This window comes from Rana temporaria, chromosome 8 (genome assembly GCF_905171775.1).
Source record: "Rana temporaria chromosome 8, aRanTem1.1, whole genome shotgun sequence".
Lineage (NCBI taxonomy): Eukaryota > Metazoa > Chordata > Amphibia > Anura > Ranidae > Rana > Rana temporaria.
In genome coordinates, this window is record NC_053496.1 from 183,635,082 (window position 1) to 183,778,708 (window position 143,627).

The following is a 143,627-nucleotide window of genomic DNA, read 5'->3' on the forward strand; positions in this document are numbered from 1 at the left end:
GGGGGTGCCGGAGAGCCTCAGAAACAGGCAAAAAGGCCCCAGGGACAGTTCGGCTGACCTCAGCAAACCTCGGAAAGGCTTGTGAAAGGAGTCTTTTCGAGGTTCGCTGAGGTCAGCTGAACTGTCCTCGGGCCTTTCCATGCATTTCCAAACGGCGACGATCGGCTGCGATTGGCAGTACTGCACACCGCTTTGGCCTGAATCCTGCTCACTTTGCGAGACAACACTTGCAAACCGAGTTAGGATTTTTAGAAATACAGTGCTTGTATTGCGAAACGCTCGTTACTCGCAATCCGAGGTTCCACTGTACTCCAAATTACCTATTCACAAGCAAGAACAACTCTCTCAATAGAACTGTGTAGCAGATTATCTGTAGGATCATACAGCGCCTGTTTGGATCAAACTAGTCCCTTTTGTAGTTGAAGGAACTCAGTGAACTTCGCCTCTTCAAGACACTAGCCAGTGTCCCCTTTAGCGTGCACCCCCTCTTGTCACTCTGCCCCCTCCTGTCACTCTGCCCCCTCTTGTCACTCTGCCCCCCTCTTGTCACTCTGCCTGCCCCCCTGTCATCCTGCCCTCTCCTGTCACTCTGCCTGCCCCCCCCCGTAGTCACTCTGCCCCCTCCTGTCACTCTGCCTGCCCCCCCTGTCATCCTGCCCCCCTCTTGTTACTCTGCCCCCTTCTGTCACTCTGCCCCCTCCTGTCACTCTGCCTGCCCCCTGTCATCCTGCCCTCCCTCTTGTTACTCTGCCCCCTTCTGTTACTCTGCCCCCTCCTGTCACTCTGCCTGCCCCCCCTTGTCACTCTGCCCCCTCCTGTTACTCTGCCTGCCTCCCTGTCATCCTGCCCCCCTCTTGTTACTCTGCCCCCTTCTATTACTCTGCCCCCTCCTGTCACTCTGCCTGCCCCCCCTGTCATCTTGCCCCCTCTTGGCACTCTGCCCCCTCCTGTCACTCTGCCTGCCCCCCCTGTCATCTTGCCCCCTCTTGTCACTCTGCCCCCTCTTGTCACTCTGCCCCCTTCTGTCACTCTGCCCCCTCCTGTCACTCTGCCTGCCCCCCTGTCATCTTGCCCCCTCTTGTCACTCTGCCCCCTTCTGTCACTCTGCCCCCTTCTGTCACTCTGCCTGCCCCCCCTGTCATCCTGCCCCCCTCTTGTCACTCTGCCCCCTTCTGTCACTCTGCCCCCTCCTGTCACTCTGCCTGCCCCCCCTGTCATCCTGCCCCCCTCTTGTCACTCTGCCCCCTTCTGTCACTCTGCCCCCTCCTGTCACTCTGCCTCCCCCCCCTGTCATCCTGCCCCGCCCTCTTGTCACTCTGCCCCCTACTGTCACTCTGCCTGCCCAGGGGTTAAATAGTCATGTTCCTTCCCCTGGCCCCCAGCTGATTCCACAGAATATACTGGAATGGCTAAACAGCCTTACGGCTCATTTACACATGTAGTGCCCTCTGAAGAGCAATCCACATTTGTATTGCTCTTTAGAGGGCATTTGACAGGCGCCTGTTTAAACCTCCACAGTATTGCCCTGCAATTTAATGCATTGCACATGGATGCGGAGAGCCCCCATTAACTTGAATGGGCCACATTCGGCAGGCAATACTGCTCGCTGAATCCAAGAGTGCACACATGCAGCATTTTTGGCTGTGGCAAGTGTACATCCCCCTCTGCTGCCTTTTCAGCTTGAGGGAAATGGTTGGGTAGCAGTAATAACACAGCTCAACCTCTAATTTTTACTGTCCCCCCCCCCCCCCCCAACCACAAGTGTAAATGGAGTTGCAGGGCACTCTGAAAAGTGATCCATAGTGGATCATGTTTGGAAGGTATTTGACAGGTGGTGAAGAAGCGTTATGTTGCCTCCTCACCACCTGTTTTTAACCCCTAAAAATCCACGCCACTGTGCTGTAGCCATGTGCATTGCACACGGTTGCAGCACAGCCCCATTCAGGTGAATGGGTTGGGTTAAACAAGCGCAGTGCCGTGTTCGGGTTTGGCTTAAAGAAAAGGTGGCAACCCTAGGGTGAGCACGTCACTGACCACTGCAGAAAAGCCTCCCTTCACGGTGGTGAGTAACAATCAGACAAGCAGGAAGTGAACAGAACAGAGAAGAAATAGAGCAACTTCTGAGCAAAAACCAACAATGAGGAAGTGAAAAAAGGAATGTCTGCAAATTTTCCTTTACAGCCCCTTTAAATGCTTGCAGGCTGGTATAAGTATATTATATGCTTGCCCATTGCCTGGAGGGCAGGGTTGGTCAAGAGGCACTGGGCATGTCCTTTCTGACATTGATTCTACACGAGAACTTATATTATAAAGTGCTACATGAGAGTGGCAAAAGTGCGAAGGAAATAGTTTTGGGAATAATACAGATATTGGTGAAAATACCAAAAATAGGTAGAAAAATACGTATCGGCCTAAACTGAGGAAAAAAAAAATTTTATATATATTTTTGGGGGGATATTTATTACAGCAAAAAGTAAAAAATATTGAATTTTTTTCAAAATTGTCGCTCTATTTTTGTTTATAGCGCAAAAAATAAAAACCGCAGAGGTGATCAAATACCATCAAAAAAAGAAAGCTCTATTTGTGGGGATAAAAAGGACGTTAATTTTGTTTGGGAGCCACGTCGCACGACCGCGCAATTGTCAGTTAAAGCGACGCAGTGCCGAATCGCAAAAAGGGGCAAGGTCTTTTAGCTGCATTTTGGTCCGGGTCTTAAAGCGGATCTCCCACGCCAAAAACGTTTTTTTGTGAATGGCTATTTAAAAGTTAAATTACCCTAACTTGCGCAACTCACGTGTCCTGTCTTCCCCGCCCGCTCCGCTGCTATACAGTCTGAAATAAAATGTTATATTCCTCCTTCCGGTTCTGCACCATTTTAACTGTGGGCATAAGCCCACAGCCCGGCACTTCCTTGTTGCGGTGGATGCTGATGTCCCAGCATCCACCGCTAGATCTCGCGCATGCGCACGAGCAACGGGCACCAGCGGCTTTGGCGTCTGTGTTGCGCATCACAATCACGCGTCACTTCCTCGAAATCGCGCGATATTTTGTCTAACAGGGGAGAATACGATATCCAGCTCCCAGAATATGACACAAGCTCCCAGAAGACACTACGCGGGACAGCAAACTAAGAGAAACCCGACAAAAAACCCGAGGGAGGCAGACCGGAAGCACATGCAGTTTAATGGTACAGTAAATACTATTTTAATTAAAAATATCGGTTTCAGCATTCTTTAGAACTATTATTTATGCGATCATGTTTAATTTTGGGTGGAGATCCGCTTTAAGTGGTTAATAATACACATACAACAAAGGGCCATGATTATACTGGATGCTTGTTGGGGCTGCAGTTCCTCTGAGCTCCACAAGGTGGTAATCTCACTTATAGGAAGATAGTAAGTCTCTATGATTCCTACAAGCAGGAAGTGATTTTAGAGTATAAAAAGGAAGTTGCGGGTGAGAGGTGAGTCAAGAGGAAGTAGAGAGAAGACATTGCTGGAACTGGCATCGGAGGAGGTAATAAGATTTTATTTTCTATTTACACCCAGTAACCCCGTCATGTCCGTCCTCTTCCTCCATAGTCACTGTTACGTCTTTTATCTCCAGCAGATGATGATACACACATATATAGTGTGGAAACCTAGATTAACCACTTCAGGGTCAGAACATTTCCCCACTTACCGGGCCGAAACATTCTCTTCGTTTTGGGGATGTGTCACCTTTTCAGTCTATACCAGAGGTCTCCAATCTTTCTAAATAAAGGGCCAGTTTTCTGTCCTTCAGACTTTAAGGGGGCTAGACTGTGGCCAGTGGGAGTAAACAATGCCCTATAATTGGGACAGAAATAGTTGGTATCAGTGGAAGGAATGGAGGCCAATAATTGGTGGCAGTGGGAAGAATAGTGCTCCATCGTTGGTGTAAGTGGGAGGGATATTGCCTTAAGGGCCGAATCTGGCCCCCGTGGCCGCAGTTTGGAGACCACTGGTCTTTACTAACGGATTACATGAAGTTTAGATGGTGTGGGGTTATTTAGACATAAAGGGAATCTTATTTAGGTTTTCTTGCCTACAGATCGAAGACTTATGAAAGTTAAACATCTCAAAACACAACAGTCCTAACCCTCAAATTATCCCCCACCCTAATATTGTACAACCAGTACAGTCTAGATCATTCTCTGTTATCAAATATTGGTCTACAGGAAACCTGTATAGATCACATGACCAATGAAGATGGAGGAGGACCGGAGTCACATGACTGAGAGGATACTAAACCTCACCCTGGAGATCATCTACCTGCTGACCGGAGAGGTGAGGAGGATTCTGGGAGGTCACATGACATCACTCTTATCTCTATTAATAAAACACAGACCTGACCGGAGAGGTGAGGAGGATTCTGGGAGGTCACATGACATCACTCTTATCTCTATTAATAAAACACAGACCTGACCGGAGAGGTGAGGAGGATTCTGGGAGGTCACATGACATCACTCTTATCTCTATTAATAAAACACAGACCTGATTCTGGGATTCTAATGCCCCATACACACGACCGGGATTCCCGGCGGTAAAAAGTCCGCCAGGAATCCCGGGGGGAAAACAGAGAACCTGCTCGGTAACTTTCCCTGTGTACACACCAGAGGTTTTCCTGTCAGGAAAACTGCGGTGAGAGCTTTGGCCGGGAATCCCAGCCGTGTGTATGCTCCGCCGCAGTGTTTCCCATAGGGAAACTGCCAGGAAAAAGACCACTGGGAATCGCGGCAGGAAAAAAGAGAAGATGTTCTCATTTTTCCTGCCAGGATTCGTGGCAATTTTCCAGGCCAAAAGCTGTCATGGCAGTTTTTCCGACGTGAAAACTGGTTGTGTGTATGGGGCTTAACATGATCTTCCTATTGGTTCCCCAGAGATTTCCTCTTGTGAAGTCAGGTGATCATATGACCATCACAGGGCCTCCATGTGACTCCCTAAAACCTGAGAGACACAACATGGAGAAGATTCTAGAAGTCACCAAGAAGATGATGGAGCTGCTGACAGGAGAGGTGAGGAGGATTCTGGGAATTCTGGGACATTATCCAGTAACAGACAAGGGGTGTGTCTGGATGGTGACTGTATCATTGTGTGTGTCAGGTTCCTATAAGGTGTCAGGATGTCACTGTCTATTTCTCCATGGAGGAGTGGGAGTATTTAGAAGGACACAAGGATCTCTACAAGGACGTCATGATGGAGAATCAGCCGCCCCTTACATCACCGGGTAAGAGGAGACTTTATTGTAAAGGAGGGAGCAGTACGGAGGCTCCACCTAGATCCCCCATCATCTGATAAACACATAGAAACAATGTATTCAGTCAGTGTGTGTGTTTCCTACAGATGGATCCAGTAATGGGAACCCACCAGAGAGATGTCCCCGTCCTCTGTATTCCCGGGATTCCACACAGGAAGGTCACACCATCCCCCACCATCATCAGGTAGATGAGGAACAATCACTGATAGCTGAGATTTAAACAGAAACGTTTCAATTTTACAATGAATGTTTTATTATTTATTCAGAGTGGAAACCTCGGGGATTATAATATTGTTGTGAAAGAAGAGTTTAAAGAGGAGGATGATGAATATGGTGTGATGAAGGAGTTTTCTGAAGGACACAAGGATATGATGGAGCCACCTAGTAGCAGAAACCCACCAGAGAGATGTCCCCGTCCTCTGTATTCCCGGGATTCCACACAGGAAGGTCACACCATCCCCCACCATGATCAGGTAGGTGGAGTTGAGGGTCGGGAACATAAAGTGATTGAACACTCTGACATGTGGAGATGATGTGTGGACTCTACAAGATGATATTTTCTATGTGATCTCACATCATAAATACTTCTATGTTACAGATGTTATTTTCTGCCATTCTGTTGGTTTAGGGTGAAGATCTGATGATCATAAAAACTGAGTGTGACGTAGAAGAGATGTATGTGAGGGATGATCAGCAATATACGGAGGAGGCTGGAATGACGAGGACATTCATAGAGGAGGACTCTCCTACAGAGATCAGCACAGGTGACCCATAATATATTCTTCTCTTATCTCTGTCTGTTACTGCTCACTGATTGGTCCGGAGAACATCTCCTCACTCATATCTACCTGATCCAGATGGAATCTTGATGGAAGTCAACTAACCCTCTCAGATATATTGATGATGTTTTTCTATTTTTTCCAGGACACGCCATGGAGAAACCCTCAAAGGATCGTCTCACTTTATCTCCAGGTTGTAAAACGGAAGATGAGGACATCACAGGAGATTGTGGAGGAGAAAAGACAATGAGCTCCACTATGGATGGAGGACTTCACAGTGTGGATAGACCATGGAATCCCTCTGACTCTGAGCAACCTCGTACTGTGAGGGGTGGTGCCGGAATTCAGGGGGAGGAGACATTTCCCTGTCCTGAACGTGGGCAAAGTTTTAGCTCTGAATTAAGTCCTACTGTACATCAGAAAACTCACTCGGGTGAGAAGTCGTATTCCTGTTCTGAGTGCGGGAAATGTTTTCCACAAAAGTCCAATCTTTCTGTACATCAGAGATCCCACACGGGTGAGAAGCCGTATTCCTGCGCCGAGTGTGGAAAACGTTTTTCACAAAAGTCCAATCTTAATACACATCAAAAATCTCACAGTGGGGAGAGCCCGTATTCCTGTGCTGAGTGCGGGAAATGTTTTTCGCAAAAGTCCCATCTTTATGTACATAAGAAATCTCACACTGGCGAGAAGCTCCATTCCTGTTCCGAGTGCGGGAAATCTTTTCCTTATAAATCGGACCTTGTCATACACTATAGATCCCACACAGGGGAAAGGCCATATTCCTGTCTCGAGTGTGGGAAAAGTTTTTCACAGAAGTACCTTCTTTCCAAACATCAGATATGCCACAGCGGCGAGAAGCCGTTTTCCTGCCCAGAGTGTGGGAAATGTTATCCACGGAAATCAGAACTTGTCATACATCAAAGAACTCACACGGGGGAGAAGCCGTATTCCTGTGAGGAGTGCGGGAAATGTTTTTCACAGAAGTCCCACCTTATTGTTCACCAGATATGCCACACGGGGGAGAAGCCGTATTCTTGCTTTGAGTGCGGGAAGCGGTTTGCATATAAATCTACCGTTGCCATGCATCAGAGGTCTCACACGGGGGACAAGCCGTATCCCTGCCCAGAGTGCGGGAAATGTTTCTCGTGGAAGTCCAATCTTTACAAGCATCAGAGATCTCACAGGTGTTAAAAGCCATCTTCCTGCCCTGAATGGCGGAAGTTTTATTCATGGAATTCAGAAATTGTGACACACGTGAAAGATCTCACCCTGGAGCGATCCTGAATTTCTGTCCTGGGTACGGTAAAAGGTTTCTATGGAAAGCGGAACATGTCAGGCTTCAGAGATTGTGCACGAAGAAGAAGAAGAAGCCGTATTCTGAACCGGAGTACGGGAAATGTTTTGTATATGTAGCAATGTGGACTAAAAGTGATCCGCCGGTATTTCTATATATCGTATTGTCCCTCTAGTGCCCAGTGTTACTAACTGACATCGGCCCGGATTCACATACATCGGCGCATATTTATGCCGCCGTAGCGTATCTAATATACGCTACGCCGACGCAGCGCACAGAGACAAGCACTGGATTCACAAAGCACTTGCCTCCAAATCTACGCTGGGTTTCTTAGTCGTAACCCGTCGTAAGTGAAAGTGGGCATGAGCCATGCAAATGAGGCGTGACCCCATGTAAATGATAGATTGGGCGTCATAAAGATACGAATAACATACGGCGCATGCGCCGTCCCGTGGACGCATCCCAGTGCGCATGCTCAGAATCACGTCAGAACAACTGCATAAGATACGTCGAATCACTGCCTACGACGTGAACACAACCTGCGCCTAGTCATATTCACGAACTACGTAAACGACGTAAAATACGACGGCTGTGTTCCCTGGTCCATACCTTTGCATGAGTTGCGCCTCGTATATGGGGAATAACTTTACGCCGGAAGTACGACTTACGCAAACCGCGTATATGATGCGCCGGGCGCAACTACGTTTGTGAATCGGCGTATCTCCCTCATTTGCATATGAGCATAGAAAGTTTATGGGAGCGGCAAATGCGCCCGGCGTAACTGTGGGCCCACGATAGAACGGCGTAGGCAAGTTACGTCGGTCGAAAGAAGCCTATTTTCAGGCGTATCTAGTTTTGTGGGCACGGCGCACAGATACGACGGCGCATAGTTACACTTACGTGGCGTATCTCGAGATACGTCGGCGTAAGTGCTTTATGAATCCGGGCCATCATATTTGTGAGCCAAACCAAAGGGATTGTGGGATCAGTAGTTCTTTAGAATGCCAATGACTATACACCTGCACTACATATCCCAGGGATCTTTGCTACCATCAGGGAGATTGCTGGGAGAAGCTATAAAAGAAGCCAGAGACCGGCCTCATGCTCTCTTCCTTGTGGGCCCTAGTGCGTGACGGACCTCTCTGTTCAGGGAGGGTGAGGTCGCGGCCTACCACGTGGGGTACAACATTCCAACCCAGGCGAGAAGGGCCGTCGTCGGACATCCACTCAGCACCACCTCGGTCACCCAACAACCCGTGCTTCGAGATTTGCTTCGGGAGATTGCCAGAGCGGGTCCACTGCACGGGAGCTGCTGTCCAGAAGCCATTAAATCAGCCTGGTCGTTGGTGAGAGGACAGTTGCCCACCTTTTGCATATCTTTTCTTATGACTTCACTGGGACACTGTATACAGACAGCTCTTACCTTGGAAATACTTTACATAGACACTGTACATAGACATCTTTAGCTTCTTCCATTTTAAGAAATCCCATCCCTTGTTACTGGTCCTTATTGGATATAGTTAATGAGCTCCGACTGCCGGTGAAGACCGTCAGGCCTTCAACGAGGACATTGCTGCCATTACTGCTTAACCACTTACGACCCGGACCTTTAGGCAGCTAAAGGACCTGGCCAGTTTTTGCGATTCGGCACTGCGTTGCTTTAACTGACAATTGGCGTCCTTTTTTCCCCCACAAATAGAGCTTTCTTTTGGTGGTATTTGATCACCTCTGCGTGAAAAAAATGCAATATTTTTGACTTTTTGCTATAATAAATATTCCCCAAAAATATATAAAACATTTTAAAATTCTCCTCAGTTTAGGCCGATACGTATTCTTCTACCTATTTTTGGTAAAAAAAATCGCAATAAGCATTTATCGATTGGTTTGCGCAAAATTTATAGCATTTACAAAATGGAGGATAGTTTTATGGCATTTTTATTAATTATTTTTTATTACTACTAATGGCGGCGATCAGCGTTTTATTTTTATTTTTTTTCGTGACTGCGACATTAGGGCGGACACTTCGGCCAATTTTGACACATTTTTGGGACCATTGTCATTTTCACAGCAAAAAATGCTATAAAAATGCACTGATTACTGTGAAAATGACAATTGCAGTTTGGGAGTTAACCACAAGGGGGCGCTGAAGGGGTTAAGTGTGACCTCATTTGTGTTTCTAACTGTAGGGGGGTGTGGCTGTAGGTGTGACGTCATTGATTGTGTTTCCCTATAAAAGGGAACACACAATCGATGACGGCGCCACAGTGAAGAACGGGGAAGCTGTGTTTTTACACACAGCTCTCCCCGTTCTTCGGCTTCGGGGACCGATTGCTGGACTCCAGCGGCGATCGGGTCCGCGGGTCCCACGGTCACGGAGCTTCGGACTGGCGCGCCCGCGACCCACGGCTGGGCACTTAAAGAGGATGTATCTGTACGTGCTTGTGCCCAGCCGTGCCATTCTGCCGACGTATATGTGCAGGAGGCGGTCCTTAAGCGGTTAAAGGGCCCTCATACCATTTCCATTAAGCCATATCTCTCATTAGGTTTAAAGGTCAATAGGCCGGACTGGGTTCCCCCTTTATAAGTCTGCCAGCATAAATACTTAGGGGCAGATCCACGTACCTTCGCGCAAGAATCTGCCGAGCGCAGCGTATCTAAGATACAATACGCCGCCGTAACTTATTTTATTTTTTTCGAATCCTCAAAGAATTTGCGCCGTAAGTTACGGCGGCGTAGTGTATCTTTGGCGGCGTAAGGGCGCGCCATTCAAATCTCTGTGATGGGGGCGTGTTTTATGTCAATACGTCATTACCCGACGTAAACAACGTTTTTTTTAAACTGCGCATGCGCCGTCCGTGGGGGTATCCCAGTGCGCATGCTCGAAATTAATCCGGAACCAGCCAATGCTTCCGACGGTGACGTCATTCTATGCAAATCCCTATTCGCGAACGACTTACGCAAACAACGTAAAAAAAAATCATTTCTACGCGGGAACGACGGCCATACTTAACATTGAGTACGCCTCATAACAGTAGCTTTAACTATACGCCGGAAAAAGCCGAACGCAAACGACGTAAAAAAATGTGCCGGCCGGACGTACATTCGTGGATCGCCGTAACTAGCTAATTTGCATACTCGACGCGGAATTAGACGGAAACGCCACCTAGCGGCCGCCGAAAAATTGCATCTTAGATCCGACGGCGTACTAAGACGTACGCCTGTGGGATCCCTCCGAGATGCCGTCGTATCTTGTTTTGTAGATACAAAACAAAGATACGACGCGCAAAATTTGAAATTACGTGGCGTATCAAGCGATAGGCTGGCGTAATTCTTTTGTGGATCTACCCCTTAACCTTTTGCCTATCCTTTCAGGATAAGTAGTATTCTCCTGTACATACGTGTATATAATATACTGTTCTCTACAAATTATCTTGACTTGTGTTATTGTAGAGGGATTCCTCTGCTGAGTTAGGACTGTTACCCAAAGCTCAGTAGATCTATTTCCTCCCCTGTGTAGCAATATCCTCTTTAAATTGTCCCAGTAAACGTTAATAGAATATGAACGCACTGAGTTGTTTGACTTATTACTATAAGGTGGTGCACAGATGTCTGAACCTAGAGTGTCAGGTGGGTTGGAATGTCCGCAAGGTCACGGCGGTGCAGATGAGCAGGTAAGTCCAAGCAGTCCCCAAGGGGGTCGGGATAGAAGTCCTGTCTTAACAAACATGTGGGAAACCACACAACCCTTGCGGCTTAGTGGGCCTCAAGTGCGGGATATGTCTTCTATATGAGTCATGTTTTGCCATACGTTAGAAATCTCACACTGGGAAGAAGCGCACCTCAGGAAATGTGTTCTAATCTTTGTAACGGAATGACCCGTGACACCCAGAGACTTTTGAAGGATGGAGGGTACTCCTGTGCCAGCGTCACTAATGACTCTTGGGTCTAGGGTCACTCTGTGCCCCTTTTGGGCATAGGGTGACTGATAACTGATAATTCATGTATTGAAGGATATCTGGACATATTACAGGTGATTTCATGCTGACTAGGGGTGCAACGGATCAAAAAACTCACGGTTCGGATCGTTCCTCGGATCAGGAGTCACGGATCGGATCATTTTTTGGAACGGCAAATAAAATAAAAGAAATTCTCCCCCACTGTAATATACACATCTCCCCCCCCCCCCACTGTAATATACACATCTCTCCCCCCCCCCACTGTAATATACACATCCCCCCCCCCACTGTAATATACACATCTCTCCCCCCCACTGTAATATACACATCTCCCCCCCCCCCACTGTAATATACACATCTCTCCCCCCCACTGTAATATACACACCCCCCCCCCCCACTGTAATATACACATCTCCCCCCCACTGTTCACCTCCCCCCCACCAACTATAGTACCCCCTCGGTGCAAACACCCCCCCTCCTCTCAGTACAAGAGACCCCCCTCCTCTCAGTACAAGAGACCCCCCCTCCTCTAGGGGCAAGAGACCCCCCCTCCTCTAGGGGCAAGAGACCCCCCCTCCTCTAGGGACAAGAGACCCCCCCTCCTCTAGGGGCAAGAGACCCCCCTCCTCTCGGGGCAAGAGAACCCCCTCGGGCAGTACAGACACTCCCAGCGTGTGCTTCTTCCCCACGAGTGCGGGCTCCTCCTTTGTGGGTGTAAACAGAGGAGGGCCGCCGCTGGGTGTACCAAGATGGCCGCGGCTCCGGAGCTGGCCGAAGCCGCGGCCTTTCCTAATGTTATTCCTGCGGCTCCGGAGCTAGGCCGAAGCCACGGCCTTTCCTAGCGTTATGGCCGCGGCTCCGGAGGTAGGTCGAAGCCGCGGCCATAACGTTGGGAAAGACCGCGGCTCCGGCCTAGCTCCGGAGCCACGGCAATCCGCGGATCACAGTGTGTTCCGATCCGAAGGGGGTGACCCGTTCGGATCACAGATCAACTGTGATTCGTTGCACCCCTAATGCTGACCCACAACAGGTCAATAGGCTCCTGAAAGACATTCCATTGTCCATTGTGTGATGCTAATACTGTGTTGTGTCTATTGTACTGATTAAGTCTGAAAGGTCAGATGTCTCCTTTCAGGGGTAGGGAATTAGCATGTCAATTATGTTTAGTAAAGGAATGTGTTTTGTGTAACAGGTGAGGGAAACTTGTCAGAGACGGGACGTCTGGGGGATGACTAATAATTAACTCAACTGAATGCCATTATCTAAAAGAAGGTGTATTGAAGCCCCATTGTGTGATGTGTGGGTGGAGAGTTTCTTTGTTCCTTTGATTAACTGTAACAGGCTTGTACTGTATATAAGAAAGCTAAGATACCATTAAAAGTATTCATTCATACATTTTGGAACCAGTGACTGGAGCTTGTGTCTCGGTTATTCTGGGAAATGGAATGGATCGTGTCTGATGTATGTCGGATAAGCTGTTGTGGGTTGATGGAATGGAATATCGTAAACGGTGGTGACCGTTACAATCTTCATGTAGCACCATCCTAGATAGGTGCTAGGTTAGGTAAATTTAGCTCTGGGCTTACTGTATTCAGTTGAGCTCAGTACCAGGACAGGGTCATCCCAGAATTGCGTCCCCCTCCTCCACTATTAATATATTTCATAGAATGGGTGTACTGCACTGCGTCCATTTTTTTGCCCCTTTGCTTCATTGTCATTTTCACAGCAAAAAAAGCATTTAAATTGCATTGTTTATTGTGAAAATGACAGTTGCAGTTTGGGAGTTAACCACAAGGGGGCGCTGAATGAGTTATGTTTCACCTAGTGTGTGTTTACAACTGTAGGGGGTGTGGCTGTAGGTGTGACGTCATCGATCGAGTCTCCCTATAAAAGGGATCACACGATCGATGCAGCCGCCACAGTGAAGCACGGGGAAGCCGTGTTTACATACGGCTCTCCCCGTTCTTCAGCTCCGGGAGCGATCGCGAGGGAGTGGCTAGGAACGAATAGCCGCCCCCTCATCCCGCATCTCTCCCAGACAATTTCCGACCGCCGCATGTACCGGGGGGGGGCGGGTGCCGATCGGACCCCCGACCCGCGGAAAGGCAGGGACGTACATGTACGCCCATCTGCCTGTACGTGCCATTCTGTGGACGTATATGTACATGCGGCGGTCGTTAGGTGGTTAAATAAGGTTACTTGGCGCCCATACGTGCACGTGTGCGCCATTACAAGTCCTTCTTTGTGCACACACTGGTGTGCCCGTGCTTGTGCGCAGATACGCGCCTGTTAGCCGGACTTCTCTTACAGAAGCTATATGGAAAATTAGTCAATGGAACAGAAGGCTCTGAAAGAGCCCATAGACTATAGAGCAGTGGTCTCAAAGTACCGGCCCGCGGGCCATTTGCGGCCCGCGGACCAGTTATAAATGGCCCTCAGGCAGGGTGGAAGTGGGGGGAGCAAAGAGTAAAAAAAAAAAAAAAAAAAATTTTTTTTTTTTTTTGTGAGCTGGTGCTATCTGGTGGTGAGCCGTTGGTATTACAAGTTATTACCACCAGATGTGAGCTGGCGCCATCTGGTGGTGGCCGTTGGTATTACAAGTTAAGCATTACAAGTTAAACAGCAATTCTAAGGTCATTTTACACTATTTTCACTGCCATCTTCTTCCCTCTAATTAGAACCCCCAAACATTATATATATTTTTTATCCTAACACCCTAGAGAATAAAATGGCGATCGTTGCAATACTTTCTGTTACGCCGTATTTGCGCAGCGGTCTTACAAGCGCACTTTTTTGGGAAAAAAATACACTTTTTTTCATTAAAAAATAAGACAACAGTAAAGTTATCCCCATTTTTTTTTAATATTATGAAAGATAATGTTACGCCGAGTAAATTCATACCCAACATGTCACACTTCAAAATTGCGTCCGCTTGTGGAATGCCGACAAACTTTTTTACCCTTTAAAATCTTCATAGGTGACGTTTAAAAAAATCTACAGGTTGCATGTTTTAAGTTACAGAGGAGGTCTAGGGCTATAATTATTGCTCTCGCTCTACCAATCGCAGCGATACCTCACATGTGTGGTTTGAACACTGTTTACATATGCGGGCGCTGCTCGCGTATGTGTTCGCTTCTGCACGCAAGCCCGTCGGGACATAGTTGTATAGTGGCGTTTTCTGGCCCCTCACTTTTTTAGCTGGCTCCTAGATTCCAAGCAAATTTGTCAAACCCTGCCTTACACCAGTGCTGGGGGTTAATAATGCGCTCGCTGACACCAGTACTGTTGTTTTTGAAGTTTGAAAGTTTGCATGCGGCCCCCCATGGCTTATGAAAACTTGTCTTGTGGCCCTCAGGTAATTTGAGTTTGAGACCCCTGCTATAGAGCATCTGCCAGGAGTCTGATCAGGTTCGAATACCACATCTGCCTGGGCCAATACGGAGTTATGAGTATCACCGGAATACCCTCCATCTCATTCTGCTGAGTAGACTAGGAAGGAGTTTTAGAGGGAAGGTGTAGATCAGGTTGTACTTGATCCCCAGACATCCCCCACTTGGATCTCTGCATCTGGAAACCAATCGGTCTAGTTTGTGGTTAAACCTGGAGACCAGGAAGACCTGAAATGAAATATGAGTGTAGGGACCATTCTTTTGCGTCCAGGTGTTGCTTGCTTACCAAGTGCTCACGCCTGCAATGTAAATGGTGGACAAGGCTTGAATTTGGAGTTCTGCCCGGGCTAGAATGCTTTCCGTCTCCCTTGCTGCAACAAGACTTTTGATTCCTACCTGGTGATTAATGTGGGGTACGACTCTGTTCAATTGGACCTTGAATGACCCTTCAGGTTGAATGTCTAGTGTTGCTGGGACAACCAAATCACTAGAAACTTTAGAATGTTGGTCAGAAGATGAGATTCCTCTGTTGATCGTGTACTCTACGTCAACAAGTCTTCTAAAGCCCCGAACACACGGTCGGAATTCCCGACAGAAACACTCTGATGGGACATTTTGATCGGGGATTCCGACTGACTTTTTCCCGTTGGAAATTCCCACCATGTGTACCGAGCTTAAGACTCCTCCCCAGTCCTTCAGGCTGGCAATGATCTTCTAAGACAGTGGGAGGAACGATTCCTGAGCCCTGAAGCCAGAGATAACCTGGTCTTGGGTGTTTAGACAAATAGGTTTATCTAAAGCAGTGGTTCTCAACCTGGGGGCCAAATGATGATTTGCCAGGGGTCACCAAATCCTGGGCTGTTCCTGGCTCTCCCAGCATTTTTGCGGCCACCCAGCAGGGCTGTCCCTGGAGCCTGCGGCCGCCCACTCATCCTCTTTGCATCCCCCCCCATTCAGTTCACTGCATGGCTGGGGGGTGGAGGCTAGAGGTCAGCTGACTGGTGAGGAATGTGAAGTGGGAGGGGCTGGATGAGACCCTATCTCCTGATTTCCACATAGGTGTCACTGCTACGAAACACCATAAAGTCGGAGACACAGTGGGGCAGATTCATCAATAGATACGCTGGCGGATCTCCTGATCCGCCGTCGTATCTGTGAGACCCGACGGTCGGATCTGTGAGATCCGACGGTCGAAGCTATGCGACTGATTCATAAGAATCAGTTCCACATAGATCTCCCTTGGATCCGACTGGTGTAAGTGACTTACACCAGTCGAATCTTAGGCTGTAATCTCCCGCCGGCCGCTAGGTGTCGTCGCGATTTTTTACCCTGTCGCATATGCAAATGAGGAAAACCGCCGATTCACGTCCGTACGCCCGCCCGTCGCTCGTTTTCTACGTCGTTTGCGTTCGGGTTTTTCCGGCGGATAGCTACCCCTGCTTCTATGAGGGGTAGCTAATGTTAAGTATGACCGACGTTCCCGCGCCGATTTTTAAATTTTCTACGTCGTTTGCGTACCGCGATCGGGAATACCGATGGCCGCAAACGACGTACCCGCCGCAAACAATGACAACGTAGCGACGTCATTTGGAGCTTGCACACTGGGCTTTTTCACCTCCTGGCGCATGCACAGTTAAATCGGCGCGGGAACGCGCCTGATTTAAATTGTACACTCCCCCTAGCCGCGGAATTTGCATTCCGCCGGGGGGAGTTAGGATCCGACGGTGCAGTTTGCGAGGTAAGTGCTTTATGAATCATGCTAAATGCTAAAATCGTGCTAAATTGCACCGGCGGATCGTAAACCAGGTAGATCTAGCGGATCTAAAGATCCGCAGATCTATATGAATCTGCCCCACTGAGTAAAACTACCTGAGATTATAGTTGCCATTTAAAGTCCCCACTACAGTTCTCAGATCAGCAGACCTAAGTTGGCTGATCAGAACTTCCCCCCCAGCATTTCCACTGATCCCTAATCCCCACCATCAGTGCCACTCATCCCATTCCCCCCTGACCCCCCACCCCCCATCCCCCACTAAGGAGTAAGAGAAGGAATAAAAATAGAGAATACATGGAAGGGAGAGGAAAAAGGGGGGGAAACAAAGAAAAAGATGGAGAAATAATAAGAGAGACAGATGAGGGGGAAAAAAAAAAAAGAAAAAAATTTAAGTTAGAGAGAGATATAGGGGAAAGAAAGGAAAAAAGAGAGAGAGTGGTACATCCTAAAATGTACCACAAGTGGGTTCAATACTGTATGTGTGGAAGGGACTCAGGGAGGGCAAATTACTTGTCTTGCCTTGGGTGCTGAAAACCTACACTACAAAAATTATTTTATTGTTAGGGGTCCCCACACCTTGGGAAATTTTAGCAAGGGGTCACAGCCATGGGTGTCCGCTCCATAGGGCAAGGGGGGGCAATTGACCCCCCTTGAATCAAGAAGGTGTTGAAGAGTGAAGACACCCAGAGTCTTCACTCTTTCAATTCAAAGAGTCGTGGTTAATGATTCTTACTCTGAATGGTCCAAGGTTATCAGTGGTGTACCCCAAGGTTCAGTGCTGGGACCCTTACTTTTCAATATATTTATAAATCATATCGGGTCTGAGATCAAAAGTAACATTTCTGTCTTTGCAGATGACACCAAGCTATGCAGTGGAATAACGTCCTTGCAGGATGTCTCCAATTTACAAGCCGACCTCAATGCTCTGTCTAATTGGGCGACTGAGTGGCAGATGAGGTTTAATGTAGATAAATGTAAAGTTATGCACTTAGGGAATAAGAATATGCATGCATCATACATACTAGGGGGAGTACAACTGGGGGGATCTGTAGTGGAGAAGGATCTGGGGGTTTTAGTTGATCATAAGCTCAATAATGGCATGCAATGCCAAGCTGCGGTTTCCAAAGCGAGGAAAGTCCTTTCTTGTATTAAGAGAGGTATGGACTCCAGAGACAGAGATATAATTTTGCCCCTGTACAAATCATTAGTAAGACCTCATCTGGAATATGCATTTCAGTTTTGGGCTCCAGTTCTCAAAAAGGATATCGGAGAACTGGAGAAAGTGCAGAGAAGGGCAACCAAACTGATACGAGGCATGGAGGAGCTCAGCTATGAGGAAAGATTAGAAGAACTAAATCTATTCACTCTTGAGAAGAGGAGAATAAGGGGGGATATGATCAACATGTACAAATATATAAGAGGTCCATACAGTGAACTTGGTGTTAAGTTATTCACTTTACTGTCAACACTGAGAACAAGGGGGCACTCTTTACGTCTAGAGGAAAAGAGATTTCACCTCCAAATACGGAAAGGTTTTTTCACAGTAAGAGCTGTGAAAATGTGGAACAGACTCCCTCCAGAGGTGGTTCTGGCCAGCTCAGTAGATTGCTTTAAGAAAGGTCTGGATTCTTTCCTAAATGTACAGAATATAACTGAGTACTAAGATTTGTAGGTAAAGTTGATCCAGGGTAAATCCGATTGCCTCTCGGGGGATCAGGAAGGAATTTTTTCCCCTGCTGTAGCAAATTGGATCATGCTCTGCTGGGGTTTTTTACCTTCCTTTGGATCAACTGTGGGTATGGAGTTGGGTGTATGGGATTGTATTGTGTTTTTTATTTTGTTTGTTTATTTTTTGTGGTTGAACTGGATGGACTTGTGTCTTTTTTCAACCTGACTAACTATGTAACTATGTAACCCCTCCGCGACTGAAGCAGTGACAGTGCCGCGGTGACAGGCAGGTTAGAACAGGGAGAGAGAGAGAGGCGAGCTGCTGGCCGTGGCGTTGCAAGGGAGGGTGGTCTGGTGCGGGGTGACACCACTGCACCTGACCAACCATCCCCTTCTCTCGCGGCCGCGGGCTGTTTGAGCAGTCCCGGGCTGGATGTCACACAGGCACAGCGAGCAGAGTGAAGCCGCCTCCACCTCCAGTATTTATGTGTATGCAGTGGGAGGGTCAGTCTGTGCTGAAGGGGGGGTTTGTGCTGAATGGGGGGTCCAGCTGTGCTGAAGGGGGGGAGTCTGTGCTGAAGGGAGGGGGTATGTGCTGAAGGGGGGGGGGTCTGTACATTCTCTAGACTATATTTATATGAGCATGGAGGCTGAATTATCTCAAGAGCTATTTTATCTGTAAAGCGCCACTAAAAAGCAGCGCTTTAGCTACGCTATTTCGGCCACTAGCGGTCGAAGAAAGGGTTAAATACGACTGCGTATCGCCACTGCCGAAGCACCCCCCCCCCTGAAAAAAAAATCTGCGGACGCCCATGGTCACAGCACTAGAAAGGTTGAGAACCACTGATCTAGAGATTGATTTTTTTTTTTGTCCCAAAATGACAGGAAGTTGGGTTGTAGGGGTCTGGAGTGACCAAGCAAATGGGACTGCCTCAAAGGACCATCATTAGGCCCAGAACTCTCATGCAGAATCACAGAGTTGAACGACTTCTGGACTATAGAGTCCTGACGAAAAAAATATGGGTGCTACTGAGGTGTGAGGTAAAGTCCAGGCTACACCAGTGCTGGCTGGAAAGGAGCTTGTCTGGGCTCCAAGCTGCAGCAATGTCAGGTAGTGAAATCCATGCACCACACATCAATGGCAGAATAAAACTTCCCCTGCCATTGTATGTGTTGTACGTCACCGCGTTTGAGAACGAGGAGATTTTGTCTTGACCGGGTGTACGCAAAGCAAGCTTGTCGAGTTCCTCGTCAAGCCTAACAAGGAACTCGTCGAGGAAAACGATGTGTCTTTTCCGACGAGTTCCTCGGTCGTGTGTACGAGGCCTAAGACTAAAACCTACAGGATGGACCTTACTTGTAGTGTTAGAAAAAGGAAAAGAGAAGAACATTTCATCATACAGATCCGAGAACTTAGTTGGTGTTCCAGATATAGAATGGGAGATGCTGATGTCTTCAGTGATGAGAATGTAGTTGGTGTTCCAGAAGCACAGCTTGACTCCTCACAAGACTGGGCTGTTTGTATTCACGCCGATCCTCTTGTTTAGCAGGACATGGGACATAGAAAAAATAGAAGTGTGCTTTTCTATATTAGATGTGATCTGAAAGAAGGTGATATTGTGATTGGAGGTGGTGATGGTCTGGAGGAGGAATTACAGGTGGAATGATGAATGGGTCTATGAACTGATGAGCTAATCATTGGCTCCTCACAAGGCCGGGCCGTTTGTATCCATGCCGATCCTCTTGACTAGAGGGACATGGTATATAGAGGAACCCCCTTCCATCTTTAATGTTAGATGTGATGTGAAAGTGAGGAAGAAAGATGATCTTGTGGTTGGTGTTCCAGAAACACGACTTGACTCCTCACAAGACTGGGCTGTTTGTAATCACACTGATCCTCTTGTTTAGAGGAACACGGGACATAGAAAGATGGAGGGGGTTTCTCTATGTTAGATGTGATGTGATAGTGAGGAAGAAAGATGATCTTGTGGATGGAGGTGGTGATGGTGCGGAGGAGGAATTACGGGAGGAATGATAGATGGGTCTATGAACTGATGGACTTATCATTGGAGTCTACTACAGACGTCCTGAGATTTATGAGAAGGGGGAGGAGTCAGCTGTTCCAACAACTACAAGCCGGTAAATCCAAACTACTAAGACACAAGATTGAAACTAAAACCTACAGGATGGGCCTTACTTGTAGTGTTAGAAAAAGGAAACGAGAAGAACATTTCATCATACAGATCTGAAAGAAAACTTTTATCAATCAACTTACAAAGAATATCATGAGTTTAATAATATAAATATTTAGTGATTATATGTTTTACACTAAAAAATTGCACTAATATATGTGGCATTATCAGGTTAAATATGAAATGTTACATCAGAAAATGTCATATTTTCCACTTTCAGGCAGTAGCTGGTATGCTACAGGCAAAAAAAAAAAACGGTTTGTGAAGGCTGATAACTACTGCACTGAAATTGTCTCATCGTGTAGTCTGATCTCCCCTTCTCTTTATCCACAAGCAATATCTAGCTCCTCTCTCACTATGATGTCTTCTTTTGAAGTTTCTCCTGAAGATCAGGGGAGATCAGACTACACGGCTAGAGGGACCCAACCAGCAGTGACACCCCCTCCTTGTCTCTCCTAGAGGGACCCAACCAGCAGTGACACCCCCTCCTTCTCTCTCCTAGAGGGACCCAACCAGCAGTGACACCCCCTCCTTCTCTCTCCTAGAGGGACCCAACCAGCAGTGACACCCCCTCCTTCTCTCTCCTAGAGGGACCCAACCAGCAGTGACACCCCCTCCTTCTCTCTCCTAGAGGGACCCAACCAGCAGTGTCACCCCCTCCTTCTCTCTCCTAGAGGGACCCAACCAGCAGTGACACCCCCTCCTTCTCTCTCCTAGAGGGACCCAACCAGAAGTTACACCCCCTCCTTCTCTCTCCTAGAGGGACCCAACCAGCAGTGACATCCCCTCCTTCTCTCTCCTAGAGGGACCCAACCAGCAGTGACATCCCCTCCTTCTCTCTCCTAGAGGGACCCAACCAGCAGTGACACCCCTCCTTCTCTCTCCTAGAGGGACCCAACCAGCAGTGACACCCCCTCCTTCTCTCTCCTAGAGGGACCCAACCAGCAGTGACACCCCCTCCTTCTCTCTCCTAGGAAGGACCCAACCAGCAGTGACACCCCCTCCTTCTCTCTCCTAGAGGGACCCAACCAGCAGTGACACCCCTCCTTCCCTCTCCTAGAGGGACCCAACCAGCAGTGACACCCCCTCCTTCTCTCTCCTAGGAAGGACCCAACCAGCAGTGACTACCCCTCCTTCTCTCTTCTAGAGGGACCCAACCAGCAGTGACACCCCCTCCTTCTCTCTCCTAGAGGAACCCAACCAGCAGTGACACCCCCTCCTTCTCTCTCCTAGAGGGACCCAACCAGCAGTGACACCCCTCCTTCTCTCTCCTAGAGGGACCCAACCAGCAGTGACACCCCCTCCTTCTCTCTCCTAGAGGGACCCAACCAGCAGTGACACCCCCTCCTTCTCTCTCCTAGGAAGGACCCAACCAGCAGTGACACCCCCTCCTTCTCTCTCCTAGAGGGACCCAACCAGCAGTGACACCCCTCCTTCCCTCTCCTAGAAGGACCCAACCAGCAGTGACACCCCCTCCTTCTCTCTCCTAGGAAGGACCCAACCAGCAGTGACTACCCCTCCTTCTCTCTTCTAGAGGGACCCAACCAGCAGTGACACCCCCTCCTTCTCTCTACTAGAGGGACCCAACCAGCAGTGACACCCCCCCCCCTTCTCTCTCCTAGAGGGACCCAACCAGCAGTGACACCCCCTCCTTCTCTCTCCTAGTGGAACCCAACCGGCAGTGACACCCCCTCCTTCTCTCTCCTAGAGGGACCCAACCAGCAGTGACACCCCCTCCTTCTCTCTCCTAGAGGGACCCAACCAGCAGTGACACCCCTCCTTCTCTCTCCTAGAGGGACCCAACCAGCAGTGACACCCCCTCCTTCTCTCTCCTAGAGGGACCCAACCAGCAGTGACACCCCCTCCTTCTCTCTCCTAGAGGGACCCAACCAGCAGTGACACCCCCTCCTTCTCTCTCCTAGAGTGACCCAACCAGCAGTGACACCCCCTCCTTCTCTCTCCTAGAGAGAGCCAACCGGCAGAGACACCCCCTCCTTCTCTCTCCTAGAGGAACCCAACCACCAGTGACACCCCCTCCTTCTCTCTCCTAGAGGGACCCAACCAGCAGTGACACCCCCTCCTTCTCTCTCCTAGAGGGACCCAACCAGCAGTGTCACCCCCTCCTTCTCTCTCCTAGAGGGACCCAACCCGCAGTGACACCCCCTCCTTCTCTCTCCTAGAGGGACCCAACCAGCAGTGACACCCCCTCCTTCTCTCTCCTAGAGGGACCCAACCAGCAGTGACACCCCCTCCTTCTCTCTCCTAGAGGGACCCCACCAGCAGTGACACCCCCTCCTTCTCTCTCCTAGAGGGACCCAACCAGCAGTGACACCCCCTCCTTCTCTCTCCTAGAGGAACCCAACCAGCAGTGACACCCCCTCCTTCTCTCTCCTAGAGGGACCCAACCAGCAGTGACGCCCCCTCCTTCTCTCTCCTAGAGAGACCCAGCCAGCAGTGACACCCCCTCCTTCTCTCTCCTAGAGGGACCCAACCAGCAGTGACACCCCCTCCTTCTCTCTCCTAGCAGAGGAAGCCAGACAGAACTTTGAAGTCTTTAGTGATCTCTGATTTCCATATAAAGTGTTTCTTCCATGATAAAGATCAGAGGAGCGCTCAGCCACATGTTTTCTGAGGTGTATATCAAGGTGAGCTTCTTCCCAGTGTGAGATCTCTGATGTACGGCACAATATGATCCATATAGAAGACATTTCCCACACTCAAGACTCTAATACACCTTCGAGGGTTGTGTTGGCTCCCTGACCTTTGGACTTCCATGAAGAACATTTCCCGCACTCAGGATAGGCATATAACTTCTCCCTCTGTGTGAGATCTTTGATGTTTGACAAGTGCTGCTTTCCGCGTATAACATTTCCCGCACTCAGGGCAGGTAAACACCTTATCCCGCTTGTGGCATATTTGATGTTCAGTAAGGTTAGATTTTTGTGAAAAGAATTTCCCACACTCGGCGCAAGAATACGGCTTCTCACCCGTGTGAGACCTATGATGTGTGTTAAGATGGGATTTCTGTGAAAAACGCTTCCCGCACACAGGGCACACGTACGGCTTCTCACCGGTGTGAAATCTTTTATGTATAACAAGGTCTGATTTCCGTGTGTAACATTTCCCACACTCAGAGCAGGAATACGGCTTCTCGCCCGTGTGAAGCTTCTGATGTCTGCAAAGACAGTACTTATCCGAAAAAGTTTTCCCGCACTGAGGGCAGGAATATTTCTCCTCCCGCTTGTGAGATCTTTGATGTCTAACAAGTTCCATCTTCTCTGCAAAACATTTCCCGCACTCAGGACAGGAAAGCGGCTTCTCCCCCGTGTGAGATCTCTGGTGTCTGACCAGTTCTGATTTATGAAGAAAACATTTCCCGCACTCAGAACAGGAATAGGGCCTATCCCCCGTGTGCGATCTCTGATGCCTGGAAAGATTGGACTTCTGTGCAAAACATTTCCCGCAATCAGGGCAGGAATACGGGATCTTCCCCGTGTGAGAAGTTTGATGTATAACAAGTTCTGATTTCCACGAAAAACATTTCTCGCACTCAGTGCAGGAATACGGCTTCTCACCCGTGTGAGATCTGTAATGTAAGATGAGTTCTGATTTATGAAGAAAACATTTCCCGCACTCAAAACAAGAAAAAAGCTTTTCCCCCGTGTGAGGTGTCTGATGTACAGTAGGACTTAGGTCAGGGTTAGAACTTTTTCCACCCCTCACAGTACGAGGTTCCTCAGAGTCAGAGGGATTCCATGGTCTATCCACGCTGTGAAGTCCTCCATCCATAGTGGAGCTCATTGTCTTTTCTCCTCCACAATCTCCTGTGATGTCCTCATCTTCCATTCTACAACCTGGAGATAAAGTGAGACGATCCTTTGAGGGTTTCTCCATGGCGTGTCCTGGAAAAATAGAAAAACATCATCAATAGATCTGAGAGGGTTAGTTCACTTCCATCAAGATTCAATCTGGATCAGGTAGATATGAGTGAGGAGATATTCTCTGTGGAGGTCCCAACCAGCTGGGACTCTTCCCCCCATCAAAGAACCTTTGGTCCTCCTCCCAGATCACTTCTACATTTACACAGCCTTGTCAGAAGAGCAGGAACCAACGGGGGCTGGGAGGGGCGTGCTCTTTACACAACCACACGCCTAGGCACTGGGTCATGTGATCTCTGATAAACAAGAGGGTCAAAGTTCAGACTTGTTGAGTGTCTCAGTCTAAGTGTTTCAATCTTTTTATTACTCCTTACAATTATCCACTTATTATTGGCTGATATCACTCAGCTCCCGCCAAACTCTGGACCAATCAGTGTGCAGTAACAGAGCAGAGATAAGAGAAGAATATATTATGGGTCACCTGTGCAGATCTCAGACGTGTCCTCCTTTATGAACGTCCCCGTTGTTTCAGCCTCCTCCGTATATTGCTGATCATCCCCCTCGTCTGTATCACTCTCAACTTTTATGTTAAACAGATCTTCACCCTAAACCAACAGAAAGGCAGAAAATAACATCTGTAACATAGAAGTATTTATGATGTAAGATCACATAGAAAATATCATCTTGTAGAGTCCACACATCATCTCCACATGTCAGAGTGTTCAATCACTTTATGTTCCCGACCCTCAACTTCACCTACCTGATGATGGTGGGGGATGGTGTGACCTTCCTGTGTGGAATCCCGGGAATACAGAGGACGGGGACATCTCTCTGGTGGGTTCCTGGTATTGGGTGGCTCCAACATAATGTCCTTGGTGAGATCTTTGTGTTCTTCAGAAAACTCCTTCGTCACTCCATACTCCTCATCCTCCTCTTTAAACTCTTCTTTAACAACAACATTATAATCGCAGAGGTTTCCACTCTGAATATAGAATAAAAATGACATCAATGGTAACAATGCAGATAATGTACAGATCCTAATGATACTATCAGTGATTGTTCCTCATCTACCTGATGATGGTGGGGGATGGTGTGACCTTCCTGTGGTGAATCCCGGGAATACAGAGGACGGGGACATCTCTCTGGTGGGTTCCCATTACTGGATCCATCTGTAGGAAACACACACACTGACTGAATACATTGTTTCTATGTGTTTATCAGATGATGGGGGATCTAGGTGGAGCCTCCGTACTGCTCTCTCCTTTACAATAAAGTCTCCTCTTACCCGGTGATGTGAGGGGCGGCTGATTCTCCATCATGACGTCCTTGTAGAGATCCTTGTGTCCTTCTAAATACTCCCACTCCTCCATGGAGAAATAGACAGTGACATCCTGACACCTTATAGGAACCTGACACACACAATGATACAGTCACTATCCAGACAAACCCCTTGTCTGTTACTGGATAATGTCCCAGAATCCTCCTCACCTCTCCTGTCAGCAGCTCCATCATCTTCTTGGTGACTTCCAAGATCTTCCTTTTGTTATGTTTTATGGAGTAATGTGGAGGCACTGTGATGGTTACATGATCACCAGGTTTCACAGGTGGAAAGCTCTGTAATGAAGCAAAAAGCATAATATAGCAAATACAATGATATTCCCAGAATCCTCCTCACTGTTCCGGTCAGGTCTGTGTTTTATTAATAGAGATAAGAGTGATGTCATGTGACCTCCCAGAATCCCCCTCACCTCTCCAGTCAGTTCTGTGTTTTATTAATAGAGGTAATAGTGATGTCATGTGACCTCCCACAATCCTCCTCACCTCTCCGGTCAGGTCTGTGTTTTATTAATAGAGATAAGAGTGATGTCATGTGACCTCCCAGAATCCTCCTCACCTCTCCGGTCAGGTCTGTGTTTTATTAATAGAGATAAGAGTGATGTCATGTGACCTCCCAGAATCCTCCTCACCTCTCCGGTCAGGTCTGTGTTTTATTAATAGAGATAAGAGTGATGTCATGTGACCTCCCAGAATCCTCCTCACCTCTCCGGTCAGCAGGTAGATGATCTCCAGGGTGAGGTTTAGTATCCTCTCAGTCATGTGACTCCGGTCCTCCTCCATCCTCGTTGTGATCATGTGATCTATGAGGGTTTCTCTGTAGATAGATATCAAAGAATTGAGTGATGGGTACAACTAAATATAATAAGTGAAGTGCTCCAAGATAAGCAAACAAAACCAAACCTAGCCAAGTCTGGACGGGTGTTTCTCTACATCTTGTATCTGTGACAACACTATCCCTAGCTCTACATTAGGTGCTTCAGTGTGAACTACAAAATCCTTGGAAAAATAGGGGGAATACAGAACTGGCGGTGCACCAAGAGCCCTCTGTAGGACCTGAAAGATTCCTTCTTCTCTGAGGACCATTTCAACCTAACACGAATCATGGTGGGTGCGGATGTATAAACTGTGATGCATTTGCATATATGTCTCAGTTTAATTCTCCCTGCTTGCCATGTGTGATTCAGTCCTCGGCTAACAGGTTATTGAAGTGCTAATGTCCCCTCACTATTTCTAAAGGTTAATTGATCTATTGTGTTGTGTGAAGGAGATCTGTGTTTAAGTGGCTTGTGTTAATTATTCTGATTGCTCCATTGTGGTAATTATCTCTCTATATGCGGGGTCAAGCTGTCTAGTTAATGTATTCAGTACAACTAGTAATTAGCGTCACTGATGTCATTGTCTAAAGAAATGTGTCTTCAAGAATCGGCACCGAGATGGCTGCCTGTCCTCTGTATGAAGAGCCCCCACTGTGTGATTAGGGGGGGTGGAGATTTCATTGTTGCTTCAATGTCTTGGACTGTATAAAAAGCTGAGAAGAAAACCATTAAAGTCTGTCTTGTTCCAGCAGTAAGCTTGTCTCATGTGTGGCTTTCTGGGCGACTCCAGGAATATTCCTCCTCGTGGAATATTGGGGTGATTTTCGTTATGGGAAGAAGGGAACGTTGACGGGGATATCATTCTAATACCGTCACAAATGGTTGGCAGCAGCGGGATTTTCCCTTCTACTCTCCTTTACACCCGGATTCCATGCAGACACTGGAAGAACTACTGGAAGCTCGTGGAAGGATCGCTAGCAACAAAACCAAGCGGGTCATCATAGCGGAATTAATGGAGCGAGACCAGGAGAACTTGGTTGCAGAAACGCCAGCAGTACAAGAGATGGAGACACCAGTGATTCAGGAAGAGGAATCGCCAGCCAACAATCTAATGAGAGAGAAGCTAGCATGGTTCGGCCCGAACCCAACGGCGGATGTGGTGCTGAAAGTGACGGACCTGTTAGTAAACGCAGAGCTACAGAAGGCTAAACAAATAAGAGACGCAGAACTACAGAAGGATAAACTAACCGTTATCCTAATTTTTTATTTTATTAATTTTTTTTTAAAAGCAAGTGGTGTGTGAAACACACCCAAAAACTCCACCCGGTGACAAAAATGTGCACACATATAAAGAGTGACACAAAATGTGCAACTGATGTTACGCTGTCCTCCACTAGGAAGGACCTTACCCTGATCCCCCCGGGGCGTTAGGCTCCTGACAGAGACTGAGGTACTCACTAGGTCCATCTGGCCGAAACCAGACGGACCCCTTTCTCTAGAGGGTCTGCCGAAACAGACCCACCTAAGTACTCGGTGGGGCTCCCCCGAAGGGAGACCCCATGAGAGAGGGCGAACTAAGCCAGAAGGCGACGTCCACTTCATCCCAAGACTTTCAGGGCAGGCCCGAGGACCCACACCCTACTAATCACACAGTAAAAAAACGTGTAACACATTCAACAAAAAAATGACAAGAACAGGGATGAATAAATAGAAGGTGGGTAGAAGGAAAGTGGGAGAAGTGAAAGTGGCCAATGTGCAGTACAATGGCTGGCCCTTTGGCCAGGAATCAAAAATTCCTCTGGTCCTAGCCAAAAGGCTCAGCCCTAGAGGCAGGTACGAAAAAAATGTGTAGTGAAGTGACCAAGGTGCCAAATCTCGAAGCGCCCCTCAACACTTCTGCAAGTTATGGCACCCCTGGACTGCCACTCCAGGGGCACATTCACCACGGACATTTCTCTCAACCCTGACCAACAGCCCGGAGAGTGTAGTCCCCACCCCAGCCAGGAAGGTATCAGAACACTTAGAGCCTATGGAGAGGCCAAATTGCCAAAACCTCTACCATCGCTTCCACCTAATTATATTCGGCGGTATCGGCCAATTCCCCTCAAAAACATACATCGCGTCACGAGTGCGGCTCTATACGGCGCCTGCGCACCGACGTTTGGTTACTTTCCGAAAATCGTGACGCGATGTATGCGACCGTCGGAAGCCTGTCAATCAAATAGGAACGCCCAGTCCCGCAGCCCACACCCGGAAGCGGCGGAGAAGATCTATCTCTAAAACGGTAAGTACGGCTTTGATTTAAAAAAAACTACCCGATTCCCCTTCACAAAATGAGCCTCAATCTAATGTTAAAAATTAAGTTTTTGGGTGAACCTCCACTTAATATCTTAGTCAATCATCTGTTTTGTGTCTGAGTCACAATGCATTCCTGAATCTTTTTAGATTCAGTTGAAGAGGAGACTGAGTCAGGTCTCGTGACTGAGGGAGTGGACTGGGAGTAAGTACAGGACTTATTAGAAATTAAGCAAGATACATAGTTACATAGTTAGTCAGGTTGAAAAAAGACACAAGTCCATCCAGTTCAACCACAAAAAAAATAAACAAACAAAATAAAAAACACAGTACAATCCTATACACCCAACTCTATACCCACAGTTGATCCAGAGGAAATGTGAGGCGCCTGAGCTCAATTTCAAGTGATGTTGCAAAGGGTTTGAATACGTATGCCAATGTAGTGCCAAAAATTTTCCAGCTTGCACCTTTGTTTCTTTTTCATCCGAACAGTCGGAAACGGCTGTCGTAAGCGCCATACCAAGGGGTCTCTAAACTTTCTAAGCAGCGGGCCAGTTTATTGTTCTTCAGGCTTTAGAGGGGCCAGATCGTGACCAGTGGGAGTAGAAAAATGCCCCAACATTGTGCTTCATCATCGGTTTCAATGGGAAGAATAGTGCCCCTATTCCGTATATCAATGAGAGGAATAGTGCCCCTATTCCGTATATGAATGAGAGGAATAGTGCCCCTATTCCGTATATCAATGAGAGGAATAGTGCCCCTATTCCGTATATCAATGAGAGGAATAGTGCCCCTATTCCGTATATCAATGAGAGGAATAGTGCCCCTATTCCGTATATCAATGAGAGGAATAGTGCCCCTATTCCGTATATCAATGAGAGGAATAGTGCACTATTGGTGGTGTCAGTAGGGGGAATGGTACTCCATTATTGGTGACAGTTGGTAGAATAATACCCCAAGGGCCAGATAAAGGCAAGCAAAGACCCCCGGGGCACAGTTTGGAGATCAATGCACTATACTACAGATCAGATATTTGTCCGATTGTTCCTCCTATGAAATTTTCCTCCCAATTTTCTTATAGTGTGTACCCACCCCCAAGAAAAAAAATATCTGGGCTTCAGATCCTCAATAAAAAGTTGCATCAGTACAGAGTTGAGTTTTAACCATTTCCATACCGCGCCTATTCTGGCACTACTCTCCTTTGTGTAAAAATCATATTTTTTTTGCTAGAAAATTACTCAGAACCCCCAAACATTATACATGTTTTTTTTTTAGCAGACACCATAGGGAATAAAACGGCGGTCATTGCAACTTTTTATCTTGCACGGTATTTGCGCAATAATTTTTCAAACGTCTTTTTTCATGAAAAAAATAACAAAACAGTAAAGTTAGCCCAATTTGTGTGTACAATGTGAAAGATGAAGTTACGCCGAGTAAATAGATACCTAACTTGTCATGCTTTAAAATTGCGCACATTCATGGAATGGCGCCAAACTTCATTACTTAAAAATCTCCATAGGCGACACATAATTTTTTTTTTTTACAGGTTACCAGTTTAGAGTTACAGAGGAGTTCTAGTGCTAGAATTGTTGCACACGCTTTAACGCACGCGTCGATACCTCACATGTGTGGTTTAAACAGCGTTTACATATGTGGGAGGGACTTACGTGCGTGTTCGCTTCTGATCGCAAGCTACCAAGGACAGGGACATTTACATTTTTTTGTATTTTACACTTTTTTTACCAGTTTTTTTTTTATCACTTTTATTCCTATTACAAGGAATGTAAACATCCGTTGTAATAGGAATGGTGTGTGACAGGTCCTCTTTATGGAGAGATGCGGGGTGGTCAATAAGACCCCACATCTCTCCTCCAGGCTGGAAAGCATGAAATCAGGAAAAAAAGTTCACCGATCTCATGCAGACAGCCGCGATCGCGGCTTTGTTTACTTACCGGGAACCCGGGTGTGACGTCATAACGTTGCGCCCGGACCTCCGACGGTCATAGAGATAACTAGTGACCATCTGGTCACCGGAAATCTCTACCGGCGCCGGATGATTCTTTCTCCAGGCCCCCATTGGCACGGGAGAGCCCGGAGAAGCACCGGATGGTGGTGGGAGGGGGGGGAATGTCCCCTCCAGTCGCCTATAAGAACGTTCAAACGGCGGTACTGCCGCTATAATCATTCTTATCGGGCACAGAATCGCTGGCTGAAAAGAAGGATATCTGAATGATGCCTCTAGCTGCACCCATCAAGTCAAGGACGTCATATGACGGCATGCGGTAGGGAAGTGGTTAAAGGAGTTTGTTGTCGAGCCATCATCTTCGAAACGAAGAACAAAGGATATTCTGACCATGAAGGGGTTAATAAATACTTTCTTACACTCTCTTGCTCTCTCTCTATATATACGGGTATAGTTATGTCTGTTGGTAGTAGAAGATGACACAACAGGGGGGGGTTACTGGGTGTAAACATAAAATAATATCTTATTACCTCCACTCCTGCCAGTTCCGACGATGTCTCGTCTCCCCCTCGTACCTCTGCCTCTTTCGCTCAGAACTTCCTTTCTGAAGCTGACATCACTTCCTTTTTATATCTGGCAGGACTTCCCACTCTGCTTTCCAAAGAGACCTTCTTTCTCGAAATATGTGAGATCGCCATCTTGTGGAGCTCAGAGGAACTGCAGCCCCGGAGAAGCGTCTTGTAGTGTGAACTCGGCCTTGTGCTGTGTGTGTATGTACTGTATATCCTTATTAGACATGTGCACAGCAAAAATTTTCGTTTATTTCTGTTTCGTTTATCGTGATTCGTAACAAGTCGTAATTTGGTAAGACGTTAGTTATCGTATTCGTACTCTTTAGTATTTTCGTAACACTCTTTTTTCCGTTTCCGTTTTTTCCTGTTAGTTTATTTTTCGTTGAATCGAGATTCGTATTTTCGTTATATTTTGTATTCTGCCGCGTTCGTATTTTTAAAATGATTTTATTCGTTCCTTCGTTTTTACGTTAGTTTAAATTTTGTTGTTTTGCTATTCGTATTTACATTATATTTTCCATCATGCCGCGTTCGTATTTTCGTAAGAAATATATCTTCGTTGCTTTATGATCATTCGTATTTTCGTGTCTAATTTCCTTTGATTGTAAAAACGTACTTTTGTAGATTTTATTGCATTCGTAATTCTGTTAGAATACATTTTACGTTTATTCGACACACTACTCGTCGTAATTTTGTAATTCGTACTTTACTGTGATTGACTTGACTGTCTTAGTTAGCACACACACCCTGTCTAGAATGACGTCTGACGTAGAAGAAAACTAAAATATGTCAGATATTACAAATACAAATCTAGAAATGAGATGCACTGCAGTCTAACACAGAAAAAGACACAAGGAGCCAGGAGGTAATGAGAAAGAAGCTCATTGGGGGAAGGAACAAACCTCTTCAGAGGAAAGGGACAGCGCTCAGTGGCTATTGGTCAATCTCCAGAAATATTTCAGTACTAACGAAAGCTAATTTACATTATTTAGTATTTTCGTTGTTTTCATTTCTGTTTTCCAAAGATTCGTAATTTATTTTTCGTTAGTTTTGATTTTCGTTTTTTATTCTTTGTTCGGCATTTCGGTTGTTTTCTTTTCGGTCTTCGAAATATTAGTAAGTTTGCATTTTCGTTCATTTTGTTTTTCGTAATTATTATTTTTTTTGGGTTCGGTATTTTCGTTGTTTCTATGTTTTCGTTTCTTTCATCTTTCGTATCTTCGTTGTTTTTCATATTCGTTATTTTGAAAATATCGTTATTCGTTATTAATTGCGCTAAACCATTCGTTCATTCGTATGTTAACGAATCAACTAAAATAACGAAAAATTACAGAAAACGTATTCGTAACTTAAAAAATTGCACATGCCTAATCCTTATAGATGGGGTCATCTCCACTCCCACCAAGGGGTAAAACATCTACGGAGCTTTGGGCTTGGGTTAAACATGATTTTGTCCCAAACTCAAGTCAACCACAGTCTGGAAAAATGAAGGACTAATGCATCCATCTACTGCTATAGTAACCAATGACTAATAATCAGGGGGGTAGATTCAAGTAGCAATTGCGACTGCGTAACCATAGTTACGCAGCGCAATTGCTTACTTGCCCCGGCGTAACGAGTTCTCCTGATTCAGAGAGCTCGTTACGCCGACTGCAGCCTAAGATCTGCGTGGCATAAGGCTCTTATGCCCTCATATCTTAGGCTGCATTCTTACGTTGGCCGCTAGGTGGCGTTCCCGTTGTGGTCAGCGTATAGTATGCAAATTGCATACTAACGCCGATTCACAACGTTACGCGAGCCCTGCGTACGCAGTTTACGTCATTTGCGTACGTCGGGTTTCGCGTAAGGCTGCACATGCTAAAAGCAGGGGCAGCCAATGCTAAGGATACCCGTCGTTCCCGCGTCGCGAGGTTTGAAATTTACGTAGTTTGCGTGGACGCCATTCACGTTCACTTTGAAGCAAATGACGTCCTTGCGACGTCATTTACCGCAATGCACGTCGGGAAAGTTTCCCGACGGAGCATGCGCTCTACGCTCGGCGCGGGAACGCGCCTAATTTAAATGATTCCCGCCCCCTACGGGATCATTTACATTAGGCGCCCTTACGCAGGGCATTTTTGAAGAGCGCCCACGCAAATTACGTGGCTACTGCTTCATGAATGAAGCGTAGCGCAAATAATTTGCGTAGGCGCAGGGTAAAAAGGGTACACTGCGCCTCCGTAAGGAGCGCACAGCTGTACCTGAATCTACCCCAGGGCTTTTTTATAAGTGAAGGAACTCTCCCTTTCTGAGTCACCCCGTTTCTCCTCCCCCGACCCACCTCCGAGGACCGTTTCTTGGCTCCACCCCCTGCCCACCTTCCAGTACTGCCCTTTATAGACAATACAGAACCAAGTATAATTTTTTGGTGTCAAGTAATTGGTATGGAATTTGTTAATAACAAGAAAAGCAGTAAAACAGATCCCTTGCAGACAGCAACACCAATAGAACCTCCAGCAACAATAGATCTCCCTACAACAATAATTGACCACCAGCAGCAAAATATCCTGCAGCAAAAATAGACCCCCCAGTAACAATAGAATCCCCAGCAACTATCGACCCCCGAAAGCAACAACAGATGTCCCCACAGCCAGCATCAAGAGACCCTCCAGCAGCCAGCAACTATAGACCCCTCCCTCAACAGTAGATCTCTCCCAACAACAACTAAATCCCCCAGCAACATAAGACCCACCCCCACCAACAATCTCCCACCAGTAACAACAGACTTCCTCAGCAACAATAGACCCCCCATGCTAAAATAGACCCCCCCCTTCCTAGCTACAATAGATCCCCCAGCAGCCAGCATCAGCAGACTCTTCAACACACCCCAGCACCCCTTGCACACATTCAGTCCTGGAGGTGCCGGAACTTAGGGTGACCACATTTTAAACTACCATTCAGGGACACCCCCTTCCCAAAAATCAGCTTGTGCTGTAACGAATCACAGCACAGTGATTGGACACAAGAGGCGGTATTTATGATTTCTCCAATCACAAGCAGGGGGCGGGCATTGTGCTCCTCCAGGCATTCCCGGCCAGGACAAGTACTATCAGTGAGTGAAGCGGTGATGTGGCGGCCTTTTTTTGGGGCATCAGATTGGCCCTGGGGGGTGGCTGTGTCAGTTTCATTCCGGGACACTGTATTGTCCTGGAATGAAGGTGCCCGGGACAGACCTGCAAAATGCGGGACTGTCCCGGGCAATCCGGGACATGTGGTCACCCTACCGGAACTGCGTTCCCCCGTGTTCCTGCTGAAAAAAAGCACTGCTTTTAATGTATTTCCTAACTGTTGATCTGTAGTTAGAAGCAGGGCTTTTTTTCAGCAGGAACGTGGGGGAACGCAGTTCCGGCACCTTCCAGACTGAATGTATGTAATGGAAAGAGGTGCTGTGGTGTGCTGGAGAATCTATTGATGCTGGCTGCTGGGGGATATATTGTTGCTGGAGGGGATCTATTTTTACGAAGGAAGGGGGTTTATTGTTGCTGGGGAGTTCTTCTGTTGCTTGTGGTGGATCTATTGTTGCTGGGGGGTCAGTCGTTGCTGGGAGGTATGAACAGGAAGTGATGTCACCAGCAGCCAATCGCCTCCTCCATGGGAAGTGAGGTCACTTGATGTGAGCTCCACACAGCAAATGACCATATAAGGATATCCCTCTAACAGGATGTGTTTAATGTTGAGGGAGGGGTCTTTGTTGCTGGCTGCTGTAGAGTCGATTGATGATGGCTACTGGGGAATCAATTGTTGCTGGATGGGATCTATTTTTGCAGGGGGTTCTATTGTTGCTCGGAGGTGGGTAGGGGGCGGAGTGTAGTGTGGCTTGGAAGGGAGAAGTTCCTGCACCTATTCTCTGAGAAAAAAAGCCCTGTTTGAATGTATCTGTGATTGGTTCTTTTGAAAGAATACAAATGTCTGACTGGCTGTCTGTGAAGACACCACCTTGTTTTGTTGTATTCATGCAATGTATTGTATTGTATTGTATTGTATTGTATTGTATTGTATTCGCTGTTAGAGGGATATCCTTATATGGTCATTTGCTGTGTGGAGCTCACATCAAGTGACCTCACTTCCCATTGAGGAGGCAATATTTAAGTTTATTTTGCAAAGCAAATATACAAAAATCAAATACTTTTGACAGGGTACATTCTCTGTACTGCGACGCAGCGCATAAATACACTACATATCAATACAGTTGCAAGCATACAATTAAATTACATTCATTCAACCCATTCTGCGGTATGATGCCTGATGTGTTGCGCAGAGTTGTGAGACCCCGAAACATCACATCGTGCATGACGCCGCATTACCCTGAAAACAGTAGTTAAAAAAAAACGTGTCAAGAAATGTCAATGTCAGGGGGAAGGGGAAATCTTTAGACGTCCTCTTCCTCCTTAAAGTCCATCAAGGTATAGTCTCTCAGCAGACTGAGGGTCAGTCTGCAATAGTCCTCAATGGACATCCTCTGCCGGTTGTGTACGCGGCGGTTCCTGGCGTACCATAAAGCGTCTTTAAAGCAACACAGCACCCGCCAGGCACTGTCAATGTCCTCCTGTGAATGAGTTCCACAGAAGAGTCCGTTTAACACACCAAAGTGTGTAATAGCAGTCTGTGGTACAAAGTCTTTAAGTTCAGGTTCCAAGGCCGTCAACAGGCCCTGTGCAAAGGGGCACTCCCAGAAAACATGGTACGATGTTTCCTCCTGGATGATACAAAAGGGGCAGTGCGTTTATCTGCCCAGGTGTCTGGCATGAAAGTGAATGGCCCTGTGGTCAGAGAAAAAGCAGGGGATCATGAAGAACTCACGATGCTTGACTGCTCTTGAAGTGAGCACAAAGTCAATCCTGGAACGCACAGATCCATCTGGCCGGCACCATGAATAATTCACGGTACCTTGCCCTATGGATCCCACGGCGTCCCGTAAGGATGCCTCCGAGATCATCTCCATGAGCAGTTTTGAAGTAACATCAAGTTTTGCGTATATGCTAGAACTGCGCCCATCCTCCTCTATCGGACAGTTAAAATCACCGCCGATCACTACTTCCCATTGAGGAGGCGATTGACTGCTGGTGACATCACTTCCTGTTTGTGAAAGCTTTTGTTATAATAAAAAACAGTGCTTCCTGGGACAATTCCTGGTGTCCTCTGTGTTTCCTATTGGAGAGGGTTCCTAGTATGCCCCAGTGCTTCCTGGGACATTTCCCGGTGTCCTCTATCTTTCCTATTGGAGAGGGTTCCTAGTAAGCCCCAGTGCTTCCTGGGACGATTCCTGGTGTCCTCCGTGTTTCCTATTGGAGAGGGTTCCTAGTATGCCCCAGTGCTTCCTGGGACGATTCCTGGTGTCCTCTATCTTTCCTATTGGAGAGGGTTCCTAGTATGCCCCAGTGCTTCCTGGGACGATTCCTGGTGTCCTCCGTGTTTCCTATTGGAGAGGGTTCCTAGTATGCCCCAGTGCTTCCTGGGACGATTCCTGGTGTCCTCTATCTTTCCTATTGGAGAGGGTTCCTAGTATGCCCCAGTGCTTCCTGGGACATTTCCCGGTGTCCTCTATCTTTCCTATTGGAGAGGGTTCCTAGTATGCCCCAGTGCTTCCTGGGACATTTCCCGGTGTCCTCTATCTTTCCTATTGGAGAGGGTTCCTAGTAAGCCCCAGTGCTTCCTGGGACGATTCCTGGTGTCCTCCGTGTTTCCTATTGGAGAGGGTTCCTAGTATGCCCCAGTGCTTCCTGGGACGATTCCTGGTGTCCTCTATCTTTCCTATTGGAGAGGGTTCCTAGTATGCCCCAGTGCTTCCTGGGACATTTCCCGGTGTCCTCTATCTTTCCTATTGGAGAGGGTTCCTAGTATGCCCCAGTGCTTCCTGGGACATTTCCCGGTGTCCTCTATCTTTCCTATTGGAGAGTGTTCCTAGTAAGCCCCAGTGCTTCCTGGGACATTTCCCGGTGTCCTCTATCTTTCCTATTGGAGAGTGTTCCTAGTAAGCCCCAGTGCTTCCTGGGACAATTCCTGGTGTCCTCTGTGTTTCCTATTGGAGAGGGTTCCTAGTAAACCCCAGTGCTTCCTGGGACATTTCCCGGTGTCCTCTATCTTTCCTATTGGAGAGAGTTCCTAGTAAGCCCCAGTGCTTCCTGGGACGATTCCTGGTGTCCTCCGTGTTTCCTATTGGAGAGGGTTCCTAGTAAGCCCCAGTGCTTCCTGGGACGATTCCTGGTGTCCTCCGTGTTTCCTATTGGAGAGGGTTCCTAGTATGCCCCAGTGCTTCCTGGGACGATTCCTGGTGTCCTCTGTGTTTCCTATTGGAGAGGGTTCCTAGTAAGCCCCAATGCTTCCTGGGACGATTCCAGGTGCCCTCTGTGTTTCCTATTGGAGAGGGTTCCTCGTATGCCCCAGTGCTTCCTGGGACGATTCCAGGTGCCCTCTGTGTTTCCTATTAGAGAGGGTTCCTCGTATGCCCCAGTGCTTCCTGGGACAATTCCCGGTGTCCTCCGTGCTTCCTAGTGTAGCATTACCCCCGGAGGAGCTGCTGGTTGTTTGGGTGGCACATTTACCCCGTGGCTCCCCCGAATTCCTAGGGGTGAATGATGCGTATTGCATTTAGTAGAAGTAAAGGAATGTCCACAACAGGTGCTCTTTGCTGTGCTCTTTATTACCCAGCCGGGTAAAAACAATAACTTGTGGTGAGGAAAGTAAAGTTGAAGAAGAAAGGAGAACAGCAGATTCAGGCGGGGGATCAGAGCTGGGTCCTTTTGGAAGGGCCACTTGACGATGCACCCGTCACAGTTTTTTTGTGTTTCACTCTTTATATGTGTGCACATTTTTTCCTGCACCGGGTGAAGTTTTTGGGTTGTGGTATGCACGCCACAGGCTTTTCAATTGAGCAGATTCAGGCGTGATGATAGGAAACAGTCCTGCTCCCAAGCATAACACTTTCTCTGCGCCACTCCTGCCGGAGTGGGTTTAGCGTACCCGGACAGGCCTCTCTCACTGACCTGGCAGCCGGAGGATCACTCGGACAATTGTAGGATAAAGTCTCTGCCACAGACCCTCCTTGGTGAACTTCAGAGAAACACCCCTGCCACAGACTCTCTCTGATTTGGTAATTACGGAGATAATACTCCTTAGATGAATTACGCCTGGATCTCCTTCAACTTGTCGCCCAGGTACCGACTGACAGGTGATCAATCCCTCAGTGTCCGGCTACCTTGATCCCCGGTGGTTTGTCCAGGCCCTTTTGGATCACCAGCCTCTCAATGGCGCTCTTCAGACGGGCTCCCCACCGAACAGCAGTACAGCTTGGGAACTTCAGAAGTGGGAACCCAGTCGCTCACTGGGTCCCCGTCGCTGTTCAGATGCTCCGGGCCAACATGGTCCCGGAACCAGGAACACCGCGTGGCACGCACGCCCCGGCCAGGTGGGCCATAACGCCGGGGCGCCCTGATGTGGTCACCCTAAAGGTGGGTGCCACACTCGAAGAAGAAGACCCAGAACCAATGGCATCTGCCTCATAAATACCCCTCCCCCAGCATGCACAGTAAGGTCAAACCCTCCTGATTGGCTGCTGGGAAAGAGCACCCAAACCTTGACTCCACTGCTGCCACCTGCAGCACCGGGGCTAAGCTGAGACAGAGATCCCTCTAAATGTAACTAGCACCGGTACCATAAAGTACACAGACACTACACTAGTATGCCCCAGTGTTTTCTGAGAAGATTCCTAATGTCCCATGTGTTTCCTAGTGGAGAAGGTTCCTAGTAACTCCTAGGGCTTCCTGACAAGATTCCTAGTGTTTCCTAGTGGAGAAAGTTCTTAGTAAGCCCCAGTGCTTCATGAGAAGATGCCTTGTGCCCCCCCCCCCCCTTACACGCATTTATGTGCGTGTAAAGGCAGGTGTCCCAATACTTTTGACAATATAGTATAACTTCTTAAATGTATTTATTTCAGGTACTTATATAGCACCGTCAACATATACAGTTTAGACAGGAGCCAATTAACCACTTGTCCACCGGGCCTATTTTGGCACTTCTCTCCTTCATGTAAAAATCACAATTTTTTTGCTTGAAAATTAATCAGAACCCCCAAACATTCGTGACATATTATACATGATGGTTGGTTGTTTGTCCTTGGTGTTAATGAAATAAAATCGGCCCCATCCCGTGTTCAAACTATGAGGCATTTCTTGTGGCTGCAGTTTCTCTGATCTCCACAAGATGGTGATCTCACTTCTTCCCAGACAGGAAGTCTCTATGGAAGACAGGAAGTGATGTCAGTTACAGAAGGAAGTTCCGGGTGAGAGGTGAGACGGGAGGAAGTAGAGAGGAGACATTTTTGGAACTGGCAGCAGTGGAGGTAATAAGATCTTATTTTCTATTTACACCCAGTAACCCCCCCGTCATGTCCGTCCTCTTCCTCCATAGTCACTGTGACGTCTTTTATCTCCAGCAGATGATGATACACACATATATAGTGTGGAAACCTAGATTAACCCCTTCAGGGGCAGAACATTTTCTCACCTATGGGGTCAGAACTAGTGTGACCACATTTAAAAATTGCCATTTAGGGACAATTTTGCCAATGACCAGGGGGGTGGGGGTTGTGTTGAATGTAGTCTCGGGGTTGACCGAATTTCGGTGGCGAGCGATTTGTTGGGTAAATGGCTGGTTTTAGCACTTATATCTTGTAATAATAGACCCCCCTCCCTTAGTACAGACCCCTTCCCTAAGTATAGACCCCCTCTCCACTATGTATAGACCCCCCCTTCCTCAGTAAGGACCCCCCTCTCCACTAAGTATAGGCTCCCTCCCTCAGTACAGACCCCCCTCCACTAACTATAGACCCTGTCCCTGAGTACGGACCCCCCTCTCCACTAAGTATAGACCACCCTACCTCAGTATGGACCCTCCCCTCCACTAACTATAGACCCCATCCCTCAGTAAGGACCCCCCACTCCACTAACTATAGACCCCCTCCCTCAGTACAGACCCCCCCCTCTCCACTAAGTATAGACCACCCTCCCTTAGTACGGACCCTCCTCTCCACTAACTATAGACCTCCCTCTCTCAGTACGGACCCCCCACTCCACTAACTATAGACCGCCCTTACTCAGTACCAGTAAGTATAGACCCCCTCCACTAAGTATATACCCCCTCAGTAAAGACCCCCCTCTCCACCAAGTATAACTTCCCTGCCTCAGTACAGACTACCCCCCCTTTTTAGACCCCCCCATTAAATACAGACCCCCTCCTGCATCAATATAGACCGCCCCGACTAAGTACAGACCCCCCCCCCTCGGTACAGACCCCCCCCACAATACAGACCCCCCCACAGTATAGACTTTCTTCCCTAAGTATAGACCCTCCACTAAGTACAGACCCCCCCCCCCCTCGGTACAGACCCCCCACAATACATGTAGATATATTCGCCAGCACACCAAGGATCATTTAGAAAAACGTCCAAAAAAAAATGTATGCATAGAAACGATCACAAAAAAGCAGCGTTTCGAAGTTGCACATGACCTCTTCGTCAGGCAAGTAATACAAGACCGCCCACAGTATAGACCTTCCTCCCTCAGTATAGACCCCCCACTAAATATACACCCCTCCTCCATCAATATAGACCCCCCTGACTAATTTTAAACCTTTACCCTCAGTATAGACACCCCCACTAAGTACTGACCCTCCCCCCCTCAGTACAGACCCCCCCTCAGTACAGGCGGCTCTAGCAACCAGTGGCCAGAGTCTCAGGTGGAGCTGGAGGCGGAGCAAACACCAGCGCTATAGCAGGGTTTGCTCGCTCTGTCTTTTTCATTCTGGGACACTGTAATGTCCCAGAATGAGGGTACCCGGGACAGATCTGCTAATTGCGGGATTGTCCTGGGCAATTCCGGGACACGTGGGCACCCTAGCTGGAACATTCTCCTCATTTTGGAGATGTGTCACCTTCTTGTGTGTGAGAGCCGAGTAGACAGCCAATGATGGTGTGATTCCGGCGGGTGCTCGTTCCCCTCCGAGGTATGTGTGTGAGAGCCGAGTAGACAGACGATGACGGCGTGATTTTGCAATGTTCAGGCTGATGATGGTTCAGTTGTTTATTTAAAAAATGTGTTTTTCCAGAGAATTCCCTCTTAAAATTGGGCGTGTTATACGCCGATAAATACAGTACATGAAAAGGATATAAATGAGATATGGCAGGTGTGGAGACAAGGCCAAAAACTTAAAGCAAGCGGAAGAAAAATCCCATTTACTGTTCCTTGTTTGCAAATCTAAAACTAAGCAAACCCAATGCAGGAACTAAACACACCTAAAGCCCCATACACACTATCAGTTTTCCTGCTGGTTTTCTCTTCAGGTTTACCAAAACCATGTAGTACAAGGACCTGCCTGATTGCATTCAAATTGAAACGCTTAAGGTTTGACCTCATATTAGATGATTTTGGTAAACCTGAAGAGAAAACCATCAGGAAAACTGATAGTGTGTATGGGGCTTAACAGAGAGAGGAAGTTCTGATTTGCCATTTAAACCAAATACAAGAGGTTCCTTGGGGTCCAAGAACAATAACACTAAGCATCTCAGTCTAAATGTGTCTATACGCAGTTGGGACTATATGTACATCTGTAGCAACCCTCTTATTATCCCCCCCCCCCCTCATCCTAATATTAAACAACCAGTTCTATCCAGATAACTCAATTATCTTAATCATTGGACTACAGTGATTCTTGTATAGATCGCACAACCAACGAGGATGGAGGAGGATCGGAGTCACATGAATGAGAAGATACTAAACCTCACCCTGGAGATCATCTACCTGCTGACCGGAGAGGTGAGGAGGATTCTGGGAGGTCACATGACATCACTCTTATCTCTATTAATAAAACACAGACCTGACCGGAGAGGTGAGGAGGATTCTGGGAGGTCACATGACATCACTCTTATCTCTATTAATAAAACACAGACCTGACCGGAGAGGTGAGGGGGATTCTGGGAGGTCACATGACATCACTCTTATCTCTATTAATAAAACACAGACCTGACCGGAGAGGTGAGGAGGATTCTGGGAGGTCACATGATATCACTCTCATCTCTATTAATAAAACACAGACCTGACCGGAGAGGTGAGGAGGATTGTGGGAGGTCACATGACATCACTCTTATCTCTATTAATAAAACACAGACCTGACTGGAGAGGTGAGGAGGATTCTGGGAGGTCACATGACATCACTCTTATCTCTATTAATAATACAGACCTGACCGGAGAGGTGAGGAGAATTCTGGGATTCTAACATGATATTCCTATTGGTTCTCCAATACAGAGATTTCCTCTTGCGAAGTCAGGTGATCATATGACCATCACAGTGCCTCCATGTGACTCCCTAAAACCTGAGAGACACAACATGGAGAAGATTCTAGAAGTCACCAAGAAGATGATGGAGCTGCTGACAGGAGAGGTGAGGAGGATTCTGGGACATTATCCAGTAACAGACAAGGGGTGTGTCTGGATGGTGACTGTATCATTGTGTGTGTCAGGTTCCTATAAGGTGTCAGGATGTCACTGTCTATTTCTCCATGGAGGAGTGGGAGTATTTAGAAGGACACAAGGATCTCTACAAGGACGTCATGATGGACAATCAGCCGCCCCTCACATCACCGGGTAAGAGGAGACTTTATTGTAAAGGAGAGAGCAGTACGGAGGCTCCACCTAGATCCCCCATCATCTGATAAACACATAGAAACAATGTATTCAGTCAGTGTGTGTGTTTCCTACAGATGGATCCAGTAATGGGAACCCACCAGAGAGATGTCCCCGTCCTCTGTATTCCCGGGATTCCACACAGGAAGGTCACACCATCCCCCACCATCATCAGGTAGGTGGAGTTGAGGGTCGGGAACATAAAGTGATTGAACACTCTGACATGTGGAGATGATGTGTGGACTCTACAAGATGATATTTTCTATGTGATCTCACATCATAAATACTTCTATGTTACAGATGTTATTTTCTACCATTTTGTTGGTTTAGGGTGAAGATCTGATGATCGTAAAAGTTGAGTGTGACGTAGAAGAGACGTATGTGAGGGATGATCAGCAATATACGAAGGAGGCTGGAATGACGAGGACATTCATAGAGGAGGACACTCCTAGAGAGAATAGCACAGGTGACCCGTAATATATTCTTCTCTTATCTCTGCTCTGTTACTGCTCACTGATTGGGCAGAATCTGAGTGGTATCAGCAAATGTCTTCTCTCGGAGGAGGTCCAAAGGCCGTTTGACTAAAGAGGGGAAGAGTCCCAGCTGGTTGGGACCTCCACAGAGAACATCTCCTCACTCATATCTACCTGATCCAGATGGAATCTTGATGGAAGTGAACTAACCCTCTCAGATATATTGATGATGTTTTTCTATTTTTCCAGGACACGCCATGGAGAAACCCTCAAAGGATCGTCTCACTTTATCTCCAGGTTGTAAAATTGAAGATGAGGACATCACAGGAGATTGTGGAGGAGAAAAGACAATGAGCTCCACTATGGATGGAGGACTTCACAGTGCGGATAGACCATGGAATCCCTCTGACTCTGAGCAACCTCAAACTGTGGTGGGTGGGGCCGGAATTGAGGGGGAGGAGACATTTCCCTGCCCTGAATGTGGGGAAACTTTTAGCTCCAATCTTAGTGTACTTCAGAGATCCCTCACAGGAGAGAAGCTTAATTTCTTCCCTGAGTGCGGGAAATGTAATCCACAGATATCAGACCTTGTTACACATCAAAGATCTCACCCAGGAGAGAAGTCGTATTCCTGTTCCGAATGCGGGAAATGTTTTTCTTGCAAATCAAAACTGGACATACATTACAGAAATCACACGGGGGAGAAGCCGTATCCCTGCCCTGAGTGCGGGAAAGTTTTTTCACGGAAATCCAGTCTTTCTGTTCATCTGAGATTGCACACTGGTGAGAAACCGCATTCCTGTTCTGAATGTGGCAAGAGTTATACACAGAAATATGAACTTGTTTTACATCAAAGATCCCACACGGGTGAGAGGCCATATTCCTGCTTTGAGTGCGGGAAATGTTTCTCAGATAAGAACAGTCTTTCCAGGCATCAGATTTCACACACGGGTGAGAAGTTGTATTCCTGCCCTGAGTGTGGAAAATGTTTTGCACGGAGGCCCGATCTGTCCAGACATCTGAGGTGGCACACGGGTGAGAAGCCGTATCCCTGCCCTGATTGCGGAAAATGTTTTCCGCGGAAATCTGGACTTGCTGTTCATCAGAGATCTCACACAGGGGTTTGTCCATATTCCTGCGCTGAGTGTGGAAAACTATTTGCAGAGAAGAGCAGTCTTTCCAGACATCAGAGATTGCACACGGGCGAGAACGTGCATACCTGCTTCGAGTGCGGGAAATATTTCCCCCGAAAATCAGACCTTGTTGTACATCAAAGATCTCACACGGGTGAGAAGCCGTATTCCTGCCCTGAGTGCGGGAAACTATTTTCAGAGAAGGGCAGTCTTTCCAGACATCAGATATTGCACACGGGCGAGAACGTGCATACCTGCTTCGAGTGCGGAAAATATTTCCCCCGAAAATCGGACCTCGTCGTACATCAAAGATCTCACACGGGTGAGAAGCCGTATTCCTGCCCTGAGTGCGGGAAATGTTTTACACAAAAGTCTCATCTTCCCAAACATCAGAGAACCCACACAACCCTCAAAGTCAATTAGTGTCCTGAGTGTGGGAAATGTCTTCTATATGGATCATATTTTGCTGTACATCAGAGATCTCACACTGGGAACTGGTGACACCCACCAGAGAGGTGACAGGGCCATCAGGGGGGGCAACCACGTGTAGGGGGTCCTGGCGTCACTAGCAGTGTTGCCAATGTTCTGTGGCTCAGCCACTGTAGTCCTGCCTCCCGTCCGCCACTAGCAGCATTAGTGGTTGGGTGCTGGGGCGCCACCTGGCGTCTAGCAACCAACCACGTAGTAGGTCCGCCCCAAGCATTCAGTTAACGGAACTTCCTCCTCCAGACCTGGCTGATGCACTGTGTTCCCGAGCCCGCCAAATCCCACCCATTGAGTCCCGCCCACTAAGTCCCACACACAGAGTTTAAGCTACTGGGTCCCAGCTCCCATCCAACCCTTGGTAAGGTAATTCAACATGTGGGACCTCTAATGATGGGGACACTGATGGAGGACCTCTAATTATGGGGACACTGATGGAGGACCTCTAATTATGGGGACACTGATGGAGGACCTCTAATTATGGGGACACTGATGGGGGACCTCTAATGATGGGGGACCTCTCATGATGGGGACACTGATGGGGGGACCTCTAATGATGCGGACACTGATGGAGGACCTCTAATGATGGGGGAGACCTCTAATGATGCGGACACTGATGGAGGACCTCTAATGATGGGGACACTGATGGAGGACCTCTAATGATGCGGACACTGATGGGGGGGGACCTCTAATGATGCGGACACTGATGGAGGACCTCTAATGATGCGGACACTGATGGAGGACCTCTAATGATGCGGACACTGATGGAGGACCTATAATGATGGGGGACCTCTGATGATGGGGACACGGATAGGGGGGGACCTCTAATGATGCGGACACTGATGGAGGACCTCTAATGATGCGGACACTGATGGAGGACCTATAATGATGGGGGACCTCTGATGATGGGGACACGGATAGGGGGGGACCTCTAATGATGCGGACACTGATGGGGGGGGACCTCTAATGATGCGGACACTGATGGAGGACCTCTAATGATGCGGACACTGATGGAGGACCTCTAATGATGCGGACACTGATGGAGGACCTATAATGATGGGGGACCTCTGATGATGGGGACACGGATAGGGGGGGACCTCTAATGATGCGGACACTGATGGAGGACCTCTAATGATGCGGACACTGATGGAGGACCTATAATGATGGGGGACCTCTGATGATGGGGACACGGATAGGGGGGGACCTCTAATGATGCGGACACTGATGGGGGGGGACCTCTAATGATGCGGACACTGATGGAGGACCTCTAATGATGCGGACACTGATGGAGGACCTCTAATGATGCGGACACTGATGGAGGACCTATAATGATGGGGGACCTCTGATGATGGGGACACGGATAGGGGGGGACCTCTAATGATGCGGACACTGATGGAGGACCTCTAATGATGCGGACACTGATGGAGGACCTCTAATGATGGGGACACTGATGGAGGACCTCTAATGATGGGGACACGGATGGGGGGGACCTCTAATGATGCGGACACTGATGGAGAACCTCTAATGATGGGGACACTGATGGAGGACCTCTAATGATGGGGACACGGATGGGGGTGGGACCTCTAATGATGCGGACACTGATGGAGGACCTCTAATGATACGGACACTGATGGAGGACCTCTAATGATGCGGACACTGATGGAGGACCTCTAATGATGGGGATAATGATGGGGGACCTCTAATGATGGGGACACGGATAGGGGGGGACCTCTAATGATGCGGACACTGATGGAGGACCTCTAATGATGGGGACACTGATGGAGGACCTCTAATGATGGGGACACTGATGGAGGACCTCTAATGATGGGGACACTGATGGAGGACCTCTAATGATGCGGACACTGATGGAGGACCTATAATGATGGGGGACCTCTGATGATGGGGACACGGATAGGGGGGGACCTCTAATGATGCGGACACTGATGGAGGACCTCTAATGATGCGGACACTGATGGAGGACCTCTAATGATGGGGACACTGATGGAGGACCTCTAATGATGGGGACACGGATGGGGGGGACCTCTAATGATGCGGACACTGATGGAGAACCTCTAATGATGGGGACACTGATGGAGGACCTCTAATGATGGGGACACGGATGGGGGGGGGACCTCTAATGATGCGGACACTGATGGAGGACCTCTAATGATGGGGATAATGATGGGGGACCTCTAATGATGGGGACACGGATAGGGGGGGACCTCTAATGATGCGGACACTGATGGAGGACCTCTAATGATACGGACACTGATGGAGGACCTCTAATGATGCGGACACTGATGGAGGACCTCTAATGATGGGGGACCTCCAATGATGGGGACACGGATAGGGGGGGACCTCTAATGATGCGGACACTGATGGAGGACCTCTAATGATGGGGACACTGATGGAGGACCTCTAATGATGGGGACACTGATGGAGGACCTCTAATGATGGGGACACTGATGGGGGACTTCTAATGATGGGGACACTGATGGAGGACCTCTAGTTATGGGGACACTGATGGAGGACCTCTAATGATGGGGACACTGATGGAGGACCTCCAATGATGGGGACACCGATGAGGGACTTCTAATGATGGGGATACTGATTGGGGACACTGATATAAGGACTTCTAATGACGGAGATTGTAATGTAAATAGTTACTGCAAAGCTTTGTTCTGATACCTGTACATATGAAGCTCTGTCCTTATTTTATAGGCAAGGCTGTAATGTTCTAAAACATAATAAAGTTCTATTTTGTCACCTGCTCATGTCGTCTTAACACGTTTCCAAGGTTACTACACCACTGGACTGGAAGTTGGCCTGGCAGGAAGCTGTACTGCAGCAGGATACATAGTAGTATAGTCGGACTGAACTAGTAGATGACAGATGTTGTAGTTAACTGGAGACATAGCAGACTGTAGTGGTAGGAGACTAAACTGGTAGATGATTGGACTGATGTGACTGGAGTGGTCGAAGACTGGACTAGTAGATGACCGGACTGGTAGAAGACTGGAGTGGTAGAATTAATGGAGTGGTATATGACAGGAGTGGTAGAAGACCGGACTGGTAAATGGAGTGGTAGAGGACTGGAGTGATAGATGACTGGAATGGTAGATGACCGGACTGGTAGAAGACTGGAGTGGTAGAATTAATGGAGTGGTATATGACAGGAGTGGTAGAAGACCGGACTGGTAAATGAAGTGGTAGAGGACTGGAGTGATAGATGACTGGAATGGTAGATGACTGGAGTGGTAGAAGACTGGAGTGGAAGATGACTTGAATGGTAGAAGACTAGAGTGGTAGAGGACTGGAGTGGTAGATGACTGGAATGGTAGAAGACTGGACTGGTAAATGAATGGGGTGGTGGATGACTGGAATTGTAGAAGACTGCACTGGTAAATGAATGGAGTGGTAGAGGACTGGAGTGGCAGATGACTGGAGTGGTAGAGGACTGGAGTGGCAGATGACTGGAGTGGTAGATGACTGGAGTGGCAGATGACTGGAATGGTAGAAGACTGCACTGGTAGATGACTGGAGTGGTAGAGGACTGGAGTGGTAGAGGACTGGAGTGGTAGAGGACTGGAGTGATAGAGGACTGGAGTGGTAGATGACTGGAGTGGTAAAAGACTGGAGTGGTAGAAGACTGGAGTGGTAGAAGACTGTAGTGGTAGAGGACTGGAGTGGTAGAAGACTGTAGTGGTAGAGGACTGGAGTGATAGAGGACTAGAGTGGTAGAGGACTGGAATGGTAGAGGACTGGAATGGTAGAGGACTGGAATGGTAGAAGACTGGAATGGTAGAAGACTGGAGTGGTAGAAGACTGGAGTGGTAGAATTAATGGAGTGGTATATGACAGGAGTGGTAGAAGACCGGACTGGTAAATGAAGTGGTAGAGGACTGGAGTGATAGATGACTGGAATGGTAGATGACTGGAGTGGTAGAAGACTGGAGTGGAAGATGACTTGAATGGTAGAAGACTAGAGTGGTAGAGGACTGGAGTGGTAGATGACTGGAATGGTAGAAGACTGGACTGGTAAATGAATGGGGTGGTGGATGACTGGAATTGTAGAAGACTGCACTGGTAAATGAATGGAGTGGTAGAGGACTGGAGTGGCAGATGACTGGAGTGGTAGAGGACTGGAGTGGCAGATGACTGGAGTGGTAGATGACTGGAGTGGCAGATGACTGGAATGGTAGAAGACTGCACTGGTAGATGACTGGAGTGGTAGAGGACTGGAGTGGTAGAGGACTGGAGTGGTAGAGGACTGGAGTGGTAGAGGACTGGAGTGATAGAGGACTGGAGTGGTAGATGACTGGAGTGGTAAAAGACTGGAGTGGTAGAAGACTGGAGTGGTAGAAGACTGTAGTGGTAGAGGACTGGAGTGGTAGAAGACTGTAGTGGTAGAGGACTGGAGTGATAGAGGACTAGAGTGGTAGAGGACTGGAATGGTAGAGGACTGGAATGGTAGAGGACTGGAATGGTAGAAGACTGGAATGGTAGAAGACTGGAATGGTAGAAGACTGGAGTGGTAGAAGACTGGAGTGGTAGAGGACTGGAGTGGTAGAGGACTGGAGTGGTAGAGGACTGGAATGGTAGAAGACTGCACTGGTAGATGACTGGAGTGATAGATGACTGGAGTGGTAGAAGACTGGAGTGGTAGAAGACTGGAGTGGTAGAGGACTGCACTGGTAGATGAATGGAGTGGTAGAGGACTCGAGTGGTAAGAGAACTCCAGTGATAGATGACCTGAGTGGTAGAGTTCTGGACTGGTAAAGAAATGGAGTGGTAGAGGACCAGAGTGATGGAAGACTGGAGTGGTAGAGGACTCAACACCCCCTCATCTTTGATATTCCACCTTACGTAAAACATACATGGAAAGAGATCCTTATTTCTTATATTTTTAAAATAAAATATTTATAAAACAAATTTGACATTTACAAGGACCATGTACCGCTCCAACGTACGCTATGAATATACAATATATAAGAGAGAGTGAAGGGGCGGAGACCAGCCCACGGCGAGGAGAAGTTCCCATCCGTAGGCCTGAGAAGAGTTCCTCGGCTCGTCATGAGTGTTTTTTCTTGATCTCCAGCATGATTTGTTTCAGCTCGTCGATGTTTTTATCTATAGCGTCCAGTCTCTTTACCAGCTGGGAGTATTTTTGGTGGCAGTGACAATGACACGTACAAGGTGGCTCCTTGTGATGGTTTTGGCCTTCGGCTTGGGAATCGGAATCTGGAATTAGAAATTTGTTTTCTTCTCTCTGTAAAACAAAAAAAAAACATATATATACATTTATTTGACGTATTTTACGATTGACGGCCAATGATTTTAGCGAAAAGTCGTCTACCAACTGGTCCCTTTGTGGCTCTGCTGTGATAAGAGGACCTCTGCTGTGATTGGAGGACCTTTGACATGATAGAAGGACCTCTGATGTGATAAGAGGGCCTTTGATGTCATAGGAGGACCTCTGATGTGATAAGAGGGCCTCTAAAGTGATAGGAGGACCTCTGATGTTAAAGGGGGGCCTCTGTTGTGTTAGGAGGACCTCTGACATGAAGGAGGGTACTCTGCCTGCTGTGAGGGGGGGGCCTCTGATGTGATAGGAGGATCATTGATGTGATGGGAGGACCTCTTATGTGAAGGGGGGACCTCTGATGTGATAGGAGAAACTCTGATGTGATAGAAGGGACTCTGATGTGTAAGAGGACCTCTGACATGAAGGGGGGTACTCTGCTTTGAAGGAGGACCTCTAATGTGATAGGAGGATCTCCTATATGAAGGAGGACCTCTGCTGTGAAGGTGGACCTCTGATGTGATGGGGGGACCTCTGATGGGATAGGAAGACCTCTGATGTGATTGGTGGACCTCTGATGTGATAGGAAGACCTCTGATGTGATAGGAAGACCTCTGATGTGATGGGTGGACCTCTGATGTGATAAGAGGGCCTTTGATGTCATAGGAGGACCTCTAATGTGAAGGGGGCCTCTGATGTGATAGGAGGACCTCTGACATGAAGGAGGGTACTCTGCCTGCTGTGAGGGGGGGGGGGCTCTGATATGATAGGAGGATCATTGATGTGATGGGAGGACCTCTTATGTGAAGGGGGGGACCTCTGATGTGATAGGAGAAACTCTGATGTGATAGAACGGACTCTGATGTGTAAGAGGACCTCTGACATGAAGGGGGGTACTCTGCTTTGAAGGAGGACCTCTGATGTGATAGAAGGATCTCTGATATGAAGGAGGACCTCTGCTGTGAAGGTGCACCTCTGATGTGATGGGGGGACCTCTGATGGGATAGGAAGACCTCTGATGCGATTGGTGGACCTCTGATGTGATAGGAAGACCTCTGATGTAATAGGAAGACCTCTGATGTGATGGGTGGACCTCTGATGTGATGGGTGGACCTCTGATGGGATAGGAAGACCTCTGATGTGATTGGTGGACCTCTGATGTGATAGGAAAACCTCTGATGTGATAGGAAGACCTCTGATGTGATTGGTGGACCTCTGATGTGATAGGAAGACCTCTGATGTGATAGGAAGACCTCTGATGTGATGGGTGGACCTCTGATGTGATGGGTGGACCTCTGATGTGATTGGAGGACCTTTGATGTGAAGGGGAACCTCTGCTGTGATAGGAGGAAATCTGATGTGAATGGAGGACCTCCGACATGAAGGGGGGTACTCTGCTGTGAAGGGGGACCTCTGATGTGATGGAAGAACCTCGGATGTCATGGGAGGACCTCTGATGTGATAGGAGGACCTCTAACGTGAAGGGGGATCTCTGATGTGATGGAAGGACCTCTGATGGGATTGGAGGACCTCTGATGTAATGGGGGGGGGGGATTCTAATGTGATAGGGGATCTCTGATGTGAAGGGGGGACCTCTGATGTGATAGGAGAACCTCTGATGTGATAGGTGGGCCTCTGATGTGATAAGAGGACCTTTTGTTATGGAGAGGTACCTCTGCTGTGATAGGTCTAAATCTGGTTTGATAGGAGGACCTCTGACATGAAGGGGGGGGGGTACTCTGCTGTGAAGGGGGACCTCTGATGTGATGGAAGAACCTTGGAAGTCATGGGAGGACCTCTGGTGTGAAGGGGGGCCTCTGATGTGAAAGGAGGACCTTTAGATGTGATGGGAGTTTTCTGATGTGATCGTAGGACTTCTGGTGTAATAGGGGACCTCTGATGTGATCTGGGGACCTCTGGTGTTATAGGAGAACCTCTGATGTGATAAGAGGACCTCTAATGTGAAGGGGGCCATTGGTGTGAAGAGGGGACCTCTGCTGTGATGGGAGGAACTCTGATGTGATAGGAGGACCTCTGACATGAAGGGGGGTACTCTGCTGTGAAGGGGGGACCTCTGATGTGATTGAAGAACCTCAGATGTCATGGGAGGACCTCTGATGTGATTGGAGGACCTGTGACGTTTTAGGAGGACCTCTAACTTGAAGGGGGATCTCTGATTTGATAGGATGACTTCTGATATAAAGGAGGACGTCTGATGTGATTGGAGGACCCCTGCTGTGAAGGGGGGCCTCTGATGTGATAGGAGGACCTCTGACACGAAGGGGGGTACTCTGCTGTGAAGGGGGGACCTCTGATGTGATTGAAGAACCTCAGATGTCATGGGAGGACCTCTGATGTGATTGGAGGACCTGTGACGTGTTAGGAGGACCTCTAACTTGAAGGGGGATCTCTGATTTGATAGGATGACTTCTGATATAAAGGAGGACGTCTGATGTGATTGGAGGACCTCTGCTGTGAAGGGGGGCCTCTGATGTGATGGGAGTTTTCTGATGTGATTGTAGGACCTCTGGTGTAATAGGGGACCTCTGATGTGATCTGGGGACCTCTGGTGTTATCGGAGGACCTCTGATGTGAAGGGGGGACCTCTGCTGTGATGGGAGGAACTCCGATGTGATAGGAGGGCCTTGGATGTGATAGGAGAACCTCTGACATGAAGGGGGGGGGTACTCTGCTGTGAAGGGGACCTCTGATGTGATAGAAAGAGCTCTGATGTGATAGGAGGAGCTCTGATGTGATAGGAGGCCCTGTGATGTGATAGGAGGACCTCTGATGTGAAAGTGAACCTCTAGCGTGATAGAATGCCCTCCTCTGTGATCGGAGGACCTCTGGGGGCTTCTGATGTGACGTTATTTCATCAAGGTGGTTGTGTGCATCATTCCAGGCTTATTTTCCCATTGGTGAGTAACATTTCAGACTGGGGGGGGGGGGGTGGAGGTTTGGGGGGCGGTGGCTCAGGATTTTTAATAGATGATTGAAGAACGCTGGTCCAGGTATAAATGGTGGCACAAACCCGCAAACTGAAGGAGCGGCATTATAGGCAGCTGCCCCTTTTCTCTTATCCATTTTCAGGAATCATCCCCCGTGACATCTTACCTTTCCTCTTTCCTCTTCAGTTGGGGGTGGGGAGTTCTCTCTGGATTCTGGTTGGGGTGCATCACTCTCCTCGGGGTTATCAAACTGAAGAAGGAACTCTTGCTCGGAGTCATTGCCCCCCTCGTATGCGTTCTCCAATTCAGCTACTGGGGGCAACGCAAAAATGTTATAGATGTAGATCCTATTTTGCGCCCGCCGCAAGCTCCGCGGATTCGATGTTCGCGGGGATACCCAAGATCTTCTCATGGAGAGGAAGAACAGGGAAATGCTGATGTAAAAAAGCATTTCCCCGTTCTTCCTAGTGACAGGACACTGATCACCGCTTCCTGTAATCGGAAGCGGTGATCAGTGTCGCACGTAGCCCATCCCCCCAACAGTTAGAACACATCCCTAGGACACACTTAACCCCTTCAACGCCCCTTATCGGTTAGCCCCTTCTCTGCCAGTGTCATTTATACAGTAATCAGTGCATTTTTATAGCACTGATCGCAGTATAAATGAGAATGGTCCCAAAATGGCGTCAAAAGTGTCCGATGTGTCCGCCATAATATCGCAGCCACGATAAAAATTGCCGCCATTATTAGTAAACAAAAAAAATATATAATTAAAAATGACATAAAACTATCCCCTATTTTGTAGACGATATAACTTTTGCGCAAACCAATCGATAAACGCGTATTGCGATTTTTTTTCCAAAGATATGTAGAAGAATATGTATCGGCCTAAACTAAGGAAAACTTTTTTTTATATATTTTTGGGGGATATTTATTATAGCAAAGAGTAAAAAATTGCTTTTTTTTTAATTGTCGCTCTATTTTTGTTTATAGCGCAAAAAATAAAAGCCACCAAATACCACCAAAAGAAAGCTCTATTTGCGAGAAAAAAAGGACGTCAATTTTGTTTGGGAGCCACGTCGCACGACCGCGCAATTGTCAGTTAAAACGACGCAGTGCCGAATCGCAAAAAGTGCTCTGGTCTTTGTCCAGCCAAATGGCCCGGGGCAGAAGTGGTTAATGAAGCATATATAAATATAATGGAAAATCTATTTCTAAAGGTACTCACATCTTTGAAGCCTTCTTCGAATCCTTCTCATGGTGAGAGGCTCGCGGACTTTTAGGTCCGAATATCGCTTCTGGATTTCTCGCTTGGTCCGGCTCTTCCCACAGATTTTGAGCAGCCGGTTCGAGAGCTCGGTCATGATTTGGCTTTTTTTTTTGTAGACGTTAGGAGGAGCGACATCGTCATATCCTTGCTCGTCAAGATATCGCACCATTTCAATGAGCTCTTCCAGGCTGAAGGCCTCTCTCCTCTGCATCCTATCTACAAAAACAATGAACGTTTCTACATCAGCTCTGGAGAGCTGCCGAAGTTAAATTTCCGAAGTTTCCAAATCGGCTCCGGGGAGCTACCAAAGTTAGGCCATTAGGCAAAACTGATGAGTCCTCCTGGATCGGAGTTCATCGCCTCACCTCCATCGTGACACATCAGCTATTAGGTGGAACAAATTTGGAGTTTCTTATTACATACATATTAGCGGTGAACACATTTTTCGTAAACTAAAATAGTTTCAGCTTCAATGATCCATTGACCATTCAAAGACCAAAACAGAAGTTACCTCGACTAGATACATTGGCCCGGATTCACAAAGCACTTGCGCCGACGTATCTCGAGATACGCCGCGTAAGTGTAACTATGCGCCGTCGTATCTATGCGCCGGACTCTGAAACCGAGATACGCCTGAAAATAGGCTTCATCCGACCGACGTAAGTTTCCTACGCCGTCGTATCGTGGGCGCATATTTACGCTGGCCGCAAGGGGCGCTCCCATTGATTTACGATTGAATATGTAAATGAGGGAGATACGTCGATTCACGAACGTACTTGCGCCCGGCGCATAATATACGCGTTTTTTTTATTCCCCATATATGAGGCGCAAGTCATGCTAAGGTATGGACCAGGGAACACAGCCGTCGTATTTTACGTCGTTTACGTAGTACGTGAATAGGGCTAGGCGTAGGTTACGTTCACGTCATAGAGTGTTTCGACGTAACTTAGGCAGTTGTTTCGACGTGATTCTGAGCATGTGCACTGGGATGCGTCCATGGGACGGCGCATACGCTGTACGTTATTCATATCTTTATGACGCTCAGTTCATCATTTACATGGGGTCACGCCTCATTAGCATGGCTCACGCCCACTTCCACCTACGCTGGCTTACGTCGAGGAAACCCAGCGTAGATGTGGAGGCGAGTGCTTTGTGAATACTGTGCTTGCCTCTATGCGCTCCGTCGGCGTAGCGTATATTCGATACGCTACGCCGGCATAAATATGCGCCAATGTATGTGAATCCGGGCCATTGTAGCTTCATTTCCAAGACTCATTTTGAAGGTAAATCAAACTGAATTTTCAATACGGGTATCAGTACAGAGAGGGGACAATTATCAACCTATTGTTGGCCGATAACACTCAGCTCCCACCCTACTCTTAACCAATTCCAGTGTACAGTAACAGTCACTTCCATCAAGATTCCATCTGGATCAGGTAGATAGACCAGCTGGCACTCATCCCCCTCTTCAGTCAAAGCTCCTTTGGAACTTCCCCGAGAGAAGACATTGGCCGATACCACTCAGCTTCCGCCCAATCAGTGTGCAGTAGCCGAGCAGAGATAAGAGAAGAATATATTATGGGTCACCTGTGCTGATCTCTGTAGGAGTGTCCTCCTCTATGAATGTCCTCGTCATTCCAGCCTCCTCCGTATATTGCTGATCATCCCTCACATACGTCTCTTCTACGTCACACTCAACTTTCATGTTCATCAGATCTTCACCCTAAACCAACAGAATGGCAGAAAATAACATCTGGAATGCATAGAAATGCGAAGGAGAAGGACTTAAAAAAAACAAGGGATCATCATCAGCATTCCAACTTTACAAAGAACGCAACAAGAAATGTAAGGCTGCAATCAGGGCGACTAAGCTAGAAAACGAAAGGCACATAGCAGAGGAGAATAACATAGAAGTATTTATGATGTGAGATCACATAAAAAATATCTTGTAGAGTCCACACATCATCTCCACATGTCAGAGTGTTCAATCACTTTATGTTTCCGACCCTCAACTCCACCTACCTGATGATGGTGAGGGATGGTGTGACCTTCCTGTGTGGAATCCCGGGAATACAGAGGACGGGGACATCTCTCTGGTGGGTTCCTGATTCTAGGTAGCTCCAACATAATGTCCTCGTAGAGATCCCTCTGTCTTTCAGAAAGCTCCCTCATCACACCATACTCATCATACTCTTCTTTGATAACAATATTATAATTCCTGAGGTTGCCACTCTAAATATATAATAAAACATTCAATGCAACAAACAAGCTTGTGTATAAATCATAACTATCAGTGATTGTTCCTCAACTACCTGATGATGGTGGGGGATGGTGTGACCTTCCTGTGTGGAATCCCGGGAATACAGAGGACGGGGACATCTCTCTGGTGGGTTCCCATTACTGGATCCATCTGTAGGAAACACACACACTGACTGAATCCATTGTTTCTATGTGTTTATCAGATGATGGGGGATCTAGGTGGAGCCTCCGTACTGCTCTCTCCTTTACAATAAAGTCTCCTCTTACCCGGTGATGTGAGGGGCGGCTGATTGTCCATCATGACGTCCTTGTAGAGATCCTTGTGTCCTTCTAAATACTCCCACTCCTCCATGGAGAAATAGACAGTGACATCCTGACACCTTATAGGAACCTGACACACACAATGATACAGTCACCATCCAGACACATCCCTTGTCTGTTACTGGATAATGTCCCAGAATTCCCGGGAAACCGCTCACCTCTCCTGTCAGCAGCTCCATCATCTTCTTGGTGACTTCCAAAACCTTTTTCTTATTATAGTTTATAAATATAATATTGTGGAGCTATTTTAGAATCAATGCTGTTTATATCTGCTACTTGCCCTGTGTCATCACTTTCGGCCACTGTACTCCTGATACTGGAAAATCCTTTGTTTACTGATTGCCTAGATATCTTGGAGAATGGCTGGGGTGGGCACTCCTGGACAGTGTGCTCTGTTGTTCTGCTTTACTTGTATCCACTCTGATGAAGACCAATGCTGGATAAAGTCTTCTTCAAAAACAAACTTTTCCCGAAGTTTTTATGTGCTGGTTTCCTCCCCTCCAGTGCTCTGAGTTTTTAAGACTGATGACCTCAACCCCACTACTCTGTCCCTGTACTGTGTAGAGATTAGAGGGAGGAAATACAGAGCTCTGTGGGGGGACCAAGAGATCATCACTCTCCAGTCATGTTGGTTCCTGAAGAAGGCCTCATTTGGAATCAGAACTCCGTTGAGGGACATAAAAATTTACTTAAAGTCTTCTTCCGAAACGAACTCCTCCTGGAGTGTTGACGCCCTGATCTCCTTCTCCCTCAGTACTGTTTGGTTTTTAAGCCTGGTGACCTCAACCCCACTACTCTGTCCCTGTACCGTGTCCTGTAGTGACAAGAAGATCAGCAAGAGGAGTCACAGAGCTCTGTGGAGGATCACGAGATCGGCACTCCCTGGTCGGTTTCTGAAGAAGACTTCAGTCGACATTACTCTGTCCCTGTACTCTGTTGAGATTAGCGGAAGGAACTACAGAGCTCTGTGGGGGGACCAAGAGATCATCACTCTCCTTCTCCCTCAGTACGCTTTTGTTTTTAAGCCCGGTGACCTCAACCCCACTACTGTGTCCCTGTGCTGTGTAGAGATTAGAGGGAGGAACTACAGAGCTCTGTGGGGGACCAAGAGATCATCACTCTCCTGTCATGTTGGTTCCTGAAGAAGGCTTCAAGTGGAATCAGAGCTCCTTTCAGGAACATAAAAATGTACTTAAAGTCTTCCGAAACAAACTCCTCCTGGAGTGTTGATGTCCTGATTTCCTTCTCCCTCAGTAATCTGACCTCCACCCCACTACTCTGCCCCTGTACTGTGTAGAGATTAGAGGGAGGAACTACAGAGCTCTGTGGGGGGACCAAAACATTGTCACTCTCCAGTTGTGTTGGTTCCTGAAGAGGGCTTCAGCTGGAATCAGAGCTCCATCAAAATTTACTTAAAGTCTTCTTCAGAAACAAACTCCTCCTGGAGTGTTGATGTCCTGATCTCCTTCTTCCTCAGTATGCTTTGGTTTTTAAGCCTGGTGACCTCAACCCCACTACTCTGTCTTTGTACGGTGTCCTGTAGTGACAAGAAGATCAGCAAGAGGAGTCACAGAGCTCTGTGGAGGACTAGGAGATCGGCACTCCCCGGTCGTGTTGGTTTCTGAAGAAGACTAGTCGATATCGCAGCTCCGTTCTGAGGTAAAAATTAACCTTTACAGGGTAAACTTTTATTTGGGATTGACGTCTGGTCAAATTTTTCTTGTATGCTAGTATTTTCAGCTCCATAAGGGAAAAATAAAAGTCTGATAAAAAAGTGAGAGCTATATAAACATTTTTTTATTTTTTTTAGGTAAATCATATATTTATTTGTCTGTGTGTACATCAGACTGAAAAGAGGGGCATTTAAAGGGGAAAGAGAAATTTGGTTGCCAAGAATGGTCACTGACCAGAGCTATAATAAAATAAAATCGTATTACCTCCTCTACTGCCAGTTCCTGCAATGTCTTCTCTCTACATCTTCCTATCTCACCTCTAAACCGGAACTTCCTAGCTATATCTTTACATACGTCCTGTCTGTACCTGACATCACTTCCTGTCTTCCATAGAGACTTCCTGTCTGGCTAGAAGTCAGATGATCACCTTGGGGAGCTCAGAGGATCTGCAGCCACAAGAAACCTCTCGTAGTGTAAACATGGCCTTGTATGTACTGTATATCCTTATAGATGGGGTCATCTAGGGTTGTCCACCTCATCCCTTAAAACCGAACACATATGTATTACACAGGTTCTGTGGCTGATTAAGGTGGTAATTAAATTCACTTGGTGCCTTATCTGCATTTAATTAGCCTCAGAACCTGTGTAATTCAAAGGTGTTCGGGTTTAAAGGGATGAGGTGGCAACCCTAGGGTCATCTTCACTCCCACCAAGAGAGAGTTAAATATATTTTTGCTAATCAGCTTGTAATTTGCCACGTAGAGATGCCTAGGCAAAAGTTGCTTGAAAAAAGAACTCCCTATCTTGATAAAAACCTTCCTATGTTGCTTTACAAGACCCATGGCACCCCTGAATCCACCCCTAGTAACCAATCAGTGATTATCCATCTCCCTCTGTTTATAAGCCAAGTTCCTGGCTTTACACCTTTTGTAGGTTAGAGTTAGGGGGCCGGATTCAGATAGGTTAGCGGATCTTTAGATCCGCGTAACCTATCTGATTTACCTTAAGCCGCCGCAAGTTTTTGAGTCAAATTCAAATTCGGCGGTTAGGGGGGGGTGTAATATTTAAATCAGGCACGTCCCCGCGCCGAACGAACTGCGCAGTCCGCAAAATTTCCCAGCGTGCATTTAACAGGAACTTACAGGGCCGATCCGCCCTATAGGCTCACTATGCAAGCCGCTTAGGGCCCAGCAAAGCTGCGGAGGGCCCCCCAAATTACTAGAGGCACCGCCTGGTAAGAGCCCCTCACCCCACTTCTCAACTCGCTGGCTCCATGGGAGAAGAGGTAAGAAGTCAGCACCCCTCGCTTCTCACTTTAATGTAAGATGTCATTTCCGACAGCAAAACACCCCCTCCCCCTGCTTCTCAACCTTAATGTGACATGTCACTGATGGCCCACCCCCCCCCCCCCCAACTTTAATGTGACATGTCATTTTGCTTAGGGCCCCAGGGAGGTCAAGATCGGCACTGGGAACGCAGGAGATCATCTCTGATGTTGACCAAGGCGAAGGCAGAGAACAACTGAGCTGGACGGCTTAAGTAGGCAGGACTGACAAGCAGGATATCATCAGCAGGTGAGTCACTGTGGAGAGATAGGAGCTGGCAATCAGCCGACAGCTGAGCAGCCAGCACAGAGAAGGAAGGGCTGAGCCCAGCCCTGTCACCCTTATCCTAAATGTGAATCTGATATTGATGTTAATGGAGGAGCCCACCACAATTCACACAGGCCCTTCAGGTCTAGTATGGATTTTCAAAGGGGGGGACCCCATGTAAAAAAAAAAAACATACCAGGCCACATACCCTCAACATGGGAGAGTACCATGTTGCTGAGGACTCACAACCCAGGTCTGGTGGTTATGGCAGCCGGGAGGCTAACTGGAATCTGAACCCCTTAAAAAATAGGTGAATGAGTCAAGGGTACATACCTATTCACAAAAGAGACATGGCTTAAATCAGAAAGTTCATGGGAGTAGCAAAGAATTTAAAGTTCATCAGAGACAAGATACAAGGCAAGGGGGTCCAAGAGTTCAGGCGGGGAGCTGTGCAACATCTCAGGTGGCCTAGCAAGAAGCCCCACAGCCAAACACCACAGAGGTCCCAGGTTCAGATCTGGACTCTGACAGGTATCATGTTGCTGAGGACAAGGACCTCTTCACCACAACCCTGGCCTGGGGGTTGTGGGGGTCTGCTGAAAACATATTGAAATCTAAAGCTTCTTTAAAAATAGGTGAACGAGTAAAGCGGTACATACCTTTTCACCAAAAAATGTAGCCTATAAATAAAGACGCCCAATTGCTTTAAAAAAAACAAATCTCCTTCAATGTTATCAAAGGTGATGTTCGCCTCACCAAAAAAAAAAAAGACAGACAGTGCTCCGTCCTCACCAAGTGACAGATTTCGGAACTGTCATCTGCTATATACTGTATAGAGAAGAGGAGGGGATAATGGTGACATCATTGACCAAATATGGTCAATGCTATTCCCGCCCTTTTCCGTTGTCCTCTCATCTTCAGCACAAATGTTTGTTCCCCTATTGTGTCCCCAGTACAGTTTCCCCTCCCTCCCTAACACTTACAGACCTCAGATGCCGCGATCCTGGGAAAAGGATGCCTAAAACCTCCCTAAAACTTACAGACCTCGGATGCCACTCGCGGCCTTTTCCCAGGATCACGGCCAGCTGCGGGCAGGATGTTTTAGGCGAGGCTGCGGCTTTGGCCTAGTCCGCGGAGCGCCGGTCCTATGGGTTGGAATATACAATAAAGAAAAAAAAACTCCAGTAATCGGATTTGTTTGATAGGTTAATATAAAGAACTTTTTAGTGCCAACATTTTCCAAACCCTGATGACACTGTGACCCCATCAATAAAAGTATATGCTCGCATTCCATCTCTACACAAACACAGCATCTGCTGCCTTTAGACAATCCAGCTGTCCAGACTTTATCGGCAGCAAAATGTCAGATTCGTGCGACAAGCGCACGGGCAACAATCACATGCAATCACTCCAACACACATGACACACGGCACAGGCAATGCTTCCTAGTCTAAGCACAGCAACTGGGGCACGCTGATCCGGCACAGCCCGTCTGACTCTAATACACACTTTAGTGGCCCTGTCATTTTCGGCCGCTGCTGCCAATAAATTAAGCCTGTCAAGATAATTAATATCGGGAGAGACGGGGCAGCTCGGAGCTGCAAGGATGTACCCTGGAGAAGAGGAGAGAGAACGAGGAAAGACAAATAGAAACCAGAGGAGAGACAGCGAGAGACATACACTGTTGAAAGACAGAGACATCTAGGGAGCAATAGGAGACCCAAACCCAAGAAAAGGAAAATAAGCGTAAAAGAGCAAAAAACAATAGCAACCATCAAGAGGAAAGGTCAGTATATGGTTACTGGAGAGTCAGAATAGCTAGAGAACGCCAGAATAAGAAAATATATTATTACAAATAATAATATATTAACGCAAACGTTTTATACACAGAGGGATTTGTCAATGGGGAAAAGGACCCTACGGAGTATTGAACAGAGTATGACGGAGCAGGTTGTGTGAAAGAAGAACAAGATTATGGTCCTATGGGATGGAATGTACACTTAAGAAAAAAGAGTTCTACCCGGCGACAAAGATTTACCCTTTAAAATCACCAAAGGCAACGTTTAAAAAAATTCTACAGGTTGCATGTTTTGAGTTTAGAGGAGGTCTAGGGCTAGAATTATTGCTCTCGCTCTACCAATCGTGGCGATATCTCACATGTGTGGAGTTTGTATACCGTTTACGTATGCGTTCGCTTCTGCGCGCGAGCTCGGCACGCATTTTCTGGCTCCTAACTTTTTTAGCTGGCTCCTAGATTCCAAGCAAATTTGTCAAACCCTGGTTAAGACAGTAAATAATGAGATCCCTCAATTACTTAGAAACATTATATTACCTCGAAAATTGTGCTATAAAAAAAATTATGTAACTCAACACACAAAATCCAGAAACCTGCCGAGCAGAATGGGAGCTATTGATGGTTTCAGTGGTGAGAATGTGGTTGGTGTTCCAGAAACACGGCTTGACTCCTCACAAGACTGGGCTGTTTGTATTCATGCTGATCCTTCTTGTTTTGAGGGACACGGGACATAGAAAAGATGGAGGGGGGTTTCTCTATGTTAGATATGAGGAAGAAAGGTGATCTTGTGGTTGGAGGTGGTGATGGTGTGGAGGAGGAATTACGGGAGGAATGATAGACGGGTCTATGAACTGATGGACTTATCATTGGAGTCTACTACAAACCGAGTGGCTCCGTACCTTGCAGTGTACCGAGTCAATCTGAGTGGCTCTAAACCTTGCGCTGCACCTAATAGATCTGAGTCACTCTGTACCTTGCAGTGTACCAAGTCAATCCGAGTAGCCCTGTACCTTGCAGCGTACCAAGTCGATCTGAGTGGCTTTGTACCTTGCAATTTACCAAGTCGATCTAAGTGGCTCCATACCTTGCAGTGTACCGAGTCAATCCAAGTAGCTCTGTACATTGCAGTGCACCAAGTCGATAAGAGTGGCTCTGTACCTTGCAGTGTACCAAGTTGATCAGAGTGGCTCTGTACCTTGCAGTGTACCAAGTTGATCAGAGTGGCTCTGTACCTTGTCAATCCGAGTGGCTCTGTACCTTGCAGTGTATCGAGTCAATCCAAGTGGCTCTGCACCCTGCAGTGTACCGAGCCACCTGAGTGGCTCTGTACCTTGCAGAGTACAGAGTCAATCCGAGTGGATCTGTACCTTGCAGTGTACCGCAATTGGTATAAATGTTTTTTTTTAACCCTTTCTGTAGAATTCATTATTAGCCTGTCTCTTTACGTGACCATATATTAACCCCTTAACCTCCCTTGTCCTGCACATTGACCCCTTCACACCCTCCTCCCTCTGTGTACGACCCATAGCATAAGGCTGCTCAGGCAACCACCTTTAGGGTGCCAGAAGGAGGAGGGGGGGGATCTGAACCCCCCCCCAGCTACTTGCTGGGGATTCGTATTTGTAACCCCTTCCCCCCGACCAGTATTTGCTCTGGGAGCGCTCCGCACACTTTCGCTGTGTAGAAAAAAATCCTTGCACCGACCCCGCATACAACTGCCAAGCTCCATGTTTGAACCCCCTCATCACCATCATGTTTTTTACATTTCACAAAAAATAAAATGAAGTCACATCGGGGCGTCTACTTTCCAATATGGCGGTTTTCGTACAGCCCGGCATTTTTATTTTATAAACAGAAAATAAGATGTACAGCTAAATATAATTTATATAGAAGACATTTCCCGCACTCAGGAAACTAATACTACTGGGGGGCTGTGTGGGTTCTCTGATGTCTCATAACATTACACTTCTGTGAGAAACATTCCCCGCACTCAGGGCAGGAGTGAGGCTTCTCTCTGGTGTGAGATCTTTGGTGTCTGACAAGATCCGATTTCCATGGATAACATTTCCCGCACTCAGGGCAGGCGTACGGCTTCTCCCTGGTGTGAGATTTCTGATGCTGGACAAGATCCGATTTCTCTGCATAACATTTCCCGCACTCAGGGCAGGAGTGTGGCTTCTCCTTGATGTGAGATTTCTGATGCCGGACAAGACCCGATTTCTCTGCATAACATTTCCCGCACTCAGCGCAGGAGTGCGACTTCTCCTTGAAGTGAGATTTCTGATGCCGGACAAGATCCGATTTCTCTGCATAACATTTCCCGCACTCAGGGCAGGAGTGTGGCTTCTCCTTGATGTGAGATTTCTGATGCCGGACAAGACCCGATTTCTCTGCATAACATTTCCCGCACTCAGCGCAGGAGTGCGACTTCTCCTTGAAGTGAGATTTCTGATGCTGGACAAGATCCGATTTCTCTGCATAGCATTTCCCGCACTCAGGGCAGGAGTGTGGCTTCTCCTTGATGTGAGATTTCTGATGCCGGACAAGATTCGATTTCTCTGCATAACATTTCCCGCACTCAGGGCAGGAGTGCGACTTCTCCTTGAAGTGAGATTTCTGATGTTTGCTTAGACTATATTTGTTTAGATAACATTTCCCGCACTCAGAACAGGGAAGTGGCTGTCTCGTCGTATGTCGTGCAATATGGTGTTTATTAGCCTCACCCTTATTTGTAAAACTTTTATCACAGTCAGGACAGTCATACGGCTTCTCGCCCGTATGAGACCTCAGATGCACATCAAGCCAGCGCTTTTTTAAAAAACATTTCCCGCACTCGGGGCAGCCATGCGGCCTCTCCCCTGTGTGACTTCTTATATGATCATTAAGAACTGATTTCAGTCTAAAACATTTTCCGCATTCGGGGCAGACATGCGGCTTCTCACCAGTGTGCAGTCTCAGATGAACAGAAAGACTTGTCTTCTTTGGAAATTGTTTTCCGCACTCAGGACAGGCATACGGCATATCCCCCGTGTGAATTCTTTGATGTAAAACAAGTCCTTCCTTACTTACAAAATAATTCCCGCACTCAGAGCAGACATACGGCAGATCCCCCCTGTGAGATCTTTGATGTATTACAAGTTGTGATTTCCGTGAGAAATATTTCCCGCACTCAGGGCAGGAATACGGCTTCTCCCCCGTGTGACATTTTATATGATCATTAAGATTTGTTTTCAGTCTAAAACATTTTCCACACTCTGGACAGGCATACGGCTCCTCCCCCGTGTGACACCTTAGATGTAGATCAAGTCTTGATTTCAGTGAGAAACATTTCCCGCACTCAGGGCAGGGAAACGGCTTCTTCCCGGTGTGAGTTTTTTCATGCATAGCAAGTGTGTAATTCTGCGAGAAACATTTGCCGCACTTAAGGCAGGAAAACGGCTTCTCGCCCGTGTGAGACCTAAGATGTTTGACCAGCTGTGCTTTATGTAGAAAACATTTCCCGCACTCAGAACAGGTATGAAGCCCGTCCTCCCTGTGAGTTCCCTGATGTAAAAAAAGAGCTAAACCGGAGCTAAAACTTTTCTCACACTGAGAACAGGGAAATGTCTCCTCCCCCTGAATCCCGGCCCCACCCCTGACAGTACGAGGTTGCTCAGAGTCGGAGGGATTCGGTGGTCTATCCACACTGTGAAGTCCTCCATCCATAGTGGAGCTCATTGTCTTTTCTCCTCCACAATCTCCTGTGATGTCCTCATCTTCCATTTTACAACCTGGAGATAAAGTGAGACGATCCTTTGAGGGTTTCTCCATGGCGTGTCCTGGAAAAATAGAAAAACATCATCAATAGATCTGAGAGGGTTAGTTCACTTCCATCAAGATTCCATCTGGATCAGGTAGATATGAGTGAGGAGGAGATGTTCTCTGTGGAGGTCCCAACCAGCTGGGACGCTTCCCCCCATCAAAGAACCTTTGGTCCTCCTTCCAGATCACTTCTACATTTACACAGCCTTGTCAGAAGAGCAGGAACCAATGGGGACTGGGAGGGGCGTGCTCTTTACACAACCACAAGCCTAGGCACTAGGTCATGTGATCTCTGATAGACAAGAGGGGCAAAGTTCAGACTTGCAGACCCTTTACCATAGAACAAGTGACCATAGGCCTAGGCTTCTGGTGATATGCAGCACTTGGGAGCGAACAGCAGTATTTTCTCCTGCAAAGATCAGTGTTTCGGTCTTTGTTACGTATCATCCCGACAAGACTGGTAATAGAGTTTTATGGTAACATTTATCTAGAAGTCTTCTGGAAGAAGAGGGACCAACCTAAGAAAGGCTCAATCTGTGTTATCATATCTGTGCTATTGTAACTAGGAGTGACACACAACCTAATACTGCCAACTGAACCCCAGGACGGGTATCAGTACAGGGGGGGACCATTATCAACCTATTATTGGCCGATATCACTCAGCTCCCGCCCTACTCTAGACCAAACAGTGAGCAGTAGCAGAGCAGAGATAAGAGAAGAATATATTGTGGCTCACCTGTGCTGATCTCTGTAGGAGTGTCCTCCTCTATGAATGTCCTCGTCATTCCAGCCTCCTCCATAGACTGCTGATCATCCCTCACATACGTCTCTTTTTCTTCACCCTAAACCAACAGAATGGCAGCAAAAGAAAAGGTTTTCATACTTTTTGTATTCAAAAACAGTCGGGTTATGCTGCCGACTACAGGAGGTCGAGACGTCCAAAAGCAGTGCAACTAAAAAAGGGGTGAACAGCCAGTGGTCGGCCCAAAAGGGACTGGGAACTATCAAAAAGAATAACCCACAAATCTGAACCAGAAGAGACAACCCTTCAAGACAAGAGAAGTTGCCAATGACCAATGGAAGGCCACAGAGAATCAACCTGATGCTCAGACCTGGATAGAAAAGATCACAGCCAAGGGGGATGATTCCACCCCTAAGGAACGACGAGCCTCATCCAGCAAGAGGCTCTGAAACCAAAAACCCATCAAAATTGGTGGAACTAGAGAACTACTCGAGAGGTAGAAATCAACTAACATGTCATGGTCAACAGATGAATAAAACACAGGGAATGGAAGACCTTGTCCTTCCATCCAGGTTATACTAGAGGTTGAGACACTTTCAAAACAGACACATTTTAAGTAATCCCCCAATAACCCCAATTCTACAGAGTATGCCTTTGTTTTTTGGAAAAGCAGTACCAAGGGCAAAACCAGAAAACACAAACGTTTGGGATTTGTGTCCCTCAATGGACTTCAAGAATGAGATGTTATGGTAAACATAAAAAGTAAAAATTGCCCACAGGACTATGCGAGGCTCAAAGATGTTATGATAAGTTGAGGGTGGTTATGGTGTCCATTGAGGGAGGCAGGAATTCAGATACAATCGGGACATCCAAAAGCAGTCCAACCAGTCAGGGAGGGAATGTTCCATAAGAAGGCCTCATGTACACTTGCTTCAAAATGTGGCATTGGACACACTTTTTGTACAGCACTCTGAATGCCAACCAAAGCTCCAGTCTCTAAATAAAATGGTGACCTTATAGTCCTGGTCACACGTTGTGTTTGCTTTGCTTCAAAAATGAAGGGCTAGGTCCTTATTGGAGTAGAAGAGGAGAAACTGGTGCCAGATGACCCTATAGATCAGGGAGCTCCTCTGAAGAGGAGGGCATCTGAGGGGCATCTGGTACCATGAAGCATTTAAAAGTATCCAGAGTTATCCTAAAGCTGGCAACAGGAGTGCAGATGGAGTATCATTTCAAAAGTCAAGTCCCTTTTTGGACAGGAAAATGGGTTCCAGGGTGTGTGGAACTCAGGAGGACCTGGGAAGATACAGTAACCTGTGCAATAGCACAAGAATGATAATGGGGGGCAACTGAATGAGGGTCTTTGTTACTAGGTGGCTCCACCTTTGTGTCCGTCAGAAAGCTCCTTTATCACACCATAATCATCACCATCTTTTTTATACTCTTCTCTAATTACACTATTATAGTCCTAGAGGTTTGTACTTCAAGTATATAACAAGACATTGTCTGGGAACCCAACAATCAGGGCTATAGGCTTAGTGGTCATGGTGTTGTTGCCTTCAGGTTCCCCAACCTTATTGGGAATCTTCTGAACCCAACAGTCAGAGCTACAGGCCTGTTGGCCATTGTCTTGCTGCCCTAAGGTTTTCCAACAAGGTTGGGAATCTTCTGAACCTAATGCCGCGTACACACCATCACTTTATGTGATGAAAAAAAACGACACTTTATGTGAAGTAAAAAATGACGTTTTTGAAACTTCAATTTTCAAAGACGAAGTTGCCTACACACCATCGTTTTCTCACAATGATCTTGCAAAGCGAGGTTACGTTCCACCACGTTTTACCATTGAAGCTTGCTTCATAAGTAGCTTCTGGGCATGCGTGGATGAAAAAACGTCTTAGAAAACGACGTTTTTTGCTACACACGGTCAATTTCTGTGAAGTAAAAAGTGCACTTTTGAAAAACGACACATAAAATTGAAGCATGCTTCAATTTTTTTTGGTCGTTTTTTACAAGACATAAAACAACGTTTTCCCCCACACACGGTCAATTAAAGTGACGTTTTTAAAAACGTCATTTTTTTTCATCACATAAAGTGATGGTGTGTACGCGGCATAACAGTTAGGGCTACTTGCCTGATGGTCATGGTCTTGTTGTGTTCAGCTTCTCCAACCTTGTTGGGAATCAATAAACAAGAACATGCGGATGTGCGGAAAGTATAGTTTGTTGCTTGAGAACTAATAAGGGAGGCTCTGGGTTATCTTGCTCCATGTTAGTCTGGTATGTCTAAATAATGAGACTGTATTCTGGAAATGTAGAGTTTTGGAGATCCATGGTGCTAGATTATTAGGTTCGGCCGGCTTTATTGAGGAGCTTCATATGTTAATAAGATTCTTTGCATAAATTATCAAAATGGTATATATATTTATATATATATGTATGTATATATATATATATATATATAGTCGTGGCCCTTTGACCGAGAGATGTGGATCACATAAACACGCGACAAGACTTACAACATAAAGAGACCTGAAGTGTGCCTTGGTGGTCTGGTCGGTATGCCAAAAAAAGGGGGCATACCCAAGATAAGTAATGGGTAGTTGATGAAGGAGGATATGCAGAGAAGTGCCCTGAAAAAGGGAAGGGCAGGAGGGTATCGAATGCGCAGACTCACAAACATGAGGTGAGCTGGGAAGAGTCGGCCCAGTGACGTGTAGTATCGCGCACTGAACCAACAAAGAGATTGGGCAAGTACCCTCCGGGGTCCTCCCATACACTCAGGCCACCATATTGGCCTTCCTATATATATATATATATATATATATATATATATATATATCCTGAAATGTATACTATTTCGAACTTTCCTCTTTTTGCCACATATATGGGTTCAATAGACTCAGATGATATTTCCAACCACACAGTGGCCTGGATTCTTCTACAACATCCATTGTAGGAAACATACTTGTGTATAAATCAGAACTACCAAATATCTTTCATCGTCTACCTGATAAAGTCTTGCGTAGTTGTGATCTTCCTGCCTGGAATGTCTTGGCCTCTTTGGGGGATCTCTATGGCTGGATGACTCCACCATGGTGTCCTGGAACAGATCTTTGTTAACTTCCTCAATCACCCCGTCATCATCCTTCTCTTGTATCTCTTCATTAACATCAACTGTAGGAACATTCAGGTTCCCACTCTGAATAGATAATAAAAATGACATCAATGGTAACAATGCAGATAATGTACAGATCCTAATGATACTATCAGTGATTGTTCCTCATCTACCTGATGATGGTGAGGGATGGTGTGACCTTCCTGTGTGGAATCCAGAGGATGGGGACATCCCTCTAGGGGGGTCCTGTCATTAGGTGGCTCCATCATATCCTTGTGTCCTTCGGAAAGCTTCTCCATCACACTACACTCCTCATCCTCTTCTTTTATCTCTTCTTTTATCTCTTCTTTTATCTCTTCTTTAACCTCAACTTCAGAATCTCTCAGGTTTCCACTCTGAATAGATAATAAAAATGACATCAATGGTAACAATGCAGATAATGTACAGATCCTAATGATACTATCAGTGATTGTTCCCCATCTACCTGATGATGGTGGGGGATGGTGTGACCTTCCTGTGTGGAATCCCGGGAATACAGAGGACAGGGACATCTCTCTGGTGGGTTCCCGGTATTAGGTGGTTCAATTGTGACATCCGCTTGTCCTTCCAAAAACTCTGTCATCACACCAGACTTCTCATCCCCCTCTATATGTTCTTCTTTAACAAGATTATCATCTCTGAGGTTTCCACTCTGAAAATACAATAGGACATTTTTTTAATAAAACAAACTTATGTATAAATCGTAACTATAATCTTTGCGGTTTCCACTCTGAATGTATAATAAAACATTTAGTATAACAAACATACAGGTGTATAAATCATAACTACCAATAATTGTTCCCCATCTACCTGATGATGGTGGGGGATGGTGTGACCTTCCTGTGTGGAATCCCGGGAATACAGAGGACGGGGACATCTCTCTGGTGGGTTTGTGTTGGTAGGTGGATCCATAATATTCTTATGTCCTTCTGAAGGTTCCTCCACCACATCATCTTCCTCCTCTTTATACTCTTCTTTAATATCGATATTTATATCCTTGATATTTTCATTGGTGATCTATAAGGAAACATTCATTGTGACACATATGCTTGAATAAAAATCATAACTACTGATAATTGTTCATCACCTACCTGATCATGTTGTACGTTGTCATTCTCTTCATGTGTGTCCATCATGACGTCCTTGTAGAGATCCTTGTGTCCTTCTAAATACTCCCACTCCTCCATGGAGAAATAGACAGTGACATCCTGACACCTTATAGGAACCTGACACACACAATGATACAGTCACCATCCAGACACACCCCTTGTCTGTTACTGGATAATGTCCCAGAATTCCCAGAATCCTCCTCACCTCTCCTGTCAGCAGCTCCATCATCTTCTTGGTGACTTCTAGAATCTTCTCCATGTTGTGTCTCTCAGGTTTTAGGGAGTCACATGGAGGCATTGTGATGGTCATATGATCACCTGACTTCACAAGAGGAAATCTCTGTATTGGAGAACCAATAGGAATATCACGTTAGAATCCCAGAATCCTCCTCACCTCTCCGGTCAGGTCTGTGTTTTATTAATAGAGATAAGAGTGATGTCATGTGACCTCCCAGAATCCTCCTCACCTCTCCGGTCAGGTCTGTGTATTATTAATAGAGATAAGAGTGATGTCATGTGACCTCCCAGAATCCTCCTCACCTCTCCGGTCAGGTCTGTGTTTTATTAATAGAGATAAGAGTGATGTCATGTGATCTCCCAGAATCCTCCTCACCTCTCCGGTCAGGTCTGTGTTTTATTACTAGAGATAAGAGTGATGTCATGTGACCTCCCAGAATCCTCCTCACCTCTCCGGTCAGGTCTGTGTTTTATTAATAGAGATTAAAGTGATGTCATGTGACCTCCCAGAATCCTCCTCACCTCTCCGGTCAGGTCTGTGTTTTATTAATAAAGATAAGAGTGATGTCATGTGACCTCCCAGAATCCTCCTCACCTCTCCGGTCAGGTCTGTGTTTTATTAATAGAGATAGAGTGATGTCATGTGACCTCCCAGAATCCTCCTCACCTCTCCGGTCAGGTCTGTGTTTTATTAATAGAGATAAGAGTGATGTCATGTGACCTCCCAGAATCCTCCTCACCTCTCCGGTCAGGTCTGTGTTTTATTAATAGAGATAAGAGTGATGTCATGTGACCTCCTAGAATCCTCCTCACCTCTCCAGTCAGCAGGCAGATGATCTCCAGGGCGAGGTTTAGTATCCTCTCGGTCATATCACTCTGATCCTCCTCCATCCTCATTGGTCATGTGATCTATATGTGTTTTTCTGTAGAGGAATAGTGGAGAATTATTTGCATTGTATTGTTTTTTACAATATTAGGATGCAATGGTTAATGCAAAGTCAATAGAAATATTGAAAGTCAGTTTTGCTCATTGTTGGAGTGGACCAGGAGATCGGCACTCGCCAGTCGAAACAGTTTCTGAAGAAGGCTTCAGCCGGCACTGGAGCTCTGTGTTCCCGTACCGTGTCCCATACCTGTCCTGTAATTATGAAATCAGCAGGAGGAGCCACAGATGTGGATGACCAGGAGATCGGCATCAGGGCTCCGTTCAGAGAGGTAAGATTTTACCTTTACGGGGAAAACTTTTATTTGGGTTTTTACGTTTGGTCAAGCTTTCCTGATTTACGGTCTTAGTATTTTTAGTTTAATACGTGAAATTATCTGATGGAATACTGAGAGCGATATAAACATTTTGGGCTGTAAAATAGTATATGTATTTATCTGTGTGTAATTCACACTGAAAAGAGGAACACTTAAAGATGGACACAGCAATTTGGTTCCTAATAATGGACAATGATGAGAGTTATGATCTAATAATATCTTATTACCTCCTCTGCTCCCAGCTCCAGCAACGTCGTCTCGAAATTTCCATCTGACTCACCTCTCACCCGAAACTTCCTGTCTCTACCTGACATCACTTCCTGTCTGCCATAAAGACTTCCTGTCTAGGTACAAGTGAGATTACCATCTTGTGGAGCTCAGAGGAACTGCACCCCTGAGAAACATCTCGTAGTATGAACAACGGCCTTGTGCTGTATGGGGCCAGATTCTCAGTCAGCGGCGTATCTTTGCCCCGGGCGTAGGGTTGCCACCTCATCCCTTTAAACCAGAACACATATTAATTACACAGGTTCTGTGGCTGATTAAGGTGGTAATTAAACTCACCTGGTGCCATATCTGCATTACATTAGCCACAGAACATGTGTAATCCATATGTATTCGGGATTAAAGGGATGAGGTGGCAACCCTACCCGGGCGTAACGTATCCGATTTACGTTCCGCCTCCGCAACTTAGACGGGCAAGTGCTGTATTCTCAAAGCACTTGCTCCATAAGTTGCGGCGGTGTAGCGTAAATCGGCCAGCGTAAGCCTGCCTAATTCAAATTTGGATCAGGGGGGTGTGTTTTATGTAAAACTACTGTGACCCGACGTGATTGACGTTTTTGCGGAACGGCGCATGCACCATTCGTGGAATTTCCCAGTGTGCATTGCTCCAAAGTACGCCGCAAGGACGTCATTGGTTTCGACGTGAACGTAAATGACGTCCAGCCCCATTCACGGACGACTTACGCAAACAACGTAACTTTTTCAAATTTCGACGCGGGAACGACGGCCATACTAAACATTGGTACGCCGCACTTATGCCTCATATAGCAGGGGCAACTATACGCCGGGAAAAGCCTAACGTAAACGTCGTAACTTTACTGCGTCGGCCGCGCGTACGTTCGGGAATTCGCTTATCTAGCTAATTTGCATACTTAACGCGGAATTCGACTGAAGCGCCACCTAGCGGTCAACAAAAAAATGCAGTAAAGATCCGACGGCGTAAGAGACTTACGCCTGTCAGACCTAATGGATATCTATGCGTAACCGATTCTAAGAATCAGGCGCATAGATACGACGGGTCGGATTAGGACTTATGGCACTGCACCGTCGTAAGTCCTTTCAGAATCTGGCCCTATATTCTTATGCTTGGGGTCGCCTCCATTCCCACCAAGGTGGGTATAAATACACTTACCAGCCACTTTATTAGGTACACCTGTTCAATTGCTTGGTAACACAAATTGCTATTCAGCCAATCAACTCATTACATTTAGGCATCTGAATGTGGTCAAGACGACTTGCTGAAGTTTAAACCGAACATCAGAATGGAGAAGAAAGGGGATTTAGCCCAGGTTCACACTGGGTACGATTTGCTTCGATTTGAGATGCGATTTCACATGTGAAATCGCATCTCAATTCGGCGGCATTTGTCGGCAATGGCCCCCGTCCTAATCGGTGCGACGCTGCATCTGTGGCGCTGCATCGATTTCAAAAAGTAGTTCCTGTACTACTTTTTGCTATTTCGGGGCCGCGATTCACATTGACATCTGTGCAGAAACCTGCACAGATGTCTCTTAAATCGCGGCCGAAATCGGGACTGCCAGCGGGAGTGAAATCGTGCGAGTTCAGCTGAACTCGCACGATTTCACTCCCGCAGATCAGTGTGAACCAGGGCTTAAGTGACTTTGAACGTGCGGAATTCTGGGGAAATGTGAAAATATCCAGTAAGTGGCAGAAAATGCCTTGTTGAGGAGAATGAGCAGAGTAGTTCAAGATGATAGAAAGGCAACAGTAACTAAAATAACCCCTCGTTACACCCAAGGCATACAGAATACCATCTCTGAACGCACAACACATTGAACCTTGAAGCAGATGGGCTACAGCCGCAGAAGACCACACCGGGTGCCACTCCTGTCAGCTAAGAACTGGAAACCGAGGCTACAAATTTGCAGAGGCTCCCCAAAATTGGACAATAGAAGTTTGAAAAAGGCCTTGTATCCCAATTTGGCTTCTGAGGTCCTGAAGTCTGACTGCGACCCAGATATAAGATGTGTTAAGGGACTAGGGTAACCAGATGGTTAACTAGACCTAGCTCACATTAATACCAGGCCCTTCAGGTCTGAATTTTAATGGGCAAGCATAAGCATACAGACTAGCTAATCTACCGAGAACCTTCATCTACCCTCAGCTGGTACCCTGCTGTGGGTCTATGTGAAGAGACAGTACCATATATGGCTAAAGTGTCTTTGCAAGTGCGTGTGGCTGTATAAAATAGACTAACATAGTGCTGGCCAAGTCTTGGAAGGTCTGCAGGGTGTAAGCAGTGTAGCACCAACTGACCCCCAAAGGTTAGTGCAGGGCTCGACAAAATCTGGGTGCCCGGTCGCAACTGCGACAAGAAATTGTGACCTGGCGCCTGGGGAAGCTTAGGCCTGCAGAGAACCGCAAAGCCGTGGTGTCAGGGCACTAACCTTTCACGGTCACATTCCCCAGTTGGCTCTGGGTGGAATCGAACCCAGGACCTCTCCATTGCTGGTCCAGGTCTTTGCCTCTGAGCCACTGCTCAGTGTTATTCGTCTTGCTGTCCGTTGGAGCCTGGTTCTGAACCTGTGCTACTTTGGACCAATCAGTGGCCTGAGCGGCCTATTTAAGCCAGCCCCTTCCTCCTTGCAAATTGCTGGTTCGTTGTCAGTGTTTGGAGTGTTTGCTACTGGAAACCTTGTCTGTGGATATCCTGTTTACCTGACCTTGGCTTGCTCTCTGGATTGCTGCTCTCCCCAACCCTGTGACCCCGGCTTGAAATTTGGACTGTCTGACTTCTCTACCCCTGACCTTGGCTTTGAACTTCGGATACCCTACCTGCTCCAACCCCTGACCTCGGCTTGTTCTCTGGATTACTCTTCAGTCATGTTCCTGTTTGAGCACCTTCTGTTTGCTTCTGAACAGCCTCCAGTGAGCTTCGGCTATCCAGTTCCCGGTTCACCTTGGATTCCCTCCTGCCACTGGACCCGGTGCCTCATGGTGCGTCCTTCCTTCTGTCTCAAACCCCAGCGGGTGGATCGCATCGAGTCGCAAAGGTGAGCCGCCCTTGGCATCTCGGCCTCGATAAGTAACGTTCCTGACACGTGGCCTCAATTACCGGCCGGCGCGGGGCACGATTGCGGCGGGCCCGCGCCCGCTGGTAATTGAGGCCGCGACTTTGCGGCCTTCACAGAAGGAAGCTTAGGCCTGCAGAAGGCCGCAAAGCAGTGTAGCACCAACTGACCCCCAAAGGTTAGTGGGATACCTATGAGACAGAATGGGCTAGAATTTCACCTCTAGGTGTAGTCCTCTACAATAGTGGAGCAATATGTGGGAGGGTACAGGCTACCCATGAACAAGCAGACTCCAGAAAAGGCCAAACCAAAGTACTTCTAGTCTTCCCAGATAGAAAACCTTGACGCTGACCCGGCATTCCCAACTTTAGACATGGGCGCCCTCAATAAATTAGTTTTGTTCCGTATTAGCCGCTAATTCGTATTTCGTGTCCGAAATTTAATTTGTATTCGTTCGAAATACGAATATTCGTTAAATTTTCATAAAATTACGAACATTCGTTATGATGAATTTAAAAAGCAAACCCAGGAAGTCAGCAGTGCTGCCGACTTCCTGGGTTTGCTTTTTAAGTTCATCATAACGAATGTTCGTAAGTTTTACGAAAAGTTAAGGAATGAAAATTTGTATTCAATCCAAATTGAATTTCGGACACGAATTACGAACTAACGGGCTACAAACAAACCCGGGCAGGAACAGCACAGGGATGGTGGGAGCCCCTCATAATGAGCACAGCACAAGGATGGTGGGAGCCCCTCATAATGAGCACAGCCCCAGAAGGAAGTCAGCACAGGGATGGTGGGAGCCCCTCATAATGAGCACAGCACAAGGATGGTGGGAGCCCCTCATAATGAGCACAGCCCCAGAAGGAAGTCAGCACAGGGATGGTGGGAGCCCCTCATAATGAGCACAGCACAAGGATGGTGGGAGCCCCTCATAATGAGCACAGCCCCAGAAGGAAGTCAGCACAGGGATGGTGGGAGCCCCTCATAATGAGCACAGCCCCAGGAGGAAGTCAGCACAGCACAAGGATGGTGGGAGCCCCTCATAATGAGCACAGCCCCAGAAGAAAGTCAGCACAGGGATGGTGGGAGCCCCTCATAATGAGCACAGCACAAGGATGGTGGGAGCCCCTAATAATGAGCACAGCCCCAGGAGGAAGTCAGCACAGCACAGGGATGGTGGGAGCCCCTCATAATGAGCACAGTATAAGGATGGTGGGAGCCCCTCATAATGAGCACAGCCCCAGGAGGAAGTCAGCACAGCACAGGGATGGTGGGAGCCCCTCATAATGAGTCGACGATGGCCATTGTTTTGAATATGAATTTTCGTTGAATGTTCGTTAACTTTATTACGAGGGGCTCCCACCATCCCTGTGCTGTGCTGACTTCCTGGTTTTGCTTATTCATCATAACGAATGTTCGTTAACTTTTCGTAACAATTTCGTTATAATGAATAAGGAATCCCAGGAAGTCAGCACAGCACAGGGATGGTGGGAGCCCCTCATAATGAAGTTAACGAGCATTCGACGAAAATTCGTATTCAATCCAACGGCAGTCGTCGAATCATTATGAGGGGCTCCCACCATCCCTGTTCTGTACGGACTTCCTCCTGGGGCTGTGCTCATTATGAGGGGCTCCCACCATCCCTGTGCTGACTTCCTCCAGGGTCTGTAACCCTGCTGTGCTCATTATGAGGGGCTCCCACCATCCCTGTGCTGTGCTCATTATGAGGGGCTCCCACCATCCCTGTGCTGACTTCCTCCTGGGGCTGTACCCCTGCTGTGCTCAATATGAGGAGCTCCCACCATCCCTGTGCTGACTTCCTCCTGGGGCTGTACTCATGAGGGGCTCCCACCATCCCTGTGCTGACTTCCTCCTGGGGCTGTACCCCTGCTGTGCTCAATATGAGGGGCTCCCACCATCCCTGTGCTGTGCTCAATATGAGGGGCTCCCACCATCCCTGTGCTGACTTCCTCCTGGGGCTGTACTCATGAGGGGCTCCCACCATCCCTGTGCTGACTTCCTCCAGGGTCTGTACCCCTGCTGTGCTCATTGTGAGGGGCTCCCACCATCCCTGTGCTCATTATGAGGGGCCCCCACCATCCATGTGCTCATTATGAGGGGCTCCCACCATCCCTGTGCTCATTATGAGGGGCCCCCACCATCCCTGTGCTCATTATGAGGGGCTCCCACCATCCCTGTGCTGTGCTCATTATGAGGGGCTCCCACCATCCCTGTGCTGTGCTCATTATGAGGGCCCCCACCATCCCCGTGCTCATTATGAGGGGATCCCACCATCCCTGTGCTGTGCTCATTATGAGGGGCTCCCACCATCCCTGTGCTGTGCCGACTTTCTCCTGGGGCTGTACCCCTGCTGTGCTCAATATGAGGAGCTCCCATCATCCCTGTGATGTGCTGACTTCCTGGGTTTGTTTATTCATCATAACTTTTCGTAACAATTACGAACATTCGTTAACGAACATTCGACCCGTTCTGTAAGATATTTGGATCCGAAATTCGTCAACGAAATTTCGTATTTCGTAAAATTCGGAAGCATCAGAATTGCTACGCTTCCGAATTTTACGAAATACGAAATTTCGTTGCCGAATTTCGGAAGATCAAAGCTTTTTTGGCCCCTCAAGACATCTGGAGGTCCTTCATGACCCCTTTCAAAGTGTTTTATTTTCTGCAAGTACATCTGAGTGGCTCTGTACATTGCAGTGCACTGAGTCGATCTGAGTGGCTCTGTATCTTGTAGTGTACCAAATCAATCTGAGTGGCTCTGTACATTGCAGTGCACTGAGTCGATCCGAGTGGCTCTGTATCTTGCGCTGCACTGAAAAGAGCCGAGTGTCTCTGTACCTTTCAGTGTACAGAGTAAATCCGAGTAGCTCTGTACCTTGCAGTGCACCGAGTGGATCTGAGTGGCTCTGTACCAAATCAATCTGAGTGGCTCTGTACATTGCAGTTTATCAAGTCAATAAGAGTAGCTCTGTACCGTGTCAATCTGAGTGGCTCCGTACCTTGCAGTGTACCAAGTTAATCCAAGTGGCTCCGTACCTTGCGCTGCACCTAATAGATCTGAGTGTCTCTGTACCTTGCAGTGTACCGAGACAATCCAAGTAGCCCTGTACCTTGCAGTGCACTGATCCGATCTGAATGGCTCTGTACCTTGCAGTGCACCAAATCGATCCGAGTGGCTCTGTACCTTGAAGTGTACCCAAATCAATCTGCGTGGCTCTGTACATTGCAGTGTACCAAATCAATCAGAGTGGCTCTGTACCGTGTCAATCTGAGTGGCTCCATACCTTGCAGTGTACCAAGTGGCTCCGTACCTTGCAGTGTACCGAGTTAATCCAAGTGACTCTGTACCTTGCGCTGCACCTAATAGATCTGAGTAGCCCTGTACCTTGCAGTGCACCGATTCGATCCGAATGGCTCTGTACCTTGTCAATCTGAGTGGCTCTGTACTTTGAAGTGCACCAAATCGATCCGAGTGGCTCTGTACTTTGTCAATCTGAGTGGCTCTGTACCTTGCAGTGTACCGAGTCGATCTGAGTGGCTCTGTACCTTGCAGTGTACAGCAATTGGTATCAATTTTTTTTAACCCTTTCACCACCCCCCCCCCTTTCTGTACACCCGATTATCAGCATGTCTCTTTATGTGACCATATATTAACCTCCCTTGTCCTGCACATTGACCCCTTCACCTCCTCCCCCTCTCTGTGTATGACCCATAGCATAAGGCTGCTCAGTCAACCATCTTAGTGTGCCAGGAGGAGGGGGGGGGTCTGAACCCCCAGCCACTTGCTGGGAATTCGTATTAGTAACCCCTTCCCCGCCGCCTGTCCCCCACCAGTATTTGCTCTGGGAGCGCTCCGCACACTTTCGCTGTGTAGATAAAAATCCTTGCACCGACCCCGCATACAACTGCCAAGCTTCATGTTTGAACCCCCCTCATCACTATCATGTTTTTTACATTTCACAAAAATTAAAATAAAATGAAGTAAAATCGGAGGTGTCTACTTTCCAATATGGGGGTTTTCGTACGGCCCGACATTTTTATTTTATAAACAGAAAATAAGATGTACAACAAAATATATTTTAAATATTTTAAATAGAAGACATTTCCCGCACTCAGGAAACTAATACTACTGGGGGGCTGTGTGTGTTCTCCTATGTCTGGTAAGACGACTCTTATGTGAGAAGCTTCTCCCACACTCAGGACAGGAGTACGGCTTCTCCTTGGTGTGAGTTCTTTGGTGAATGACAAGATACGATTTCCGTGAAAAACATTTCCCGCACTCAGGGCAGGAGTTCTCCCTGGTGTGAGATTTCTGATGCTGGACAAGATCCGATTTCGCTGCATAACATTTCCCGCACTCAGGGCAGGAGAACGGCTTCTCGGGGATGTGAGATCTCTGATGTTTGATAAGACCATATTTGCTTAGATAACATTTCCCGCACTCAGGGCAGGAGTGCGGCTTCTCCCCTGCGTGATATTTTTGATGTTGGACAAGATTTGATTTATTTAGATAACATTTCCCGCACTCAGAACAGGAAAACGGCTGTCTCGTCGTATGGCGTATAATACGGTGTCTAGTAGCCTCAGCCTTACGTGGAAAACTTTTCCCACACTCAGGACAGCAATAAGGCTTCTCGCCCGTGTGAGACCTCTGATGCATTTCAAGTTTGCGCTTTTTTGAAAAACATTTCCCGCACTCGGGGCAGCCGTACGGCTTCTCCCCTGTGTGACCTGTTATATGCTCATTAAAACCTGATTTCAGTCTAAAACATTTTCCGCATTCGGGGCAGACATGCGGCTTCTCACCAGTGTGCAGTCTCAGATGAATATAAAGCTGCGACTTGTCCGGGAAACGTTTTTCGCACTCAGGACAGGCATACGGCTTCTCCCCCGTGTGAGTTCTTTGATGTAAAACAAGTCCTCGTTGACTTACAAAACATTTCCCGCACTCGGGGCAGGGAGACGACTTCTCCCCGGTGTGAGATCTTTGATGTAGATCAAGTTTTGATTTCTGTGAGAAACATTTCCCGCACTCAGGGCAGAGATACGGCTTTTCCCCTGTGTGAGATTTTATATGATTATTAAGATTTGCTTTCTGTTTATAACATTTTCCACACTCTGGGCAGGCATACGGCTCCTCCCCCGTGTGACATCTTTGATGTATAGCAAGACTTGATTTCAGTGAGAAACCTTTCCCGCACTCAGGGCAGGAAAACGGCTTCTCCCCGGTGTGAGCGCTTTGATGCATAACAAGCTTGGAATTCGCAGAGAAACATTTCCCGCACTGAAGGCAGGAAAACGGCTTCTCGCCCGTGTGAATTCTCTGATGTGTGACCAGTTTTGCTTTATGTAGAAAATATTTGCCGCACTCAGAACAGGTATGAAGTCCGTCCTCCCTGTGAGTTCCCTGATGTAAAAAAAGAGCTAAACCGGAGCTAAAACTTTTCTCACACTGAGAACAGGGAAATGTCTTCTCCCCCTGAATCCCGGCCCCATCCCTCACAGTACGAGGTTGCTCAGAGTCAGAGGGATTCCATGGTCTATCCACACTGTGAAGTCCTCCATCCATAGTGGAGCTCATTGTCTTTTCTCCTCCACAATCTCCTGTGATGTCCTCATCTTCCATTTTACAACCTGGAGATAAAGTGAGACGATCCTTTGAGGGTTTCTCCATGGCATGTCCTGGAAAAATAGAAAAACATCATCAATAGATATGAGAGGGTTAGTTCACTTCCATCAAGATTTCCTCTGGTCAGGTAGATATGAGTGAGGAGATGTTCTCTGTGGAGGTCCCAACCAGCTGGGACTCTTCCCCCCATCAAAGAACCTTTGGTCCTCCTCCCAGATCACTTCTACATTTACACAGCCTTGTCAGAAGAGCGGGAACCAATGGGGACTGGGAGGGGCGTGCTCTTTACACAAACGCAAACCTAGGCACTGGGTCATGTGATCTCTGATGGTCAAGAAGTTCAGACTTGTAGACCCTCAACCATAGAACAAGTAACCATAGGACTAGGCTTCTGTAGCTTTGTTTTGCTCCTTCTCTGGGCCAGTGAGCAGTAATAGAGCAGAGATAAGAGAAGAATATATTATGGCTCACCTGTGCTGATCTCTGTAGGAGTGTCCTCCTCTATGAATGTCCCAGTTATTCCAGCCTCCTCCATAGACTGCTGATCATCCCTCACATACGTCTCTTCTACTTCACCTTCAACTTCCGTGTTCATCAGATCTTCACCCTAAACCAACAGAATGGCAGCAAAAGAAAAGGTTTTCATACTTTTTGTATTCAAAAACAGGTTATACTGCTGCCTACAGGAGGTTGAGATGTCCAAAAGCTTTCCAACAGCCAGTGGTAGGCCCAAAAAGGGACTGGGAACTATCAAAAAGAATAACCCACAAATCTGAACCAGAAGAGACAACCCTTCAAGACAAGAGAAGTTGCCAATGACCAATGGAAGGCCACAGACAATCAACCTGATGCTCAGACCTGGATAGAAAAGATCACAGCCATGGGGGATGACTCCACCCGAAGGAACACCGAGCCTTAATCAGCAAGAGGCTATGAAACAAAAAACCCATCAAAATTGGTGGAACTAGAGAACTAACCGAGAGGAAGAAATCAACTAACATGTCATGGTCAACAGATAAATAAAACACAGGGAATGGAAGACATTGTCCTTCAATCCAGGTTATACTAGAGGTTGGGACACTTTCAAAACCGAAACATTTTAAGCAATCCCCCATATAACCCCGCCTCTACCAAGTATGCCTTCGTTTTTTGGAAAAGCAGTACTAAGGGCAAAACCAGAAAACACAAACGTTTGGGATTTGTGTCCCTCAATGGACTTTAAGAATGAGATGTTATGGTAAACATAAAAAGCAAAAATTGCCCACAGGACTTTGCGAGGCTCAAAGATTTTATGATAAGTTGAGGGTGGTTATGGTGTCCATTGAGGGAGGCAGGAATTCAGATACAATCGGGACATCCAAAAGCAGTCCAACCAGTCAGGGAGGGAATGTTCCATAAGAAGGCCTCATGTACACTTGCTTCAAAATGTGGCATTGGACACACTTTTTGTACAGCACTCTGAATGCCAACCAAAGCTCCGGTCTCTAAATAAAATAGTGACCTTATAGTCCTGGCCACACGTTGTTTGCTTCAAAAATGCAGGGCTAGGTCCTTATTAAAGTAGAAGGCCAGAAGCTGGGTCCAGATGACCCTGTAGATCAGGGAGCTCTTCTAAAAAGGAGGGCATCTGAGGGGCACCTGGTACTAAGAAGCATTTAAAAGTATCCAGAGATACCGAGTTAGGCCGCGTACATACAATCGGAATTTCCGACAACAAATGTTCGATGTGAGCTTTTGGTCGGATATTCCGACCGTGTGTAGGCTCCATCGGACATTTGCTGTGGAAATTTCCGACAACAAATGTTTTGAGAGCTGGTTCAAAACAAAAGTTCTTGTCGGAAATTTCGATCGTGTGTTTCCAATTCCGACGCACAAAAATCCTACGCATGTTCGCAATCAATTTCGACGCATGCTGGGAATCTTCTTAGAACATTCGAAAGACACCATGAGCCGACAGATTCGACCTTAATTCGGATTTTAGGACAAATGCATTTTTTAACGAAACAACATCTCGTACGAAAGCGAAATTCTGAAACAAAATATTTCAGCGTGCACATGTCTTGTCTTTATTACTACGTGGCTCCATCCTTGTGTCCCTGAGAAAGCTCCTTTATCACACTATACTCATCACCATCTTTTTTATACTCTTCTCTAGGTTTCCACTTCAAGTATATATAATAAGACATTGTTGGGGAGTTCTGAACCCAACAGTCAGGGCTATAGGCCTGGTGGTCATGGTCTTGTTGCCCTCAGCTTCTCCAACCTTTTTGGGAATCTTCTGAACCCAACAGTCAGGGTGACAGTCTTGTTGGTCATTGTCTAGGTGCCCTCAGCTTCTCCAACCTTGTTGGGAATCTTCTAAACCCAACAGTTATGTCTACAGGCCTGGTGGTCATGGTCTTTATGCCCTCAGCTTTTTTCTAACCTTGTTGGGAATCTTCTGAACCCAACAATCAGGCTTACAGGCCTGATGGTCATGGTCTTCTTGTGCTCAGCTTTTCCAACCTTGTTGGGAATCATCTGGACCCAACAGTTATGGCTATAGGCCTGGTGGTCATGGTCTTGTTGCCATCAGCTTCTCCAACCTTGTTGGGAATCATCTGGACCCAACAGTTATGGCTATAGGCTTGGTGGTCATGGTCTAGTTGCATACAACTTCTCCAAAGTTGTTGGGAAACTTCTGAACCCAACAGTCAGGGTGACAGGCCTGGTGGTTATGGTCTTGTTGTGCTCAGCTTCTCCAACCTTGTTGGGAATCTTTTGAACCCAACAGTCAGAGTTACAGGCTTGTTGGTCATGGTTTTGTCGTGATCAGCTTCTCCAACCTTGTGGGGAATCATCTGGACCCAACAGTGAGGCTTAAAGGCTTGGTGGTCATGGTCTTGTTGCCCTCAGCTTCTACAACCTTGTTGGGAATCTTCTGAACCTAACAGTCAGGGTTACAGACTTGGTGGTCATGGTCTTGTTGTGCTCAGCTTCTCCAACCGTGTTGGGAATCAATAACCAAGAACATGTGGATGTGCGAAAAGAATAGTTTGTTGCATGAGAACTAATAAGAGAGGCTCTGGGTTATCGTGTTTAAAGTGAGCGTGTTATGTCTAAATAATGAGACTGTATTCTGGAAATGTAGCGTTTTGGAGATCCATGGAGCTACATAATTGTGTTTGGCCGGCACCACACAGTGGTCTGGATTCTTCTACAACATCTATTGTAGGAAACATGCTTTTGTATAAATCATAACTACCAAATATCATTCATCACCTACCTGATAAAATCTTGCGTAGTTGTGATCCTCCTGCCTGGAATGTCTTGGCCTCTTTGGGGGATCTCTATGGCTGGATGACTCCACCATGGTGTCCTGGAACAGATCTTTGTTAACTTCCTCAATCACCCCGTCATCATCCTTCTCTTGTATCTCTTCATTAACATCAACTGTAGGAACATTCAGGTTTCCACTCTGAATATATAATAAAAATGACATCAATGGTAACAATGCAGATAATGTACAGATCCTAATGATACTATCAGTGATTGTTCCTCATCTACCTGATGATGGTGAGGGATGGTGTGACCTTCCTGTGTGGAATCCCGGGAATACAGAGGACGGGGACATCTCTCTGGTGGATTGCTGAAGCAGAATGTCTCCAACATTTTGGTATCAAACAAGTATTTGAGAAACTCAGACTCATCCATCACTTCATCCTCCTCTTTAATCTCTTCTCGAACATCAGGAACACTCAGGTTTCCACTCTGAATATATAATTAAAAATGACATCAATGGTAACAATGCAGATAATGTACAGATCCTAATGATACTATCAGTGATTGTTCCTCATCTACCTGATGATGGTGATGGATGGTGTGACCTTCCTGTGTGGAATGCCGGGAATACAGAGGATGGGGACATGTCTCTAGGGGGGTCCTGTCATTAGGTGGCTCCATCATATCCTTGTGTCCTTCAGAAAGCTTCTCTATCACACTACACTCCTCATCCTCCTCTTTTATCTCTTCTTTTATCTCTTCTTTTATCTCTGGTGGGTTTCTGGTACTAGGTGGATCCATAATATCCTTGTGTCCATCTGAAGGTTCCTCTACCACATCATCTTCCTCCTCTTTATACTCTTCTTTAATACCGATATTTATATCCTTGATGTTTTCATTGGTGATCTATAAGGAAACATTCATTGTGACACATATGCTTGAATAAAAATCATAACTACCGATAATTGTTCATCACCTACCTGATCATGTTGTACGTTGTCATCCTCTTCATGTGTGTCCATCATGACGTCCTTGTAGAGATCCTTGTGTCCTTCTAAATACTCCCACTCCTCCATGGAGAAATAGACAGTGACATCCTGACACCTTATAGGAACCTGACACACACAATGATACAGTCACCATCCAGACACACCCCTTGTCTGTTACTGGATAATGTCCCAGAATTCCCAGAATCCTCCTCACCTCTCCTGTCAGCAGCTCCATCATCTTCTTGGTGACTTCTAGAATCTTCTCCATGTTGTGTCTCTCGGGTTTTAGGGAGTCATTATCCGTTCAGAGAGGTAATGTCCCAGTACAGGCACCCCCCTCTCAGTACAGACACCCCCCCTCTCAGTACAGGCACCCCCCCTCTCAGTACAGACAACCCCTGGGGGGGGGGGGGGTGACTGTCTTTACTACTGGGGGGGGTGGGGGTGGGGGTGTCACTGTCTTTACTATTGGGAGGGGGGTGTCACTGTCTTTACTACCGGGGGGGGGGGTGTCACTGTCTTTACTACCGGGGGGGGGGGTGTCACTGTCTTTACTACCGGGGGGGGGGGGGGGGGTGTCACTGTCTTTACTACCGGGGGGGGGGGGGGGTGTCACTGTCTTTACTACTAACGGGGGGGGGGGGGGGTAATGTCTCAACTAACGGGGGGGGTGTGTCAATGTCTTTACTACTGGGGGGGGGGGTGTCACTGTCTCTACTACTGGGGGAGGGTTGTCACTGTCTTAACTACTGGGGGGGGGGGGTTTGTCACTGTCTTTACTACTGGGGCGGTGTCACTGTCTTTACTACTGGGGGGGTGTCACTGTCTTTACTACTGGGGGGGTGTCACTGTCTTTACTACTGGGGGGGTGTCTGCACTGAGGGGCGGGGTTACTGTTTTTACTACTGGGGGGTGTCTGCACTGACGGGGGGGTGTCTGTACTGAGGGGGGTCTGTACCGTTGGGGGTGTCTGTACTGAGGGAGGGGGGGTCTATACTGATGGAGGGGGTGACACCACTGCAGTGGGGAAGATGTGGATATTTCAGTGGGGGTGGGAAGAGATGTGGATATTACAGTGGGGGTGGGAAGAGATGTGGATATTACAGTGGGGGGGGGGGGTGGATGGTGGGCATCGGAGCTCCGTTCAGAGAGGTAAGAATTTACCTTTACGGGGGAAATTTTTTATTTTTTGATGTTTGGTCAAATTTTTCTGATTTACAGTCTTAGGGCCAGATTCACGTAGCTCAGCGGATCTATAGATCCGCTCGATCTACGTGAATTAAGATCCGCTCCCGCAAGTTTAGGAGGCAAGTGGCTAATTCACAAACCACTTACCTCCAAACTTGCGACGGCGGATCCTAAATCCCCCAGCGGAATTCAAATTCCGCGGCTAGGGGAGTGTACTATTTAAATCAGGTGCGTTCCCGCGCCGATTTAAATGCGCAGGCGCCGTCCGCGAAATTTCCCGGCGTGCATTGCTCCCACTGACGTCGCTAGGACGTCAGTGGTTGCGACGCGTACGTAAACTACGTAGTTCCGTATTCGAGAACGACTTACGGAAACTACGTAAAAAAATTCTAATTCGACGCGGGAACGACGGCCATACTTAACATTGGCTGCGCCTGCTTTTAGAAAGGGTAAGTATACGACGGGTACCGCGCTACGGAAACGACGTAAGAACACAGCGTCGGGTCCGCGTACGTTCGTGAATTTCGCGTATCTCGCTGATTTACATATTATTCAGTGTAAATCAGCGGGAACGCCCCCGGCGCCATTTTTAATTAAAAAAAAAGATCCGACAGTGTAACACAGTTACACCTGTCGGATCTTCGCCCTATCTATGCGTAACTGCTTCTATGAATCAGGCGCATAGATAGGACCTGTCTAAGTCAGAGATACGATGGAGGATCTGTAGATACACCGTCGTATCTCTTTGTGAATCTGGCCCCCAGTATTTTTAGTTTAATACGTGAAATTATCTGATGGAATACTGAGAGCGATATAAACACTATGGGCTGTAAAATAGTATATGTATTTATCTGTGTGTACATCACACTGAAAAGAGGAACACTTAAAGATGGACACAGCAATTTGGTTCCTAATAATGGACAATGATGAGAGTTATGATCAAATAATATCTTATTACCTCCTCTGCTCCTAGCTCCAGCAACGTCTTCCCTCAGCTTCGGTCTGACTCACCTCTCTCCCGGAACTTCCTGTCTGTACCTGACATCACTTCCTGTCTTCCATAGAGACTGCCATTCTAGATTGAAGTGAGATTGCCATCTTGTGGAGCTCAGAGGAACTGCACCCTCTTGTAGTATGAACACAGCCTTGTGCTATGTGTATGTGTTGTATATTCTTATCAGGGCCGCCATCAGGGGGGTATAGGCAGTACACCTGTAAGGGACCCAGAGGTCCCCATGGTTCCGGATGGTAACCCCCCCTTTTAAAAAAAAAAAAAAAAAAGTATACATTTTTTATTTTATTTTTTATATATATATATATTATTATTTTTTATTTTATTAAAGGGCCCAGAGGTCCCCAAGGCCCCCGGATGGCAACCCCCCTTTTAATATATATATATTTATTTTTTAATTTTTTTATTAAAGGGCCCAGAGGTCCCCAGGGCCCCGGATGGCTACCCCCCTTTTTTTTATAATTTTCTATATATATATATATATATATATATATATATATATATATATATATATATATTTTTTCTCTTTGGTTTATTTTTATTAAAGGGCCCAGAGGTCCCCAGGGCCCCGGATGGCTACCCCCTCCTTTTATATATATATATATATATATATATATATATATATATATATATATATATATATATATATTTTTTTGTAAGGGGCCCAGGGGTCCGTTTTTTTCTTTTGTTCGTCAGCACCCAAAGCCCCCGACCTCAATTCGAGGCACCCCCCCCCCCCCCGGCTTCTAAATTCACGCCCCCCCGCTTCTTAATTCGCGGCAGACCCCCGCTTCTCAATTTCTCTGCTCCAGCTGTGTAAGGGGCCCCATAATTCCTGATGGCGGCCCTGATTCTTATGTTTGGGGTCACCCACCAAGGTGGGTATAAATACACTTTAGCGGCCACTTTATTAGGTACACCTGCTTGGTAACACAAATAGCTTATCAGCCAATCACGTGGCAGCAACTCATTGCATTCAGGTGTAGCGCTACCCCCGAAGGAGCTGCTGGTTTGTTTTGGGTGGCATGTTACCTCTGTGACTCCGCCGTCCTAGGGTAGGTGATGAGAGCCGTAGTAATGGAATGTCTTTTCTGTGCTTTTATTTACCCGACAAGGTAAAACAGTTGAACTTGGTGAAGAATAATGGAATAGCAGAAATGGAGAACGCAGATTCAGGTGTATGTAAAAGAGAAACAGTCCTGCCGGAATGGGTGCAGCGCACCTGGACAGGCCTCTCTCACAAACCTGGCAGCCAGAATGACACTCAAACTTGGGGGTTAACCACTTAAGCCCCGGACCAAAATGCAGGTAAAGGACCAGGCCCCTTTTTGCGATTCTGCACTGCGTCGCTTTAACTGACAATTGCGCGGTCGTGCGACGTGGCTCCCAAACAAAATTGGCGTCCTTTTTTTCCCACAAATAGAGCTTTCTTTTGGTGGTATTTGATCACCTCTGCGGTTTTTATTTTTTGCGCTATAAACAAAAATACAGCGACAATTTTGAAAACAAAAGCAATATTTTGTAATTGTTGCAATAATAAATATCCCCCCAAAATGTATAAAAAATCTATATATTTTTTTTCCTTAGTTTATGCCGATACGTATTCTTCTACATATTTTTGGTAAAGAAAGAAAAAATCGCAATAAGCGTTTATTGATTGGTTTGTGCAAAAGTTATAGCTTCTACAAAATAGGGGGTAGTTTTATGTCATTCTTATTAATATATATATATTTTTTTACTAGTAATGGCGGCAATGTGCGATTTTTACCATGACTGCGACATTGCGGCGGACACTTTTGATGCTATTTTGGGACCAGTGACATTTATATAAAAATGCACTGATTACTGTGTAAATGACACTGGCAGTGAAGGGGTTAACCTAGAGGGGGCGAGGAAGGGGTTAGGTGTGTCCTAGGTAGTGATCCTAACTGTGTGGGGGCTGGGCTACGAGTGACACGACACTGATCGCTGCTCCCGATGACAGGGGAGCAGACGATCAGTGTCCTGTTGCTAAGCAGAACAGGGAAATGCCTTGTTTACACAGACATCCCCCCCCATTCTTCAGCTGCGTGACACTGGCAGACATAGAGTCCACGGGTCCCGCGGGCATGGGGCTCGCGGCAGGGGCGCATGCTCGCCCACACGGCGGCATATTTAAAAGGCACGTATATATATATATATATATATATATATACGCCCATTTGCCCGTCCGTGCCATTCTGCTGGCGTAAATGTGTGTTCGCTGGTCGGCAAGTGGTTATGTAAATGTAGAACAAGGCTGTGTAAATGTAGAAGTGATCTGGGAGGAGGACCAAAGGTTCTTTGATGGGGGGAAGAGTCCCAGCTAGAAGCCTGCTGGAAGAAGAGGAACATCTCTGTGGATGATCCAACCAGCTGGGACTTTCCCTCTCTCCAGTCAAAGGGCATTTGGTCCTCCTCCCAGATCACTTCTACGCAACCCTTATGCCCCGTACACAGGACCGTTATTCATGTCATGAAAAAAAAAAAACGTTTTTCTCTCGTCGCGATTCCTCTCAAGCCTGCCTTGCCTACACACGATCGTGGAAAATAACGTTCGAACAAAGCGCGGTGACGTACAACACGTACGACGGCACTATAAACGGAAAATTCCATTCGGATGGCGCCACCCTTTGGGCTGCTTTTGCCGATTTCGTGTTAGTAAAAGTTTGGTGAGAGACGATTCGCGCTTCTCAGTCTCCGTGCTTTTCAGTCTGTTACGGCGTGACGAATGTGCTATCTCCATTACGAACGCTAGTTTTACCAGAACGAGCGCTCCCGTCTCATAACATGCTTCTGAGCGTGCACGTTTTTCCCCTCTCGTTAAAGTGTACACGCGACCGTTTTTCACGACGCCGCGATGGATGCCGCGCAAGACACCAAAACTGTAAGTACAAAATCCTTTTTTCCACAGGAATTTCGGGCCAACTTTAGGGGTGCGCGCTATACGCGGGAGCGCGCTATACCCCAATAAATACGGTAAGTAAGATACATCACTCACTAACTACACTGCCCAGTGCCCATTCGAAAGAACGATACAAGTACACAAATTTACGAACAGAGAAAGAAACGGATTTACAAAACACACGAATGAAAATACGAACATACGAATGAAAATACGAACATACGAAGGAAAATACGAACAGACAAAGGATTTAAAATACGGAATGCAAATCGTTCGTTATAGATGTCATTTTCGATCTTTTGCTTTTTCGTTGTTTCGTATTTTAGTAAGATCGTCCAATCGTACGTTCGTATTTTCGCTTGTTCGTTATTTTGCTTATTCGTAATTCCGTAATTTTCGTATTTTGGTTCTTTCAGCTTTTCGGATGTTCGAATTGATCCGAATGTACGAATACTAACAAATTCGTACAAAAAAACATTTGTTACGAACGGGAACGCACATGTCTAATGACAAGCTCCTCTCTGCTCACTGAGCGGGGAAACTTGTCGGGCGCCGCTGTTTCCTATGGAGCGATCTGATGAAAGCAGACAGCATGTCCGTTTTCATCAGATCTCACCTGAGCCGATTCCGCCATGGACGGATGGGGACGTATCCCCATACGTCTGTTTTTAGCGGATCGGATGTCAGCAGACATGTCTCCGCTGAAATCCAACGCTCCATAGAGATGCATTATCGGTTGCCCGGGTAAAGGGGGACTGGCTGTGGTCGGCACTCCTGGACATGTTTCTGAAGGTCAGTGTGTTCTGTCTTTCTGCTTTACTTATATCCATCATCATATCTCCGGTGAAGACCAAATGCTGGATGAAATCTTCTTCAGAAACCAACTTCTCCTGGAGTGTTGATGTCCTGGTCCCCTTCCCTCCAGCGCTTTGTGATTTTAAACCTGATGGGCTAGATTCAGATAGCCCGCCGTAAGTTTGTGCGGGCGTAGCGTACGCTACGCCGCCGTAACTTAGTGAGGCTGGGGCTGGATTCACAAAGAACCTGCGCCCTAAGTTACGGCGGCGTAGCGTAAGTAAGCGCGCCGAATTCAAATTGTGGAGAGGTGGGCGTGTTTTATGCAAATAAAACATGACCCCGCGTAAATGACGTCTCTAACGAACGGCGCATGCGCTGTCCATGAACGTATCCCAGTGCGCATGCTCGTAATCACGTCGCAAATAGTCAATGCTTTCGAACGTAATTTACGCAAATCCCTATTTGCGAACGACTTACGCAAACAACGTAAAATTCGACGCTGTCCCGACGTCCATACTTAACATTGGCTATGCCTCATATAGCAGGCATAACCTTACGCCGGATAAAGCCTTACGCAAACGACGTAAAAATCCGCCGGGCGCACGTACGTTTCTGAATCGGCGTATATAGCTCATTTGCATATTCTATGCGGAAATCAGCAGAGGCGCCACCTAGCGGCCAGCGTAAATATGCACGTAGGAGACTTAGGCCGCTCGTATCTTAGCCTAATTTAAACGTATCTGGTTTCCAGAATACGCTTAAATTTACGACGGCGTAAATTCAGAGTTACAACGGCGTATTTACTGATAAACCAGCGTAACTCTCTATGAATCTAGTCCGATGATCTCAACCCCACTACTCTGTCCCTGTACCTTGTCCTCCACCTACTGCCTAGCTTAAATCCGCTGACATCTTGCCTGCGGCTAAGTCTGACTCCACTGACTCTCCGCCTGCTGCTCAGTCTGACTCCACTGACTCACCACCTGCTGCTCAGTCTGACTCCACTGACTCACCACCTGCTGCTCAGTCTGACTCCACTGACTCACCACCTGCTGCTCAGTCAGACTCCACTGACTCACCACCTGCTGCTCAGTCTGACTCCACTGACTCTCCACCTGCTGCTCAGTCAGACTCCACTGACTCACCACCTGCTGCTCAGTCTGACTCCACTGACTCACCACCTGCTGCTCAGTCTGACTCCACTGACTCTCCACCTGCTGCTCAGTCTGACTCCACTGACTCACTACCTGCTGCTCAGTCTGACTCCACTGACTCACCACCTGCTGCTCAGTCTGACTCCACTGACTCACCACCTGCTGCTCAGTCTGACTCCACTGACTCACCACCTGCTGCTCAGTCTGACTCCACTGACTCACCACCTGCTGCTCAGTCTGACTCCACTGACTCACCACCTGCTGCTCAGTCAGACTCCACTGACTCACCACCTGCTGCTCAGTCAGACTCCACTGACTCACCACCTGCTGCTCAGTCAGACTCCACTGACTCACCACCTGCTGCTCAGTCTGACTCCACTGACACACCACCTTCTGCTCAGTCTGACTCCACTGACTCACCACCTGCTGCTCAGTCAGACTCCACTGACTCACCACCTGCTGCTCAGTCAGACTCCACTGACTCACCACCTGCTGCTCAGTCAGACTCCACTGATTCACACAAGATTGGAAAACCCGACAAGAAAACCGTGGATTTTTTTCCGACGGAATGTCGGCTCAAACTTGTGTTGCTTACACACGGTCACACAAAATTCCGACCGTCAAGAACGCGGTGACGTACAACGAGCCGAGATCAATGACGTTCAATAGGCAGTTCAGCTCCTCTGCTTGATTCTGAGAATGCGTGTTTTTTTTGTGTGTCGGAATTGCATACAGACGATCGGAATTTCCGACAAGAACTTTTCTTGACGGAAAAATTGAGAGTTAGCTCTCAAATTTTTGTTGTCGGAAATTGCGACACAAAAAGTCAGATGGAGCCTACACACGGTCGGAATTTCCGACCAAAAGCTCACATCGAGCTTTTCTTGTTGCAATTTCCGATCGTGTGTACGCGGCATTACCCAAGAATGCAGTTTGGCTAACTAGGAAAAGGGGGGATAAGAATACACTCCCCCCAAACCATACCAGGCTGCATGCTCTCAACATCCGATTGCCTCTCAGGGGATCAGGAAGGAATTTTTTCCCTGCTGTAACAAATTGGATCATTCTTTGCTGGGATTTTTTGCCTTCCTCTGGATCAACTGTGGGTGAAGGATTGTGTAAATGGGATTGCATTATTATTATTATTATTATTTATTTTTTGTGTTTTTTGGTTAAACTGGATGGACTGTCTTTTTTCAACCTGACTAACTATGTAACATGTGGGGGGAGGTCGTTATCCTGGCCCAATGTTGATGAGGACAAGGGCCTCTTACCTACAACCCTGGCAAAGTGTTTTTGGGGGCCTGCAGGCGGGGAACTGAAGATACAAGATTAAGACAAAAACTAAAACCTACAGGATGGGCCTTAATTTTAGTGTTGGAAAAAGGAATAAAGGAAAAGAGAAGGACATTTCGTAATACAGATCTGAAGGAAGACTTTTATCAATCAACTTTCAAAGAATATCATGAGTTTAAGAGAGGAAATATTTATTCTTCATTTGTTTCATATTAATATATTTGCCTTTTTATTACACAGATATAACATTTGACATCAGCTAATGACGTATTTTCCACTTTCTCCCTGCAGATGGCTCTCTTTGCGCAAATGAAGATTCTTGTATAGGCTTATGACTACTGCACTGAAATGGTCAGTCCTGTCCTGTAGTCTGATCTCCCCTTCTCTTCATGAGAAATGTGTCGCTTCTCTCTCACCATGATGTCTTCATTTGAAGACTCTGCTGAAGATCAGGGGAGATCAAAATACAAAGCTAAAGGGACCAAACCAGCAGTGACACCCCCTCCTTCTCTTTCCTAGAGGAACCCAACCAGCAGTGACACCCCCTCCTTCTCTCTCCTAGAGGGACCCAACCAGCAGTGACACCCCCTCCTTCTCTCTCCTAGAGGGACCCAACCAGCAGTGACACCCCCTCCTTCTCTCTCCTAGAGGGACCCAACCAGCAGTGACACCCCCTCCTTCTCTCTCCTAGAGGGACCCAACCAGCAAGGACACCCCCTCCTTCTCTCTCCTAGAGGGACCCAACCAGCAGTGACACCCCCTCCTTCTCTTTCCTAGAGGAACCCAACCAGCAGTGACACCCCCTCCTTCTCTCTCCTAGAGGGACCCAACCAGCAGTGACACCCCCTCCTTCTCTCTCCTAGAGGGACCCAACCGGCAGTGACACCCCCTCCTTCTCTCTCCTAGAGGGACCCAACCAGCAGTGACACCCCCTCCTTCTCTCTCCTAGAGGGAACCAACCAGCAGTGACACCCCCTCCTTCTCTCTCCTAGAGGGACCCAACCAGCAGTGACACCCCCTCCTTCTCTCTCCTAGAGGAACCCAACCAGCAGTGACACCCCCTCCTTCTCTCTCCTAGAGGGACCCAACCAGCAGTGACACCCCCTCCTTCTCTCTCCTAGAGGGACCCAACCGGCAGTGACACCCCCTCCTTCTCTCTCCTAGAGGGAACCAACCAGCAGTGACACCCCCTCCTTCTCTATCCTAGAGGGACCCAACCCGGCAGTGACACCCCCTCCTTCTCTCTCCTAGAGGGACCCAACCGGCAGTGACACCCCCTCCTTCTCTCTCCTAGAGGGACCCAACCAGCAGTGACACCCCCTCCTCCTCTCTCCTAGAGGAACCCAACCAGCAGTGACACCCCCTCCTTCGCTCTCCTAGAGGGACCCAACCAGCAGTGACACCCCCTCCTTCTCTCTCCTAGAGGGACCCAACCAGCAGTGACACCCCCTCCTTCTCTCTCCTAGAGGGACCCAACCAGCAGTGACACCCCCTCCTTCTCTCTCCTAGAGGGACCCAACCAGCAGTGACACCCCCTCCTTCTCTCTCCTAGAGGGACCCAACCAGCAGTGACACCCCCTCCTTCTCTCTCCTAGAGGGACCCAACCGGCAGTGACACCCCCTCCTTCTCTCTCCTAGAGGGACCCAACCGGCAGTGACACCCCCTCCTTCTCTCTCCTAGAGGAACCCAACCAGCAGTGACACCCCCTCCTTCTCTCTCCTAGAGGGACCCAACCAGCAGTGAAACCCCCTCCTTCTCTCTCCTAGTGGGACCCAACCAGCAGTGACACCCCTCCTTCTCTCTCCTAGAGGGACCCAACCAGCAGTGACACCCCCTCCTTCTCTCTCCTAGAAGGACCCAACCAGCAGTGACACCCCCTCCTTCTCTCTCCTAGAGGAACCCAACCGGCAGTGACACCCCCTCCTTCTCTCTCCTAGAGGGACCCAACCAGCAGTGACACCCCCTCCTTCTCTCTCCTCGGAAGGACCCAACCAGCAGTGACACCCCCTCCTTCGCTCTCCTAGAGGGACCCAACCAGCAGTGACATCCCCTCCTTCTCTCTCCTAGTGGGACCCGATCAGCAGTGACACCCCCTCCTTCTCTCTCCTAGAGGGACCCAACCAGCAGTGACACCCCCTCATTCTCTCTCCTAGAGGGACCCAACCAGCAGTGACACCCCCTCCTTCTCTCTCCTAGAGGAACCCAACCAGCAGTGACACCCCCTCCTTCTCTCTCCTAGAGGGACCCAACCGGCAGTGACACCCCCTCCTTCTCTCTCCTAGAGGAATCCAACCAGCAGTGACACCCCCTCCTTCTCTCTCCTAGAGGGACCCAACCGGCAGTGACACCTCCTCCTTTTCTCTCCTAGAGGGACCCAACCGGCAGTGACACCCCCTCCTTCTCTCTCCTAGAGGGACCCAACCAGCAGTGACACCCCCTCCTCCTCTCTCCTAGAGGGACCCAACCAGCAGTGACACCCCCCTCCTTCTCTCTCCTAGAGGGACCCAACCGGCAGTGACACCCCCTCCTTCTCTCTCCTAGAGGAACCCAACCAGCAGTGACACCCCCTCCTTCTCTCTCCTAGAGGGACCCAACCAGCAGTGACACCCCCTCCTTCTCTCTCCTAGAGGGACCCAACCAGCAGTGACACCCCTCCTTCTCTCTCCTAGAGGGACCCAACCTGCAGTGACACCCCCTCCTTCTCTCTCCTAGCAGAGGAAGCCAGACAGAACTTTGAAGTCTTTAGTGATCTCTGATTTTCTTATAAAGTGTTTCTTCCATGATAAAGATCAGAGCAGAGCTCAGCCACATGTTTTCTGAGGTGTCTATCAAGGTGAGCTTCTTCCCAGTGTGATGTACAGCAAAATATGATCCATATAGAAGACATTTCCCGCACTCAGAACACTAATACACCTTTGAGGGTTGTGTAGGTTCTCTGATGTTTGGGAAGACAAGACTTCTACGTGAAACATTTTCCGCACTCAGGGCTGAAGCACGGCCTCTTCCTTCTGTGAGATCTTTGATGTCTGGCGACTTTTGATCTCCGTAGATAACATTTCCCGCATCAAAAAACCGGGAAACAGCTGATTCTGCATATGGGATATAATATGGTGTCTAGTGACATCAGACATCCATGAAAAACTTTTTCCACACTCAAAACAGCAATATGGCTTCTCGTCCGTGTGACACTTCAGATGCTCATTAAGACCGCACTTTTGCGAAAAACATTTCCCGCACTTAGAGCAGGAATACTGCTCCTCACCTTTGTAATATTGATGGTGTCTTTTAAGTTGAGATTTCTTCCTATAACATTTTCCGCACGCAGAGCAGACATGCGGCTTCTCGCCCGTGTGCAATCTCTGATGACTGAGAAGCGAGTACTTTGTTGAAAAACATTTCCTGCACTCAATGCAGGGAAACAGCTTCTCCCCTATGTGAGATCTTTGATGTACAACAAGGGCTGATATACTTGTAAAACATTTTCCGCACTCAAGACAGGAACATGACTTCTCCTCCTGAATCCCGGCCCCGCCCCTCAGAGTACGAGGTTGCTCAGAGTCGGAGGGATTCCATGGTCTATCCACACTGTGAAGTCCTCCATCCATAGTGGAGCTCATTGTCTTTTCTCCTCCACAATCTCCTGTGATGTCCTCATCTTCCATTTTACAACCTGGAGATAAAGTGAGACGATCCTTTGAGGGTTTCTCCATGGCGTGTCCTGGAAAAATATAAAAGCATCATCAATAGATATGAGAGGGTTAGTTCACTTCCATCAAGATTCCATCTGGATCAGGGAGATATGAGTGAGGAGATGTTCTCTGTGGAGGTCCCAACCAGCTGGGACTCTTCCCCCCATCAAAGAACCTTTGGTCCTCCTCCCAAATCACTTCTACATTTACACAGCCTTGTCAGAAGAGCAGGAACCAATGGGGACTGGGAGGGGCGTGCTCTTTACACAACCACAAGCCTAGGCGCTGAGTCATGTGATCTTTGATAAACAAGAGGGTCAAAGTTTAGACTTGCAGACCCTTTACCATAGAACAAGTGACCCTAGACCTAGGCTTCTGGTGAAATGCAGCACTGGAGGAACAGCAGTCCTTTCTACTGGAAAGAGAAATATTTCAGTCTATGTCACTCCTTACTTTTCATCCCAACAAGACTGGTAATAGAGTTTTATGGTAACATGTATCTATAAGTCTTCTGGAAGAAGAGTGACCAACCCAAGAAAGGCTCAATCTGTGTTATCATTTCTGTGCTACTGTAACTAGGAGTGACACACAACCTAATACTGCCAGCTGAACCCCAGAACGGGTATCAGTACAGGGAGGGGACTATTATCAACCTATTATTGGCTGATATCACTCAGCTCCCGCCCTACTCTGGACCAATCAGTGTGCAGTAACAGAGCAGAGATAAAAGAAGAATATATTATGGGTCACCTGTGCTGATCTCTGTAGAAGTGTCCTCCCCTATGAATGTCCTCATCATTCCAGCCTCCTCCGTATATTGCTGATCATCCCCCACATACGTCTCTTCTTCCTCATCCTCAACCTTCACGTTCATCAGATCTTCACCCTAAACCAACAGAATGGCAGCAAAAGAAAAACAATCAGGTTATACTGCCGCTTACAGGAGGTTGAGACGTCCAAAAGCAGTCCAACTAAAAGGCGTGGACTACAGCCAGTGGTAGGACCAAAAGGGACGGGGAACTATCAAAAAGAATAACCCACAAATCTGAACCAGAAGAGACAACCCTTCAAGATAAGAGAAGTTGCCAATGACCAATGGAAGGCCACAGACAATCAACCTGATGCTCAGACCTGGATAGAAAAGATCACAGCCAAGGGTGATGACTCCACCCGAAGGAACACCGAGCCTCAACCAGCAAGAGGCTATGGAACCAAAAACCCATCAAAATTGGTGGAACTAGAGAACTACTCGAGAGGTAGAAATCAACTAACATGTCATGGACAACAGATAAAAAAAACAAACACTGGTACAAGTCCCCAGGAGAGCACCGCTAAGAACATTGGCACATCAGAGGAAGGGAGACTCTTCTTTAGGAGACTGTGGATCAGCCACAGAAGGAAGTCCTATCTCTAGGTGATCAGATACCAAAAACACTTCCAGACATACTCATTTCCTAACAGGGGGTACCTTCAGTAGGAACATAGGGACCAGACTACTCCTGTCACAGTGAGGATTCGCAAAAAGTCTAGGTCAACACCTACGTGATGTCCAATGGGGTCTGGTCCCTATGTTCCTACTGAAGGCATCGCTTGTTAGGAAGCGAGTATGTCTGGAGGTGTTTTGGGGATCTGATCGCCTAGAGATAAGCCCTTCTTCTGTGGCCAATCAACAGCCTTCTAAAGAAGAGTCTTCCTTTCGTCCGGTGTGCCCTTAATCAGACCAATAATCTTAGCAGTCTGGCTAAGGTTCCTGTCCCTCGCTTCATGACTATGGATGCTTCACTGAACCAGAAGGAGTCAGGATATTATTAGAATCATGTTGTCATGGACCTGCCACCTAAGAGTTAATACTGCAGACTGATTCCAGTGATTGGCAACAGGCTGCCTTATTTAAACACCTCAGCAGCACTGTGTCTTCGCTTCTTGATCTGCAGTTCTTACCTGACTTCCTGTTCCTGTGATCTGATCTGTTTCCTGTGTTTGACCCGGCTTGGTTGACTACGATTGATCTCTGTTATCCTGATCCCGGCCTGCCTTGTAACCACGCTCAGCTCTACACTGCTTGATTTCCTGTTGTCGAACTTGCCTGTATACTGACCATTCTCTGCCTGTCGTTTATACCTACATCTGATCGTCTGTTACCAAACTGGGCTTGTCTGACTACGTATTCACTGGCCCAGATTCAAGAAGCACTTGCGCGGGAGCAAGTGTGATTTGCGCCGCGCAAGTACTGATTTGCTCCCAGGCAAATTTGCGGCTGATTCTGTAAACCAGCTAAGCCTGAAATTCTGCCTTTTTCCCGCGCACGCAGCCTCGCTGCTCCGGAGCAATTCTTGCGCAATTTTGCACAGGGTGTAACTTGCGCAAACATGTTATTCCCTCAGCTAATATGCAATTTAGGTACTGCCGATGATTCTGAAACATGCGCGTGTGAGGCGCATCTTGCGCTGGAAGCGCGCAAGCTTTTTTCCCCGGGCAAACTTGCTCCTTCTAAAAGCAGGGGCAAGTTAGCAACAGATAGGCACATGTCAGCTGCAGGAGCGCGCAACTTCAGCAGCACCTAGACAGACGAGCTGAACAAGCAGAGCACCCACATTTTCGGGACCTCACATCTGTGCACCAACATGCCAGGGGCAGCTATGGTTCTTGATATTCTATTGACTGAGCCGACTCGTAGGAGGGCACGGGAGAGGATTTACAGAGGGCGCTACAACCTTTTTGATATGAGTGATAATGAGGTGTATCGCATGTTTCGCTTCAGCCCTGAAGTCATCCTTGAGTTGGTAACAATCCTGCAGGATGAAATTCAGCAAAAAACCTGCGCAAGTCTGCTCCTATTTATTTGCTCAGTGCAAGCAGCTGAGCAGGATTTGCCCTGAAAGTATGATAGGCGCAGTTTGACGCATGCGCAGACGGAAGCGCCATAACTGCGCATGCGCACGCCCGGCGCAAACCTCTGCTGAGCCGAAAAATGCTCATTTACATAGGGGCACACCCACTTTCACTTGCGCGGCCTTGCGCCCTCAGCTTTGCCTTAAACAGGAGCAAATTAACTGAACAAACGATTCCTGAATCAGGTGGCAATTTGGCTAAATTGCCCCAGCGCAGAGAAATTCAGCTGAGCAGCTCATGTGTAAGTAATGGGCAAATCTACCTGAATCTGGGCCAGTGTCTCCCCAGCCAGTGCACCCACCAGCCTGCTTCCTGTTTCCTGCTGCACCAGCTGAACTGACAAGACTCAAGACGAACCAGGCACCCATACACCGCCAGGCTCTTGCGGCCACTGTTGCAACATCGGTGGCCCTTGAGCCGGGGTTGTACGAGAAAGCCTTCCCACTACACGTCAGGCTCATCCGGCAGGTACGTAACACATGTTCTATTCTAAGGTGTTGCACCTGCTCTCCTGGGGACTTGCCCCTGTGATTCTTTTATCTTTTGACCACCATGACATGTTTGTGTGTTTCTTCCTCTCGGATAGTTCTCTAGTTCCACCAATTTTGATGGGTTTTTGGTTTCGTAGCCTCTTTCTGATTGAGGCTCGGTGTTCCGTCGGGTGGAGTCACCCCCCCTTGACAGTGTTCTTCTCTATCCAGGTCTAAACATCAGGTTCATTCTCTGTGGCCTTACATTGGTCATTGGCAACTTGTCTTGAAGGGTTGTCTAGTCTGGTTCAGATTTGTGGGTTATTCTCAGGAAATTGACTAAAAACGAGATCCACCGACAAAGAGAAGACCACCTGTTCTGGGAAAACAGACTGAATCCCCAGGTAAGAGAACACCCCGGCAAGTGTTTGGTCCCCCAGGGCAGGGAGAAAAGGCCACCGCAACATTCGTCCAAAAGAGACAGACAGGACACAGCTTACTGGGGAGACTATAATAATGCAGAGGGTAAGATAAGTGGGTTTGGCTGATATTAATGAGGGGTGTGAAATATGTTAATCAGCTTTTTTACATAAATGATCAAAATGGTATAAATATATATATATCGAAATGTAATCTATTTAGCACTTTCCTCTTTCTGCCACATATATGGGTCCAATCAAATCCGATGATATTTTCAAGCACACGGTGGTCCGGATTCTTTTACTACATTAAAAGTAGGAAACATGCTTGTGTATAAATCATAACTACCAAATATCATTCATCGTCTACCTGATAAAGTTTTGCGTAGTTGTGATCTTCCTGTGTGGAATACAGAGGACGAGGACATCTCTCTGGTGGGTTCCTGGTATTAGTTAACTCCATTGTGACATCCTTGTGTCCTACTGAAAGCTCCTTCATCACTCCACCCTCAGCATCCTCCACTTTATACTCTTCTTTCAAATCAATATTATTCTCCCCGAGGTTTCCACTCTGAATATATAATAAAATATTAATTATAACAAACATGCTTTTGAACAACACATAACTATCTATAATTGTTCCTTATTTACCTGATAATGTTTTGTGCAGTTGTGACCTTCCTGTATGGAATCCCGGGAATACAGAGGACGGGGACATCTCTCTGGTGGGATTTTGTAACTGGATGACTCCACCATGGTGTCCTGGTACAGATCTTTGCATCCTTTAGGAAACTCCTCCATCACCCCATCCTCATCATCCTCCTCTTTTATCTCTTCTTTAATATTAACCTGTGTGGAATCCCGGGAATACAGAGGACGGGGACATCTCTCTGGTGGGTTCCCATTACTGGATCCATCTGTAGGAAACACACACACTGACTGAATACATTGTTTCTATGTGTTTATCAGATGATGGGGGATCTAGGTGGAGCCTCCGTACTGCTCTCTCCTGTACAATAAAGTCTCCTCTTACCCGGTGATGTGAGGGGCGGCTGATTCTCCATCATGACGTCCTTGTAGAGATCCTTGTGTCCTTCTAAATACTCCCACTCCTCCATGGAGAAATAGACAGTGACATCCTGACACCTTATAGGAACCTGACACACACAATGATACAGTCACCATCCAGACACACCCCTTGTCTGTTACTGGATAATGTCCCAGAATCCTCCTCACCTCTCCTGTCAGCAGCTCCATCATCTTCTTGGTGACTTCTAGAATCTTCTCCATGTTGTGTCTCTCAGGTTTTAGGGAGTCACATGGAGGCACTGTGATGGTCATATGATCACCTGACTTCACAAGAGGAAATCTCTGTATTGGGGAACCAATAGAAATATCATGTTAGAATCCCAGAATCCTCCTCACCTCTCCGGTCAGGTCTGTGTTTTATTAATAGAGATAAGAGTGATGTCATGTGACCTCCCAGAATCCTCCTCACCTCTCCGGTCAGGTCTGTGTTTTATTAATAGAGATAAGAGTGATGTCATGTGACCTCCCAGAATCCTCCTCACCTCTCCGGTCAGGTCTGTGTTTTATTAATAGAGATAAGAGTGATGTCATGTGACCTCCCAGAATCCTCCTCACCTCTCCGGTCAGGTCTGTGTTTTATTAATAGAGATAAGAGTGATGTCATGTGACCTCCCAGAATCCTCCTCACCTCTCCGGTCAGGTCTGTGTTTTATTAATAGAGATAAGAGTGATGACATGTGACCTCCCAGAATCCTCCTCACCTCTCCGGTCAGGTCTGTGTTTTATTAATAGAGATAAGAGTGATGACATGTGACCTCCCAGAATCCTCCTCACCTCTCCGGTCAGCAGGTAGATGATCTCCAGGGTGAGGTTTAGAATCTTCTCAGTCATTTCACTTTGATCCTCCTCCATCCTCATTCATGTGATCTATGTGGGTTTCCCTGTAGATGGATAACAGAGAATTATCTAGACTGTATTGGTTTTACAATATTATGATGGGAACTTTAATGTAAATTCAGTTGAATTCAATAGGAGGAGAATTATGAAAATGAGTTCTGACCATTTTTAAAAGCTAGGGATTGACAAACGAAGTGTCCCTGTTCTGTGTCCTGTAGTGACGAGGAGATCACCAGGAGGAACCATGGATCTCTGTGGAGGACCAGGAGATCGGCACTCCCCGGTCGTGTCGGTTTCTGAAGAAGACTTCAGCCGGGAATTGGAGCTCCATTCAGAGAGATTACAGGGAAACCTTCTATTTGGGATTGACGTTCGGTGACAATGTGTCACCCACTTATGTTTTATGTCACCATTACTTTTCTTTTAGGCCGGAATCACACTAGTGCGGTGCGAATTTCAGCTCTCTTATCTCTGCAGAGAGATAAGAGAAGTGTTCAGCAGATTAGCAATGTTTTAGATGCGAATTTGGAGACCTGGGAGAAGTTGCGGGTGAGAGGAGAGTGGGGGAGAAGTGTATTGAGCTGAATGAGAGAAATTCCTGAAGAGAACTGAACACATCTGCAAATTCAGCTGCGTACCCATAGAAGATAATGGGACTGAATTCGCACCTGAGCCGCACCGCAATGCCTAAAAGACGCACACGGTTTGGCGGCAATGCGCAGTGCAAATGCCTCGCACATATGTGAACCAGCCTCATTGAAAACAATGTATTTTAAAATGTTCTGCGAATTGGATGAGGTTTAAGCCGCACTCAATTCGCATAGGTGTGAACCTGGCCTCAAAGGACAACACATGACAGAGGAATAATGGGAGATGTGATAAAATAATACCTCTTCTGCTGCCAATTCCAGTGATGTCTTCTCTATATAATTCTCTTGTCTTCTAATTCTCGATGTCTTCTCTAATTCCTCTCACCCCACTTCCTATTTTTACCTGACATCACTTCCTGTCTTCCATAGAGACTTCCTGTCTGGGCAGAAGTGAGATCACCACCTTGTGGAGCTCAGAGGAACTGCAGCCTCGAGAAACGTCTCGTAGAAACATCTCTGCCTTGTGCTTTGTGTGTATGTACTGTATATCCTTATAGACAGGGTCATCTCCACTCCCACTAAGGGGAGTATAAATATATTTCTGCATAGGATCAGAAGAGATTTTGGTTTAGTTGAGTTTGCATTGAAATGATCAATTTTGCAGGATTATTGTTGTAATTGCCCTGGGCTTTGTGGTAGTATATCTGAATGATGGGTACAGCTACAGGTAGGGTTGCCATCTCATCCCTTTAAAACAGAACACATATTAATTACACAGGTTATGAGGCTAATTTAATGCAAATAAGGCACCAAGTGAGTTTAATTACCTCCTTAATCAGCCACAGAACCTGTGTAATTAATATGTGTTCTGTTTTAAAGGGATGAGTTGGCAACCCTAGCTACAGGCATCATTCAGATATTGTCGTTTTCAGCCGGCGATTCCCTACACCATTAGAACGATCATAGTGGCCGGTCAGCCGCTTCATCTTTTTACGGGCGGCGAGAGGGGATGTCCCCCCTCCCGCCACCCTCCGGTGCTTCCACAGACTCACCACTGCGATTGGTGAGGCAGAGAAGGGATCCGCCGGCCCCGGGTGTCCATCCTAGAGATTTCCGGCGAACCAGATGGTAACCGGAGTCTCTATGATCGTCGGAGGCCGGGCATGATGTTATGACGTAACAGCCGGCCTCTGCATTAAAAAAAACTGCGCTGCCTCGGCTGGGAAGCCGTGATCGTTTTTTTATTTTAGGCTTCCTAGCCTAGAGGTGAGATATGGGGTCTTATTCTTATTGACCCCCCTCCCCCCCATATCTCACTGTAAAGAGGTCCTGTATCTTGGCGCCTGATTCAAAGAACGCCAGAATTTGTATAAGATACGACCAACGTAAGTCTCCTACGCCGTCGTATCTTAACTGCATATTTACGCTGTCCGCTAGGGGCGTGTACGCTGAATTATGCCTAGAAATATGTAAATCCGCTAGATACGCCAATTCACGAACGTACGCCCGGCCGACGCAGTACAGATACACCATTTACGTTAGGCTTTTCCCGGCGTAAGGTTACCCCTGCTATATGAGGCGTAGATGAGGCGTAGCAATGTTAAGTATGGACGTCGGAAACAGCATAAAATTTTTCACGTTTTACGTCGTTTGCGTAAGTCGTTCGCGAATAGGGCTGTGCGTCATTTACGTTCACGTCGAAAGCATTGGCTTCTTTCGGGTTAATTTGAAGCATGCGCACTGGGATACTTTCACGGACGGCGCATGCGCCGTTCGTAAAAAGCGTCATTTACGTGGGGTCACCTTAAATTTACATAACACACGCCCACATCTTCCACATTTGAATTAGGCGGGCTTACGCCAGCCTATTTACGCTACGCCGCCGCAACTTTGGCTTGAGAATACTGCACTTGCCTGTCAAAGTTGCGGAGGCGTAACGTAAATAGGATACGTTACGCCCGCACAAAGATGCGCGCTTCTACGTGAATCCGGGCCATAGTGTTTGGGGGGTTCTATGTAATTTTCTAGGAGAGAAATGTCAGAATTGGCATGGTGGGCAAGTGGTTAACTTGCCATATAAGCAAAAGTTGCTTGAAAGTAACTCTCTACCGTGATAAAAATCCTTATCATGTAGCTTTGCAAGACCTGTGACACCCCTGAGTCCACCCCAAGTAACCAATCAGTGATTAACTATCCCCCTCTGTTTATAAGCCAAGTTCCTTCCTTTACCGATCTTGTAGGTTTTTGGCAGAAACTGGATCTTCACCTGCAACCTCTGCAGTGTCTGGCTATGGATCTTCTCGCTGTACCACCGGGGATTCAGGACAGCTCCTTGCCTGATTCCTTGGACAACCTTACTTTGTATCTTGTTTCTGGTGAAAGTTGAACCCTTTTGTTCCTCCCATGAACTTTCTGATTTAAACCTGGTCTCTTGCACTTCCTGTTTGCAAGATTATTGTGCTCTCCAGCCGGTATCATGCTCATTAGCATCACTGCTGCTGTTCGTACCTTTGCTATCACTCTTTATCAACCCTGGACTTGTTCATCGAATACACTTATAGTTGATCCTGTCCAACTACTACTTTGGCTTATCATGTACCTGGTTGGAGGCCAAGTGTAGTGAGGGCTTTCATTGTGGCTAAGCCCCAAGCAGCCCTAAAGGGGAGAAGAGGAAGTGCATGGGTCAGTTTCTGAAAACTGCTTTTGTGAAGAGGTCTAGGCTGAAATGAACTGGAGAAGGAGTGCAGATAGGCAGCAGGGGCACTGGTGTCCTAGGCAGATGAAGCAGGTCTGGAGCATTGGCTGGAGGTAGATGGCATCCGAGGTAAGTAGCACGCAACTGGTAGAGCTGAAGTGTGGTCAGGACAAGCCGAGGTCGGATACCAGATTTGAATGTCAGAACAGAAGCGTAGTCTGGAGGGTGAGCCAGGGTCATACAGAGAAGCAAGTCGGGGGTCAAACCAAAAGATGATCTTGTGGTTGGTGTTCCAGAAACACGGCTTGACTCCTCACAAGACTGGGCTGTTTGTATTTATGTTGATCCTCTTGTTTAGAGGGTCAAAAGACAGAGAAACCCCCCTCCATCTTTTCTATGTTAGATGTGATGAGAAAGAAAGATGATCTTGTGGTTGGAGGTGGTGATGGGGGTGTGGATGGAGGTGGTGATGTGGATGGAGGTGGTGATGGTGGTGTGGATGGAGGTGGTGATGGTGCGGAGGAGGAATGATAGACGGGTCTATGAACTGATGGACTTATCATTGGAGTCTACTACAGACGTCCTGAGATTTATGAGAAGGGGGAGGAGTCGGCTGTTCCAACAAGTACAAAACGATAAAACCAAACTACTAAGACACAAGATTAAGACTAAAACTAAAACCTACAGGATGGACCTTACTTGTAATGTTAGAGAAAGGAATAAAGGAAAAGAAAAAGAATAGGACATTTCGTCATACAAATCTTAAGGCAGAATGGGAGATGTTGATGTTTTCAGTGATGAGAATGTAGCTGGTGTTCCAGAAACACGGCTTGACTCCTCACAAGACTGGGCTGTTTGTAATCACACTGATCCTCTTGTTTAGAGGGACACGGGACATAGAAAAGATGGAGGGGGGTTCCTCTATGTTAGATGTGATGTGAAAGCGAGGAAGAAAGGTGATCCTGTGGTTGGAGGTGGTGATGGTGCGGAGGAGGAATTACGGGAGGAATGATAGATGGGTCTATGAACTGATGGACTTATCATTGGAGTCTACTACAGACGTCCTGAGATTTATGAGAAGGGGGAGGAGTCAGCTGTTCCAACAAGTACAAGCCGGTAAAACCAAAACTACTAAGACACAAGATCAGGACTAAAACCTACAGGATGGGCCTTACTTGTAGTGTTAGAAAAAGGAATAAAAGAACATTTCATCATACAGATCTGAAGGCCGACTTTATCAATCAACTTACAAAGAACATTGTGAGTTTAAGTAAAAAAAACATAATCTTCATTTGTTTAATTTTAATATATTTGCATTTTTATTACACAGATATAACATTTTACATCGTCTTTTCCACTTTCTCCCAGCAGGTGGCTCTCTCCAAGCAAATGAAGATTCTTGTACAGTGAATCCTCGGATTGCGAGTAATGTGGTTAACAAGCGTTTCGCAATACGAGCATTTTTTTTTTAAACCGAGTGTTGTCTCGCAAAACGAGCAGGATTCAGGCCACGGTGGTGTGCAGTACCGCATTTGGCCAGAGGTGCGGGGGCGCCAGAGGTGATCAGAGCCGATCGGAAATACTCCATTCTTGAGCATTCCCAAGCTTTTCCAAGTTCAGCCAAGCTGTCCCGAGCCTTTCCGCCCCCCCCCCACCTCTGGCCACATGCGGTATTGCATGCCCTTGAAGTCAATGCGGAACAAATCATTTTTCTTTCCATTGACTTCTATGGGGAAACTCGCTTTGATATGCGAGTGCTTTGGATTATGAGCATTCTCCTGGAACGGATTATACTCGTAATCTGAGGTTCCACTCTATAGACGGATAACTACTGCACTGAAATGGCCAGTCCCGCACTCGGGGCAGGAATACGGCTTCTCCCCCGTGTGAGATCTTTGATGTCTGACAAGTTCTGATTTCCGTAGCTAACATTTCCCGCTCTCTGAACAGGCAAGCAGCTGTTTCTGTATACGGCATTTACTATGGTGTCTAGTAACATCAGGCCACCATAAAAAACGTTTCCCACACTCAGGACAGCAATATGGCTTCTCGCCAGTGTGACACCTCTGATGTATGTTAAGAGTGGACTTATGTGAAAAACATCTCCCGCATTTAGAGCAGGAATACGGCTTCTCCCTCGCGTGAGATTCTTGATGTTTATTAAGTTGAGATTTCAATGTATAAGATTTCCCGCACTCAGGACATAAATACTGCCTCTCCCCTGTGTGAGATCTTTTATGTTCAGCAAGTGCAAATTTGCTTGAAAAGCATTTCCCGCACTCAGGACATGAATACGGCCTCTCCCCTGTGTGAGATCTTTTATGTTCAACAAGTGCAAATTTGCTTGTCAAGCATTTCCCGCACTCAGGACATAAATACTGCCTCTCCCCTGTGTGAGATCTTTTATGTTCAGCAAGTGCAAATTTGCTTGAAAAGCATTTCCCACACTCAGGACATGAATACGGCCTCTCCCCTGTGTGAGATCTTTGATGTACAACACGTGCCCATCTACTTATAAAACATTTTTCGCACTCAGGGCAGGAATACGGCCTTTCCCCTGCGTGACATCTTTGATGTACAGCAAGTGTTGATTTGCTTGAAAAACATTTCCCGCACGCAGGACATATATACACAGCTTCTCGCCTGTATGAGATCTTTGATGTGCTACAAGATGCGATTTATACGCAAAACATTTCCCGCACTCAGGGCATGAATATGGCTTCTCGCCCGTGTGCAATCTGTAATGGGCGTCTAGTTTTGATTTATAAACAAAAATCTTCCCGCACTTATGGCAAGGATACAATTTCTCCCCCGTGTGAGTTCTCCGATGTATGGACAGAGGTGCATTATGTAGAAAGCATTTCCCGCACTCAGGACAGGAATGAAGATTTCTACCCTTGTGAGACATTTGAAGTTCAGTAAGTCTTAATTCAGAGGGAAAACTTCCCCCACATTCGGGCTTGGAGAATGTCTCCTCCCCCTGAATTCCGGCCCCATCCCTCACAGTACGAGGTTGCTCAGAGTCAGAGGGATTCCATGGTCTATCCACACTGTGAAGTCCTCCATCCATAGTGGAGCTCATTGTCTTTTCTCCTCCACAATCTCCTGTGATGTCCTCATCTTCCATTTTACAACCTGGAGATAAAGTGAGACGATCCTTTGAGGGTTTCTCCATGGCGTGTCCTGGAAAAATAGAAAAACATCATCAATAGATATGAGAGGGTTAGTTCACTTCCATCAAGATTCCATCTGCATCAGGTAGATGCGAGTGAGGGGATGTTCTCTGTGGAGGTCCCAACCAGCTGGTCCTCCTCCCAGATCACTTCTACATTTACACAGCCTTGTCAGAAGAGCAGGAACCAATGGGGACTGGGAGGGGCGTGCTCTTTACACAACCACAAGCCTAGGCACGGTGTCATGTGATCTCTGATAGACAAGAGGGTCAAAGTTCAGACTTGTAGACCCTTTACCATAGAACAAGTGACCATAGATCTAGGCTTCTGGTGATATGCAGCACTGGAGGAACAGCAGTCATTTCTACTGGAAAGAAATCGCCCAGAGGCGATTCAGTTCGCATGTGCCGCGCTATATAAGTTTTTCATTCATTCAGTCTATGTCACTCCTTACTTTTCATCCCGACAAGACTGGTAATAGAGTTTTATGGTAACATTTATCTATAAGTCTTCTGGAAGAAGAGGGACCAACCTAAGAAAGGCTCAATCTGTGTTATCATATCTGTGCTACTGTAATTAGGAGTGACACACAACCCAAAACTGCCAGCTGAACCCCAGGACAGGTATCAGTGCCTCCTGGTGACCATTATCAACCTATTATTGGCCGATATCACTCAACTTCCGCCCTACTCTGGACCAATTAGTGTGCAGTAACAGAGCAGAGATAAAAGAAAAATATATTATGGGTCACCTGTGCTGATCTCTGTAGGAGTGTCCTCCTCTATGAATGTCCTCGTCATTGCAGCCTCCTCCGTATATTGCTGATCATCCCTCACATACGTCTCTTCTACGTCATCCTCAACCTTCACGTTCATCAGATCTTCACCCTAAACCAACAGAATGGCAGCAAAAGAAAAACAATCAGGTTATACTGCCGCTTACAGGAGGTTGAGACGTCCAAAAGTAGTCCAACTAAAAGGGGTGGACTACAGCCAGTGGTAGGACCAAAAGGGACTGGGAACTATCAAAAAGATTAACCCACAAATCTGAAACAGAAGAGACAACCCTTCAAGATAAGAGAAGTTGCCAATGACCAATGGAAGGCCACAGACAATGAACCTGATGCTCAGACCTGGATAGAAAAGATCACAGCCAAAGGGTGATGACTCCACCCGAAGGAACACCGAGCCTCAACCAGCAAGAGGCTATGGAACCAAAAACCCATCAAAATTGGTGGAACTAGATAACTATCCGAGAGGAAGAAACACACTTACATGTCATGGTCAACAGATAAAAAAAACAAACACTGGTACAAGTCCCCAGGAGAGCACTGCTAAGAACATTGGCACACCAGAGGAAGGGAGACTCTTCTTTAGAGCCACAGAAGGAAGTCCTATCTCTAGGTGATCAGATACCAAAAACACCCCCAGACATACTCATTTCCTAACAGGGGGTACCTTCAGTAGGAACATAGGGACCAGACTACTCCTGTCACAGTGAGGATTCACAAAATCTTCCCAGAGGTTAAAGTCTAGGTCAACACCTACGTGATGTCCAATGGGGTCTGGTCCCTATGTTCCTACTGAAGGCATCCCTTGTTAGGGAGTAAGTCTTTGGGGATCTGATCACCTAGAGATAAGCCCTTCTTCTGTGGCCAATCAACAGCCTTCTAAAGAAGAGTCTTCCTTTCCTCCGGTGTGCCCTTAATCAGACCAATGTTCTTAGCAGTCTGGCTAAGGTTCCTGTCCCTCGCTTCATGACTATGGATGCTTCACTGAACCAGGAGGAGTCAGGATATTATTAGAATCATGTTCTATTCCAAGGTGTTGCACCTTCTCTCCTGGGGACTTGACCCTGTGATTTTTTTATCTGTTGACCACCGTGACATGTTTGTGTGTTTCTTCCTCTCGGGTAGTTCTCTAGTTCCACCGATTTTGATGGGTTTTTGGTTTCGTAGCCTCTTGCTGGTTGAGGCTCAGTGTTCCTTCGGGAGTTACCCCCCCTTCACAGTGTTATTCTCTATCCAGGTCTGAGCATCAGGTTGAAAAGACCACCACGACATTCGCCAACGAGACAGACTGGACACAACTTACTGGGGAGACCATAATAACCCAGAGGGTAAGATAAGTGGGTTTGGCTGATATTAATGAGGGGTGTGAAATATGTTAATCAGCTTCTTTGCATAAATGATCAAAATGGTATAAATATATATTGAAATGTAATCTATTTAGCACTTTCCTCGTTCTGCCACATATATGGGTTCAATCAAATCCGATGATATTTTTGAGTGGTCTGGATTCTTCTACAACATCCACTGTAGGAAACATGCTTGTGTATGAATCATAACTACCAAATATCATTCATCGTCTACCTGATAAAGTCTTGCGTAGTTGTGATCTTCCTGTGTGGAATCCCGGGAATACAGAGGACGGGGACATCTCTCTGGTGGGTTTCTGTAGCTGGATGACTCCACCATGGTGTCCTGGTACAGATCTTTGTGTCCTTTAGGAAACTCCTCCATCACCCCATCCTCATCATCCTCCTCTTCTTCAATATTAGCCTGTGTTGAATCCTGGGAATACAGAGGACGGGGACATCTCTCTGGTGGGTTCCCATTACTGGATCCATCTGTAGGAAACACACACACTGACTGAATACATTGGGCTAGATTCATGTAGATCGGCGCATCTCATATGCGCTACGCCGACGTAACATAGAGAGGCAAGAACAGTATTCACAAAGCACTTGCTCCATTTGTTGCGCCGGCATAACGTAAATTGTCCGGCGTAAGCCCGTCTAATTCAAAGTAGGAAGGTAGTGGGCGTGATCTATTAAAATGAAGCGTGACCCCATGTAAATGAAGGGCCGAACGAACGGCGCATGCTCAGAATCACGTCGCATATACTCCCTAAGATACGACGGCTCAATGCCTACGATGTGAACATAACCTACGCCCAGCCCCATTCACATACGATTTACGTAAACGACGTAAAATACGACGGCTGTTCCCTGGTCCATACCCTAACATGACTTACACCTGCTTTATGTGGCTTAACTTTACGCCGGACGTACGCCTTACGTAAACGGCGTAGATTACTGCAACGGGCGTACGTACGTTCGTGAATCAGCGTATCTCGCTCATTTACATATTCAACATGTAAAACAATGGAAGCGCCCCTTGCGGCCAGCGTAAATATGCACCCAAGATACGACGGCGTAGGAGACTTACGTCGATCGGATGGAGCCAAAATTCAGGCGTATCTTATTTCAAGAATCAGGCGCAGAGATACGTCGGCGTAAGTGCTTTCTGAATCCGGCCCATTGTTTCTATGTGTTTATCAGATGATGGGGGATCTAGGTGGAGCCTCCGTACTGCTCTCTCCTTTACAATAAAGTCTCCTCTTACCCGGTGATGTGAGGGGCGGCTGATTGTCCATCATGACGTCCTTGTAGAGATCCTTGTGTCCTTCTAAATACTCCCACTCCTCCATGGAGAAATAGACAGTGACATCCTGACACCTTATAGGAACCTGACACACACAATGATACAGTCACCATCCAGACACATCCCTTGTCTGTTACTGGATAATGTCCCAGAATTCCCAGAATCCTCCTCACCTCTCCTGTCAGCAGCTCCATCATCTTCTTGGTGACTTCTAGAATCTTCTCCATGTTGTGTCTCTCAGGTTTTAGGGAGTCACATGGAGGCACTGTGATGGTCATATGATCACCTGACTTCAGAATAGAAAATCTCTGTATTGGGGAGCCAATAGGAATATCATGTTAGAATCCCAGAATCCTCCTCACCTCTCTGGTCAGGTCTGTGTTTTATTAATAGAGATAAGAGTGATGTCATGTGACCTCCCAGAATCCTCCTCACCTCTCAGGTCAGGTCTGTGTTTTATTATTAGAGATAAGAGTGATGTCATGTGACCTCCCAGAATCCTCCTCACCTCTCCGGTCAGGTCTGTGTTTTATTAATAGAGATAAGAGTGATGTCATGTGACCTCCCAGAATCCTCCTCACCTCTCCGGTCAGGTCTGTGTTTTATTAATAGAGATAAGAGTGATGTCATGTGACCTCCCAGAATCCTCCTCACCTCTCCGGTCAGCAGGCAAATGATCTCCAGGGTGAGGTTTAGAATCTTCTCAGTCATGTCACTCTGATCCTCCTCCATCCTCATTCGTGTGATCTATGCAGATTTCCCTGTAGATGGATAACAAAAAATTATCTAGACTGTATTGGTTGTACAATATTAGGATAGGAACTTTAAAGTGGTTGTAAACCCTTAGGCCTCGTACACACGATAGGTTAACCAGAGGACAACGGTCTGATGGACCAATTCCATCTGTCAAAACCGATCGTGTGTGGCCCCCATAGGTTATTTAATCATCGGTTAAAAAAAAGCCAACTTGCTTTAAATTTAACCGATGGATTCCTAACCGATAGGTCAAAACCGATCGTTAGTAGGCACAACCATCGGTTAAAAATCCACGCATGCTCAGAATCAAGTCGACGCATGCTTGGAAGCATTGAACTTCATTTTTTTCAGCACGTCGTGTTTTACGTCACCGTGTTCTGACACGATCGGTTATTTAACCGATGGTGTGTGGGCGCGACGGACCATAAGTCAGCTTCATCGGTTAACCGGTGACAACGGTCCTTCAGACTGTTCTCATCGGATGAACTGATCGTGTGTACGAGGCTTAACAGAGCACTTTGACCTACAGGTAAGCCTAGATTAAGGCTTAGGAGACATGCGCCGTAGACAACGGCACACTGAGCGTGCCACTACCAACGCCAATCATGCCGTTAATGGCGGCTCCTGCCCGCATGCGCGGGAGTGACGTCATCACTGCTCCGGGCCAGTCTCAACTCCGGAGCAGCAATACCGTGAAGTCACTCCGGCTATCAAGGCAACGGAGGAGGTGTCTGAGGACCGCTGCGGGGGCTTCACTCTCAGGTAAGTAATTCATAATGAGCTAGTATGCTATGCATACTAGCTCATTATGCCTTTGTCTTGCAGGTTTTTTTTTTTTGAGAGAGAGAGTTTACTTCCTCTTTAATGCAAATTCAGTTGAATTCAATAGGAGGAAACTAGTTCTGCCCATATTTGAAAGCTAGGGATTGACAAACGAAGTGTCCCTGTTCTGTGTCCTGTAGTGATGAGGAGATCATCAGGAAGAAACATGGATCTCTGTGGAGGACCAGGAGATCGGCACTCCCCGGTCGTGTCGGTTTCTGAAGAAGACTTCAGCCGGCATCGGAGCTCCATTCACAGAGGTAAGAATTACAGGGAAACCTTCTATTTGGGATTGACGCTTGGTGACAATTAGCCAGATTCAGAGAGGTTTACGCCAGCGTATCAGTAGATACGCCGTCGTAACTCTGAATCTGCGCCGTCGTACATTTAAGTGTATTTTAAAATTGAGATACACTTAAATGTAGCTAAGATACGACTGCCTGCGCCGTCGTATCTTAGCTGTCTAGTTCCGCCGGCCGCTAGGGGCGTGAACGCTGATTTACGCCTAGAATGCGTAAATCAGCGAGATACGCCTATTCACGAACGTAAGCTTGCCCGTCGCAGTAAAGATACGCCGTTTACGTAAGGCGTTTTCAGGCGTAAAGTTATTCCACCAAAAAGCTGGCCTAGCAAATGTTAAGTATGGACGTCGTTCCCGTGTCGAATTTTGAAAATTTTACGTCGTTTGCCTAAGTCGTCCGTGAATGGGGCTGGACGTAACTTACGTTCACGTCGAAACCAATAAGTCCTTGCGGCGCAATTTGGAGCAATTCACACTGGGATATGTCCACGGACGGCGCATGCGCCGTTCGTTAAAAACGTCAATCACGTCGGGTCACGATTCATTGACATAATACACGCCCCCTGCTCCTCATTTGAATTAGGCGCGCTTAGGCCGGCCCATTTACGCTACGCCGCCGTAACTTAGGAGGCAAGTGCTTTGTGAATACAGCACTTGCCTCTCTGACTTACAGCGGCGTAGCGTATATGCGATACGCTACGCCTGCACAAAGTTAAGCCAGTCTTTCTGAATCTGGCTAAATGTGATCAATTTCACCAGTGTTCTCACTTCAATACGGGAAATCATCTGAAATCTGAGGAAATACTGAGAGCGATAGATACACTTTGGGCAGATAAATAGTATATTGATTTGTCTGTGTGTCCATCAGACGGAGAAGAGGGACGTTTAACACATGACAGAGGAATTTGGTTTCCGATAATAGACAGTAATGGGAGATGTGATAAAATAATACCTCTTCTGCTGCCAATCCCAGTGATGTCTTCTCTATAATTCTCTTGTCTTCTGATTCATCTCGATGTCTTCTCTAATTTCTCTCACCACACTTCCTATTTTTACCTGACATCACTTCCTGTCTTCCATAGAGACTTCCTGTCTGGGCAGAAGTGAGATCACCACCTTGTGGAGCTCAGAGGAACTGCAGCCTCGAGAAACATCTCGGCCCTGTGCTGTGTGTGTATGTACTTATCCTTATAGACAGGGTCATCTCCACTCCCACTAAGGAGTATGAACAGGGCCGGTGACTTGTCCTCAATGTTCCCCTATGGGGGAAGTTCCTCCACTCACTGCGCAGGCGCAAACTTCCCGATGGAAATCCCCGAACCTCGCCCGGCATCCAGGCTCATTCTTTAACATCCCCGTGGATTGGAGGATGTTAAAAAAAGAGCCAGGAGGCCGAGCGAGCGAAGCGAGCCGTCCGAGCGCAGCGAGGACGTGAGGCCGACTGGCCACTTTCCTCTAAGTCCACGTCGCCCTGGATGCCGGCCGCCGTTCGGGGATTTCCGTCAGCAAGTTTGCACCTGCGCAGTGCTTGACGGAACTTTCCCGATGGCTGGAACCATCTCTGCGCCTCAGTTCGCGCATGCGCTGGAACTTCCGTGATACCTGGAACCAGCACGGCAGATCACCGGCCCTATGATGGGACCGGGTGGTACCATGGGTACCAGGCAGCACTTTTAGGGGGGCAGCATACTGATGCCCGCCAGCCCGTTCCGCCAGCTACCCAAATAAAATTGATGTCCTTTTTTTTCCACAAATAGAGCTTTCTTTTGGTGATATTTGTTCACCTCTGCGGTTTTTATTTTTTGTGCTATAAATATTTAATATTTTTTAACTTTTTGCTATATTAAATATCCCCAAAATTTAGAAAAATAAAATATTTTCTTCAGTTTAGGCCAATATTTATTCTTCTACATATTTTTGGTACCAAAAAAAACCCACAATTAGCTTACATTGATTAGTTTGCGCAAAAGACATTGTGGTCGCCGGCAATTCACAGGTCCCTTTATACTCCTGGATACATGTATAGAGCTATGGCAGGTCCTTTTATACGCCTATATGCATGTACAGAGCCATGACAGGTCCTCTTTATACATGTATAGAGCCATGACAGGCCCTCTTTATACATCTATAGAGCCATGACAGGCCCTCGTTATACTCCTTTATACATGTATAGAGCCATGACAGGTCCTCTATATACTCCTATATACATGTATAGAGCCATGACAGGTCCTCTTTATACTCCTATACATGTATAGAGCCATGACAGGTCCTCTTTATACTCCTATACATGTATAGAGCCATGACAGGTCCTCTTTATACTCCTTTATACATGTATAGAGCAATGACAGGTCCTCTTTATACTCATTTATACATGCATAGAGCCATGACAGGTCCTCTATATACTCCTATACATGTATAGAGCAATGACAGGTCCTCTTTATACTCATTTATACATGCATAGAGCCATGACAGGTCCTCTATATACTCCTATACATGTATAGAGCAATGACAGGTCCTCTTTATACTCATTTATACATGCATAGAGCTATGACAGGTCCTCTTTATACTCCTATATACATGTATAGAGCCATGACAGGTCCTCTTTATACATCTATAGAGCCATGACAGGTCCTCTTTATACTCATATATACATGTATAGAGCAATGACAGGTCCTCTTTATACTCATTTATACATGCATAGAGCAATGACAGGTCCTCTTTATACTCATTTATACATGTATAGAGCCATGACAGGTCCTCTTTATACTCCTATATACATGTATAGAGCCATGACAGGTCCTCTTTATACTCCTATATACATGTATAGAGCCATGACAGGTCCTCTTTATACTCATTTATACATGCATAGAGCCATGACAGGTCCTCTTTATACTCCTATATACATGCATAGAGCCATGACAGGTCCTCTTTATACTCATTTATACATGCATAGAGCCATGACAGGTCCTCTTTATACTCCTATATACATGCATAGAGCCATAACAGGTCCTCTTTATACTCCTATATACATGTATAGAGCCATGACAGGTTCTCGTTATACTCCTTTATACATGTATAGAGCCATGACAGGTCCTCGTTATACTCCTATATACATGTATAGAGCCATGACAGGTCCTCTTTATACTCCTATATACATGCATAGAGCCATAACAGGTCCTCTTTATACTCCTATATACATGCATAGAGCAATGACAGGTCCTCTTTATACTCCTATACATGTATAGAGCCATGACAGGTCCTCTTTATACTCCTATATACATGTATAGAGCCATGACAGGTCCTCTTTATACTCCTATACATGTATAGAGCCATGACAGGTCCTCTATATACTCCTATACATGTATAGAGCCATGACAGGTCCTCTATATACTCCTATACATGTATAGAGCCATGACAGGTCCTCTTTATACTCATTTATACATGCATAGAGCCATGACGGGTCCTCTTTATACTCCTATACATGTATAGAGCAATGACAGGTCCTCTTTATACTCCTTTATACATGCATAGAGCCATGACAGGTCCTCTTTATACTCCTATATACATGTATAGAGCAATGACAGGTCCTCTTTATACTCCTATATACATGTATAGAGCCATGGCAGGTCCTCTTTATACTCCTATACATGCATAGAGCCATGACAGGTCCTCTTTATACTCCTATATACATGTATAGAGCCATGACAGGTCCTCTTTATACTCCTATACATGCATAGAGCCATGACAGGTCCTCTATATACTCCTATACATGTATAGAGCCATGACAGGTCCTCTTTATACTCATTTATACATGCATAGAGCCATGACGGGTCCTCTTTATACTCCTATACATGTATAGAGCCATGACAGGTCCTCTTTATACTCCTATATACATGTATAGAGCCATGACAGGTCCTCTTTATACTCCTATATACATGTATAGAGCCATGACAGGTCCTCTTTATACTCCTATACATGTATAGAGCCATGACAGGTCCTCTTTATACTCCTATATACATGTATAGAGCCATGACAGGTCCTCTTTATACTCCTATACATGTATAGAGCAATGACAGGTCCTCTTTATACTCCTATATACATTTTTTAGAGCCATGACAGGTCCTCTTTATACTCATATATACATGTATAGAGCCATGACAGGTCCTCTTTATACTCATATATACATGTATAGAGCCATGACAGGTCCTCTTTATACTCATATATACATGTATAGAGCCATGATAGGCCCTCGTTATACTCCTTTATACATGTATAGAGCCATGTCAAGTACTCTTATAGTCCTATATACATTTATAGAGCCATGACAGGTCCTCTTGATATTCCTTTACATGTAAAGAGCAATGACAGGTCCTCTTTATACTCCTTTATACATGCATAGAGCCATGACAGGTCCTCTTTATACTCCTATATACATGTATAGAGCCATGACAGGTCCTCTTTATACTCCTATATACATGTATAGAGCCATGACAGGTCCTCTTTATACTCCTATATACATGTATAGAGCCATGACAGGTCCTCTTTATACTCCTATATACATGTATAGAGCCATGACAGGTCCTCTTTATACTCCTATATACATGCATAGAGCCATGACAGGTCCTCTTTATACTCCTATACATGTATAGAGCCATGACAGGTCCTCTATATACTCCTATACATGTATAGAGCAATGACAGGTCCTCTTTATACTCCTATATACATGTATAGAGCCATGACAGGTCCTCTTTATACTCCTATATACATGTATAGAGCCATGACAGGTCCTCTTTATACTCCTATATACATGCATAGAGCCATGACAGGTCCTCTTTATACTCCTATACATGTATAGAGCAATGACAGGTCCTCTTTATACTCCTATATACATGTATAGAGCCATGACAGGTCCTCTTTATACTCCTATATACATGTATAGAGCAATGACAGGTCCTCTGTATACTCCTATACATGTATAGAGCCATGACAGGTCCTCTTTATACTCCTTTATACATGCATAGAGCCATGACAGGTCCTCTTTATACTCCTATATACATGCATAGAGCCATGACAGGTCCTCTTTATACTCCTATACATGTATAGAGCCATGACAGGTCCTCTTTATACTCCTTTATACATGTATAGAGCCATGACAGGTCCTCTTTATACTCCTTTATACATGCATAGAGCCATGACGGGTCCCCTTTAGTTATCATTATATAAAATAATGAATGTGGGGGCCTTTTGGTTGGCGTGATTTTTTTTGGGGGGGGGGGGGGGGCAGCATTTCATTCTTGGTCCCAGGCAGCACAATGTCTTGGGCCGGCACTGAGTATGAATATATTTCTGCATAGGATCAGTGGAGAGATTTTGGTTTGGTTGAGTTTGCATTGAAATGATCAATTTTGCAGAATTATTGTTGCAATTGCCCTGGGCTTTGTGGTAGTATATCTGAATGATGGGGCACAGCTTGGGGTGACCACGTGTCCCAGGTCGCCTGGGACAGTCCCGCATTTTGCAGGTCTGTCCCGGGCACATTCATTCCAGGACAATACAATGTCCCAGAATGAAACTGACGCAGCCAACCCCAGGCCAATCTGATGCCCCCAAAAAAGGCCGCCACATCCATGACAGTACTTGTCCAAGCCGGTGACTGGTCGTTAAGTTTCCCCTATACAGATGGTTCCTGTAAGGACTGCACAGGCGCAATCCTTGCCGACGGACATCTCCGAACCTCGGCCGGCATCCAGGCTCATTCCTTAACATCCCCGTGGATTGGAGGATGTTAAAAAAAAGAGCCAGGATGCCGAGCGAGCCGTCCGAGCGAAGCGAGGACGTGAGGCCGACTGGCCACTTTCCTCAAATTCCACGTCGCCCTGGATGCCGGCCGAGGTTCGGAGATTTCCGTCGGCAAGGATTGCGCCTGCGCAGTCCTTACAGGAACCATCTGGATGGCCGGAACCATATTGGCAGATCACCGGAAATGCCTGGAGGAGCACAATCCCGCCCCCTTGCTTGTGATTGGAGAAATCATAAATCCCGCCTCTTGTGTCCAATCACTGTGCTGTGATTCGTTACAGCACAAGCTGATTTTTGGGAAGGGAGGGTGTCCCTGAATGGTAGTTTGGAAATGTGGTCACCCTAGTACAGCTACAGGCATTATTCAGATATTGCTGTTTTCTGTCGGCAATTCCCTACACCATGAGAATGGTCATAGTGGCTGGTCAGCCACTTGATCGTTCTCACGGGCGGCGAGAGGGCAAGCCCGCCCTCAGGTGCTTCTACCGACTCACCTCTGCAAATGGTGAGTCGGAAGAGCGGATCCGCCGGCCCCGGATGTCCATCATAGAGATTTCCGGCGAACCAGATGGTCGCCAGTGTCTCTATGATCGACGGAGGCCCGGGCACGATGTTATGACGTCACGGCTGGCCCTCTGCATTTAAAAAAAATGGCGCTGCCTTGGATGAGAAGCCGTGATTGTTTTTTCTTTTTCTCTTTCTTTTTTAGGCTTCCCAGCCTAGAGGTGAGATATGGGGTCTTATTGACCCCATATCTTACTGTAAAGAGGTCCTGTCATGCCATATTCCTATTACAAGGGATGTAACAAAAGTATGTAAAATTAACAATAAAAAACTTAAAGTGCCCCTATCCCCGTGTGCTCGCACGCAGAAGGGAACGCATACGTAAGTCCCGCCCACATATGAAAACGGTGTTGAAACCACACACGTGAGGTGTCGCCGCGAACGTTAGAGCGAGAGCAATAATTCTAGCCCTAGACCTTCTCTGTAACTCAAAACATGTAACCAGTGGAAACAATTAAAACAATGCCTATGGGGATTTTTAAGTACCAAAATTATGATTTTTTACATGTAGGAGAGAAATGTCAGAATTGGCCTGGTGGGCAAGTGGTTAACTTGCCACATAAGCAAAAGTTGCTTGAAAATAACGCTCTACCGTGATAAAAAAAAACAAAGTAAAAATTCAGGCCCGGATTCTCAAACGAGTTACGCCGGCGAATCTCCGAGCCGTCGTATCTATGCGCCTGATTCTTAGAATCAGTTACGCATAGATTTGTATTAGATCCGACCGGCATAGTCTCTTACGCCGTCGTATCTTAATTGCATATTAACGCTGGCCGTTAGGGGCATGTACGCTGATTTACGCCTAGAAATATGTAAATCAGCCCGGCCGACGCAGTACAGATATGCCGTTTACGTTAGGCTTTTCCCGGCGTAAAGTTACCCCTGCTATATGAGGCGTACATGAGGCGTACCAATCTTAAGTATGGACGTCGTTCCCGCGTCGAATTTTGAAAATTTTAAGTCGTTCGTGAATAGGGCTGGGCATCATTTACGTTTACGTCGAAAGCATTGGCTTCTTGCGGGTTAATTTGGATCATGCGCACTGGGATACTTTCACGGACGGCGCATGCGCCGTTCGTAAAAAGCGTCATTTACGTGGGGTCACATAAAATAACACACGCCCACATCTACCACATTTGAATTAGGTGGGCTTACGCCGGCCTATTTACGCTACGACCGCAACTTTCGTTTGAGAATACGGCACTTGCCTGTAAAAGTTGCGGAGGCGTAATGTAAATAGGATACGTTACGCCCGCACAAAGATACGCGATTCTACGTGAATCCGGGCCTCAGTGATTACCTATCCCCCTCCTGTTTATAAGCCAAGTTCCTTCCTTTACCGATCTTGTAGGTTTTTGGTAGAAACTGGATCTTCACCTGCAACCTCTGCGATGTCTGGCTATGGATCTTCTCGCTGTACCATCAGGGATTCAGGACAGCTCCTTGCCTGATTCCTTGGACAACCTTACTTAGTATCTTGTTTCTGGTGAACGTTGAACCCTTTTGCTCCTCCCATGAACTTTCTGATTTAAACCTGGTCTCTTGCACTTCCTGTTTGCAAGATTATTGTGCTCTCCAGCCGGTATCATGCTCATTAGCATCACTGCTGCTGTTCGTACCTTTGCTACCACTCTTTATCAACCCTTGACTTGTTTATCGAATACACTTCTAGTTGATCCTGTCCAGCTACTACTTTGGCTTATCATGTACCTGGTTGGAGGCCAAGTGTAGTGAGGGCTTCCACTAAGCCCCAAGCAGCCCTAAAGGGGAGAAGAGGAAGTGCATGGGTCAGCTTCTGAAAACTGCTTTTGTGAAGAGGTCTAGGCTAAAGTGAACTGGAGAAGGAGTGCAGGTAGGCAGCAGGGGCACTGGTGTCCTAGGCAGATGAAGCAGGTCTGGAGCAGTGCCTGGAGGTAGATGGCATCCGAGGTAAGTACCACGTAACTGGTAGAGCTGAAGTGTGGTCAGGACAAGCCGAGGTCGGATACCAGATTTGAATGTCAGAACAGATGCGTAGTCTGGAGGGTGAGCCAGGGTCATACAGAAAAGCAAGTCGGGGGTCAAACCAGAGGGCAGGCAGAAGCTGAGTTGGTAATGGAGAATCCAAAGACTAAGGCCGCGTACACACAATCGGTTAAACTGATGAGAACGGTCTGATGGACCGTTTTCATCAGTCCAAACCGATCGTGTGTGGGCGCCATCGGTTATTTATCCATCGGTTAAAAAAAAGACAACTTGTTTTAAATTTAACTGATGGATTCCTAACCGATAGAAAAAAAACGATCATTAGTAGGCACAACCATTGTATGCTTGGAAGCATTGAACTTCGTTTTTTTCAGCACGTCGTTGTGTTTTACGTCACTGCGTTCTGACACAATCGTTTTTTTTTAACCGATGGTGTGTAGGCACGACTGACCATCAGTCAGCTTCATCGGTTAACCGATGAAAACGGTCCACCAGACCGTTTTCATCGGATGGACCGATCGTGTGTACAGGGCTAAAGGGTTCACAGGAACAAGCACACTGGGGAGCCGAAGATCACTAAAGGTAGCTAACTTCTTCATAAAAGCCATTTGGCACCAGTCCTGGATGGGAATCTGCGCGGGCAAGTACTAAGGTTTTGTATCTTGATTTAACTGGAAAACCGGTCGTGTGTACGAGGCATTAGAGAAAGGAATAAAGGAAACAAAAAAAGAACATTTCATCAAAAAAATCTTAAGGCAGAATGGGAGATGTTGGTAGTTTCAGTGATGAGAATGGAGTTGGTGTTCCGGAAACACGGCTTGACTCCTCACAAGACTGGGCTGTTTGTAGTCATGCCGATCCTCTTGTTTAGAAGGACACGGGACATAGAAAAGATGGAGGGGGGTTCCTCTATGTTAGATGTGATGAGAAAGTGAGGAAGAAAGATGATCTTGTGGTTGGAGATGTGGTTGGTGTTCCAGAAACACGACTTGACTCCACAAAAGACTGGGCTGTTTGTATTTATGCCGATCCTCTTGTTTAGAGGGACTTAGAGAACCCCACTCTTTCTTTTCTATGTTAGATGTGATGTGAAAGTGAGGAAGAAAGATGATCTTGTGGTTGGAGGTGGTGATGGTGCGGAGGAGGAATTACGGGAGGAATGATAGACGGGTCTATGAACTGATGGACTTATCATTGGAGTCTACTAAAGACGTCCTGAGATTTATGAGAAGGGGGAGGAGTCGGCTGTTCCAACAAGTACAAGCCGGTAAAACCAAAATACCAAGACACAAGATTAAGACTAAAACCTACAGGATGGGCCTTACTTGTAGTGTTAGAGAAAGGAATAAAGGAAAAGAAAAGAATAGGACATTTCGTCATACAAATTTTAGGGCAGAATGGGAGATGTTAATGTCTTCAGTGATGAGAACTTAGTTGGTGTTCCAGAAACACGGCTTGACTCCTCACAAGACTGGGCCGTTTGTATTCATGCCGACCCTCTTGTTAAGGACACGGGACATAGAAAAGATGGAGGGGGGTTTCTCCATGTTAGATGCGATGTAAAAGTGAGGAAGAAAGATGATCTTGTGGTTGGAGGTGGCGATGAGGGTGTGGATGGAGGTGGTGATGAGGGTGTGGATGGAGGTGGTGATGGTGCGGAGGAGGAATTATGGGAGGAATGATAGACGGGTCTATGAACTGAAGGACTTATCATTGGAGTCTACTACCGACTTCCTGAGATTTATGAGAAGGGGGAGGAGTCGGCTGTTCCAACAAGTACAAGCCGGTAAAACCAAAACTACTAAGACACAAGATTAAGGCCTTGTACTCACGGCAGGACATGTCCGATGAAAACGGTCTGCAGACCGTTTCCATCGGACATGTCTGGCCGGGGACTGCCCGGGGACTTCTGTTCGATGGCTATACACACCATCGAACAGAAGTCCGCGCGTAAACAATACGCGGGGCGTGTCCGCGGTGTCGCTGCGTCGATGACGCGGTGTCGCCGCGACAATGACGCGGCGACGTGGGCGGCCTGCCTTTAAAATGCTTCCACGCATGCGTCGAAGTCATTCGACGCATGCGAGGGATGGCGGGCGGCAGGACATGTATGGTAGGTCTGTACAGACGACCGTACATGTCCGGCCGGACAGGTTTCCAGCGGACTGTTTTAAAGCAAGTCCAGGAAACAGTTGTCCGCTGGAAACCTGTCCGATCCGCCCGAAAATGTTCCGCTCGGGCCAACACACGGCCAAACATGTCTGCTGAAACTGGTCTGCGGACCAGTTTCAGCAGACATGTTTGGTCGTGAGTACGGGGCCTCAGACTAAAACCTACAGGACGGGCCTTACTTGTAGTGTTAGAAAAAGGAAAATAAAAGAACATTTCATCATACAGATCTGAAGGAAGACTTTATCAATCCACTTCCAAAGAACATCCTGGCCCGGATTCAGAAAGGAGATACGACGGCGTATCTCCGGATACGCCGTCGTATCTCTGAGTGTGCGTGGTCGTAAACTATGCGACTGATTCAGAGAATCAGTTACGTATAGATTTCTCTAAGATCCGGCAGGCGTAAGTGTCTTACACCGTCGTATCTTAGTCTGCATATTTACGCTGGCCGCTAGGTGGCGCTTCCGTATATTTACGAAAGGAATATGCAAATTAGATAGATACGCCGATTCAGAAACGTACGTCCGGCCGGCACATTTTTTTACGTCGTTTACGTTAGGCTTTTTCCGGCGTAAAGTTACCCCTACTATATGAGGGGTATCCTATGTTAAGTATGGATGTCGTTCCCGCATCGAGTTTTTTAAATTTTACGTCGTTTGCGTAAGTCGTTCGAGAATAGGGCTGTACGTAAGTTACGTTCACGTCTAAAGCATTGACGGTTTGCGGTGTAATTTCCAGCATGCGCACTGGGATTTTTTCACGAACGGCGCATGCGCTGTTCGTAAAAAACGTCACATACGCAGGGTCACAGTTAATATATATAAAACACGCCCACAACATCCCCAGTTGAATTAGGCGGGCTTACGCCGACACACATACGTTAGGCCGCCGTAACTAAGGGCGCAAGTTGTTTCTGAATACGGAACTTGCGCCCATAGATAGACGCCCGCCCATAGATAGACAATTCTGAATCCGGGCCCATGAGTTTAAGAAAAAAAAACGTAATCTTCATTTTTTTCATTTGAATATATTTGCATTTTAATTACACAGATATAACATTTTACATCGGCTAATGCCGTATTTTTCACTTTCTCCCAGCAGGTGTCTCTCTCCAAGCAAATGAAGATTCTTGTACAGTGAATCCTCGGATTGCGAGTAATGCGGTCAACAAGCGTTTCGCAATACGAGCATTTTTTTTTTTTCAAAACCTGACTCGGTTTGCGAGTGTTGTCTCAGGATTCAGGCCACAGTGGTGTGCAGTACCGCATTTGGCCAGAGGTGCGGGGGCGCCGGAGGTGATCAGAGCCGATCGGAAATACTCCATTCCTGAGCATTTCCAAGTTCAGCCAAGCTGTCCCGAGCCTTTCCGCCCCCCCCCACCTCTGGCCACATGCGGTATTGCATGCCCTTGAAGTCAATGCGGAACAAATAATTTTTCTTTCCATTGACTTCTATGGGGAAACTCGCTTTGATATGCGAGTGCTTTGGATTATGAGCATTCTCCTGGAACGGATTATACTCGTAATCTGAGGTTCCACTGTATAGACGGATAACTACTGCACTGAAATAGCCAGTCCCGCACTCAGGGCAGGAATACGGCTTCTCCCCCGTGTGAGATCTTTGATGTCTGACAAGTTCTGATTTCCGTAGCTAACATTTCCCGCTCTCTGAACAGGCAAGCAGCTGTTTCTGCATACGGCATTTACTATGGTGTCTAGTAACATCAGGCCACCATAAAAAACGTTTCCCACACTCAGGACAGCAATATGGCTTCTCGCCAGTGTGACACCTCTGATGTATGTTAAGAGTGGACTTATGTGAAAAACATCTCCCGCATTTAGAGCAGGAATACGGCTTCTTCCTCGTGTGAGATTCTTGATGTTTATTAAGTTGAGATTTCAATGTATAAGATTTCCCGCACTCGGTGCAGGAATACGGCTTCTCCACCTTGTGAGATTTTTTATGTCTATTAAGATGAGACTTCTGTCTATAGCGTTTGCCACACTTGGAGCAAGAATACGGCTTCTCCTCCGTGTGCACTCTCTGATGAGTATAAAGCGAGAAATTCGTCGAGAAGCATTTCCCGCACTCAGGACAGGAATACGGCTTCTCACCTGTATGCGATCTTTGATGTACAGTAAGTGATGATTTCATTATAAAACATTTTCCACACTCAGGACAAGAATACGGTTTCTCCCCTGTGTGATGTCTATGATGTACAACAAGTCCTAATTTGCTTGAAAAACTTTTCCCGCACTCAGTACAGGGGTACTGCTTCTCACCTGTATGAGATCTTTGATGTTCAGCAAATGTTGATCGGCTTATAAAATTTTTCCCGCACTCAGAACAGAAATACGGCCTCTCCCCTGTGTGATGTCTTTGATGTACAACAAGTTGTAATCGGCCTGAAAAGCTTTTCCCGCACTCAGTACAGGTATACGGCTTCTCACCTGTATGAGATCTTTCATGTACAACAAGGTGTGATTTATTTATAAAACATTTTCTGCACTCGGGACAGGAATACAGCCTCTCCCCTGTGTGAGATCTTTTATGTACAGCAAGTGCCAATTTGCTTGTCAAGCATTTTCCGCACTCAGGACATAAATACTGCCTCTCCCCTGTGTGAGATCTTTTATGTTCAGCAAGTGCAAATTTGCTTGAAAAGCATTTCCCGCACTCAGGACATGAATACGGCCTCTCCCCTGTGTGAGATCTTTGATGTACAACACGTGCCCATCTACTTATAAAACATTTTTCGCACTCAGGGCAGGAATACGGCCTTTCCCCTGCGTGACATCTTTGATGTACAGCAAGTGTTGATTTGCTTGAAAAACATTTCCCGCACTCAGGACATATACACAGCTTCTCGCCTGTATGAGATTTTTGATGTGCTACAAGTTGCGATTTAGTCGCAAAACAATTCCCGCACTCAGGGCATGAATATGGCTTCTCGCCCGTGTGCAATCTGTAATGGGCGTCTAGTTTTGATTTATAAACAAAAATCTTCCCGCACTCATGGCAAGGATACAACGTCCCCCCTGTGTGAGTTCTCCGATGTATGGACAGATGTGCATTATATAGAAAGCATTTCCCGCACTCAGGACAGGAATGAAGATTTTTACCCTTGTGAGACATTTGATGTTCAGTAAGTCTTAATTCAGAGGGAAAACTTCCCCCACATTCAGCATAGGAGAATATCTGTTCCCCCTGAATCCCGGCCCCACCCTTCACAGTACGAGGTTGCTCAGAGTCAGAGGGATTCCATGGTCTATCCACACTGTGAAGTCCTCCATCCATAGTGGAGCTCATTGTCTTTTCTCCTCCACAATCTCCTGTAATGTCCTCATCTTCCATTTTACAACCTGGAGATAAAGTGAGACGATCCTTTGAGGGTTTCTCCATGGCGTGTCCTGGAAAAATAGAAAAACATCATCAATAGATATGAGAGGGTTAGTTCACTTCCATCAAGATTCAATCTGGATCAGGTAGATATGAGTGAGGAGATGTTCTCTGTGGAGGTCCCAACCAGCTCTGGGACTCCTCCCCCCATCAAAGAACCTTTGGTCCTCCTCCCAGATCACTTCTACATTTACACAGCCTTGTCAGAAGAGCAGGAACCTATGGGCGCTGGGAGGGGCGTGCTCTTTACTAGACATGTGCACACTGAAATATTATGTTTAGGAATTTCGTTTTCGTCTGAAAAATTAAATTTAGTTACTTCCGAAATTCATTTTTATTTCATTTTGTTTCGTTAAAAAAATGCATTTGTCCGAAAATCCGAATGAATTAAGGTCTAATCTGTCATTGAAGGCTTATGGTGTCGAATGTTCTAAGAAGATTCAACGAAGCAGCTAAACGGTGCAACGCCGCAATCGTATATTTCTGGTAGAATGCTTCGCCCACAAGCTATAGTAGAATTCGAATCTTGTATGACACTAGTAATAATTATATTTATTAATTATTATTACTAGTCAACCAACATTAGAATTCTTCTATAGCCTATGGGCCGAGCATTTGACCGGAAATGTCCACTCATGGCGATCGTATGTTTTTATCTGCTTCGTCGACTCTTCATGTCTCTATAATGTCTACTCTTTTCTCTATAATGTCGAATCTTTTCTCTCTATGTCGAATCTTTTCTCTCTATGTCGAATCTTCATGTCTCTATAATGTCAAATTTTTCTCTCTATGTCGAATCTTTTCTCTCTATGTCGAATTTTTTCTCTCTCTGTCGAATCTTTTTTCTCTCTGTGTAACAGGCGCTGCACGCCTGTTACTTGCTATAATGGGCGCCTTCAGCGCCGTAATGCGTTCCAGCCTGGAACGCATTACGGCGCACGCACAGTGACATCATCGCCCGGCGCCGTGATGCGTACCAGCCTGAAACGCGGAAGTGCGCCGCTATCCACGGCGCTCAATTGAATCAGTGCTATGCACTGCACCTGTCCACTTGCCTTAAAGGCATTCATCAAACGATCACTAGGCGTTCTATTATTGTTAGCCGTAGCTCGGCCAACGCTACAGAGAAGTGTGTCATTGCTCCCCATGCCGGAACACCGCTCAACTACTACTTTAATACCATCAACACATGCTACAACTTGGAGCCATTGCTGGGAACAACCCTTCAGACTTCCCTACTGAACATCCTTCACCACAGGATCCCTGCTACCTATACTGAAGTCAGTAAAACGGATAAGTAGCTATTCTGTTACTTGTAGTGCTATAGAAAGAACTGCTACTTATATACCAGCTATACAATTGCTATTGTCTATCATGTCTTCTGCTGCTCAACACATCTAGGATACTATTTTGTTATGGGACTGTCTGCTAAGGAATAAGTTAAAGGCACATCTGTACTCAAATACCCTGAGCTATATTCACCTCTCACATACAAATGATAGTTATTACTACAGCTCCAAATTAATATATGTACTCTCAAAGTACCTAAGCTATATTCACCTCTCACATACAATTGATAGTTATTACTACAGCTCCAAATTAATATATGTACTCTCAAAGTACCTGAGGTATATTGCCTCTCATACATTAATGTTAGTTGCCAGTACAACTTGTGTATTACTACATGAACACTTTCGGTTTCTGAGCTATATTGCCTCTCATATGCAATTATTACTTGTTACTACAACTCATATTTACTACGTGCTTGACAGAAGTATACATTACTTATAGGCCTTGTCCTAACTGTTTGAACATGTTCGCTCTAACTTTTCAGTGATTTTAAGAATGCTTAAAATCACTGCTCCCGAAAAAAACTGCAGTTTTTAAAACTTTTTTTTACATTGATACATGTCCCCTGGGGCAGGACCCGGGTCCCCAAACACTTTTTAGGACAATAACTTGCATATTAGCCTTTAAAATGAGCAGGTCTGTTGGTCTGTTCGCAGGTTTTGGTACGAACCGAACGGGGGGGGGGGGTGTTCGGCTCATCCCTAGTGAAGAATATCGAGTGCGATGTTGGACCTGATGTGTCGGTTAGGGGAGGAAGTTAGATGCTGGAGATCTCCTCACAAATTGAGTTGATTTTGCTTTGGAAATGGCTGCCGATCTCCTGAGCGGTAAGCAAGTTGGTGGGTGGGGCAGTGGTTGGTGAAGTAAGAAATTAAAGGTAGAAAAGAGTTGACTAGGTTTGGATGAGAATGTTGTAGTAGGTTTGTTTGGCAGTGTGGAGGCAGGAGTTGTATTTGAGAAGGGCAGATTTGCAGAGGGTAAAGTCTTGCAGGGATTGAGATTTACGCCACAGCTACGTCACTTGAGACTTCTGGTGTCATCTGTTGAGGGCTGGTATTGCATGTAGAAAGAGGAGCAAGTGTGTCCAAGGAGGATGACAGTGTGTTGTTGTAGATGGAAGTGGTTAGGTCTGGCCAGGACTAGGAGTGACACACAACCCAATACTCCAAGCTGAACCCCAGGACGGGTATCAGTACAGGGAGGGGACCATTATCAACCTATTATTGGCTGATATCACTCAGCTCCCGCCCAACTCTGGACCAATCAGTGTGCAGTAACAGAGCAGAGATAAGAGAAGAATATATTATGGCTCACCTGTGCTGATCTCTGTAGGAGTGTCCTCCTCTATGAATGTCCTCGTCATTCCAGCCTCCTCCATATATTGCTGATCATCCCTCACATACGTCTCTTCTACTTCACCCTCAACTTTTATGTTCATCAGATCTTCACCCTAAACCAACAGAATGTCAGCAAAAGAAAACGTTTCCGTACTTTCCGTATTCAAAAAACAGTCAGGTTATACTGCCGTAAACTGAAGGTTGAGACACTTGCAATCAGAAAAATTGTAAGCCTGCCCCCCATATAACTCCTCCTCTACCCAGCATGCCTTTGTTTTGTGGACAAGCAGTACCAAGGCCAAAAACATAAAATCACAAAGGCTTGGGACCTGTGTCCCTCAATGAACTCCAAAAATCTGGTTTTATGGTAAGTACAACAAGTTTATTTTCTTTCATGTCCATTGAGAGACGCCAGGAAGTCAGCTACAATCAGGACGTTCATAAGCAGTCCAACCAAGCCATGGACAACAGCCAGTGGTAGGCCCAAAAGAGACTGGGAACTCGGAACTATCAGAAAGAATAACTCCCAAATCTGAACGAGAGGAGACAAAGCGCCCAAAAAGAGAGGGGAAGCTGCCAATAACCGATGGAAGGCCACAGAGAACCTGGACAGAAAATATCACTGCCAAGGGGGGATGACTCCACCAAAAGGAATGCCAAGCCTCAAACAGAAAGAGGCTGTGAAACCAAAAACCCATCAAAACTGAAGGAACTAGAGAACTACCCGACAGGACGAGACCAACAACACGACATGGTCAACAGATAAAAATCTCAGGGACAAGTCCCCAGGAGAGCAGGTGCATAACCATAGTATAGAACATGATTCTAAGACTATCTAGACCCCCTCCTGGTCAAGTGAAACCTCCATAACTAGGATGAGTAAGGCTGACACGTCACGTAGGTGGGCGTGGCAACGCATTTCAGGGCAGGTAGGACCACCTCTTTGTCAAACCAAAAAGGACTAAAAAAAACAAAAAAGGACTATTCGGTTTGATAAAGGGGCAGTCCTACCTGCCGGTGTCGTGTGATGTCAACTCATTTGATCCCAGCCAAGGAGACTGGAGCCCGGCGTGGCCAGAGGAGACATCCCCAAAGACCTGCATGTCACAGCTGCCTGCTTGTGCTCCAAGGTGGACAACAGCGACCACACAATGGCGACTTCCTTGCAAAGATCTTAAGCCCTCCAGCCGCGTCCCTGACAATCTCTGCAACACCATACGGCACCCCAGAGGGCTCCACCAGTATCAGAACACATGTTGCTTAACCCTCTCCATCACGTGAGTGCATTTTTATCCCTTCCTTCTCTGCTTAACCGTCTCCATCCTGTGAGTGCATTTTTATCCCTTCCTAATCCGCTTAACCTTCTCCATCCTGTGAGTGCATTTTTATCCCTTCCTAATCCGCTTAACCTTCTCCATCCTGTGAGTGCATTTTTATCCCTTCGTAATCCGCTTAACCTTCTCCATCCTGTGAGTGCATTTTTATCCCTTCTTATCTACTTAACCTTCTCCATCCTGTGAGTGCATTTTTATCCCTTCTTATCTACTTAACCTTCTCCATCCTGTGAGTGCATTTTTATACCTACCTTATCTGCTTAACCTTCTCCATCCTGTGAGTGCATTTTTATCCTTTCTTATCTACTTAACCTTCTCCATCCTGTGAGTGCATTTTTATACCTACCTTATCTGGTTAACCTTCTCCATCCTGTGAGTGCATTTTTATCCCTTCCTTATCTACTTAACCTTCTCCATCCTGTGAGTGCATTTTTATACCTTCCTTATCTGCTTAACCTTCTCCACCCTGTGAGTGCATTTTTATCCCTTCCTTATCTGCTTAACCTTCTCCATCCTGTGAGTGCATTTTTATCCCTTCCTTCTCTGCTTAACCTTCTCCATCCTGTGAGTGCATTTTTATCCCTTCCTTATCTGCATTTTGATCACACTCTACACTTGTAGGAACAAACAGACAAGGGTGCCAGCTTCCATGTGCCGTAAGTTTTCGGATGACCTTGCCTAAGGAGCTACACACATCTACAGTGTTCTCAAAGAGACCTCTACCCAACTTTCCACCCTAACCCTAAACTCCCTTATTTTGCTTGTCTATAAATCATAGCTAAGAAATATCATTCATCATCTACCTGATAACGTTTTGCGTAGTTGTGATCTCTCGGTGTGGAATACCAGGAATACAGAGGACGGGGACATCTCTCTGGTGGTGGGTTTTTGTAGCTTGATGATGCCACCATGTTGGTCTGGAACAAGTATTTGAGAAACTCCGACTCCTCCCTCACCCCATCGGCCTCCTCATACTCTTCTTTTACAGCAATATTATTTTCACCCTGAATATATAATAAAACATTCACTGTAACAAACATGCTTGTGAATAAATTATAATTACCAATAATTGTTAATATTCTACCTGATAATGTTTTGCGTAGTTGTGATCTTCCTGTGTGGAATCCCGGGAATAGAGAGGACGTGGACACCTCTCTGGGGTGTTCCTGTCATTAGGTGGCTCCATCAGATCCTTGTGTCCTTCAGAAAGCTCCTTCATCACTCCATACTCCTCATCCTCCTCTTTATACTCTTCTTTAACCTCAACTTTAGACTCTCTCAGGTTTCCATTCTGAATATATAATAAAAATGACATCAATGGTAACAATGCAGATAATGTACAGATCCTAATGATACTATCAGTGATTGTTCCTCATCTACCTGATGATGGTGAGGGATGGTGTGACCTTCCTGTGTGGAATCCCGGGAATACAGAGGACGGGGACATCTCTCTGGTGGGTTCCCATTACTGGATCCATCTGTAGGAAACACACACACTGACTGAATACATTGTTTCTATGTGTTTATCAGATGATGGGGGGTCTAGGTGGAGCCTCCGTACTGCTCTCTCCTTTACAATAAAGTCTCCTCTTACCCGGTGATGTGAGGGGCGGCTGATTCTCCATCATGGCGTCCTTGTAGAGATCCTTGTGTCCTTCTAAATACTCCCACTCCTCCATGGAGAAATAGACAGTGACATCCTGACACCTTATAGGAACCTGACACACACAATGATACCGTCACCATCCAGACACACCCCTTGTCTGTTACTGGATAATGCAAACATGTTCAGTATGGCCTCAGATAAACAAAATAGCTAATCTTAAAAGTGTACCATCATCCAAGTTGATATATAGAAAAGGGGCGGGGACAAGGGACAGTGGCTAAGGCTGATCCTCTGAAATTCCCTCCCCCCAAAAGGGGCGATTGATGGACTCTCGGTACGGGGTAAGAAATGACATACATATAAAATAAATAATATATTTTATTATATAAAATTGTTGAACAAAGAATACATGATAAAAATTGGAAAAGCAGGACCTCAGGGATACCCCCGGGCAATTCTGTAATTACAAATATATAGACTGGTCTATGCCTCGACTAGTTTCGCGGTATAACCGCTTCCTCAAGAGAACCAATCTATAAAGCAAATGAATACAATTATAATTCAACAATAGCCATAATAATACAGTACAGTAAAAAAGGGAATAATACAGAGGGAAATAGCTTACCCATAATTAGGTGGTAATGTGTGGGCGGACTAGGCCAAAGCTGCGGCCTCGCCTAAAGGCAAAAGAAAATCTGCGAGGCCGCGGCTTTGGCCGAAGCCACGGACGCGCCTAAAAAACCCTGCCTGCAGCTCGCTGCGATCCTGGAAAAGGCGGCGAGCTGCGTGCAAGGTTTTTTAGGCAAGGCCGTGGCTTCGGCCCAGTCTGCGGCCTTTTCCCAGGATCGCGGTGGACTAGGCCAAAGCCGCGGCCTCACCTAAAAACTTAGGATCAGTGCGGTGTCCATGAGGAAAAAAAAAAAACTTGATTTGTATTGTTAATCAAGTTTTTTTTTTTTTAATCGCATATTTTTGTTTTACCTAAAATCACCCAGCTCTAATCCGTGTTTCTGTACTGTGTCTCTCTAGCATGTGCCATACCCGGTCCTGTAGTGATGAGGAGATCATCAGGAGGAACCACAGAGCTCTGGGGAAGACCAGGCGATTGGAACTCCCTGGTCATGTCGTTTCCTGAAGAGGACTTCAGCCAGAATTGGAGCTTTGCGTTTCCGTACTATGTTCCTGTACTGCGTCTTTCTGTGTGCCATTCATATGAATGCTCCGAATAGCGAAACATGATGACATTGGCGAAATTCAAATCAAATTTTACATCGAATCCCAGTCGAATTCGCTGCACAAGCCCTTCCCCACTCAGCGAGCAGAGAGGGACTTGTTATCTGCCGGCTCAGCGGACAGATCTCCCGTTGAGCTGGTGGAAGCTGGTGGACTCTTGAGCGACGGAGTCCGCCTAGTGTGGAAGAGGTCTTACAGTTTATTTGGGTTTGACATTTGGTCAAACTTTTCTGATTTACAGTATTAGGCCCGGATTCACAGACAGCGGCGCACATTTATGCCGCCGTAGCGTATCTCCTGTACGCTACGCCGACGCAGAGAGGCAAGCACTGAATTCACAAAGCCAGTGCTGCCAAAACTGCGCTGGGTTTCCTAGGCGTAAGCCGGCGTAGGTGGAAGTGGGCGTGAGCCATGCAAATAAGGCGTGACCCCATGCAAATGATGGGCCGAGCGCCAGACAGATACTTATAACGAACGGCGCATGCGCCGTCCCGTGGACGCATCCCAGTGCGCATGCTCAGAATCACGTCGGAACTACTCCCTAAGATACGTCGGATCACTGCCTATGGCGTGAACGTAACCTACGCCTAGTCATATTCACGTCCTACGTAAACTACGTAAAATACGCCGGCTTGTGTTCTCTGGTGCAGCCCTTTGCATTGATTCTGCAGAGTTACACCTCCTTTATGGGGCATAACTTTACGCCGGACGTATGACTTTACGCGCACTGCGTCGGACGTACGTACGTTCGTGAATATCTCCCTCATTTGCATATGTGAATAGAAAATCAATGGGAGCGCCAAATACGTGCAGAGTAAATATGCGCCCACTCTACGCCGGCAAGTTACGTCGGTCGGATGAAGCCTGTTTTTAGGCGTATCTTAGTTTGTGGGCCCGGCGCATAGAAGATATGACGGCGCATATTTGCACTTGCACGGCGTATCTGGAGATACGTCGGCGCAAGTGCTTTGTGAATCCGGGCCTTAGTATTTTTCGTTGAATACGTAAAATCATCTGAAATCTGAGGAAATACTGGAGTCTGGGTTCAGACTATTGCGATGTGTGAACCAACGGGATTCCAGTGCCTTTTCCCGCATCGCATTTCCCTTGCAGACGGTTCACACTGCCCTCTGCGAACCGCTGCGGGTCTCAGATCAGTGGTGCGCCAAGAACAGGAGAGTTGCGGGAATCGGTAAAGGCCTAGACTGGGTTAAAGTGACCTCTTGCAACGAGAGGTCCACAACACTTGCCATTAAGATTCATCATCGCAACCCTTGTGGACATTCTTTTTCGTTTTTTTTAGTGCAACTCTATAACTCAATTCAAAGTTAATGGCACCCCCAGATCGGTTCACAGATTGCAGCGTGGACTGTGAATTTGGACAGATATCGGATCGCATGGGTGTGAACATTCCAGGCTCCTGCACCTTTTCCGTGCGAATCCAGTGCGAGTTCAGCCATACAACTGTACATCAGACTGCAAAGAGGGGAATTTTAACGGGCAAAGATGGACAGAGGGATTTGGTTCCTAACAATAGACAGAGATGAGAGATATGATAAAATGACATCTTATTACCTCCTCTGCTGCCAGTTCCAGCAATGTCTTCTCTCTAAATCTTGCTATCTCGCCTCTCGGCCAGATCTTCCTATTTTTACATTACTTCCTGTCTTTACCTGACATCACTTCCTGTCTTTCATAGAGACTTCCTGTCTGGGTAAAAGTGAGATCACCACCTTGTGGAGCTCAGAGGAACTGCAGCCCTAAGAAACGTCGTCTTGTAATGTGAACTCGGCTTTGTGCTGTGAGTGTATGTACAGATACTCGTCGTTTAACGACTTACCTGTTTAATTGAGGACTCTGACTTACGATCAGCTCTCCCCACCCTAACAACACTCTATAATCATTGTATTGTACAGTTACAGTACAGAATTTTCATTTTTGTTCTGTACTTATGCAAATGAAAACAACGTTATCAACCTGGAGTTATGTGTTTAGACTTTATTTTCATGCTACAGTACAGTAGTTAAGAACGCTTAAAATATTGATTACTTGTGATTTCTCGTTTAACAATCAACTTGTTTAACGACCTGGTCGTTGGAACAGAACCTGGTCGCTAAGTGAGGAGTACCTGTACTGTATATAATTATAGATCGCATCATATTCATTTCTTTGCAAAGGGGGTATAAACAGGGCCGCCATCAGGGGGGTACAGGCAGTACAAGGGGCCCGGATGGCCCCCAGGGCCTCAGATGGCAACCCCCCTTTTTTTTATAATTTTTTTTATAAAAAAAATATATATTTTTATTTTATTTTTAAGGGGCAATTTTTTTTTTTTAGGGGTCTGGCGCTCGGCTCATCATTTGCATGGGGTCACGCCTCATTTGCATGGCTCACACCCACTTCCACCTACGCCGGCTTACGCCTAGGAAACCCAGCGCAGTTTTGGCAGCACTGGCTTTGTGAATACAGTGCTTGCCTCTCTGCGCTGCGTCGGCATAGCGTAAAGCAGATTCGCTACGGCGGCATAAATATGCGCCACTGTATGTGAATCCGGGCATATATATATATATATATATATATATATATATACACACACATACACACACATCAACACATCATTCCAGTGTGGTTGCACAGTGAGTCTGATTAGTACAGCTCAGACTAGGGTTCTCGGTCTCCCTGTGCTCCTATTAGATACTTTTCCAACCTCCCCAAGGGATTTTGGGTTCCACAGGCCCCCTGCCCAAAGTGACTCCCGTCACATCCGCCCCACCTTTCAATGCATGTCACTCGCCTCAGGTGAAAGATGTGCACACTGCCCGCGTCACATATCCCAGGAGACATAGCCTTTGATTGAGAAAAGGGGGGCGGGCCTGTCAGCGCGCTATCGTGCCGACATAGCCTGGTGATGACGTCACAGGGAAATATGGTGCCACTAGACCGATCGCTGCCAGAAGAGAAGGGGCTCTCAGCTGGACTGCACTGGATCTGCTGGGTAGATGAGTATCAAAAGTTAGCAGAACTCACCACCAGGAAGGGAAGTCTTTAAAAAAAAAAAAAATAAATTAGGGGGTGGAGGGTAAAGTTCTGCTTTAAAAACTAAAACCTACAGGATGGGTCTTACTTGTAGTGTTAGAAAAAGCAATAAAAAGGAAAAGAAAGGGACATTCCATTATACAAATCTGAAGGCACTATGGGAGATGTTGATGGTTTCATTGATGAGAATGTAGTTGGTGTTCCAGAAACATGGCTTGATTCCTCACAAGACTGGGCTGTTTGTATTCATGCTGATCATCTTGTTTAGAGGGACATGGTCCATAGAAAACATGGAGGAGGGTTTTTCTTTGTTAGATGTGATATGAAAGTGAGGAAGAAATAGGATCTTGTGGTTGGAGATGTGGTTGGTGTTCCAGAAACACGGCTTGACTCCTCACAAGACTGGGCTGTTTGTATTAATGCCGATCTTCTTGTTTAAAAGGGATACGAGACACAACAGAGATGGAGGGGAGGAGTGTTTCTCTATGTTAGATTTGATGTGAAAGTAAGGAAAAAAGATGATCTTGTGGTTATGGTTGGTGTTCCAGAAACACGGCTTGACTCCTCACATCACAAGACTGGGCTGTTTGTATTAAAAATGATCCTCTTGTTTAGAGGGACATAGAAAAGATGGAGGGGGGTTTCTCTATGTTAGATGTGAAAGTGAAGAAGAAAGAGGATCTTGTGGTTGGAGATGTGGTTGGTGTTCCAGAAACACGGCTTGACTCCTCACAAGACTGGGCTGTTTGTATTCCTGCTGATCCTCTTGTTTAGAGGGACACGGGACATAGAAAAGATGGAGGGGGGTTTCTCTATGTTAGATGTGATGTGAAAGTGAAGAAGAAAGATGATCTTGTGGTTGGTGATCCAGAAACACGGCTTGACTCCTCACAAGACTGGGCTGTTTGTATTCATGCTGATCTTCTTGTTTAGAGGGATACGAGACATAACAAAGATGGAGGGGAGTTTCTCAATGTTAGATTTGATGTGAAAATGAGGAAGAAAGATGATCTTGTGGTTGGAGGTGGTGATGTTGCGGAAGAGGAATAACGGGAGGAATGATAGACGGGTCTATGAACTGATGGACTTATCATTGGAATCTACTACAGACGTCCTGAGATTTATGAGAAGGGGGAGAGTCGGCTGTTCCAACAACTGCAAGCCGGTAAAACCAAAACTACTAAGACAGAAGATTAAGACTAAATATAAAACCTACAGGATGGGCCTTACTTGTAGTGTTAGAAAAAGGAAAAGAGAAGAAGATTTCATTTATACAGATCTGAAAACTTAGTTGGTGATCCAGAAACACGGCTTGACTCCTCACAAGACTGGGCTGTTTATATTCATGCCGATCCTCTTGTTTAGAGGGACACGGTACATAGAAAAGATGGAGGAGGGCTTCTCTATGTTAGATGTGATTTGAAAGTGAGAAAGAAAGATGATCTTGTGGTTGGAGGTGGTGATGTGGTTAGAGGTGGTGATGTGGATGGAGGTGGTGATGGTGCGGAGGAGGAATTACGGGAGGAATGATAGACGGGTCTATGAACTGATGGACTTATCATTGGAGTCTACTACAGACGTCCTGAGATTTATGAGAAGGGGGAGGAGTCGGCTGTTCCAACAAGTACAAGCCGGTAAAACCAAAACTACTAAGACACAAGATTAAGACTAAAACTAAAACCTACAGGATGGGCCTTACTTGTAGTGTTAGAAAAAGGAATAAAGGAAAAGAAAACAACATTTCATCATACAGATCTGAAGGCCAACTTTATCAATCAACTTACAAAGAATATCATGAGTTTAGGAAAGGAAATATTTAATCGTAATTTGTTTCATATTAACAAACGTGTCAATATATTCACAATTTTATTGCATAAATTAAACATTTTACATCAGCTAAGGCCGTATTTTGCAGGGGGCTCTCTCCAAGCAAATGAAGACAAGTTCCGCTTTCCGTAGCCAACATTTCCCGCTCTCATGCCGCGTACACACGATCATTTTTCGGGTTGTAAAAAATTAAGTTTTTTTTTTTATGTGAGTGAGAGACTTGTAAAGCGCAACACATGCGAACTGAATCACCTCTGGGCGCTGTATCCATTTCATGGGTAAGGAAGGAACCCCTTGACCTCAGAAGAGATGGGTTTTAATCTTTCTCCTGAAGGCCAAGTGGTCCGACTCCAGTGGGATGGTGGTTGGTAGTGCATTCCACAGGCGGGGTCCTTGGACTGCAAATCTTCGATCTCCTTTGGACTTGTATCTGGCTTTGGGTATCTGGAGGAGGTTTTGATTGGTGGATCGCAGAATGCGATTGGGGTTATGCGCTTTAACCCCAATTAAAAACGACCGTGTGTGGGCTTCAGAGCATTTTTCGGGGTTCTGAAAAACGGGCAAATTTTTTTTCGAACATGCTCTATTTTTTCAAAACGTTTTTAACGTTGTCGTTTTTCGGGTTGTAAAAAATGGTCGTGTGTGGGCTTTAACGACGTGAAAAATCCGCGCATGCTCAGAAGCAAGTTAGGAGACGGGAGCGCTTGTTCTGGTAAAACTACCGTTCGTAATGGAGTAAGCACATTCATCACGCTTTAACAGACAGAAAAGCCCTAATCGTCTTTTACTAACACGAAATCAGCTAAAGCAGCCCCAAGGGTGGCGTCATCCGAATGGAACTTCCCCTTTATAGGGCCGTTGTACGTGTTGTACGTTATCGCGCTTTGCTAGAGCATTTTTTTTTCACGATCGTGTGTAGGCAAGGCCGTTTTAATGATCGGGTTGTTTTTTTCTAGAGCCTGAAAAACGTCGTTTTTTACAACCCGAAAAATGATCGTGTGTACGCGGCATGAGACCATGGAAGAAGCCGTTTCTGCATACGGCATTTAATATGGTGTCTAGTAACATCAACCCACCGTGAAAAACTTTTTCCACACTCAGGACTGCAATATGGCTGTCCCGGGTGTGACACTTCTGTGACACCTCTGATGTCTGTTAAGAGTGGACTTATGTGAAAAACTTTTCCCACATTTAGAGCAGGAATACGGCTTCTCCCTCGTGTGAGATCGTTGATGTCTATTAAGTTGAGATTTCAGTTTATAGGAGTTCCCGCACTCAGAGCAGGAATACGGCTTCTCCCCCGTGTGAAATTGTTGATGGCTTTTAAGTTGATATTTTTGGCTATAACATATGCCGCACTCAGAGCAGGAATACGGCTTCTCGCCCGTGTGCTCTCTTTGATGACGAATAAGCAAACAATTCCTCACAAAGCATTTCCCACACTCAGCACAGGAATACGGCTTCTCGCCTGTATGAGATCTTTGATGTAGAACAAGTTGTGAGTTATGTGAAAAACATTTCCCGCATTCAGGGCATGAATATGGCTTCTCACCTGTGTGGGATTTGGAATGTTGCTTTAGTAGTGATAAATCAACAAACTGTTTCCCGCATTTAAGGCAGGAATACGACTTCTTAACATTGTGATATCTCTGATGGCTGATCAAATGTGCTTTACTTATAAAACATTTCCCGCACTCAGGGCATGAAAATGGCTTCTCACCCGTGTGGGATCTGTAATGAAGCTTTAGTTGTGATAAATAAACACACCGTTTCCCGCACTCAAGGCAGGAATACACCTTCTTAGCTTTGTGATAGCTCTTATGTCTGACCAATTGTGCTTTACTTAGAAAACATTTCCCGCACTCAGGACAGGAAAACGGCTTCTCGCCTGTATGAACTCTTTGATGTAGAACAAGTTGTGATTTATGTGAAAAACATTTCCTGCACTCAGGGCATGAATATGGCTTCTCACCCGTGTGGGATCTGGAAGGTTGCTTTAGTTGTGATAAATGAACAAACTGTTTCCCGCACTCAAGGCCGGAATACGACTTCTTAACACTGTGAAATCTCAGATGGCTGGCTAAATGTGCTTTACTTATAAAACATTTCCTGCACACAAGGCATGAATATGGCTTCTCACCCGTGTGGGATCTGTAATGTAGCTTTAGTTGTGATGTATAAACAAACTGTTTCCCGCACTTAAGGCAGGAATATGCCTTCTTAGCTTTGTGATAGCTCTGATGTCTGACCAATTGTGCTTTACTTAGAAAACTTTTTCCGCACTCAGAACAGGAAAGAAGGTCCTTCGGCTTGTGAGTTTCCTGATGTATAAAAAGAACTAAACCTGAGCTAAAACGTTCCCCACATTCAGGACAGGGAAATGTCTCCTCCCCCTGAATTCCGGCCCCACCCCTCACAGTACGAGGTTGCTCAGAGTCGGAGGGATTCCATGGTCTATCCACACTGTGAAGTCCTACGTCCATAGTGGAGCTCATTGTCTTTTCTCCTCCACAATCTCCTGTGATGTCCTCATCTTCCATTCTACAACCTGGAGATAAAGTGAGACGATCCTTTGAGGGTTTCTCCATGGCGGGTCCTGGAAAAATAGAAAAACGTCGTCAATATATCTCAGAGGGTTAGTTCACTTCCATCAAAATTCCATCTGGATCAGGACTGTCTTATTAGCATCATGGGCCCCTGGGCAAAGTAATGGACTGGGGCCCCGTGCCGGATGATAGAATTAAACATATATGCAATATTATTTTGGGGCCCC

General features: G+C 46.7%; 8 protein-coding genes and 2 long non-coding RNA genes across 12 annotated transcripts; 4 read left to right on the forward strand and 6 right to left on the reverse strand.

Moving 5' to 3' along the window:
• The first annotated feature begins 6,204 nt into the window (after positions 1–6,204).
• Positions 6,205–7,547, forward strand: LOC120909574 (gastrula zinc finger protein XlCGF17.1-like). The gene has a single exon (XM_040321341.1). The coding sequence runs from the start codon at positions 6,210–6,212 to the stop codon at positions 7,248–7,250; it is 1,041 nt and encodes a 346-aa protein (XP_040177275.1). The 5' UTR covers positions 6,205–6,209; the 3' UTR covers positions 7,251–7,547.
• Positions 7,548–39,530: 31,983 nt separating this feature from the next.
• On the forward strand, positions 39,531–42,561 carry LOC120909588. The gene is made up of 3 exons (XR_005741306.1): positions 39,531–39,570; positions 41,931–42,040; positions 42,531–42,561. It is a non-coding gene; the product is annotated as an uncharacterized LOC120909588 (long non-coding RNA).
• Positions 42,562–43,041: 480 nt separating this feature from the next.
• LOC120909569 (oocyte zinc finger protein XlCOF6.1-like) lies at positions 43,042–45,460 on the forward strand. Its single transcript, XM_040321333.1, has 2 exons — positions 43,042–43,082; positions 43,238–45,460. Exon 2 carries the CDS (start codon positions 43,638–43,640, stop codon positions 44,934–44,936), a length of 1,299 nt encoding a protein of 432 aa, XP_040177267.1. The 5' UTR covers positions 43,042–43,082; positions 43,238–43,637; the 3' UTR covers positions 44,937–45,460.
• Positions 45,461–49,956: 4,496 nt separating this feature from the next.
• On the reverse strand, positions 49,957–71,059 carry LOC120909571. 3 transcript variants are annotated; one of them, XM_040321336.1, is made up of 7 exons: positions 70,948–71,059; positions 70,667–70,873; positions 69,710–69,901; positions 56,104–56,239; positions 54,475–54,732; positions 53,413–53,555; positions 49,957–50,265 (listed from the first exon to the last, which is right to left on the reverse strand). In XM_040321336.1, the coding sequence occupies exons 1-7, from the start codon at positions 71,041–71,043 to the stop codon at positions 50,068–50,070; spliced, it is 1,230 nt and encodes a 409-aa protein (XP_040177270.1). In that variant the 5' UTR covers positions 71,044–71,059; the 3' UTR covers positions 49,957–50,067. The 3 variants fall into 3 exon arrangements, with proteins under 3 accessions (XP_040177270.1, XP_040177269.1, XP_040177272.1); XM_040321335.1 differs by having other exon boundaries at positions 53,413–53,558; XM_040321338.1 differs by having other exon boundaries at positions 50,061–50,237; positions 53,413–53,558.
• Positions 63,958–81,507, reverse strand: LOC120909564 (gastrula zinc finger protein XlCGF26.1-like). Its single transcript, XM_040321327.1, has 2 exons — positions 79,907–81,507; positions 63,958–64,053 (listed from the first exon to the last, which is right to left on the reverse strand). The coding sequence occupies exon 1, from the start codon at positions 81,475–81,477 to the stop codon at positions 79,930–79,932; it is 1,548 nt and encodes a 515-aa protein (XP_040177261.1). The 5' UTR covers positions 81,478–81,507; the 3' UTR covers positions 63,958–64,053; positions 79,907–79,929.
• Positions 81,508–81,857: 350 nt separating this feature from the next.
• LOC120909575 (uncharacterized protein PF11_0207-like) lies at positions 81,858–85,785 on the reverse strand. The gene is made up of 5 exons (XM_040321342.1): positions 85,674–85,785; positions 85,273–85,599; positions 84,979–85,182; positions 84,698–84,889; positions 81,858–82,039 (listed from the first exon to the last, which is right to left on the reverse strand). The coding sequence occupies exons 1-5, from the start codon at positions 85,767–85,769 to the stop codon at positions 81,893–81,895; spliced, it is 966 nt and encodes a 321-aa protein (XP_040177276.1). The 5' UTR covers positions 85,770–85,785; the 3' UTR covers positions 81,858–81,892.
• Positions 85,786–89,039: 3,254 nt separating this feature from the next.
• LOC120910603 (dentin sialophosphoprotein-like) lies at positions 89,040–96,908 on the forward strand. Its single transcript, XM_040322359.1, has 3 exons — positions 89,040–89,060; positions 92,499–93,305; positions 96,843–96,908. The coding sequence occupies exons 1-3, from the start codon at positions 89,040–89,042 to the stop codon at positions 96,906–96,908; spliced, it is 894 nt and encodes a 297-aa protein (XP_040178293.1).
• Positions 96,909–97,035: 127 nt separating this feature from the next.
• LOC120910604 (oocyte zinc finger protein XlCOF15-like) lies at positions 97,036–97,716 on the reverse strand. The gene has a single exon (XM_040322360.1). The coding sequence runs from the start codon at positions 97,714–97,716 to the stop codon at positions 97,036–97,038; it is 681 nt and encodes a 226-aa protein (XP_040178294.1).
• A 5,139-nt stretch (positions 97,717–102,855) lies between these two features.
• LOC120909596 lies at positions 102,856–104,589 on the reverse strand. The gene is made up of 3 exons (XR_005741314.1): positions 104,341–104,589; positions 103,388–103,494; positions 102,856–102,895 (listed from the first exon to the last, which is right to left on the reverse strand). It is a non-coding gene; the product is annotated as an uncharacterized LOC120909596 (long non-coding RNA).
• Positions 104,590–127,203: 22,614 nt separating this feature from the next.
• Positions 127,204–143,524, reverse strand: LOC120910605 (zinc finger protein 585B-like). Its single transcript, XM_040322361.1, has 5 exons — positions 141,959–143,524; positions 140,607–140,673; positions 133,956–134,156; positions 131,881–131,931; positions 127,204–129,149 (listed from the first exon to the last, which is right to left on the reverse strand). The coding sequence occupies exons 1-5, from the start codon at positions 143,440–143,442 to the stop codon at positions 127,383–127,385; spliced, it is 3,570 nt and encodes a 1,189-aa protein (XP_040178295.1). The 5' UTR covers positions 143,443–143,524; the 3' UTR covers positions 127,204–127,382.
• Between the last annotated feature and the right edge of the window lie 103 nt (positions 143,525–143,627).

Bases quoted from the DNA above. Each gene is read 5' to 3' on its own strand.
- LOC120909574 (XM_040321341.1), top strand. From the start codon at position 6,210: ATGGAGAAACCCTCAAAGGATCGTCTCACTTTATCTCCAGGTTGTAAA.
- LOC120909569 (XM_040321333.1), top strand. From the start codon at position 43,638: ATGGAGAAACCCTCAAAGGATCGTCTCACTTTATCTCCAGGTTGTAAA.
- LOC120909571 (XM_040321335.1), bottom strand. From the start codon at position 71,043: ATGGAGGAGTGGGAGTATTTAGAAGGACACAAGGATCTCTACAAGGAC. The intron at 53,559-54,474 runs GTGAGTACCTTT...CGTTGCCCCCAG, and splicing joins TCGAAGAAGGCTTCAAAGAT to TAGCTGAATTGGAGAACGCA. The intron at 50,266-53,412 runs GTAAGATGTCAC...TTTGTTTTACAG, and splicing joins CTGAAGAGGAAAGAGGAAAG to AGAGAAGAAAACAAATTTCT.
- LOC120909564 (XM_040321327.1), bottom strand. From the start codon at position 81,477: ATGGAGAAACCCTCAAAGGATCGTCTCACTTTATCTCCAGGTTGTAAA.
- LOC120909575 (XM_040321342.1), bottom strand. From the start codon at position 85,769: ATGGAGGAGTGGGAGTATTTAGAAGGACACAAGGATCTCTACAAGGAC. The intron at 85,600-85,673 runs GTAGGTGATGAA...GTTTCCTTATAG, and splicing joins ACAACGTACAACATGATCAG to ATCACCAATGAAAACATCAA. The intron at 84,890-84,978 runs GTAGATGAGGAA...TTATATATTCAG, and splicing joins CCATCCCTCACCATCATCAG to AGTGGAAACCTGAATGTTCC.
- LOC120910603 (XM_040322359.1), top strand. From the start codon at position 89,040: ATGGAGAACGCAGATTCAGGT. The intron at 89,061-92,498 runs GTATGTAAAAGA...CCTACTGCCTAG, and splicing joins TGGAGAACGCAGATTCAGGT to CTTAAATCCGCTGACATCTT. The intron at 93,306-96,842 runs GTGGATTTTTTT...TCCATGATAAAG, and splicing joins GAAAACCCGACAAGAAAACC to ATCAGAGCAGAGCTCAGCCA.
- LOC120910604 (XM_040322360.1), bottom strand. From the start codon at position 97,716: ATGGAAGATGAGGACATCACAGGAGATTGTGGAGGAGAAAAGACAATG.
- LOC120910605 (XM_040322361.1), bottom strand. From the start codon at position 143,442: ATGGAGAAACCCTCAAAGGATCGTCTCACTTTATCTCCAGGTTGTAGA. The intron at 140,674-141,958 runs GTCCTGAGTGTG...GTGTCTTAGTAG, and splicing joins CCCGGGACAGCCATATTGCA to TTTTGGTTTTACCGGCTTGT. The intron at 134,157-140,606 runs GTCTGTAGTAGA...TTATATATTCAG, and splicing joins CTTCTCATAAATCTCAGGAC to GGTGAAAATAATATTGCTGT.